The sequence below is a fragment of the Canis lupus genome, chromosome 34, assembly GCF_003254725.2.
Source record: "Canis lupus dingo isolate Sandy chromosome 34, ASM325472v2, whole genome shotgun sequence".
NCBI classification, from domain to species: Eukaryota; Metazoa; Chordata; class Mammalia; order Carnivora; family Canidae; genus Canis; species Canis lupus.
This window is the reverse complement of record NC_064276.1, coordinates 16,431,909-16,563,213: the sequence shown is the minus strand read 5'-3', so window position 1 is coordinate 16,563,213 and position 131,305 is coordinate 16,431,909. Positions and strand designations below refer to the sequence as shown.

The window sequence follows — 131,305 nt, the reverse complement described above, 5'->3', positions numbered from 1 at the left end:
TGCCTGCAAGATAGTAAGTGCTCCATAACAACCAAAGCAGTTACTGCTGTGATTACATTCCCCTCCTCCACCATTTCTAGCTATGTCCTCTATGCTTTGTCCTTTGCTCTAAGAATAGGAGGGGTAAAGAAGGAAACAAAGGAAGAGTAACAGAACTTATAACCTCTGTTACCTGTATTTGAAAAACAAGCCAAAGCAGCCTTTCTGAATACTTACCAGGGTCCGTCCTCTAACTTCTTTTGTCTTTTCTAGTGGGCATTTGTAAGATTAAAAAAGAGAGACTGGGGATGCCTGGGTGGCTCAATGGTTGAGTGTCTGTCTGCCTTTGGCTCAGGTTGTGATCCCGGGGTCCTGGGATCGAATCCCACATCAGGCTTTCCGCAGGGAGCCTGCTTCTCCCTCTGCCTATGTCTCTGCCTCTCTCTCTCTGTGTCTGTCATGAATAAATACATAAAATCTTTTTTAAAAAGTAATAAATAAATTAAAAAGAGAGACTACCAGATGTAGGAAAGCAGTTTCCTCTGCTCTTAAAATATCCATACTCAAAGACTACATAGCTGGGCATAAACTGTGGTTGCCTCTGAGTTGCAGATCAGGGGGCTAGTAGTCAGGGGTTGAGGGAGACCTATGACTTTTCCAGTAAGCTTATGACATTAAAACAAAACAAAAAACAAAAACACCATGTGCACACACACACTTTTTAAATTAAACAAAAATGTTTTTAAAAAACCCTTGTCTGACAAATGTGATCAAATAAGCATCCGGAGTTCACCATTGTACAATCTCCTTTGCTTCCAGCCCCAGATCTCTCTCTGTGACTGGCCTAGAAACAGCAGGCCTCCCAGGTCACCGGTGCACAGGGACAGATACTCTTGACCCTGCTTATGACAGCATCACAAACACATGCCTGACATACTTTGGATAGCCAGCCTGGTTCTATTACTGGTACATGAAAGTTTTGCTCCGGCAGCAAATCTCTAAATTTAGATGCTTTTCAGGATGAACTCTGAGTGATCTTTGTCCTGAAGACTGGTAAGGAATTGGAGGGCACCTTGCTTTTTATTTATTAATTCAAGTGCCAGAGTAGATGTTTCATAATATGAAACTTATGAAGATTGCCATAATGGAAAATAAAATAAAATATAGGAAGTATCTAAGATTTATAATTCTCATAAAAATTTTACCCTGAGTTTCTTTTTTTTAAGATTTATTTATTTATTTGAGAGAGAGAGAGAGAGTGAGCGAATGGCGAGGGGCAGAGGAAGAGAGAGAGAGAGAATCTCAAACAGACTCTATGTCCACCACACAGCCCTATCTCACAACCCTGAGATCATGACCTGAGCTGAGATCAAGAGTTGGACACTCAACTGACTGAGCCACCCAGGTGCCCTTCCTTTTTTTTTTCCACTTCAGTATGCAAAGCATTACCATATTATAGTAATACATCACAGTAATAACTTTGCACACTCAAATGAAATAAAAACTAGTCCAGGGTAAAAATTCTTCTCCTGATAAGTCTATGGAGATGTTCAGAATTAATATAATTCAGGAATTTAGTTCTCATATAACGTCAAAAAGCTTAAATGTTGTCATTTCCATTAAAGAAAAGACAATTTCACAAATGAGAGAACTTTAGGGAATGATAAACTTACTTTAATAAAGAACCAGCTCCTTGAAAGTCTAGCCACACCAGAGTTTTTTCTAGTATAGTCAAAATATTTTTATGTATTTATTTTAAAATTTCTACTGGGATATATCTGACAATTAAAAATTGTATGTATTTAAAGTATACAACAAAGATTTTATATATATATATACAAAATGTATAAATGTATATATATATATATACATATATATACACACATTGAGAAATGATTACCACAATCAAATTAACATAACTGTCACATCAGATAGATACCATTTTTTAAAAAGATTTTATTTTTAAGTAATCTCTATACCCAATGTGGGGCTTGAACTTACAACCCTGAGATCAAGAGTCACATACTCCAGCAACCAAGCCAGCCAGGCACACCACTATTTTCTTCTTTTTTATGTGGTGAGAACACTTAAGAGCTTCCCTCTTAGCAAATTTCAAGAATACAACAAAATATTGTTAACTGTAGTCACATTGTTGTACATTAGATCCCAGGACTTACTCCTCATCTTGCCTAACCAAAACTTTGTACTTTGGTCAACATCTTCCACTTTTCTCAGTCCCCCAGCCCCTGGCAATCACCATTCTGTTCTCTGCTTCTATAGATTCAACTTTTTTTAGATTCCATATATAAATGAAGTCATGTAATATTTGTCTTTCTGTGTCTGGCGTACTTCACCTAGGATAATATCCTCCAGATTCATATATATTGTTGTAAATGGCAGAAAAAATATATGTATAATATTCCATATTATATATTCCATAATATATAATATTCCATATTTTATATATATATACAAAATGTATATATACACATACACACTCACATATTTACCAGGGCTTTTAAAAAATATTTATTTACTTTAGAGAGAGAGAGTGGTGGGGAATGGCAGAGGGAGAGGGAGAGAGAGAGAGAGAATCTCAGGTAGACTTCCCACTGAACACAGAGACTAATGCAGGGCTCGATTTCATGAGATCATGACCTGGGCCAAAATCAAGAGTCAGGTGCTTAAGTGACTGAGCCACCCAGATGCCCCCTCAACCAGGGTGTTTTTATGGAGAGTCAGAAGGTAATTTTTGGATTTTAAATGGACTGGGTTCAGATCCTGACTCTGCTACCACTAATAGTGGATGGATGGTTTATTTAACTGCTTCTTTGATGCTTTGTCTGAAAATACATTCTAATAATGTATTTTGTTATGAGGAGTAAATGACAGCTTATAAAAGGAACACATAGGCCTCAATAAATATTAAGTATTATTCAGTCAGGACATAATGGTAAGTATTATTCGTCAAGATATAACGATAAGTACCAATATGACAGGAGCTAACGTGTTGATGTGTCCTAGTGAAGGAAGATTCTTCCTGTTTAACAAGGAACAACACAGGGTAATGAAAAAACACAGAAAAAAGAGAAATCCTGGGGGGACCCTGCCATACCTTACTCAGTCACCCTGGACAAATCACCTAAACCCCTTGGGATCCAATTTCCTCATTTCTAAAAAGAGCACAGTACCTTGTGCCTATGAGGGCATTTGGCTAGACTGTTTCCAAAGGCCTGTCCAGTTTTGGAAGTACAGGAAGTCTGCATATTTCCTTATTGCAAAGACATCATTGGAAAAGTTCTTTTAGTTCAAGAAGCACCCAAATCAGGACATACCTGGGGGTACAAAAAAATTCTTTGGGAAGGAATTGGATCCTATAAGAGGCTACACATGACCAGAAATCAAGTTGCAGGTCTGGGAGTGGAAAACCTGGTTGACAGGCTAAGGAAACTAGGGAAGATAAATTTGCCTCCTCCACTGAACCTTTAAAACAACTCAGTTGTGAAGCTCTGCCCTTCACAAAGCCTCTTTAAGATGCATCCCTGGCTGAGCATCTCCTCCCCATGCAAGTCCCTCCTCCTCTGGAGGGGGAGCCCTGAGCCAACCTGCCCTCTCTCTCAGTCACCCTGCTCCTGTATTGAACTCCAGTTTGCCCGGCTCACAGCCTTTCTTGTGGGACTTGTTGCCACTCCAAATGCAGCCCCCAGCTCTTATTATTTTTAGCTCTCAACTCAGGGACTTTTTAGAGTAAACAACCCCATGCACCAAGGAATTCACGACATTACTGGCTTGTGCTCTCCCTCTTACACTCTCATTAATCCCTTGCTGTAAAAAGGAGAAATGAATTTTATTTATTTATTTATTTATTTATTTATTTATTTATTTATTTATTTATATTTTACTTATTCATAAGAGACACACAGAGAGAGGCAGAGACATAGGCAGAGGGAGAAGCAGGCTCCCTGTGGGGAGCCCAATGAGGGACTCAATTCCAGGACCCTGGGATCACGCCCTGAGCCAAAGGCAGACACTCAACCACTAAGTCACCCAGGTGCCCCGAAATGAATAGTTTTTAAAGTTCCTTTTTCCCCAATTTAAAAGTATTACATGCCAAGTAGACAACTTTTGAAAGGACTAAAAAGAATTTGGGTGTTATCTGTGATCTTTCAACCCAAAGATATCTATTCTTAGCAGCATGTTTCCAATCTTTTACTTCTTTATGTTTATATTGATACATCTATAGCTATTTATACATGTTTTTTGCATATTTGCTACTATATATACAAAATAAACACATATTAACATTTTATATGTGGCTTTCTATTTCTTTCTCTCTGATCTGTTTCCATCTACCTCTTGGAAGTCCCAAGGATGCTGACCTGTAGGTTGGAATTAGCTTTCATTAGTATGTTATTACTAAATATTGAAATCAGTTGGAGTTTTATATGCTAAAAAAATGATGTCTCTCCACAAACTGAAGATCATATAGGCTCATCAACTCTGCAGACATGAATCCCAGGACAAATTTAGTTTTGATTTTTAAAAAAGATTTTATTTATTTATTTGAGAAAGTAAGCGCACAAGTGCATGTGGGCAACCAGGTGGGGGGAGTTTAGAGAGAGAGGGAAAGAGGATCTCAAGCAGACTCGATGTTGAGTGCTGAGCTCGCCCCAGGACTTGATCTCATAAGTCCGGAATTATGACCTGACTGGAAATCAAAGAGTCAGATGCTTAACCCACTGAGCCACTCAGACACCCTATCCTGACATTTAAAATTTTTATATTCCTCCGTTTCTTTTTCTAGTAAGAGAGAAATTTGCAGTAGGATTAAAATAAATCTTTCATTAAAATATAATTCATGGGGGATCCCTGGGTCGCTCAGTGGTTGAATGTCTGCCTTTGGCCCAGGGTGTGATCCTGGAGTCCCGGGATCAAGTCCCACATCAAGCTCCCTGCATGGAGCCTGCTTCTCTCTCTGCCTATGTCTCTGCCTCTCTCTGCTTCTCATGAATAAATAAATAAAATTTTTAAAAAATACATATATATATTTCAAAATGTCATTATGGTATCAATATGACTATTTCATATGTATTACTCGTGGGCTCAGAATTTGTTTACTTACTATTTTACATATTTTTTTTTCACTTAATACTTCACTGGGGACATTTTCTGTGGTTTAAGTGCACCCAGTTAACTTCACATTAACAATGAGAACAATAACGGCAACATTCTCTGAGCGCTACTCTAGGTGTTTGTTAAGCGCTTTACCTGAAGTACCTTATTTAATCTCCACAACAGCACTGGGATAGCAACTATTATTAGCTAACTCCACTTTTAAATTTTTTTTTTTTGAGAGAGAGAGAGAGAGAGAGAGAACATGAGCAAGGGGGAGGGGCAGAAGGAGAGGGAAAGAATCTCAAGTTGATTTCCCAAGGAGCATGGAACCCAACATGGGGCTTGATCCCACGACCCTGAGATCATAACCTGAGCAGAAATCAAGAGTCAGAGGCTCAATCGACTGAGCCACATAGGTGTCCCTGAGACTCAGGAACAATAAGTACTTTGCTCAAAGAATGAAGCTTAGAAATTCTGACTCTACTCCAGGGTCTGTGCTCCTTCTGAATCATTACAGCTCTTTTTGCTTTATAATACGCATTGGTAGATGGGCTATATTTTGCTCAACTACTCCATTGGTTTTGGGTACTTATATTGCATCCAGTTTTTTTCTCCAATTTTGATAACTCTGTAAAGGACATCTTTCTGCATATAGTGTTTTGCTTCTACTGCATGATTTCCTTATGGTCAGTTCTCAGAAATGGAAAGGGAAAATAATTTTCCTCAAATGCTTTATTCAAAAGGACCTTATTGGAAGAGCTGTTGAGAGAAGACAAGGAAAATTTATTCAGTTCTTTCGCCACAGGCTCTGAGCCTGAGCACACCCCGCCCCCCAACTTTAAGTGTGGGAGACAGGAGACGGTACTGAGGAATCTTGTCCCTTTCATGCTGTGTTTGGTGTCTCTCCCGTTACATAACAGTGGACTTCCTATTATCATAACATTTTTTTAAAGATTTTATTTATTTATCTATAAAGATTTTATTTATTTATTCATGAGAGACACAGAAAGAAAGGCAGAGACAGGCAGAGAGAGAAGCAGGCTTCCTGTGGGGAACCTGATGCAGGACTCAATCCCAGGACCCTGGGATCATGACCTGAGCTAAAGGCAAACACTCAACCACTAAGCCACCCAGGTGCCCCTATCATAACATTTATCTCAGGCATTTCAACATTTGTATTATGTTACCCTCACTTAAAGGAAAAGCCTGTTTTTCATCTTTGTACCCAGGATTAACATAATCTCCAGTACATAGTAAGTGCTTAATAGATGTTTGTTGGGTGAACAGATGAAGGATAGAGAAAGAATTCTTGTAAATGTGAGCTCTCAGTTCAATGGAATTAACTATGATAGTAAACATGAATACTTCCTAGGGTATGTATTAAGTATTGAGGTATGTATTAAGTCTTTTTATTTAAAAATTTTTTTAAAAAGATTTTGTTTATTTGAGAGAGAGAGAGAACAAGAGGAGGGAGGGGAAGAGGGAGGGGGAGAAGCAGAGAGCCCCCACTGCTCCCCACTGAGCAGGGAGCCCAACGTGTGGTTCTATCCCAGGACTCGGAGATCATGACCTGAGCAGGAGGCAGACACTTAACCAACTGAGCCAACCAGGCACCCCAAAGTCTTTTTATTTTGAAGCTTTATGGGGTCGTGCCTGCTAAAAGATGCTGTCCCTCCCGAGGTTAGCAAATTCCTACAGATAGCAAACAACTCCCTTAGGAGAGTATCTTTCATGCATAAGACCATTATCTCAACCTCCTGTCTTAGCAGGTTCTCAAAGGGGCTCTCACCTTTGGGCCACTGTTCCCATCTTCATCACCCCAGAGCTAGGTTCCTGGCAACTAGAGACAGCCCCAAAGCCCTAGAGTTTGCTGAAATTATTTAAACTAGCCAATTCTAATCCTGCTTATCCTGCCTCACCTATTCCTTCCTGTTCTTGGCCATTTTTCCCCCCTTGCTTCCTCTGCCTTCTGATTGGTTCTAGTGCTTCCTCATGTAGCACTGTGTGGTATATAGTGTGCCCCCTTTCCTTGGGAACTATGAGTAATTATGTTTTCAATCCAGTCATCTCCTCATGTGTTGGCCTCACTATACTTGAATAATAATGAAACCTACATTTTTAGACAAGGTACTAAACTTGACAATGGCTAAGATAATGGTAGCTGAAATATTGTGATAATGGAGGGGAATAGTAGGGCTACAAAATGTAACTGACAGTAATAGTGACATTAACTACAGGGTATAATGGGTAATGTCTAGGGAGAGGACATGATAATTGTGATAGTTGTAGCAATAATAATTTTATAAATTTATAGAGCACTTCAGTAATCTCAAATAATAATCTCACTGCTTTACACTTTCATGAATATTATCTAATTTGCTTTTTACAACACATACCTTTAGGAAATATTATTATCCCGTCTGATTACAGAATGGGCTAGGTCTTCTGGTAAGTTCATAGAACCAGAAATAAAATTGAAGAACATCATAATCAATCTCCTCATTGGAAAATTGAGGAAACAAAGGCCCAATGAAGGTCTGATGGTTAATTTTAAGTGTCAATTTGATTGGGCCATATGGTGCCCAGATAGATATCTGGTCAAACATTATTTCTAGGTGTGTCTGTGAGGGTGTTACTGGATGAGATTAACATGTGAATCTGTATACTGAGGAAAGCAGAATGTCCCCTCCAAAGGGGGGGTGGGCCTCATCCAATCAGCTGAAGCCTGAAATAGAACAAAAGATGAAGTAAGAGAAAATTCTCTTTCTGCTTGATTGTCTTTGAGCTGGGATATTGGTCTTCTCCGGCTATTGGGTCAGACTCAGACTGAAATTATACCATTTGCTCTCCTGGGTTTCCAGTTTGCCAAATGCAAATATTGGGGGCTTCTCAGCTTCCATAATTGTGTGAGCTGATTCCTTATGATCTATCATCTATCTATCTATCTATCTATCTATCATCATCATCATCATCATCATCATCTATCATCTATCTATCATTTCCCATTGGTTCTACTTCTTTGGGAAACCCAAAAGAAAACAGACGGGAAGGAAGTCTGGTTTGGTTGATCCTATCCCTCCCAATTGTCATCGTCTTAGATGTCCCTTGCTGACTAACCCCAACCTAATTTAGGAGCCATCTCAGAGCCTGGCAAGAAACAGGGCAAAGCGCCAGCAGCTGGTGGCTTGGGATCAGCTTCTGAGTCTCCCTTCCCGCTGATGTCTGGCTGACACCCCCTGGTTAGTACCCAAAGTCCATCCTTTTTGCTTTGGGCTAGAGCTGAGCTGAGCCAAGAGCCCGGGTTCTTTTCTTTTCTTTTCTTTTCTTTTCTTTTCTTTTCTTTTCTTTTCTTTTCTTTTCTTTTCTTTCTTTTCTTTTCTTTCTTTTCTTTCTTTTCTTTCTTTTCTTTCTTTCTTTCTTTCTTTCTTTCTTTCTTTCTTTCTTCTCTTTCTTAGATTTTATTTATTTATTCATGAGACACACAGAGAGAGAGAGGCAGAGACACAGGCAGAGGGAGAAGCAGGCAGAGGGAGAAGCAGGCTCCATGCAGGGAGCCCGAATTGGGACTCAATCCCAGGTCTCCAGGATCATGCCCTGGGCTGAAGGTGGCACAAAACCACGGAGCCACCAGGGCTGCCCAGTTTGGTCCTTTCACCTTTGCTCACAACATTTCACAACAGCATCCATCACTGCACCTGAGACAGTAGCTTAGGAGGACAAGGGTTTCCTACAAGATAACTGCCTTTGTGTTCCTGGGATGTCAGGCTGGCTTTGCCTTGGGGACCCAGAGAGGGAATCAAGGTCACCTGAAGTTTTAAGACAGGGGCTTAGTTACAAGCCATTCCCATTCTTTTAGCAGGTTCAGAATGGAACCGGCCACCAAGCTAGGATACAGAGATTTGCCCTGTAGGGTAAGGTTATGCTGAAGCTGTAGCCAAGAGAAAAGTAAAATTTAAAGCACCACAGAACAGGGAGCTGGGAAGTGCTGCTGGAGACATTGCCCTCCACTTATTTCATAAGCACCAAAATTTTATTAACTATTGGGATCTGAGGCATTTAAAGCCTGGTTGATGGATCTGACTCCATTCAGAATCAGAGAGCTTTTTTTTTTTTTTTTTCCAGAGAACTTCCATATGAAACAAATTTAATGGTAACAGCAAAGTTTGTGGGGGAAAAAAGAGGCAGCAGCAAGTACAGACAAAGAGAAATAGCAAAAATAGAGAGCACTCGAATTGTCTGAGCTAGTTTCTGTGTTGTTAACTATAGCCAGGAGCTACTCTAACTCCTGCTGATGTCACCACCAGAAATAAAATCTGACTTCTCCTCTGGATCGCTACTTTCACTAACAAATGTTGTGTCTATAAAAGTGTGCTGAAGACACGACCAAGAGCTGCTGCGAGGGTGCTGGATGGGTCAGTGGCCAGCAGGGAGCCCGGAGTCTGGGGCATGGTGGAAGCCAAGGGCTGGGTCGCTAACAGGCTCAGACAGGATCTGGGCAAGCTATGGGCCTAAAGAGGTATCAGATCAGTAAACAATCAGAGGGAAGCCAGGTTCTCAGCTTTACAAGGAGATTCTGAACCAGAGGAAAGAGTAAGGCTGAAATGGAGGCTGGGGGACAGAGATGGTACCAGGAAATTTTCAAATTTCCCTGAGAGAACGTCATAGCCCTTAGCCTTGGAACAGATTTTTTAAAAATGAAATTGAATTAATTTTAATTAATCAGGGATGACTCAGGTTTTTTTTTTAAAGATTTTATCTATTTATTCATGAGACACACACACACACACACACACACACAGAGGCAGAGACACAGGCAGAGAGAGAAGCAGGCTCCATGCAGGGGTCCCAACGCAGGACTCAATTCCGGTTCTCCAGGATCATGCTCCGGGGCGGAAGGCAGGCACCAAACCGCTGAGCCACCAGGGATCCCATAGGTTTTTACATTTTAAATTAAATTAAATTTTACAGACAGCTGTACCCACAAGAGGTCTTTCTAGAAGTTCAAGGGACTAGACCCCAATGCCCACCTTCATTCACTTCCCCAGAGGTTCATGACAGATGACAGGCTGTGTCACTGGGCAAAGGGAATTCATTTGAACCTCAGGGATCATCTTTCAATTTTTCCTTCAGATCCAGCCTCCTACCTCTTGGGATAGATACAAAGAGTGGAATTAGAGAAAACACAGAAAGAAGTGTAAAGAAGTGGAATAAGCCAACCACAAGTCCATCCTTCAAAGCAGTCACTCTGCTTCTGCATCTGTGGAGTGGATATGATTATTATAACAGGATTGTCATATCAGATGAGGGCAGAGCTATTTTAACATTTCGGTACATTTCTTTCTCATTTTTTAAAAACAAGATTTATTTATTTGAGAGAGAGAGAGAATGTGTGTGAGCAGAAGTGGGGGAGAGGCAGAGGGAGAAAGAATCTTAAGCAGACTCTGCTGAGTGCAGAGCCCAATGTGGTCAATCTCATGACCTTGAGATCACCTGAGCTGAAATTAAGAGTTGGATGCTTAACCAACTGAGCCACACAGGTGCCCCTCATTCTAGTCTTTTTATTAAGCATGTTAACATGATTGGAATCACACTGTATATATAATTTTTATCCATTTTCCCCCTGATAATATATCAGGATTATTTTTATGGTCACAAAAATACTTTATATGAGGAACACCTGGATGGCTCAGTTGAAGGAGTGTGCAACTCTCAATCTTGGAGTCAAAAATCATATGCTCCTTCGACTGAGCCAGCAAAGTGCCCCTTGGCCTCCTTGTTCTTGCCAATTGGTCATCTCTTCTCTGTGGAGTGGAGAGTGTGAGAGAAGGGAACATAGGAAGAGATTGTAATTTCCTTCCTCTACCCTAGCTGGTACTGTTTCGTCAAGAGCCCAACCCATGTTCTGATCTTGTCCTAATCTCTTAAATTCTTTTCCCTGGAAACAGTGCGCTATAGAAAAATCTTTGGATTCTGGAGTCAGAGAGAATGGGATTCAAGTCCCAGTTCTGGTACTTAACCTAGCTGAGTGATCTTGGACAAAAGTTCTTCGATGTGTCTGAACCTCAGGTTCTGTATCTGTGAAATGGGCACAATAATAGAGATATAGTGAGGATTAGATAAAAGAAACAATGTGAAGCATAGGATCTCATGTATATGATGTATTTAATGAATGTTAGTCCTTCTCTATTCTTTTTTTTCTTATGAAGGGCCTAGATTGGGCCTGGAGTTACTATCTCAGATGAGGCACTGGAATCACATTCTCATGACTGGAGTATGATTTAATGTGACAAGAAGGACATATTTTTTCCAGGCCCTTGTACATTTTGTTCCTTAGCCTAGGACACTGACTCTCAAACTTTACCAGGGACCAGAATTGCTTGGAGGACTTGTTAAAACAACTATTGGTGGGCCTGGTTACCTAGAATTTCTGATTCTGTTGGTCTGGGGAAGGGTCTGGGAACTTGTATTTCTAACAAGTTCTCAGTTGATGCTGTTGCTGCTGGTCTGGAAACACATTTTGAGAAGTGCTGGCCTAAGACATTATATTAATCTTCCTATCCTTCTGGCTAATTCCTATTTATCCTTTAGGTCCCAGCTTTGATTTTATCACCTTTAGAAAGTCTTTCTTTAATGCTTTATTTTTTAAGTTATTTCTATACCCAACATGGGGCTCAAGCTCACAACTCCAAAATCAAGACTCACATGCTCTACCAACTGAGCTAGCCAGGTGTCCCTAGAAAGTCAGTCTTTCTTTCTTTTCTTTTTTCTTTTCTTTTCTTTTCTTTTTTTTTAAGATTTTATTTATTTGGTAGAGAGAATGAACATGAGCAGGGGGAGGGGCAGAGGGAGAGGGACAAGCAGACTCTCCACTGAGCAGGGACCCAACGTGGGGCTCCATCTCAGGACCCCAAGATCATGACCTGAGCTGAAGTTAGTTAATTGACTGAGCTACCCGGGCACTGCCCTAGAAAGTCTTTCTTAAACCTAAAGTCCAAATGAAGCATTTATCCTCTGTCTTTTCAAAGATCCCTAGGCTTGCCAGCTCATAAGACTCACCACAATGTCATTGTCTTACTACTTGTCTATATCTCCCCCAATAGATTGTAATTACTTTTGGACAGTGACTATGTCTGTCTTATTCATGGTTGTATTTCCAGGACCTTGGTCAGTATCCAGTACATGAATGAATGAGCTGGACCCTGGGTAATTGGAACCAGTCTGGAGACTCATGAGGGTGAGTGAGATAGGTAAAGAGAATAAGTTCTAGTGGCCAGTGGTCAGGCAAGTCTAGGAATTCAGTGCCTGGGAGATAAACAGAGCAATGCAGGAGTTATAGGTACAGGAACTGGACCTTAGGGGCTTGGTCCACCCCCTGGGGTCTGGAGAACAGGGCAGCACCCAGTATCATAGAAACTGAGCAAGGACTTAAGACTCAATTTCTGATTAAGACGATTGATCTATATATGGATATAGAGGACATCATGTGAAATGAAATAAGTCAAATGGAGAAATACAAATTCTATATGATCTCTCTTATATGGGGAATCTAAAAACAACAACAAAAAACCCTCAAGTTTGTAGATACGAAGAACAGATTAGTGGTTACTGGGAGGTGGGGGTAGGGTGGGAGAAATGGGTAAAGGTGGTCAAAAGATAGAAAGAAAAAATGTATACATAATATGTGGCCATGAGTTTGGACATTGTTATCTGGAATTTGGAACTTCCTATTGTTCTGGATAAAAGATATTTGTGATGTCTTTTTGTGTTTAACATCATTTGAGAGAATATTCATTTAAATATTTTAAAATTTGTAGTATTTGGCATTTTCATTTTCTGCTGTATACACAGAGTGACACAAAATAGATACCCCATTAAACCATGGAGTTCCCAAAAAAGATGCTTGATCCAAGAAACAAGATTTAAAACATTAGCAGTCCCATTCATGTTTGATGGCCTAAATATATGGTCTATTTGGTGACTATTTCACTTACACTTGAAAGGAAGGTATCTTCCGTTGTTGAATGGTGTGTTCTATAAATGTCAATTAGGCTAAGTTAATTGACAGAGTTGTTCAGCTCTTTGATGTCCTTACTGATTTTGTTCACTTGTTCTGTCATTATTTGAGTGACAAGTATTTATAACTCCAGATATAATTATAGATTTATCTTTCTTCTTTCAGTTCAATTAGTTTTGCTTCATGTATTTTGAAGCTATGTTAGCTGCAGACATACCAAGGATTGTTATGTGTTTTTAACAAATTGATCACTTTATCACTATGAAATGTTCCTCTGTTCTGAGCTATACTCTATCTGATATTAATATAGTCTCTCTGGATTCTTTTCCTTTTCTAAGATTTTATTTATTTGTTTGAGAGAGACAGAGGGAGAGAGAGCGGATAAGTGGGTGAGGAGTAGAGGGAGAGGGAGAAGCAAACTCCCCAGCTGAACAGGCAGCCCAATATGGGGCTCAATCCCGGGACCTGAGTTGCAGGCAGATGCTTACTTGACTGAGCCACCCAGGAGCCCCTCTGTGTTTCTTTTTTAAAACAGCTGTATTGAATGGAACTTGGGTGGCTCAGTCAGTTAAGTGTCTGACTCTTGGGCTGAGGTCATGATCTCAAGATCGAGAGATGGAGCCTGCATAGGGCTCTGCGGTCAGCAGGGACTGTTCCCAAGATTTTTTCTCTCTGCCCCTCCGCCCAGTGCACTCTCTCTCAAATAAATCTTAAAAAAAAAAAAAAAACCCAGCTCTTTTGAGATATAGTTCATATACTACATAACTACCCACTTAAAATGTACGGTTGATGTTTTTTAGTGTATTTAGATTGTGCAATCATCAATAAAACCTAATTTTAGGACATTCCATTGTCCAACTTTCTTTGGTTAGTGTTTTATGGTATGTTTTTACCTTTAATTTTCTCTTTTTTTTTTTTTCAAAGATTTCACTTATTTATTCTTGAGAGCCACACAGAGAGAGGCACAGACATAGGCCGAGGGAGAAGCAGGCTCCCTGTGGGGAGCTCAATGTGGGACTTGATCCCAGGACCCTGGGATCACGACCTGAGCCAAAGACAGACACTCAACCCCTGAGTCACCCAGGTGCCCTACTTCTGACTTACTTTAAAAAGTTTTGAGATACATCCTTTTACTTATAATCATTGTGTCCTTTTATTTATTCATTTATTTTTTAAAAGATTTTGTTTTGAAGTAATCTCTGCACCTAATGTGAGGCTTGAACTCACAGCCCTGAGATCAGGAGTTGCAAGCTCCACCAAATAAGTCAGCTAGGTGGCCTGTATCCTTATATTTAAAGTGAGTTTCTTATAGGCAGCATACAGTGAGAATTGTGTCTTGCTTTTTCATTAAGTGTGATAATCTCTATCCTTTAAGTACATTGGTAATTTGCATTTAATGTAATGCTTGATATGTTGTATTTTAATCTACCAATAAGCCATTCATTTCTTATTTGTCCCATTTGCTTTGCTCATTTTCCCCTGTCTTTTCCTGTTTCCTTTTGGATTGAGTATTTTATTTCCACAATAAGCTTCTTATCTATATCTTTTTTCTTTGGCTTACTTTTCAGTGGTTGCTATAAGATTTACAATATCCATCTTTAATTTAGAAGTCTATTTTCAAATAGTTTTATATTGCTTCATGTATAATATTAGAAACTTGTAACAGCATACTTCCATCTTCCCCCTTTTGTCATTTGTGCTACCATTGTCATACATTTTACTTCTACATATATTATAAACTCTACAACTTGTGGAGTTTTTTTGCTTTAAATAGTTAATTATCTTTTATAAGAATTAAAACATGAGGGATCCCTGGGTGGCGCAGCGGTTTAGCGCCTGCCTTTGGCCCAGGGTGCAATCCTGGAGGTCCGGGATTGAATCCCACGTCAGGCTCCCGGTGCATGGAGCCTGCTTCTCCCTCTGCCTATGTCTCTGCCTCTCTCCCTCTCTGTGTGTGACTATCATAAATAAATAAAAATTAAAAAAAAAGAATTAAAACATGAAAGAAAAAAAGCCTTTTATATTTACCCACATATTTACCATTTTTGGCACTCTTCATTCTTTGTCAATCTAAGTTTCTATCTGGCATAATTTTCCTTTTGCTTGAAGAATATTTGTTAACTAATTAATTAATTAAGCTCTACACCTAATGTGGGGCTTGAACTCACGACTCTGAGATCAAGAGTCTCACACTCCCAACTGAGCCAACCAGGCACCCCTCCCTCTACTTTTAATATTTTCTTATCACCTTTTTTTCCAGCAATTTGATTATGATATGCCTTGCTTTTTTGTTTTTTTTAAATGTGTATGTGTGTATGTGTGGGGGATGTCTCTGTGTGGTGTATTTATCCTGCATGGGGGTTTGTTGGGATTCTTGGATCTATGGGTTTAGAGCCTTTATTAAATTTTGGAAAATTTCAGTAAGTTTTCCATTTAATTTTTTTCTGTGACTCCCCCACTTTTTCCTCTTGTAGTCCTATTATATATATGTTAGACTACTTGCTGTTATAGGTCATTGAGACTCTGTTCAGTTTTTTCTAGCCTTTTTCTCTCTGTGTGCTTAGTTTAGATACATTTCAATATTATGTCTCCAAGGTTGCTGATCTTTTCTTCTGCACTAATCTTTTTTTTTTTAAACATTTATGTATTGGGCAGCCTGGGTGGCTCAGCAGTTTAGCGCTGCCTTCAGCCCAGGGTGTGATCCTGGAGACCCGGGATGGAGTCCCATGTCACATGGAGCCTGCTTCTCCCTCTGCCTGTGTCTCTGCCTCTCTCTCTGCATGTCTCTCATGAATAAATAAATAAAATCTTAAAAAAACCCACATTTATTTATATATATTTAAGATTTTTTATTTTATTTACTTGAGAAAGAGAGAGGAGTAGGGAAGAGGGGCAGAGGGAGAGGGAGAAGCAGACTCCCTGCTGAGTAGGGAGACCCATTTGATTTGATCCCAGGACCCAGAGATCATCACCTGAACCAAAGGGAGATGCTCAACTGACTGAGCCACCCACTTGCCCCTATTTATTTATTTTAGAGAGAGCAAGTGGAGGTGGGGGGGTTTAGGACAGAGAAAGAGAAAATCACAACCAGACTCCCTGCTGAGTACAGAGGCCTATGTGGGGCTCAGTCTCATAACCCTGACATCATGACCTGAGCTGAAATCAAAAGTTGGACGCTTAACAGACTGAGCCACCCAGGTGCCCCTTTTGTTAATCCCTTTCAGTAAATTTTATTTCAGACATTATATTTTTCATCTCTAGAATTTCCATTTGGTTTTGTTTTTATCTTCCATTTCTCTGTGCATTAGGTTCATTCTTCTTTTAAATACTTTAACTTAGCTATAATGGTTGTTTCAGCATATATTTTTGGCAATTCCATTACCATTGTTATTTCTAAATTTTTAAAAAAGATTTTATTTATTTATTCATACGAGACACAGGTAGAGGGAGGAGAAGCAGGCTCCATGCAAGGAACCCGATGCAGGACTTGATTCCAGGAATCCAGGATCAGGCCTGAGCGAAAGGCAAATGCTCAACTGTTGAGCCACCCAGACATCCCTCTAAATTGTTTTTAACTGACTGATTTTTCTCCTTGTGATTTTATTTTTTTAAGGTTATTTCTGCACCCAACAGGGGCTTGAACCCACAACCATGAGATCAAGAGTCACCCACTCTACTTATCGAGCCAGCCACAAGGCCCATAGTTTAATCATTTTTATTAGTTTATTTATAATATATGATTGGATGTTGGACAATTTGACATTTGTTGAGTATAGGAGTTTTCTTTCTTCCTTTAAAGAATGTTGACCTTTGATTTGGTAGGAGTTGAATTATTAGAAGATCAGTTTGGGGCAGCGGTTTAGCGCCGCCTGCAGCCCAGGGTGTGATTCTGGAGACCCAGGATCAAGTCCCATGTCAGGACTCCCTGCATGGAGCCTGCTTCTCCCTCTGCCCATGTCTCTGCCTCTCTCTCTGTGTGTCTCTCATGAATAAATAAATCAAATCTCTTTTTTTAAAAAAGATCAGTTTGATCTTCTTGAAGCTTATTTTATTTATTTATTTATTTATTTATTTATTTATTTATTTATTTATTTAGAGAGAGCGAGAGCGTGCACAGTCATATGTGAGTGGCAGGGGGAAGGGATAGAGGGAGAGGAAAAGAGAGTCTTAAGCAGGCTCCATGCCCAGTGCAGAGTCCAGCAGGTCTTGATTTCACTACCCTGAGATTATGAGATGGAGCTGAAATCAAGTTCGATGCTTAACTGACTGAGCCACCCAGGTACCGCTTGAAGCTTAAAGTTTTTTTATTGTAGGTCTAGAGTAGCTTTTATTCTTAGACTAATGTCCTGTTAGTGAGATGTGACCTTTTTGGGATCTTCACTGAGTGTCTCAGGTGCTCAATGAAGTTTCTGTACTCTGATCAGAACTCGAATGTGTCTCAGATCTAGGTAAACTCTGGTAATTTTTCAGATGGCATCCATGATTATAATTTCCCAGGATGCTGTGAGGATTAACTTAAATAATGCATATAAAGAATATTGCAGGGCAGCCCCAGTGGTGCAGCAGTTTGACGCCGCCTGCAGCCCCAGGCATGATCCTGGAGACCCTGGATCAAGTCCCACGTCGGGCTCTCTGCATGGTGCCTGCTTCTTCCTCTGCCTGTGTCTCTGCCTCTTTGTGTGTGTGTGTCTCTATGAGTAAATAAATAAAAAATCTTAAAAAAAGAATATTGCAGGAGATTATGATTAGGAAGGGATGCATGAATGGACTTCTGGAGTGCCAGAGTACATAAATAAATGTATATATACATTTATATATATAAAATGTATATATATTTTAAAGTTTTTATTTATTTATTCATGAGAGGCACAGAGAGAGAGAGGCAGAGACATAAGCAGAGCGAGAAGCAGACTCCCCACAGGGAGCCTGATGTGGGACTCCATCCTGGGACCCTGGGATCATGCCCTGAGCCCAAGGCACATGCTCAACTGCTGACCCACCCAGGCATCCCACTGGCAATATATTTTTTGATCTGAGTGGTGGCCACATTTCACAACTATTTGTTAAACTGAACATATTCTGGGTAAATGTTACATATCACAATAAAAATTTAAAGGAAGAATGTAACAAAATGCTGACATACAAAAAAGATGCTGACATACAGTTGTCACTTAATAAATATTAGTCACCCTGATAAAATGAGATAAGATATGTAAAACACCTGGTACAGAATCCAATGCACAGTGGATTCAGGATTGTTTCCTGTACACAAACTTTTTATGCAAGTATGACTTACATAAGGACAAGTATAACCTACATAAAGACAAGTATAACCTACATAAAGACAAATACACAGCTCAATGAATTTTTCCCAACATGGATACACCCAAGAAGCCAGCAACTATGTCAAGAAATAGAACTGAATTGTTGTTAATGTAAAAGGATATGGAATGGAATTTTTCTACGGTCTCAAAATTTTGGCTAAATTCTCAAAGTTGTTAATAAGGGTAAGTACCCTTCCCTTTCTAAAGAACGTCATTATACATACCTTCAGGACTTCCTAAAAGATGAAAGAGCGGGTCCTGAAACTATCATTTGCTGTCCGCTTCCAGCCTCATAGGAAGCTAGAATTTCAAAGGTGGCTATTTCAGAATCTGCCCATTAGGACGTGATGTGAATATCTGATGGGCTGACAAGTAATCACAGCACCTGTGACTTCCATGGAGCCAGAGCTGCAGGCTAAGAGAGTTTTTGGAGAAGCCTGATATACAGACCCGGAAGTTTTAGCTGGAGGATGGTGGTGGTGTTAGGGGTGGCCCTAGTGAAACAGATGTTGGTTATTTTCTTCTTGCTTGGAGAATTCTGAAAGTAGAAGGCAAGCTAGAGCAGCTCTTGATGGAGGGGCAAGGAGAGTGGGCAACCGTTTGGCGAGGCCAGGATAGGTCAGCTCCTTGACCACGTGGACTCTGGTAAACGGTTGGCCTTGAGCTGCCTTGAAGGGATCCTGTCCCACAGAGCTATCTGCCAAGACTCTAGCAGCATGACAGAGTGGGGGTTATCTCCAGGGGTCGCATCACAATAAATTAGCCGGAGAGCACATCACCCACCTCTGGGAACCGTGCACTACAAAGGTACCACAGGACCCTCTGAAGAACCCACAAACGCTTCTCTTCTAAAGACCCAGCATTTGAAACACTCCCGCTGTCTCCCGCGGAGCCACATGCAGGAGGGGCGCGCATTCAGGCGAGCTGGGCCACTCTTCTCGCTCTGCCCACCGCACTGGCAGCCTGTGGAAGGAGGAGGTGGAGTTGTCCAGCGCTGTCTCCTCCCCGCCGCGCAGCTGGAGCCAGGGTCCTCGATCACAGCGCTCAGCCTGCCGGGCCGCTGTACCGCGTGCCGCCCTCCCGGCGGCGGCGAGGCGGTGGAGTGAGGGCCGCACAGGCGCAGGCGCAGGCGCAGAAGCAGGCGCAGACGCAGGCACGCGCGCAGCCTTGGCGCAGGCGCGCGACTCACTTGGCGCGCGCTGGGGACCCCTCGGGTGCGGGAGGCGGGGGAAGCGTGGTTTCCGGTTCCCAGCGACCCACAGAGGCGGCGGCGGCGGCGGCGGAGGGGGTGGTGTAGGTAAGCGAGGGACCCAAGTCCCATTCTGAGGGCAGCGGCATCGTCCCGCCGTGTGCCGGGCGCACCGCGTGTCACCTGGGCCGTGTTGCACGCGGCTGTGTGAGCGATGGTGGTGGGCAGAGCCAGTCACGCGCCGCTTGGGCCATCTTTGACGGCTGGCCCTGGGGCCAATATGTGTGTGCGCTTTGGTTCCCTTCCTGTGGGAAAAACGAACTTCCAGGCAGCATGGGATAAAACTTCGGGGAGCCGCGGGAGGCTGTAGGCTTGGCTTGCGGTGTCCCAGGCTTGCCCGAAGCGCCAACGCCCTGGCGTCGCAATGCCTTCCCGCCAACGGGGGACCACAGGTGGCGGTGACCTGCCCTCGCAAAGAAGCCTTCTCTACGGACCCGAGGGCGAGGGCGTGCCCTGGGGTGCCTGCCCTCCTCTGCGGAGACGGCCGCCTGTCACCGCCGACCCTCGGTGGGGGCCGACCCCCCTGCTTCCCGGGAGGGGTTCCCCGGCCAGGTGCGGCCCAGCGCTGTACTGGGCCTGAAAAAAGAAAGGAAAGAGAAAAAGACCGATCGCTTGAACGTCGTCCACTATTAGTCAAGAGATCACAAACTACCAGAGGAAGGTTGCGAGACCTCTCCCTTCCCCTAGCCCAGGAGAGGTGGGCGAGGTCGTGAGGTCGCGCGCGAGAGAAATGGCTGACCACACGTGCGCCTCCTTCCCCAGGGAGGGTCCTCCAGCGGTGGTCAGGTCGGAGTTGAGGGACCGGGAGAAGTCTTCAACTGGATGTGAGGCGTTTGTTGATTTACTATGGACTGGATTTTTTTTTTTTTTTTTAAAGGGCCCCGGGTCGGGATGCCTCTGTGGCTCAGCGGTCGAACATCTGCCTTCAGCTCAGGGCCTGATCCTGGGGTCCTGGAATCGAGTCCCACATCGGGCTCCCGGCATGGAGCCTGCTTCTCCCTCTGCCTCTGTCTCTGCCTCTCTCTGTGTGTCTCTCACGAATAAATAAATACAGTCTTTAAAAAAAAAATAAATAAAGGGCCCCAGGTGAAGCTATTCATGTAACCGTTGGAGACCCTGGAAAACTTCCAAGATCTTCCTGGGATGTTGGTTGTCCAGGGGCTTAAAAAGGCAAGTTAAAAGACATTGTTAGGAGGCAAAGCCATTTCCTGTTTCTACCTCTTGAATGCAGTCCAGTGTGTGTGTGTGTGTGTGTGTGTGTGTGTACCCTATGCTTCAGCTGGGGTGTGACAGAGTGTGAATGTCTCGTCCTCTATAAGGTGCATTTTTCCAGAGATTAGAACTCACTGGGTCCTGCCTCTCTTGTGAGAACAGCCCTAGGTAAATGCCAGATTCTCTCTCCTTTTGCATTATCAATCACTGGAGTATTCAGTTTGTGAAGCTTTTCCTGATGACACTGTTTAAAAACCTATAGTTCTTCCACTAGTTCCTTTATTCATTCATTCATTCATTCATTCATTCATGAGAGACACAGGCAGAGGGAGAAGCAGGCTACCTCTGGGAGCCTGATGCAGGACTCATTCCCAGGACCCCAGGATCACAACCTGAGCCACCCAGGTGCCCCACTAGTTGAGTTGTAAATTCATGCTTTCCATATAGCAAAGGCATCCTGGGCCCCTTTGTAATAGGTGATGCAATTATATTAATCAGCAGTACATGTACAAGTTAGTGATAGCATGATGGCAATATTGGTATTTTTATATTTATAAATATATATTTGTATTTATCTCAGAATTTGTAAAATAAAACCCATGGAAACTACATTTATTATATTTCAATAGAAAAAATTAAATTCATTGTGTATCATTCCTCTGGTCACTCCTGGTATGGGTTGTCCCTTGGAATTCAGTCCCCTCTGTCAGGAAATGGGGGCTAGTGGTCATGGTGGTCGCTTGGAGTCACCAGGTCCACCCTCTTCAGTATCTGTCTACTTTGTTTAGCACTCAAGAATGAGCTTCAGGGCTACTGATTTAATCAGTTTTGAATTTTCTTTCTCAACTCTGGAGGGATGTGCTTGGTCCCTTCCACGCAGAGAGATGGGCCTCTTCACAGGGAAGGCATGGGGGATAGGTGGAAGAGATAAGAGAGGACAGGAGCCTGTCCAGGAATTGATGGAACAAGAGGAAGGGTTTGTGACAAGAGTGTCAAGGAGACAGAAGGTATAGAGAAAGGATTTGGAAAGAGGATCAAGACAGGTATATGAAACTTTTTTTTTTAAAGATTTATTTATTCAGAGAGAGCGAGAGAGAGAGAGGCAGAGACACAGGCTGAGGGAGAAGCAGGCTCCATGCAGGAAGCCCGAGGTGGGACTCGATCTGGGGTCTCCAGGATCACACGCCGGGCTGCAGGCGGTGCTAAACCGCTGCGCCACCAGGGCTGCCCGGTACATGAAACTTTTGATTGAAAATGGTATTACATAGACTAAAACACTGAGAACTTAAAGAGTACAGTGTTGAAAATTTGTATTGTAAGCACAATTACAAATCTTCCTGAAAGATCTCTATAGGTGGCCAGTAAAAGAGCATATAATTTTGATCACTACATTCTGTGTTCTCAAAGGTTTGGTTCCTGATTTTTTTCTGTGAACTTTGGGATTTGCCCTATTTGGATCCTATAGCTGTATGATAAAGTAGAAGGAATTTTTGAAAGGTTTTGGAGTCAGACAGATCTGAGTTATCTGTCTACTATTATTAATTGCAAACTTGAGCCCATTACATAATCTCTCTAAACCTTAATTTCTCCATATATAGCTATCTACCTAAGGTAGGAATTATTAAGCAATTAAAAAAATAAAATAGACTGCTTAAGACACCCTGCATAGTACCTGGAACATAGCAAGTGCTCAATAATAAAATTGTTAATATTGTGTATAGTATTCCATTGTGTTAAAATATCATAATTAGTTCTGTAGCTGTAGTTTTTGACATTTCTAAGGTTTCTAAGTTTTATTTGTCTAAACTATTCAACAACTATTTCAACTATTCGAACTATTTGTCTGAACTATTTAAGTTGGTGCTTAAAGGCATTGGACCAATTTGAAGTGCAAATGCAATACCTGGGTGTGTTTATTCCCAGGGTCTGGTCAGTAGTGATACTTTAACAATATTTAAATTTGTGGGGATTCCTGGGTGGCTTAGTGGTTTAGTGCCTGCCTTCGACCCAGGGCATGCTCCTGGAGTCCCAGGATTGAGTCCCACATCTGGCTCCCTGCATGGAGCCTGCTTCTCCCTCTGCCTGTGTCTCTGCCTCTCTCTCTCTGTCATGAATAAGTAAAATCTTTAAAATAAATAAAATAAATAAAAATATTTAAATTTGTGATGAGTGATAAGACCTTCTCTTTTATATAAGATTCAAATCTTCATGCTTTTTATGACCTTTTTCAGTTATATTTGCCTTGCATAATTTTCAACAGTCTGTTATTTGTGGTAGAGTCCTATTCCATTTCATTGTGCTGAAGTTCTTGTATGGATCTTTCTTAAAATATATCTATCTTATAATAGAAAATGCATTTTATTTTTCTTTACTAATAAATTTATGTATAGTGCATTAAAATGAAAAGTTAGAAATATTTGGTTTTCTAACACATCTGCAGCTTTAAAGTGTTAACAGTGGGTATTAAAGACTTACTATTAGTCCATTTGCCAAGATCTATTACCTAGTGTTTTATATGTGTTATTTATTTGTACAGTAGGTGTTTATGGTCTGGTATTTTGAGTCTACTTTATTTGTCATTTTTTCCTTCTTTTTTTTTTAAAGATTATTTATTTGAGAGCGTCATTTTTTTCTGATTATAGCCTCATGTCAAACAGATTTCCTAATTATGATACAGCTATTTAAATGGTCATTCATATTCTTGCTAGGTTTTTAAAAAAAGATTTATTTATCTGAGAGAGAGAGCATGCATGCATAAGCAGGTGGGGGGGGGGCAGAGGGAAAAGGAGAAGCAGACTCCTCACTGAGCAGGAGCCCAATGCAAGATCATTCCAGAATTCTTGGATCATGACCTGAGCCAAAGGCAGATGCTTAACCGACTGAGCCACCCAGGTGCCCTCATATTCTTGCTAGTTTTATTTTATTAAAATTCACCATAGAGTTTTAGTTTTTTGGAATATGATATAAATTGATATCTCTTGTAATCTGTATGCAACCAACCATTGGGTGAATGTTCATCCTATTTTTGTTTATCTGTACTAATTTTTTCTATAGTGAGCGTCAGTAATAATATAAATTTTAAAATGAGAAAAATATGATATAAAGGGTCTTTAGTGGTAATGAAATGCAAGAGGAAGCATCATTGTAATTTCATAACTAAGCATTGATTGAAATGGGCAGAGAAATGTGGGTCATTGTCTCACTGGTTTCTTTACATAGATTTACCAAGCTGTCCTGTTTGTTGAGGGCAGGAACATTTTATGTTCACAAAGAACCAGCTCTCAAAGAACCACATTAAGACTTGCAAGACCAGGAATAGTCTTGGCACAATATAAGTAGTTTGTTTAAATTTGCTAAACACATAATAGTGTTACCTTGATATTTTTTCTTCTTTTGTGCTAGTAATTGGCATAAATTAAATAAAAGGAGTGATTCTTGTCTGATTTCTGTTTTTGATTGAAATGAGATGACTTTGGGGCACCTGGGTGGCTCTGTCAGTTAATCATCTGCCTTCCACTCAGGTTATGATCTCAGGGTCCTGGGATGGAGCTCCATGTCAGGGAGCCTGCTGGTCCCTCTCCTTCTTCCCTTCGCCACCCCCTCACTTGCGCTTTCTTGTGCATTCTCTCTCTCTCTTTTTTTTAAAAATTTTATTTATTCATGAGAGAGACACACACACACAGAGAGAGAGAGAGAGAGAGAGAGGCAGAGACAGAGGCAGAGCGAGAAACAGCCTCCATGCAGGAAGCCTGATATGGGACTTGATCCAGGGTCTCCAGGATCACGCCCTGGGCTGAAGGCGGCGCTAAACCACTGAGCCACCTGGGCTGCCTTCCCTCTTTCTTTCAAGTAAGTAAATACAATCTTTTTTTTAAAAAGGTTTTATTTATTTATTCATGAGAGACGCAGAGAGAGAGAGAAAGAGAGAGAGAGTGAGAGAGAGAGAAAGGCAGAGACACAGGCAGAGGGAGAAGCAGGCTCCATGCAGGGAGCCTGATGTGGAACTTGATCCCGGGTCTCCAGGATCACGCCCTGGGCTGAAGGCAGATGCTCAACCACAGCCACCCAGGTGTCCCTAAATAAATAAAATCTTTTTAAAAAATGAGCTGACTTTGCTTCCAGATATGATAGAGTTTAATAGGGAGTGGATTTACCCTCCAGCCTTAAACAGCTAGAACACTGGACAAAATATATAACAGTTATTGGAATGTGGAAGGCAGGTAGAACAAATCTGTGATCCCTGAGAGAAGGAAAACATATAAGGTGAGTTTTACAATTGACCCAGTATACTGCCTGGATGGACTCAGTGCAGGAAAAAGCAACTAATGCTCCAGGCTCTAAATATAAATTGGAGTTGGCAGAGGTTAATGCAGTTAGAATTTATGGGGCTAAGTAAAGAGAGGAGGGAACTGCACAAAGAGAGAGAGCTCTGGATATTTACAGAGAGATCCCCTTAAGTCTTTGGTTGGTTGAAGAGGAAACTACTGAGGCCATGAAAGGATTACCACAAACTGTACATTAAACAATTCCTGGAGCTCACATGGAACTGGGAATAGTTTGTGCTCCAGCAGCCAGAGTGGAAGGATCTCATAATTTCCAAGGCATTGGGTAGACATCTCAGAAAGGTATTTCTTTGTAAGTAGTAAGGCTAAATTAGCCCTAGACTAAATTAAAGGCTGCTCTGGTGTTGAAGGAGGCTTTGAAAAGATCAAACTGATTCTAAGTGACATGACTACACCAGAACACAATCCAAAATTAATTGAGAAAATTTAACACAATCTAGCACCAGAGGGATAAAATTTATAGTGTCAGGCATCCAATAAAAAGCATTATCAGGAGGTACCTGGGTGGCTCAGTAGTTGAGTGTCTGCCTTTGGCTCAGGTGGTGATCCTGGAGACCCGGGATCAAGTCCCATGTCAGGCTTCCTACAAGGAGCCTGCTTCTCCCTCTGCCTGTGTCTCTGCCTCTCTCTCTCTCTGTGTGTGTGTCTCTCATGAATAAATAGCCAGAGCTCCCTGCTCAGTGGGGAGTGTGCTTCTCCCTCTCTCTTCCCTAGCCCACCTCCTCACTTGTGCATGCACATGTACTCTCCCTCTCAAATAAAAAGAAGTAAAGTCTTTTTTAAAAAGAAGAACAAAGGTAAGATTGAGAGTAAAGTTCTTATTAGAAACTATTATTTCTGTAACTACTTATACATTTCCTATTTGTCTTTCCATTTAATAGGATATAAATAATAGTTCTTCTTAAATGTATGTATCTATGGTCATATCTATTTATTAATTTTGGAGAAGGAGAGGGAATTTAAGCAGCTCCACGCTCAGTATGGAGCCTCTTATGGAGTTGGATCTCACAACTCTGAGATTATTACCTGAGCTGAAATCAAGAGTTGACTGCTTAACTGACTGAACCACCTAGGCACACCAGTTTTTCCTAAATTAAAAAAAAAGTGTTTTCCTTTCATTTGTGATTTTTCTTATAAAATTCATCTAACTTTGAATTTTGCTAAATATTTCATAAAACCAAATATTGATGATTTCTATAGTTTTGGGGTTTTTTTTTTTGAATATTTTAATTATTTTTTTTTAACAGAGAGAGCACAGGTAGGTAGTGTGGCAGGCAGAGGGAGAGCAAGAAGCAGACTCTCCACTGAGCAGGAAGCCTGATCCCGAGATCCCAGGACCTGGATCCCAGGACCCCGAGATCATGACCTGAGCTGAAGGCAGATGCTTAACCGACTGAGCCACCCAGGTGCCCCTATAGTTTTTATTTCTATAGTTTCACATTCTATTTTTTATTTACCTTAAATTTTTTCTTTACTACTTTTATTTTGATTTTCTCCATTTCTTTTTTTTTTTTTTTTAAAGATTTTATGTATTCATTTGAGAGAGAGAGAGCACATAGAGGAGAGAACATGAGCAGGAGGAGGGTCAGGGAGAGGGAGAACAGGCTCCCTGCTGAGCAGGGAGCCCAGGGGTCTTGATCCAGGGACCCTGGCATTACTTCTTGAGCCAAAACAGACACTTAACCAACTGAGCCACCTAGGCACCCCTCTCCTTTTCTTTTTTCTTTTCTTTTCTTTTAAGATTTTATTTATTTATTTGACGCAGAGAGGGAGACAGAGAGAGAGAGAGTACATGCAGGGGGAGCAGCATAAGGAGAAGGAGAAGCAGGCTTCTCAGCAGAGAGTCTGACTCGGGACTTGATCCAGGACCTTGGATCATGACCTGAGCTAAAGGCAGATGCTTAACCAGCTGAGCCACCCAGGTGCCCCTCCATTTCTTTTTGAAAAAATTTTTAAGAAATCAGTTTAATAATTGCTTGTTTTCTAATTCTTTTTAAGATTATTTGTTTTTATTTTAAGTAAACTATGTACTCAGCATGGGGCTTGAACTTATAATGCTGAGATCAAGAGTCACATGCTCTGCTGACTGAGCCAGCCAGGTACCTGTCTGTTTCTTTTCTGAAGTCAATATAAGAATTCATGGTCATGTTTGTTTGTTTTTGGACCTGCATTCTTTTTTTTAGGTAACTATTTCAGCAGATCCTTATTGAACAACCACCTTAGGTCAGGGACTATGACAAGTACTCATTTCAATACCATATTTGTGTATACCTATATATGAAGAGAATCATGATACGCATTATATTTCTTACTGTGTTTTTGTGGTCAGAAACATGTTTTCCACCTATATTGAGATATAATTGGCAAATAATATTGTGTAAGGTGTATAATGGAATGATTTGATACACATAAGTATTTTGGAATGATTACCACAATAAGGTTAGTTAACACATCTATCATCTTACATAATTACCATTCAGGGACTCAGGAATCATGACCTGAGCCAAAGGGGGATGCTTAACTGACTAAGCCACCCAGGTGCCCCTCTCTCCTTCATTTCTAAAGGACAGCTTTGATAGGTAAAGTATTTTTGGTTGGCAGTTTTTTTCTTCTAGCACTTTGAATATATCATCCCACTTTCTCCTTGCCCTCAGTTTCTTCTGAGAAATCCACTGATAGCCTTATGGGAGTTCCCTTTTATGTGAAGTGTTTGTTTGTTTGTTTGTTTGTCTCCTGATGCTTCTAAAATTTTCACTTTGTCTTTGAATTTAGAATGTTTTATTATAATATGTCTTGAATAAAATATTTTTGAGTTGAAATATTTTGGGAACCTATGATCTTCATGAACTTGTATCTCCATCTCTCCTAATATCCAATAAATTCTCAGTCTTTACTTAGTTAAGTGAACTGTCTTCCCCTTTTGCCCCCTTTTCTTTTTTCTGGGACTCCAACAATGCACAGAATGTTTTCCTTAGTGCTGTTCCATAGTTCCCCTAGGCTTTCTTCATTATTTTTCATTCTTTTTTCCTTTGTTCTCCTCTGGATAATTTCTTTCTTTCTTTTTTTTAATTTTTATTTATTTTAAGTAATCTTCTACACCCAACATGGGGCTTAATTCACAACCCTGAGATCAAGAGTCACATGCTCTTCTCATTGACCCAGCCAGGTGCCCTTCCTCTATATAATTTCAAATGATCTATCTTCTACTTCACATATTCATTTTGTTTGATCCAGCATGCTGTTAATGCCTTCTATTGTGTTTTTCATTTCATTCATTGTATTCTTCACCTCTAGAATTTCTGTTTCTTTTCTGTGACTTCTATCTCTGTTAAACTTCTCATTTCTCATGTATTATTTTCCTGATTTTGTTGAATTGTCTTTCTGTGTTTTCTTATAATTCACTGAACTTCTTTAAAACAACTATTTTGAATTCTTTATTGGACAACTCATAGTTCTCCATTTCTTTGGGGTCAGTTACTAGAAAATTATTGTGTTTCTTCGCTAGTATTATGTTACCTTGATTTTTTAAAATGTTTCCTAAAGTCTTACATTACTGCCTCCACATTTGAAGAAACAGTCACCTAAAGCCTTTACTGACTGGCTTTGGGAGAGACATACCTTTGTCAACCCCCTTAAGGATTCTGAGGCTTTCTCAGATCTTTACTATGGGTATTCCTGCTTCACTTTTCTTGTTCCCTCTGGGGAGTGGGTGGGGTTCTTAACATTGTATGCAAAGCCAGGCTGGGTGCTGACTCTTTGCTTTCCCTAGGGTGGTGCTGAATGCTTAAATTTGTTTACTTTCACCTAATCCTGCAGGGCTTGGCCAGCTTTCTGGGTGTGCTCACTGGTTCTCTGCAAAGGCTCACTCTCATTGCCCTTCAGGACACACACAGGGAGCTGGCCATGGGATGTGGGTATATGGGTGAGGCATGTAGAGCTTGTGGGTCCCTATGGGCCAGTTGGGGGATCCTCAGGTCAGGCATCCCCAGGGGCTCATACATGGGCTTCTTAATTGAATACATGACACAGTTAATAAAATCTCTGTCCTTTGATGCTCTTTAAGAATGCTGTCTGCGGGATCCCTGGGTGGCGCAGCGGTTTGGCGCCTGCCTTTGGCCCAGGGCGTGATCCTGGAGACCCGGGATCGAATCCCACATCGGGCTCCCGGTGCATGGAGCCTGCTTCTCCCTCTGCCTATGTCTCTGCCTCTCTCTCTCTCTCTCTCTCTCTCTCTCTCTCTGATGTGACTATCATAAATACATAAAATAAAAAAAAAAAAGAATGCTGTCTGCTAGTCTACTAGCCACTCTCTGGCTCACCCCACCCCCGCCCCCATCATGCAGTACTCCTCAGTTTTCTGAATAGGTGAGAAAGAAGTCCCCTTGGCACCATCATGGACAACTAGGGATGCTTGGCACTTACCCACTCTCACTTTTCTCTGTGGGAAAAATCATGGTCTGAGTAAGTCACTCTTGGCACTGAGATGTGCTCTCTCGGGGAGGGGTGACATGGGTAAAGTTCTAGAAACTGTTTCCTTTTACTGTCTTCGATGTGTCCCACATCAGATAATGTTTTTGCTCCATCAGTGTGCTGGAACTTTTCCATTGGGTTCCTGGGCTTCCACAAAGACACTCTTGTCCATGAGTGATTGTTAGCCAGTGTTCTTTAGGAATAAGATGATGGAAAACTCTTACTTCACCATTTTGATGACTTCACTATGTATGTTGTGGTCAGAAACTTTTGAAAGCATTATATTCAGCCTACATAGGTGCTTAACACATCAAAGAAAGAACAGACCCAAGAATTCAGAAAGCATAAATTGTGGAAATTTAGTGTTATTGTTGTTGCCAGTTGTTCTTCATAATTTAGTAGGCCCTGGGGGGCCTCTTGGTTATTTTAGAGAAGACTTAATTCAGAGGTGCTGAACCTCACTCAAACTTACATAAGCTAAAAAGAGACACAAGACTACATGTTTCACAGAACTTAAGGTCTAGAGAGAGCCTCATGAGGTACCAGACTGGATTCCGGAAAGCCACCAGAAACCAAACTGTCTCTTCCTCTTTACCTTTCTCTTTGAAGCCCCATGGTCTTTTATTTATTTTCTCACCGAGAGGGTGCTTTATTCTTTTCTTTCCTTTGCTTTTTTTTTGTCTGATCAGCCTCTCATCCTTCCTCTTAAGTATCCATATAGCCTGACTAGAATGGCTATTATCCAATTCCAAATTTCCATAAAAGACAATCTGATCAGCCCAGCTTGGCCAAGTGTCTATCCTTGGACCAATCAAATGTGACCAGGAGAGTGAAATCAATAGGAACATACCTGTGAGAATTACCCCCATAGGAAAGGGCAGTTCGCAGAGGAGAATCCCAAAAGAAGTCTCTTATAACCATATATCATTGATGATCATTGCAAGGACTCATCAACAAGAGAAAGATCACTACAAAATAGTTAGTAACTGCCTTATTCTGAGAAAGGATATGAAGCAGCTAATTATTAAAGAATTCTTAAAGTCTGTACAGGTGCAGACTTTAATAAGCCTGGAAAATGCATAAATAAGTATCAAAATGCTTTAACATAGAATCATTAAGAATTTCAAATGTGACTTAGTTTAAGTGGAAACTTAAACTATTTACACTATTGTTGTGAGTGGAAAGTTTTATTTGTAATGATTACGGATAAGTATGGAGATTTTTAAAAGTTTGACTGGTTTGTTTCTTTTTGCTTAAATGCAGTCTGTGTTTTAGCCAAAATTACATTAGCAAGAAAATATGATAAAACAAGAACTAGTAAATCAATTTGAATGTAATCAGCAGAGGGACCTAGTTTTAGATATTTAAAATATCTTGGTCAATTATAATGTTTTGGTTAACGAATTGTTGAAATTTCATAAGGAAATGAAACCCAGTTGTCTGGTTTTACCAGGTGTTTCTATCTATATGACTATAGCTAATTGTACCTTGTAGCATGGGTATTAAATGTTTTAAGCTACGTATCTTGTTTCACTACTAACTGAGTAGGGGAAGTAAAATGAGGAACAAATCATTACTCTGGACAGGAAGCAATAGAAAGGCAAATCAACATTGTTCTTGACTTGGTCCTTTGCATTGTTTTTATATATTTTTACTGGAAATGCTTTATAGCAATGCTCTTTTGGATCACCATTTAGTTGATCAGTAAATAGATGTCTGATGTAGTGGAAGCCCCAGGTGGGACTGAATGTGTCTTTTCTGCTGGGGAAAGGCCCTATACCCTGAGTTAATTTGCATATGACTCAGGTGGCTAGGAAAGGGAGAGAATGCTGACTTGGGGACTAGACTTCCCTCATTTGAGGAGAGGGGCTATATTCTCCAACAGGCATGGGTGCATGTTCTTCTGTGCAATTATAATTAGAAAGTAGGAATGTTGAGGGTGGGGGATTAAGTAACAACAGGCTTCATTAAGTTGATCTGCCTGTAGTCCTGGGTGAAACGGGGCTTAGGGGTAGGCTCATCTTTGGGGATTGACAAATAACTGCAGTCTAGGCTCTTGGGTAGCCTGACGTCTTAAGTTTCTTTGTGACTGGATGTAAAAATTTGGAGAATTGGCTCTTCCTTGGGAAGAACCTCAAGAGGGTAAAAAGCTGGGCTCTTGCTAGCCTCACTTGAGTCCAGAGTTTGTCCTAAAGAGCGCAGCCCTGCAGGGATCAGCCATTTACTTTTCTCCAGAAAAAGAAACAGTTCAGGGATAGCTAGAGGGATGCTGCCAACAGACTCCAGGGAGGGAGAATGCAAGTAGTTGTAGTCAGACAGTGCAAACAATAATGTGAGAATTGGTGGCTCTTCCTTGTTGGGGTAACAGCAAGATCAGTGATGAAGACTCCAAGAATGGCTGTGCACATTAAGTGAGGTGGCAACAAGATGCTTGTACCTGCAGCTCTGCCCTCTCCCCTTTCCACAGGATCATCTTCATTCTATTTACAAACTGAACATAGTATCTCTCATCTTTAAAAAAGTCTTCACTAGATCCTTCAACCCCCTTCAGCTGTCAGACCATCTCTTTGCCTTCCTTCCCAGAAAAACATCTCAAAAGAGTTACCTACACTCTACTTTTAATTCTTCATCTCCCTTAAGACTATTATTTATCTTTTTTTTAAATTTTTATTTATTTATGATAGTCATACAGAGAGAGAGAAAGAGGCGGAGACATAGGCAGAGGGAGAAGCAGGCTCCATGCACCGGGAGCCCGACGTGGGATTCGATCCCGGGTCTCCAGGATCGCGCCCTGGGCCAAAGGCAGGTGCCAAACCGCTACGCCACCCAGGGATCCCAAGACTATTATTTATCTTTAGGATGCTTTTCGCATTAAATAACAGAAAACTCTGGGGGCACCTGGGTGGCTCAGTTGGTTGGCCATCCAGCTCTTGGTTTCGGCTCAGATGGTGATCTTGAGGATTGTGGGATTGGTCCCCACATGGGGCTCTGGTTGTCATTCTCCCTCTGCTCCTCCTGCTATGCATTCTCCCTCTTTCTCTCCTTCTCTCTCTCTCAAATAAATAAATAAATGAATAAATAAAGTCTTTTTAAAAATACAGAAAACTCTGAATCAGTTGGGGATTTATAAGTTGAAATAACAAGAACCCTACAGAGCAGGCTTCATGCATGAGTTCTAGCTCTGTTTTGTGGCAATTCTCTTGAGTCTGTTCTCTTTGGCATTGGCTTTATCCTCAGGCTGGTATCAAGATGGTTTCTACAGAACTAGGTGTCAAATGCAGAAATGACAGTAGCCAGTGGAAAAAGAGAAGCTGTCTTTTCTTTATGTTTCTTTTTAAGGAAAAAGAGACCTCTACAGAAATCCTCCAACAAATTTCCCCTCACGTTTTGTTAGAATTAGATCACATGGCCATTCCTAAACATATCACTAGAGGAAAGTAGATTATAATAGTTGGCTTTGACCAGTCAGGATTTACACTGGAGCTGGCCATAGGATGCTGTTTGAAGGAAGAAAGGGAAAACAAATTCTGGTGAAGTATTTAACATATGAGTTTAACTTTTGTCCCCAGCACTACACTGGGATGGAACTGCACAAGGCACCAAATTCCAGTGAGCATTTCTTTGTCGTCATCTTATTCCACCTTTTAGCAACGTTTCACTACTTGTGTACACTTTAGTTTCTCCTACATCACATTCTCTTGGTTTTTCTATTCTCTCTAGTTGTTTTTTCTTGGTCTTCTGTGTACACAGGATTGTAAAACAAGACTCATTCTATTTTGTCTTCAGCTTTATCTTCTCAACACAATCAGATGATTCCAGTATTTCAAAATAAGGAATGAGACAATTAGCCAGGACTTGCAAAGGAGGTGGCAAAGAGTGGGTTTCATGTCCATTAGCTGATTTTAAAAATCTATCTTATAAAAGAGATTGAAGAGACCAAAGTGCATAGGAAATTGGAGAGAAAGTTACTTTAGAGATCTGCAATATACGTTTTCCCCCACAGTGGGGAAGCAGTGGGGATGCTTGCTCTTCTCTGCCAGTTTAGTGAAAGCGGCTTTATTGAGGAGTATTTGGAGAGTGAGGACACAGAGGACTGGAGTCTGACTGTGGCTAGCTAGCTCTTCTGATGGCATGGTAAAGAGATGATGCTGTCTTAGGGATGGCTGCTCTCCCAGAGTCTTAGTCAAATGAGCTTCAGAGCTTCCCATAGAAATCATATAGTACACACATGGGAGTTTTCCCGCCCAAGATTGCCACATGGTGAAAAACAAGCAAACAAACCCTGGAGCTATACTATTAGATTCTGGGGTGGTGAGGGGATAATTTTAAGTGACTAGCCCTAGGAGATGTATTTAGTTACAACGAGGGAACTACCATTACCAGATTTCCCAAGATGATGGAGCTCTGAAAAAGCCATAAAATAGTCCCACGAGGGGATCCCTGGGTGGCCCAGTGGTTTAGCGCCTGCCTTCAGCCCAGGGTGTGATCCTGGAGTCCCAGGATTGAGTCCCACATCAGGTTCTCTGTTTGGAGCCTGTTTCTCCCTCTGCCTGTGTCTCTGACTCTCTCTCTCTCTCTCTCTCTCTCTCTGTCTTTCATGAATAAATAAATAAAATCTAAAAAAAAAAAAGTCCCATGAGATTAAGAATAAGCTCTAAATACCTGCCAAACCTAAGTAACTTTAGTTCATATGTCAGTTAAGATCTTTCCTGCCACATACCTTTTCTCCCTCACCGTTTTGTTTCAATCCTGAGAAAGCAGAAGCAGAGAAAGGAGACTGAAGGTTTTAGGCAAGAGAAACAAAGAGCCCCTTCTACCCTTTTCCCACCAGAGGCAGCCAGGTTGGAGCACCCTCAAACTGTGGGGTGGCGGAGAAGCTTTAACTCTTCATCAGTTTGGAAGTTATTACTTTGGACTTCTTGTAATACTTACTGAAATGAAACTGTGTTTGTATGTATATGTATGTGTGTGTCTGACCAAAGGTAACTTGATGGATTTTTATTATTGAAGAATGTCTAGAAAAGTCACAAAATTGCCTTTAATTTTATTTAGGGAGCAGGGAATAATGAGTTCCACTGAGGGGATGAGTTGAACAGGTAGTGGAGAAAGAATAAAACGGTTTTCTGATCATACCAAATGCATTGCCCTTGTTCAATGTGTCATTAAGATAGACTTTTTCTTCTTCTGTCCAACCTTTAAATGAGGTTGTGCCCAAGACCTGTCTCAGGTCCTCTCCTCATCTTTGTCTATATTTTCTTGATATGTTGTCCTTTTCCATTTTATGGCTTTGACCTACTTTATGCTGACTTGCAAATGTGTACCAAATGTGTACTTTTAGCCCAAAAACATTTTCTCTGAGTCCCAGAATCATGAATCCAATGTACTGGCAACTCCACTTATTGCTAGTCTAATAGGCATCTTAACATGCCCCAGATTTCCCTGTCTCATCTCCACCATTTGTTTTTCTCCAGTTCCCTCCCATAATAATAAAGAGCATCAGCTATCAACCCATTGCTTAACTCCTAAATCTTAAGGTCACTTGGGATTTTCCCCTTTATCCCCTATCAACCGACCCTTATCAGTTCTACCTGAAGAGTATATCCCTAGTCCATCCTCTTCTTTCCATCTCTACTGTCATCCCCTCCTCCCAGTTACCATCAGCTTCTCCTGGACTACTCCAAGCCCTCCTTCCTGGTCTCTCTTCTTCCACCCTATCCCTGTTTATTCTGTTTTCTACATCACCAGAGTGAATTTTAGACATTTAAATCCAAGCATATCACTGCTCTGCTTGAATGTTCTATTTTTTTCCTAGTTCATAAAAATAAAATTCAAACTCTGAATTTTGGCCTACAGAAGCCATTATGATCTAGTCTTTGTCTTCCTTTTTTAAGTTCATATTGACCCCCCAACCTCCAGGATTCCTGGGTGGCTCAGTGGTTTAGTGCCTGCCTTTGGCCCAGGGCATGATCCTGGAGTCCCGGGATTGAGTCCTGCATCAGGCTCCCTGCATGGAGCCTGCTTCTCCCTCTGCCTGTGTCTCTGCCTCTGTGTGTGTGTGTGTGTGTGTGTGTGTGTGTGTGTGTCATGAGTAAATAAATAACATCTTTAAAAAAAAAAACCATATTGACCAACTCCTCTTTGTTCACTGAGGTGCAGTCACTCTTCCTTGAATGGCCCAGTCTTTTGCTTACCTCAGAGACTTTGTACTTCCTTTCCTTCTGCCTAGAATGTTATTTTACTGATTCTAATAAGGCTGGATCCCTCTCAACTTTCATGTCTCTGCTCCAATATCACCTCTTGGGGAAGTCTTTTCCTGAGCACCCTCTCTAAAGTAGCTCCTTCTAAGTCTTCTATTAACCTCTGTCTAATCACCTTATTTCTTGTATCCATGGCATTTATCACAAATATAAATTATTTTGTCTTTTTACTTCTTATCTTTTTTTATAAAGATTTTATTTATGTATTCTGGAGAGACACACAGAGAGAGGCAGAGACACCGGCAGAGGGAGAAGCAGGCTCCATTCAGGGAGCCTGATGTGGGACTCAATCTCAGGACTCCAGGATTATGCCCTGAGTCAAAGGCAGATGCTCAACTGCTGAGCCACCCAGGCATCCCTACTTATTTTATTTCCTATTTCTTTTACCAAAGTGGAAATTTCATGAAAACCAATACCTTTCCATTTTGTTCACACCAGTATTTTTGGCACCTAGAACAGTGCATGGCAGGTAGTAGGTGCTCAATAAATATTCAGTGAATAAATGAATGAAAAGGGAAACATCCATCAATGAGTAGGTGTCCTCTGAAGGAATCAGGTGGACCTGAGTTAGAAGAGCCCAGAGTGAAATTACAGGGGCCCTAAAGTTTGTTCAGAAGAGAAGATGTTGCTTCCAGGTGGGGTTTTGTCCAGCTGACTGGGCTGTTCCTCCACTCCACTGTTTTACCTGGGAAGAGGGATATAGTATCCTCATGGTCTGGAGAAGATAGATGTTACCAGTAATTAGTTTTCTCTTTTCTGGAGCCAGAAGATGATAGAGAAGGAAACTTACTTAAGGCTTGGGCAGCTTCTCCTCAACAAAATCCTATTAGAATGGCAAAAAAGGGCAACACTTTAAGCATTCCAGTCTGTAATGGCCAGACTGAGTAACAAATCCTTCAGTACAGAGAGCCCAGGTAAAGACTTGCCTCCTCAGGAACAGAGTACTTACCTCAACTGGAGCCTTCAAGAGCTTCTACAGCAGAAAACTTATTTAGTGTACACCCAACTAATAGAGGGTCCAAGGTGACTTGGATAAGGTGCTATGAGTCATAGAAGTGATGAGAAATTCTGGGATACCATCCTATGTTCATAACTTTCTTTTTTCTTTAAGATTTTATTTATTTATTCATGAGACACACACAGAGGCAGAGACACAGGCAGAGGGAGAAGCAGGCTCCATGCAGGGAGCCCGACGCAGGACTCGATCCCAGGTCTCCAGGATCACACCCCAGGCTGAAGGTGGCACTAAACCGTTGGGCCACCGGGGCTGCCCCTGTGTTCATAACTTTCATCTCCTCCTCCATATCCAAATTCAAATCGCAAATAACAGATGGCTAAATATTTATCAATATGGTATGATGGAAAACACATGAGCATGTGGTCAGACATCTGATTTGAATTCTCTCTGTCACTTACTGGCTTGATGATTTTGGGCAAATCATTTAAACTTTCTGAATCTTAATTTCTCCATTTAAGGAATAATTTTTGCTAAGTAGTTCAAGATTAAAGGTCTGATACATGGAAAGGGCCTGACAAATGATGATATCATTATGGTGGGAGATCTTTTGCTTATATCTCAATGTGCTAAAATACTTCATAGGCATAATAAAATGCAAAGCCTGTCTTATCTTTCTCCTCCCGTCTCTATACCTTGGAGGATCTGAGCCTTTTAGAGAAGCTGAATGTTGTAAAGCAAGAAGTTGATTTCAAGTGAATTTGAGTCAAGATTGACATCCAACATATCATAAGTGCATATTAAGACATGGAGGCACCTGTAATCCATGCTGGAAACAAAAGGCAATCTAATTCCAAGGGATAGGAGGATCAGGAAGTAGCAGGGTTATAAAGTGGCAGGTTGAATCATAATTTAAGAGATGAAATCTAAATAGAGGTATGACAATCTAGGCTCGTTCAATTTCTCAGTAGACAAATGGGAAACCACTTGTTTTCTAATCAAAAGGCCATGAGACTCTGTTAATTACTCCACATGTCATTTAGTTTCTTCAAGGCCTGTGTTTTCTAGCCCTTTACCAATGACATCTTACATATCCCCTCGAGCACTGGGTAATCGTTTGCCAGTTGAGACAATTGTACATAAATGTATGTGGGGGTAGCAGTCATGTTTTGTCATAAGGATGAAAAAGCCAAAAGAGCCAGTCTGAGAAAAATAGTAAATCAGATGTTAAGAGAATGTTTCCTGGTTCATTCCCTGCCCTGGGACAGCCTAAGTAAGAATGTTCTGGTGATGGGGTCAAAGTGATCTCTGTGTATCTATAACAGTTTCCTTTTTCATACCTGTGTCAGTTTGAGTTGGGTTTTGTTACTTGTGACAGGAAGAGTATTTTTTTTCCATTTAAATAGCATTGTTTTATTTGTCCCATGTGAGTACCACTTTTGTAACCATTGTTATTACTACTAGTAGGTATTTTTTTTTAGATTTTATTTATTCATGAGAGACACAGAAAGAGAGAGGCAGAGCTACAGTCAGAGGGGAAGCTCCCTGCATGGAGCCTGATGTGGAACTCAATCCTGGGACTCCGGGATCATGCCCTGAGCCAAAGGCAGATGCTCAACTGCTGGACCACCCAGGTGTCCCTATTATAAGTGTTTTTAAACACTTCTTGAAATGTGTTACAGAAGAGCTATCACATCCATTCTCTGAAAGAACACTCTTCTCAAAGTATCTTGTACAGAACAGGCAAGAGTCCTGAGTAATACATGACACAATGCTTGGTACATAGCAGCAGCTCTCTGACAAAAATGATCATTATTATTATTACTGTTGCTGTTGATACCACTCCTTGAGGATCATACTCAGCCTTATTGGGGGGCATTTCTGAAACTCAAATGTCAGTGCAGTCCTCAGAGATATTTGGGGAGGGTAGTAAATCCAGGCCTTAAATGAAATCTTTGTAACTGGTTCTATCTACAGAATACATCTGTTCCTAAGTCTCTCTTTCCATTCATCCATCTGTCCATCCATCCATCCATCCATCCATCCATCCATCCATCCATCCAGGGTGGCACAAAGTAAGGAAATAGTTTCCTGTCAGTCAAATCATCTAATAAGAAACAGGGATTCTTCAATCTTCCTAAGGAGCCCCCATTAAAAGAAGCCACTTGGGAGTGAGAGAATGGATCTCATGGTGTTTGCATGAAGGAAGACTTCTCAGCTCCTTTCAGTTAGAGTTCTCTTGTCTTCGGACAGTGCTTAAACGAACCATTCCTGTCTGTCGGCTTCTAACAGCAGCTACAGGCCTGAGCTGATCCATGTCCTGCCTGACCTCACATCAGCTTTCTGGCCACCTCTGCATTTTGCCTGACTTTAATTACCCTGTAACAGCTGCTGCCTCCTTCCCTGGTGCTGCCCCATACCCGGCCTTGCTTCCAGCTGGCTTCATGAGAACAGGCATCCAAGAAGCTGGAAGAAAATTTCCCCATGTCTCTGTAGAGGGGCGTTTAGCCTGACCTCTTTGAGTTGCGGAGTCTCTCTTCTGTTATCCTTGCTATTAGCAGTGGCATTTTCTGCTATTGAGTCCACCATTGCCAGAGATAGTTGGAAAAGCAGTGCAGATCACATAAAGAATGTGTCCTTGGATATGGATCACTTTCATCAGGCAAGGAACCAAAATACTACTCATTCTGTCTCTTGAGAGTCACAGTCATGAAAGCACAAACTACATGGAGAAGCTAAGCAGCTATATTAATATGCCAGAAAATGCCCCAGCAAAAACATTAGGGTAGGAAGTGGTCCTGGGACAGTGCTCAGTCTACAGGGGTGAGGCCTTTTCTCGGGACTCTGTCAGCAGTCTTGGGGTGCGGTACTGCTAGGAGTTTTAAGGGAGTAGGACAAGGGTACCAGGGAGGAGCAGCTGCTCCTGGGCCTGAGACTGTGGATTTCTGATGGTCTGATGCCATTCTCAAGACTGGAGATAGTTCTACTATAGGAGAGGGGCCAGGACACAAGTGTCATAGGCAGATCAGATGGGGGAGAGCTGTTTGCTTGAAGCAGCTTGAGCCCATGTGGCCAGGTTGGACAATCAGAATCATCTTCCAAACAAGTAGCATAATCAGAATGGAAGAAAGCATGAGAACTGGTTCAAGTTTGTGAAGGAGTATCCTTTCCCTGCAGGGTCTGTATGATTCTGGGGATGGGTATGAGGGCTTAAAGTAGCTGTTCACGATGCAAATGGAATGCAGAGCCTGGAACCTGGTAGAAGGGAAATCCTGCAAGTTCCTAGGGCTATAGAAGTGTGGTATTGATGAGATTCCTCATATGGTTGGCCATTCTGATGGTAAAACTTTGTCTTATATGGATTTGTAAAATTTTGTCAACTTCCTTTGTCCATAATGTGGACTGTTCTCACAGGAAAGGCACCTATGAAATTCACAAGCCTAAAACCTCCCCTCTTTTAGGTGTTCTTTCTCAGATGTAAGATGAAGGCTTTGGTGTCCCCCTAATGCTGAGTTCTGGTTTGTCACAGGATATAGCCTTGCTAGCTTATAGGCAATGTCTGTTCTCCTATTAACATCAGTTGGCTTCTGCAACCTGATAATTCACAGCTTAGGTGCAAGTATTTGGTTAAATGTCTTCCATTTTTTCTCTGCAACTGCTCCACCATGTCTTTCTGAAATATTTTTTGTTATGTCATCTCATCATTTTGTCCTCCACTAGTAGAAAAGGAAGCCTCTAAAGGCTTAATTTTTTTTAAACTTGATACTTAAAAAAATAGAGGCAAGTCAGAGAGAGCTGTGATAAACTTGAGAAAGACTGTATTACACATATTTTGAGGAATACTTAACTATTAGTTAAATCTGAAAAATACTAATATAATGAAAATAAAGGGTCTAGTAGTAGAGGTCTCATTTGAGTCTCCACTTTACAGACCGACCCCTGAAGTCATTTAGTGTCTTGGGGCCTCATGCATCAAAGAGAGAGAACAACCAGAGCAGTGCTTCTCAAATGGTGGCATGCAGGTAGAGTTTTGGGATCTTATTGAAATACAGATGCTGACTCAGTAGGTCTGAGTGATGCTGCTCTGCCATTCAGAGTTGAATAGCTAGGGCTTAGAAGACCTCTACGGAGTTCTCAATCCTGGCTCTACCTCAGAATCTTCTTGGTAGTTTAAAAAGGACTCACAGAAACTACAGGTCCAGGCCCTACTTCCAATGATATAATTAGTCTGGGATGGGCCAAAGCACAAGTCTTTTTAAAAAAGCTTTTGAGGTAATTCTAATATGCTGTTAGGGTTTGGTATTAAGATGATGAGCTGTAGGAGTCTATGAAAATGTATATATACAAACATGTACATAGATGGATATATATGTACATATATACAGATATATACATGTGTATGACTATACACTTACACAGGGTAAGAGTGTTCCTTTTCATTTTTTCAAAGAATGTAGAAAATTACAATCTGTTCCCTTTTTGCTTTTGATATGTGAGTAGGAATGACAGAGAAGGATCAAAGGAAAAAGTAAAATGACTGTTAGACAAAGTAGCCACAAAAGTAAACAAGGCCTGTCCTTTGCCTTGAGTAACCCGTCGAACATCCAGGCGGGGTGTGAGCCACTGTATGGCAGTGTTGCTTAGAAAGGCTGCCTAACACAGAGCTTGTCAACCAAACAGGCCTGTCAGATTTTGGACCATGGCCTGACCAAGATTTTTCATGAAAACTCTGTCTTTTAAGTCTTAAGTAGCTAGCTTAATAAACCAGTAGGACTAAACCACCTGCCCTATTCTGATTTGGGAACCTTATTCTAAGCTTGGAAAATTTGAATGCATTGACCATAGACCAAACACCTGCAATAAAAGGGAGGAACAAAAGGTTTCCATTGTTTATTCAAGCTGAAGAAAGAGGTTCAAGTACCTGATTTCCATTGCATCATTCATTAGAAAAGCAAAAGCAAAGAGAAATGGCTCTTTGAAATCACAGCAGTCTTCAAGGATGGTGAATATTGTTGAAAAAAAAAAAAAACAAAACCTGTAAGTTAAGGCCTCTGTTGAGAGAGTAAATGGCCTGTTTGTTCAGTTGAACAACTTGAAGGGTTGACTGGAAGTGGGTCTAGGATAACTTGGGAAGCAGGGGCTAAATGGCTCACCTCAAATTGTGTGGAAAATCCGGACCTACGATGTGGTGGTGACAGAAAAGGGGGAGAGTTGCAGGGGGGAGAGGCATGAGCAAGGCCAGGTTGTCCTAGGCTAGGTATGGGGTATTAAGATGTGCCCAGTGCTGAGTGTCCAAGAGACCTTTGAGAACAGGTTGTCTATATGAGTGTCAGCTGATATACTGGCAACTCTGTAGTGTCTCCCTCCAGCAGCCTTGTGTTTACATCTTGGGGTCCCAGGTGAAAGTACTGGTCCTAAGTGAACAAGCCCAGGGGAGGGGGGCGCAGCATGGATGGCCAGGGACGCTGGGAATCAGAGCTGAAGGAGCTGTGAGCCCTGTCCTCCTCCATTCGCAGAAATCTCAGGAGAGTGTGGACATTCCATAAGACCCAGGATTGGGATTTGAACCTGTCCTATCTAGATCTCAAAGGGGCATGGCTACCCCAGCTACCATTAGGGCCACGTTTCAAGTGAGGTTTATTGAATGATGTGATAGAAAAAATGACTAAGTTTGTGTGTTTTCCTTATGTCTGTGCTTTGAACTGTTATTTTAAAGTTTATTTGGAAGCAGCTGAACTTAAAGGGTACAGGGAGTGGGTTATTGTAATATAATATATGGCTAGGATGACAGGATTTCTTGACTTGCTGCTTGAGAAAAATGACTTATTGAGAGTATAAACTCTGAAAGACTCAAAAACTATACTGCACTTCTTCAGTGATATGACTTTGGCAAGTTGTGGGAACACTGACCTTGATATTTGTCCAGGGAGGTGCAAGGCTTTAGTCCCAAACCACATGGCTGGAGACTGTGCTCATTTTCCATTTCTGAATTGCTCAGAGCTCAGTGAAGTCACAGGTTTTGAAGCGTTGCAGTTATTTGGCAGAAATAAGTTGCATTCTTGGAAAAAGTTTAATGACTATTAAACTTGAATCCTATTTCAAGTTCCTGTGGCTGCTGCTGGGTTTTACAAAAGGATTTCCATATAGTTCAGAAATTTCACAGAAAAACTATTCCTTAGTTATAAGGATAATTTAAAACACATGGAATATAAATGCACTAATGCATTTTGCACCCAGTGCATAGACCAGGGAGTTGGTAGCAGGGCTTTAGTCTGGAAATTTCACTTTGGGATTGAAATCCTGGCTGGAAAAAAAAAAAAAGAAAGAAAAAAATCCTGGCTGAGTTCCTCTTACCCAACTGTGCATCCCTGAGTGAGGCTACATCTGCTGGGGAGGAAGGGATGCCTTTTTCTAATGCACCTGCCTAGAGGGGGCGCCTTTCCCTAATTCACACAAGGTTGCCTTATAAGCAGGCAATTGAGAGACCTTAGCAAATGATGCTGCAGGACACCATTGTTTCCCTTTGGCTATTCTGAGATGGCAGTCAGCGTGGGATATGCCTCCAGGTGCCCATGTTGAATGCAGATGTGCCTCAGAATGGATCCTTTTGGACTGATCAGTTCTCACTTGCCTTGGGAAAATTAAAATATTTTAACAGACTTGTTAAACTCTAGACAGCAAGCCTCCAGATGCTTCTGAATTAACTTGGGCTAGCCTTATCAATGTATTATATTTTCAAGAGCTTAAAGATAAAAATGTATTATGCCCATGTGGCATTCTCAGACTCTTTCGAGTTTTCGAGGTGAGTAGTGGACAACAGACTATAAGCTCTATGAGGACATGGGCCTGGTTCTGTCATGTTTAATGCTGCATATCCTGCTTTTAGCACAGTGCTTGCTGTTGAGTATGCACTGGATAAATATATTTGAATTAAAGGATGTATGAATGGTGCCCGTGGATGTGGACCAGAGCAAAGGAGAAAAGACAGATTTCATGTAGTGGCTGATCGAAGGCAAAACCATATTTATTTGGGGACACATCTAAAACAAGTCCTTCTTTAAAATATGTTTTCAGGGAGCTGGGTTTTGTGTTAGTAGAAGAACTAAGAGTCAATAAGATTTTATAAAATTACATGCTTATTTGTATTTAACTCTAAACATTCAGGTGTTTTTATTGATGATATAGCTGCCTGAGAAATGTATGTAGGGCATTCACTATTTTATTTATCAGATTTTACTGAATATCTACTGTGCCTAGGGAGATAGAGATATATGAGACATAGTTTCTGTCCTCCACCAGCATGTGTAGTACAGAAATGGTCCCTGGAACAAATATTTCTAATAACGGTAACAAGTGCCACGGCAGAAATGGCCAAGGTTCTATGTGAGCACATTTGGGACACATCTAAACCAGCTTGAGTAGGATAAAGGAAGGCTTCCTGGAGGAAGTGGCCTTTTTGAATCCCTCTCAATATATATGATTCCTTTGGATTAGGTGGGCTGTGGCTTTTCTGTTTTCTCAGTCTTCAACGGTGTTGTCCTGCTTGAGGTTTTGTCCTAGACTTGGCTACCCCTCCTTCCATGGAAAGCAGCTCCCACCTGGGAGAAGCTTATACCTGAAGAAACTTCACCATTTCCTCCCCTGCAGCTGTGACATAACCCTTGTGGAGGAGATCAGAATTACACTTAGTATCTTCCAACACAGGCCAAAATTTGTTGAAAAGAACCTTGTATATATGGATTTCTGAATGAAAAATAACCGCTGTTTAAATGTTTTAGCTATATAACGTTTTCTGATTCTAAACTGGCTACATTCTCAGATTAAGAAATCTTATTTGATGTTGCAAAGTTTAGGATTTTCTTTTCAGGAATAAAAATGCAAATAACTTGTGTTCCATTCCTTAGAGCTGAGTTTTGTGAAGAACAGTAGGACAGGATGACATTACAAAAAATGGACCCTCTATCCTTGTAGGTGATAAATAAAGAGCAAAAATTTGACTTGGGTTTGAAAGTTTCTATCAATTGAATAAGAATGGTCTCATTTTAAACAGATTTCATAGTATGTATATAATTATCTGTTGGTTGCATCCACATCCTGTTCTCACTTAGGATGCATTTTGGTGGGGGAAAAATTTTAATTCATTGGTTATTAAAACGAGACTAATAATAATCTAGACAGCAGGTGGTACTCAAGACACTTATCGGTTGGTTCAGACAGCTTTACTGCTTGGGGAGGCAGTACTGTGGTCAACAGTTGAAATGGAAAAAGAAGTTGTGATGGTTTGCCGTTACACACAGATCATCTCCAACTGGATGACCCTTGTATACTTTAAACTCAATCCTAAACCTAAACCTAAGCCCATCAGCTTCTGCCTTAAACCTGCTCTGCCTTTGCACTCTCTGTCTTGGTAAAGGATATCACCAGGCATCCAGTTGCCCAAAGTAGAAATCTGGGCATTTTCCTTTCTCTCTTTTTTCTCTTGCTCTTCACTCCTTACTTCTAGTCACCTACTAAGAGCCTGTTGGCTCTATCTTTTATTTTTTTAATTTTTATTTATTTTTTGTTGTCCAAGGTTTATTGAAGATTTTATAGCACAACAGAAAGATTCAAAGGCTCCATGTGGTGTTTGAAATTCATCTCAACTTTAGGCTGAGTGACATGCAGGTTCGACAGACTGCCAGAGGCCAAGAATTTCAGCATTTCCTTAGTGTCAGGATCTACTTTGGTGATCTCCTGATCCAGGGAAGAGACCTTAGGAGCACAATTATCTCTGCTTTCTCTCTCCTCCTCCTGCAGCTTGATGGAGCTACCTCTCACTGAGCCTGACTGAATTTGCTTCATCAGATGTGAGACATAGCCTGTTATCTTGTTGCAGAGCTTCTTGGTGGGAATAATGACAATCTTCTCATGCACACACATTTTGGTGTGGAAGTCATTGCCCAGGCATGAGTAGTACTTCTCAATGATGACCCAGGCTGCCTTCTTCATGATTTTGCCTTCTTCATGGGCGAATGTGGCCCATGTTGGTAGTTCTAATAAAAGATGGCTCTACCTTTTAAATGCTACTTGAATCCATTTTCCTGCATCCTTAGGAACACTGCTCTCAGATGTCCATCATTTCTCACCTGGCTTGCTGGCAGATAGCAGCTTTCTGATTTCTCCCCCTCCCTCCTTACCTCACTCCAAGCCATTTTCCACATGGCGTCCAAGCTGATCTTCATAAAGTTTACATGTAATACTCCCTCACTTGTTAAAACCCTACCGTGGTCCTACACTGCCTCCAGTTAATGTCCAGGGTCCTCTGGCTCACATAGCCCTCCAGGAATAAGGTCCTGGGGGTCTTTCCAGCTTTGTCTTTTGCCCACCCTGATTTCCATGCCAGAGTTAGTGTCCTTCTGAATATTCCTTACACCCTTTTGCCTCTATGGGTTTTTCTTGTGTTTTCGCTTATGTTTGAAATGCTTAACCAATCTTCAGATTTCAACTTAAATGTGACTTTCTCCATGAAAGCTTTTTCTGACTTCCTCAAGTCTACATCAGGTTTCACTGTTATAGGTTTCTATGCTGGATGTCATTGATCATAGGCCTGATTGTGTGCTGTCATTGTAGTTGATGAGACACTTCAAGGTGGGGCTGTGTCTCAGTGTTGTATCTCTAGGAATTACCCTGTGGCTGGTGCTCAATAAACATTTGTCTGTAGTTTGTGGGAGTCCAAAAATGGTTGAATGCCCTCAGAACAATTTGATAGCAAATATAATAAAAACATTTTTAAAGGAATTTTATTCCCAACCCTATCTCTATTCTTTACAGTTCTGTCCTCCAAATACTGTGAAGTTTTGACAAGTACATGGAATAGGATAGCCTGGTATGGTAGTAAAAGCCCCAGGCTTGGCCAATTTTAAATTTTTTTATTTTAAAATTTTTATTTATTTATTTATTTATTATTATCCTTTTTAGGATTATATTTATGTATTTGTATTATTATTTATGTATTTATTGTATTTATCTATTAGAAAAAGAGAGAGAGGCAGCACAGATGAGAGAGGCAGAGGGATAGAGTGAGAGAATCCCAAGTGGGCTCCGCCCTGAGTATAGAGCCTGACATGAACCCTGAGCTCATGACCTGAGCCAAAACCAAGAGATGGATGCTTAACCGAGGGCCCCACCTTCCAGGTACCACTTGGCCAAATTTTTTTTTTTTTAATTTTTATTTGTGATAGTCACACAGAGAGAGAGAGAGGCAGAGACATAGGCAGAGGGAGAAGCAGGCTCCATGCACCGGGAGCCCGACGTGGGATTCAATCCCGGGTCTCCAGGATTGCGCCCTGGGCCAAAGGCAGGCGCTAAACCACTGCGCCACCCAGGGATCCCCTTGGCCAACTTTTTTTTGAAGCTCTTAGTAAGTGCCAGGCCATATATGTGTTATGCACATTACAGTATTATCTCATCTAATGCTCATAACAGCTCTATTGGATAGATATTTGGCAAATAAGGAAATTGAGGCTCAGAGAATCAGACCTCAGTTCATTTTTTTTTAATTTTTATTTTTTTAGTTTTTTTTAATAAATTAATTTTTTATCGGTGTTCAATTTACCAACATACAGAATAACACCCAGTGCTCATCCCGTCAAGTGTCCCCCTCAGTGCCCGTCACCCACTCACCCCCACCCCACGCCCTCCTCCCCTTCCACCACCCCTAGCTCGTTTCCCAGAGTTAGGAGTCTTTATGTTCTGTCTCCCTTTCTGATATTTCCCACACATTTCTTCTCCCTTCCCTTATATTCCCTTTCACTATTATTTATATTCCCCAAATGAATGAGAACATACACTGTTTGTCCTTCTCCGATTGACTTACTTCACTCAGCATAATATCCCTCCAGTTCCATCCATGTTGAAGCAAATGGTGGGTATTGTCTCAGCAAATGGCTGAGTATTATTCCATTGTATACATACACCACATCTTCTTTATCCATTCATCTTTCGATGGACACCGAGGCTCCTTCCACAGTTTGGTTATTTTGGACATTGCTGCTATAAACATCGGGTGCAGGTGTCCCGGCGTTTCATTGCATCTGAATCTTTGGGGTAAATCCCCAACAGTGCAATTGCTGGGTCGTAGGGCAGGTCTATTTTTAACTCTTTGAGGAACCTCCACACAGTTTTCCAGAGTGGCTGCACCAGTTCACATTCCCACCAACAGTGTAAGAGGGTTCCCTTTCTCAGCATCCTCTCCAACATTTGTTGTTTCCTGCCTTGTTAATTTTCCCCATTCTCACTGGTGTGAGGTGGTATCTCATTGTGGTTTTGATTTGTATTTCCCTGATGGCAAGTGATGCAGAGCATTTTCTCATGTGCATGTTGGCCATGTCTATGTCATCCTCTGTGAGATTTCTCTTCATGTCTTTTGCCCATTTCATGATTGGATTGTTTGTTTCTTTGGTGTTGAGTTTAAGAAGTTCTTTATAGATCTTGGAAACTAGCCCTTTATCTGATACGTCATTTGCAAATATCTTCTCGCATTCTGTAGGTTGTCTTTTAGTTTTGTTGACTGTATCCTTTGCTGTGCAAAAGCTTCTTATCTTGATGAAGTCCCAATAGTTCATTTTTGCTTTTGTTTCTTTTGCCTTTGTGGATGTATCTTGCAAGAAGTTACTGTGGCCAAATTCAAAAAGGGTGTTGCCTGTGTTCTCCTCTAGGATTTTGATGGAATCTTGTCTCACATTTAGATCTTTCATCCATTTTGAGTTTATCTTTGTGTATGGTGAAAGAGAGTGGTCTAGTTTCATTCTTCTGCATGTGGATCAGACCTCAGTTCAAATCGATGCTTTGTCACTTATTAGCTGTGTGACCTGGGTCAAGCAACTTCTTCTGAATGTTCATCTTCTCAGCCATAAATTGAAAAAACACTTGCTGATAACTTGGATTCCAAACTTTTAGTTTACTTACACACCATACACAATACACCTTGGCCTCCCATTGGAAGGTCACTGTGCAGTGCTGTATGTCAATGAACAAATGAATGTGCACTACAATATGGTGATGTTCCAGCCCACCAGTGGTCAGGACACCTTTAGCAGTGTAGCCAGTATGTTTGTTCAGTTAAATATTTTATTGCAACTTTTCTTATTATATTATAAAAATATATGGAAAATGAAAAATCAAAGTTCTGATGCTGTTGAGTAATAAGAATAACTGACAATTATTCAGCACTGTGCCGGTTACTAAACTGTTGGCTCTCAGCTTCAAACCCACTCCTCTTTTCTATTCTTTTTTAAAAACTATTTTATGTATTTATTTGACAGAGAGAGAGAGAGAGAGAGAGAGAGAGAGTGCAAGCTCATGTGAGCACCGAAGCAGGGGGAATGGTAGGCAGAGGGAGAGGGAGGGAGAAGTAGGTTCCCCACCACGCAGAGAATCTGACCTGGGGCTTGATCCCAGGACTCTGGGATCATGACCTGAGCAGAAGGCAGATCCTTAACCAGCTGAGCCACCCAGACATCCCCAAATCCATTCTTCTATATTCTATTTTGTGATGCCGGGACTGGGACTCTATCAACCACATTTTTCCTTTACCAACTGCTTCCTTTTAGGTTCTGTCAATAAGGGACATTGGAGGGAGGCTGACTGGCCAGATGAGGAAGAAGGGACTTAGTCTTTCCTGTTTGCTTCTGGTATTTTTCTGGTTTACTTCCTATTCCTGTCATCATTGTCCAGCAATGCCGCTGCTTCACTCCACCAGAGGCAGACCATTCCAGAAGCACTTTGTTAGGATTCAACTGTGTCCCGAAACAGATTTATGTGCTGTAGTTTGAACCCTCAGTACCCCAGAATGGGACCTTATTTGGAGATAGAATCTTTAAAGAGGTAATCAAGGCGCACCTGGATGGCTCTGTCGTTTGGGCCTGTGACTCTTGGTTTCGGCTTCGATCATTATTGCAGGGTCATAGGGTTGAGCCTCACATTGGATTCTGCACTTAGTGTAGAATCTGCTTATCCCTCTGCCTCTGGTTCTCCCCCCACTCTCCCTTGCTCTCTCAAATACATACATACATACAATCTTTTAAAAAAATAAAGAGGTAATCAAATTAGCATAAAGTCATTAGAGTGGTCCCTAATTCACTATGACTGATCTCTTTATAAGAAGATATGCATAGGGTCCCCTGGGTGGCTCAGTTGGTTAAGCATCTGCCTTCAGCTCAGGTTATGATCCCAAGGTCCTGGGATCAAGCCTGGGGTCAGGCTCCCTGCTCAGTGGGGAGCCTGCTTCTCGCTCTCCTCCCCAGCTTGTGCTCTCTCTCACTATCTCTATCTCTCTCTCTCTCAGATGAATAAATAAAATCTTTTTTTAAATTTTTATTTATTTATGATAGTCACACACACACATAGAGAGAGAGAGGCAGAGACATAGGCAGAGGGAGAAGCAGGCTCCATGCACTGGGAGCCCGATGTGGGATTCGATCCCGGGTCTCCAGGATGGTGCCCTGGGCCAAGGGCAGGCGCCAAACCACTGCACCACCCAGGGATCCCGAATAAATAAAACCTTAAAAAAAAAAAGATCTTCATTAAGGGAAGACGATGTGAAGAGACATGGGGGAAGATGGCTGTCTACAAGCCAAGGATAGAGGGCTGGAACAGATCCGTTCTTCATAGCTTTCAGAAGGAACCCTCCTTGCTGGCATCTTGATTTTGGACTTTTAGCTTCCAGAGCTATGAGACAATACATTTTTTAAAAAAGATATTGATTGATTGATTGATTGATTGATTGATTTTATTTGTGAGAGAGAGTCCACATCAGCAGGGAGGAGGGGCAGAGGCAGAGAGGGAATTAGACTCCTCACTGAGCAGGGAAGCCCGACGTGGGGGCCAGTCCCAGGACCGTGAGGTCATGACCTGAGCCAGACAGACACTTAGCTTAATCGACTGAGCCATCCAGTGACCCCGAGATGATAGATTTTTGTTAAGTCACCCAGTCTGTTATGGCAGCCTAGCAAATAACATGCATACAGTTTGATCTAATTTGAGTTTTACCACCTTGCAAAGGCACACTTAACATACCCCTGCAGAGACACCAGTTCAGCTGGCAGGCACCCCTTTCGGAAACCTGTGTCCCAAACCATTGAGACTTTCCTCCAAGCTTCTAAGTTTTAATCATTATCTTTTCCCTTTGTTCCTCCCGCCCTATGAACTGTTTCCTGCTGTTGCTATAGCTTAGTGTTCTCTTTGCCTTTTCAATTAACAATTCTTTATTACCTAAACATTCTTTAAGTTCTCTTTGTTAAAATAACTGGAGCCTAGGGGGCAGGTTTGCTGCTGGCAGAGCCTTGAGGGGACACTCGGGCCTGACAGAGGTGTAGGGTGGGGGGCTGCTGCCCTAGTGGGTCTGGAAGGCCAGGCATTGAATCAGAGAGAGTTATTCTCAAGGCTGAAGATTTAATAGAATTTAGCTTGCTGGGTTTTGTACTTCCTTGAAACCTATCATTCCTTCTGTTTTTCCTATTCCTCTCTTTGGAATAGGAATGTCTATCCTATACCTGACTGACTGCTGTATTGGGGAAGTGCATATAACTTGTTTGGTTTCACAGGGTCACAGCTGGAGAGGAATTATGCCTCATAACGAATCACAATTCTAGTCTCACCTATAATTGATTTAGATATTTAGATGAGAGTTTGGACTTTAGAGTTGATGCTGGGATAAGCTAATACTTTGGGGGTTGTTCGGATGGAATGAATGTATTTGGGATGCAATAAGGACATGGATTTGGGGGGACCAGAGTCACAATACTATGGACTGAATTGTGTTCCCACAAAATTCATATGTTGAAAGCCCTAATCTTACCCAGTATGACTCTCACAGATGGTGTGACAGAGAGATATTTTCTGGTGTAGACTTGTCCATACTGTATTTGATACCTTTGCTCTGATGTTAGTGACAAGAATCATGGTTCACGAATTTGCATAATCCAGGCAAGGATGGCAGCTCTTTTTTTTTTTTTTTTAAAGATTTTATTTATTTGAGAGAGAGCAAGAGCAGCGGGAGAGACAAATGGATGGGGAGAGGGAGAAGCAGACTCCCTGATGAGCACAGAGCCTAAGGACAGACTCGATCCCATGACCTGGATCCCAGGACCCAGATATAATGACCTGAACTAAAGTCACATGCTTAATCAAATAAGCCACCCAGGTACTCTACAGATGGTAACTCTTAAGCAAATTGAAAGTGGTGAATTTTTTCTCATTTGAATGTAGATTGGTCTTAGGCCTATTTTCTGAGTAATTGTTAAGGAAAATAAAGTACAGAACAGAATAAAATATTGAAGATACATAAATATTGGGTTAAAAAGGCTACATAAAACTTAAGGTGTCTTATTTTCTCACAGTAGCCTGTATGTTCCATATGCTATTCAGTTTTCCTGTTCACATGTTAGCCTCATTAGTCTGGGAGCTCTGTGAGGATATGCTGGGGGATATTTAGTTACTTCATGTCTCCTAGTTTCCAGCACTGTAGCTGGACAAATACTTGACATTTCATGCAAATTGATCAAACTTAAACTTAAGTGCTAAAAAAGGCCTGTTTCAAGTCCTTATTGTCAGTGTCTCTCAGACCTGTTGATGATCCAGCCCATAGAGAAAGGGGCCGCTCAGTGAAAGGGGTGTACTTTGTCCAATTTAGACATAGAAATGACTTTCCGTTATGGTGGGTTATTTTGAGAGGGTGAGACATAATTTACATGTCAAGTCAGTCAGTGGCCAGAATGGTTCCTATGTCTGGAGGGAATTTATGTCTCTGCTCTTCTTTGCCTAGGTTTTGAAACTTTCGTTATTTAATAATAGTTGCTATTTGTTTAGCACTACTGCATGTCAGGTGCAGTGCTGAGGGCTTTACATAATGGGATCTCCTTCAATAACTACAATACTCTGAGATGGGTAATCCATCTTATAGATAAAGAATCTGTAGATCTGCAGTTAAGCAAATTGTCCAAGGCCACACTATGGGAAATGCAATAACTGGAATTAAAATCCAGGTCTCTGACTCTAGAGTTTGACCCTTTCTAGAGTGGTCTTTCCTGGTCAAGCAGAGTTCCTGGACCTTTAGAATGAAATGATGGATCTCCTGACTCTTCACACCAGGATTCTTTCTCCAGGCATTAAAAACTCAAAATCCCAATTATTCCTCTGAGAAAGTGATGGCTAAATTTTCTAGTCCCCGGTTTGAACTTGTTAATACACCTTTACTTTCTTATACACCATGCTGAAGGAGGCAGTTTGCAAAGTGGCAATGTGAGATACAGAAATGAGCAGGGAGCTTTACTTTGTGTGCCCCCCTTCAACATCTCTTGTCATATCTGTACTTGGAAGGGTTGATATGATGATTAACTGTGTTATAGATAGAGTATTGGTTATGTAGGGCACATATAATATTTTCCTTTTTTCATTTATATGTGATATATCCATTGCTACTGAGCAGCTGTGTTGTTAACCCAAATTGGGGATCTTGTAGAAGTCCTTCCTGAATGGCTTAGGAATGTGTTAAAATATATCTACATATTTTTAAAAGATAAGAGCTGGGGCACCTGGGTGGCTCAGTCAATTAAGTGTCTGACTGTTGGTTTTGGCCCAGGTCATGATCTCAATCTCATATGGAAATTGAGCTCCACACTGGTCTCTGGGCTCAGCGAGGAGTCTGCTTGAGATTTCCTTTTCCCTCTGTCCCTCCCCCTGTCCCCACCGCCTGCACTCTCTCACACACACTCTCTCTCAAATAAATCTTAAAAACAATATGAAAACTTTCCTTGAACTGGAGATATAGAAAAAATAGATTTTATTAATCCAGTATTTTTCTTATTTTTCATCTGTTGTGTAAAGGTATATTGAGGGATGCCTGGGTGGCTCAGCAGTTGGGTGGCTGCCTTCAGCTTGTGATCCCAGGATCTGGGATCGAATCCTGCATTGGGCTTCTGTGAAGAGCCTACTTCTCCCTCTGCCTGTGTCTCTGCCTCTCTCTCTCTCTCTCTCTCTGTCTCTCATGAGTAAATAATCTTTAAAAAAAAAAGTATATTGAAATTCAATAGCTTGAAACTTCAAACAGACTTGATCACATTTCTTTACCCTGGACAAAGTATCTTAAGGGTGAGAAGGCCACCTGGCTGTTTCAGAATGAGGTTGATTGGAAGTTCCCGTCCCCCAACTCCTCTGCCCCAAGCTATGTCTTGCCTTTCTTACATTGTTAGCTTATCATGCTCACACTTCAGTTCTAATGGTACATCCAGAGGTGACCATCTCTGCTGGACTTACTTACTCATTTGGAGGTCGTTTTAAGACCGAGTCCTTGGGGGAAGCCATGGCATGGGTGTCATGATGGTATCCCCATGCCCTGTACCAGCAATATTAGTACTGAAAGCTGTAGTATCTTTTGCTTGGGGATGAGGAAAGTGGTGTCCTTGCCAGGCTGATTCTTCAGAGTGATTTTAAGCCAATTCTTTTTTTTTTTTTAATTTTTGTTTATTTATGATAGTAACAGAGAGAGAGAGAGAGAGGCAGAGACACAGGCAGAGGGAGAAGCAGGCTCCATGCACCGGGAGCCCGACGTGGGATTCGATCCCGGGTCTCCAGGATCGTGCCCTGGGCCAAAGGCAGGCGCCAAACTGCTGCGCCACCCAGGGATCCCTAAGCCAATTCTTAACTGCATCTTTCAAGCCTCGTTCTCTTTCTAAGCAGGAGATTTTGTGTTCCTCATACTTTTTCCAAACATTTTAAATTTATTATTATTATTATTATTATTATTATTATTATTATTTTCACATCAGATGAGTAATGTGCCAAGATCATAACAAGGTTTGAGGGAGAGGTACATGTCACACAATGGTGTGAGCACCCAATCATCATTCTTATATGAACTACAAAAGGATCCAAACATTTTAAATTTAAAATATAAAAGAATATGGGGCACCTGGCTGGCTCAGTGGGTGGAGCATGCAACTCCTGATCCCGGGATTATGAGTCTGAGCTCCATGTTGAGTGTGGAGATTGCTTAAAAATAAAAGAATAAAAGACCAAAAAAAAAAAAAGAATTAAAAAAAGGAAAAGAATAGTATGGTGAACTCCCACATACTCTTTGCTTTATCTCTCTCTTTTTGTCCAATATTTTCTTTTGCTGAACCATTTGAAAGTAAGTGGCAGGTATGATGCTTCACTCTGAAAACCACATGTATCTCCTGAGTACAAAGATGCTGTCCTACATAGCCACAATGCCATTATCACATGCAAGGAACTTAACTTTGATATAAAATCACTGAGTATAGTTCTGTTAGAATTTTCCTTAGTCCTTAAAATGTCATTTGTAGCTACATTTTTGGGCAATGTAATCAAACCACTAATACCACTTTTGTGCTAGATGAATTCACACATAATTGAAAAATCTTAGATTATCTCAAATATCCCAGGACTCAAGTTTGATTAATTTTCTATTTCAAACCCAAGTCCGTATTCAGTAGAGTTTCACCTAAGGATATTTTATTTTATTTATTTTGTGCACCTAAGGATATTTTAAAACGTGACATTTGGTGTTAATACTTTTGGGACTCTGGAATAACCCATGCCCCCAATTCCCAGTGTGTTAAAACTAGAAAGAAAACTCTTTTCTTTTAGCTGTTTTTGTTTCTTGTTGCTGGGTTGTTGTTTTTTTTTTAACCATGTTAACCATTTTTAAGTGTAGAGTTTAGTAGTGTTAAATATATTTACATTGTTGTACACCAGTCTAGTTAACTCTTTTCATCTGGCAAAACTGAAACTCTGTACCCATTAAACACTAACTCATAGGTCCCCATCTTCCCCCAGCCCCTATCAGCCACTCTTCTATCTTCTGTCTCTATGAATTTGATGACTCTAGGTACCTCATATAAATGGGATCATGCAGCATTTATCTTTTTGTGACTGGCTTATTTCATTTAGCATAGTTTCCTCAAAGTTCTTCCATGTTGTATCATATGACAATATTTCCTTCTTTTTTCAGGCAGAATAATGTTCCATTCTGTGTAAATACCACATCTTGTTTATCTGTTCATCTGTCAGTGAACTCTTGGGTTGCTTCCACCTTTTGACTATTGTGAATAATGCTGCCGTGAATATGGGTGTTGTTTTTCTTTTTGAATCCAGGATCCAGACGAGAATTATACACTCAATATTGTGCTAATAAGTTCAGTTTCTGCTAAAAATCAGCTGGTGTTGACTTATTGCTAGTCATCAGAGATGCAAACTCTATCCAAATGCATATGGATAGGATAGTATCTTGTACATGATTGAACTCGATTTATAAACCTGATGCTAACTACAGTAAGTCATAGTGGGTGTTGGTATGACTGTACCTCGTTTCTGGGATTACCCTTAAGGTCCTGGCTTTTCTCCATCCTTACATCCCTCCCTCATTCTGCCTCAGGAAAAATGCTGAGTGAGGAGATAGAAACTATGTATATACATGGCCCAGAGTCTTCCTTTCCTCTTCCTTTTGTTGCTGTCTACTCTCATGTGCCTTCTGTTTTGCAGTTCTAGGGGAAGGGTAGGAGTGGGAGCTAGCTCTGTTTCATTGTTGCTACAACTGGGTAGATAATATTGATTATACAGTTTGACTCCCTAGCTCAGCTAGTACACAAATATTGGCCCTCATCTCCTGACTCTTTGTTTTATTTATCAGTTGGTTCATCCAGGATAAGAGGGAAAACATTGCTTTTTATTGGACTTCTTAAAACATCTCAGTTATCAGGGAGACACCTGAATACCAAACTCGACATCTACCTGCACAGTGAACCCTCTCCTGTTGCATAAACCTGCTCAAGATAACAAGTTACAATTTGGAAGGTGGCAGGTTCTTTGTAAACCTATGTGAAAGGAATATGATATTGCCAAAGAGATATTAGTGTCAAACAAATTTGGCTTTCCCCACTCTAGGGACCTTCCTGTTGAGGTTACTAATGCCAGTGATGAGAAGTAGAGTAATCCTGTTTGCTACAAGCACGGGAAAAATTTTACTCTTTTTAAACACTCTCTTTAGAAAAAAAAATTTTTTTTCACTGCTGAAAAAGGGAGAAAAGCAGAAAAGCACAAAGAATAAAACAAAAGATATAAAAACATTACCCAGAAATAACCACTTTTCATGTTTTAGTACATCAGTTTTATCTCCAAGCCACACTTCTCCTTTGAGCCCCAGACTGTGTATCAAACATCTCACTTGATAGCGTATCTTGAATGTCTAAGACTCTGCACCCAGCATGACCAAGAATAAACTCCTGCTCCTCTCCCCCGACATCTGTTTCCCTAGTGGTGTTCTCCATGTGAGAGTGTTGGTATCTCCATTCTTCCAGCTGTTCACATCAGAAACCTATGCTGTTCTCGAAAATTCTTTTTCCTTTACATTCCATGTCCAATCCTTCAGCAAATTATCTTGCTTTTAACTTTTCTGTATGCCTCAAATTCATTACTTACTTCTTTCCCTAGCACTACTCCCCTGTCCATGCTGCAGTCACAGGCCATCTGGATTATGAGAGATTCCACACTGGTCCCTTTCTCTTCTAGCTTATGCATACTGGCCTCTAGTAATTTGCTCTCCATACAGAGACAAATATTTTTACAGTGCAAATCCAATGGTATCTTTAGTACCCCAGCCTCCCTTGCTTCCCCACCACCTCCTACCCCCAGAGGTAATGACTTCTTAAGGTGGCTTATGAGGCCCTGCCTGACCTGGTCTACTTACCCCTCTAGCCCCTCCCATACCATTCCCTGCCCTGCTGACTTTACTCCAACCACATGGCCTTTTTCTCAGCTCCTTATCTTTGCCACAGTCCCTTGTACCACTGGGCTCTGCCCACTTCATAGTCTCTGCTTAGACAACTCTTTATGTAGTTATTGTACAGTTGTCCGTCACAGCTCAGTCAGGCATAGAAGCCTTCCCTGACCTCCCTGACCAGGTCAAACTGCCCCTGATAAAGGTTTTCTACCAAATGCATCTCCATCACAGCACTTAGAATGGTTACAGTGCATTCATGGTTTTTGTTTGTTTTTTAAAGATTTATTTGAATTCCAGTTAGTTAACACACAGTATAATATTAGTGTCAGGTGTACAATATAGTGATTACACACTCCATACATGTGGTTTTTTTTTTTCACCTCCACAACATTCCATTTATACACAGAACTAAGCAGACAAGCACAGAGTCACTATTGAGGTTAGAAGTTGACATCATGGGAAAGGGTAACAGGTGAGGAATTAGGGTGTCATTAAAAATACAGGCTTCTCCAATCTGGGGTGCCTGGGGGGAACTTGGTCTGCTTCAACCCAAGAGGAATCAGAAGATCAAAAGTGGTTTGGGAAGGCCAGAACCATCAGGGATAGAGGGAGGAGGAAGGTCCAGGGGCTGAAGGGGGCTATTTGGAAACTAGGGTGAAGGGATTACCCTCCCCCTGCTGGGATCCCCCCAGTCCCTCTGGTCTGGCAGGAAGGGAAGCCTACAACCCCCATGGGAAGGTCTGGGACTACCAGATACTCCAGACATGGCTGGAGGAGGCTCACAAAGGCTTGCCCTCCAGGGAAATGACGGCACTACCCCCCCAGTTTCTCTGCCAAGGTGTAGCCATCCTTGACCTCCTCATAGCAGTTTGTTTGTAATTCATGCTTGATCCTGGTCAGCTTTTTCTTGATGGCATCCTTGGAGCTGGCAAAAATCATTTTGCTCTTAAGGGGTGCAGACTCAGGTGCCCCAAAGATAAACATCAGGTTCTCTTTCTTGCTCTCCTTGGTCTCATAGGTTGCATCATAGAGGACATAGTGGCAGTCCTTGTCTGGCAGAATCTTGACAAAGGTGGTGTAGGTATCTTCTACAGCCTCACCCACATCACCTACCAGGAGCTCCTTGCCCTCCTCCAGGATGATGTTCTTCTTGTCCTCGCCCAGGCAGAAAAGTACTGCCTTCTTGCACTTCTACAACCCCTCTGATGTTGAGGATTTACATACTCTCATGTCACTGAACACTTTGATAACTCCATCAGAGACTACCATGCCAGAGGTCATGTTTCCAGAGTGAAAGGGAGATAACAAAGAGGGTCAGTAGAGATGAGAGCTGCTGCAACTGCTGCCAGGATCCAACTCTGTTTGTTTCTTTTTAAAGATTTTATTTATTAATTCATGAGAGACACAGAGAGAGAGGAAGAGACACAGGCAGAGGGAGAAGCAGGCTCCATGCAGGGAGCCCGATGTGGGACTCGATCCCAGGTCTCCAGGATCACACTCTGGGCTGAAGGCGGTGCTAAACTGCTGAGCCTCCCAGGCTGCCCCTGTTTGTTTCTTAATGTTGGTCATCCCTCACTAGACTGTGAGCTCCTTGACAGGTGGGAACCGTGTCAATAGTTGCTCATTATTGTATCCTGAGACCTGGAATATACTCATTAAACATTAGATGAATAAGCAAATGCATTTCCTTCTGGTATTTTACTACACTCATATTTGCAAAAATGGGAGCATGGTCTACCTACTATTTTATAGTTTTTCTCCCCACTTAGCAATAAGTGAATATTTTGGGGCTGTTCTTTTTTTTTTTTTTAAGATTTATTTATTTATTCATTAGAGAGGGACTCAGAGACACAGGCAGAGAGAGAAGCAGGCTCCTCACAGGGAGCCTGATGTGGGACTTGATCCCCGGACCCAGGGTCATGCCCTGAGCCAAAGGCAGACGCTCAACCGCTAAGCCACCCAGGCGTCCCTGGGGCTGTTCGTCTTTGCAAAACCCACTCCCTGGAATTTTTGCTGTTTCCAGTTTACTCCTTGAGTCTTCATTTGGAAAGTCCACTTTAGAGCTGGATATGGATAGCAGACCTGAATTAGCACTGGCTGCAGCTGTGACATCTGATCTTTTTTCAGGGCCCATCTCTGCACCTAGCAACATCCCTGGTCTGTGGAGAAAGGGTAGCATAGTGGTTAGTATGTGGGATCAGACAGATGAGCTTTAATGGCACTGTTCTGCTTCTGATCCACTAAGGTCCATTGTAATGTAAACAGTCTCAATCAAGCTACTTCAAGAAATGTGGGATCTAGGTAGAAATCTCTCTGAAATCCAAGAGCAGAGCCCTAACTAGAGCTAGAAGGTGGTTCAGATCAGAGTAGTTTCATGACTTAAGCAACAGGAACCTATGGTTTTCTACCCAGTGTCTAGGTGGTAACCTTTCTCAGCTACTCTCTTCCTGTTAGCTTCGGTCTTCTTACTTCCAGGTCTCCCTGCGTACTTACCTTCCAGGTTTCTTCTCTTCAGAAGCTGACTTGCAAATAGCTTTAGTTTGTTTCTGATTCTATCATTTGGCATCTCTTGATGCTTCCTTTTGCCTCCTGTTTTTGCTCTTGAATGACTGTGTTTATTTGAAATTAGAGTCTTTAATTGTCCCATAGGATCTTTGCTATATGTGTCCCTGAACTTAATCTCTGTATACACTTGACTGTCTGGATGGGTGCACCCACTGTAGTCCAATTAACAAAGGGGAGTAGCCGAGTCATGTTGTATCACAAATAGCTTTCTGGGCAGCAGAAGATGTGGACTGGGAATTTTCCATTAGACTAGAGCCTGGACAAATCAGATACTATAACTGACTTACCTACTACAGCCTGTGAAACTTGGGACAAAGTACTCAACTTTATTTTGGAGCTGTGGTTTCCTCAGTTGTAAAAAGAGAAAAATAATCCATTTTATCAAGGTGTCGATAAAAGGAAATAGGGTGACATAAAGCACACAGAGCACTTAACCTAAAGCATCTCAACAAATGATGCTCTTTTAGTTAGTGTCATCTATAGTGTATTAATATATATACAGTTGACCCAAACAACATGGGTTTGAACTGCATATCTGTGATATGCAGATTTTTTGTAGTACAGTACTATAAATGTATTTCCTCTTTTTTTATGGTTTTCTTAATAACACTTTCTCTAGCTGCTTTATGGTAAGAATATAATACATATGTATATATAATATATATAGTGTGCAAAAATATGTGTTAATCAACTCTGTCATTGGTAAGATTTTTGGTCAACAGTATGCTACTAGTTAAGTTTTAGGGGTGAGTCAAAAGTTATACACAGATTTTCAACTGCATGGGGTTTGGTGTTCCTGACCCCTGTGTTGTTTGAGGGTCAACTGTATTTATAATTAACATATCTATTACATATATATGTAATTGAAACATATTTTTTAATTACCTCTGATTAGACTGGGTTACTTCTAGGAAGAATTTCCCAATGGATAAGTTCTATGAATTGTTGTGACTCTGGGGAGAATAATATTTCTGATGTACAGAGTGAGGGATAGGAATGTTTATCTCCCTGGGGAGATGATGGTCTATGGGCCCCTCTACACTGACTATATGGAAATTATCCAAGATGGGGACAATAGACTGCCTGTAGGTACTAACAAAGGCCATTGTGCTGAAGCAGTCTTTGGTCTGAAGCCAGAAGCCAGATTTAGACTAAAATACACATACTTTCTTTTTTATAGAAAGGTTTGAATAATAATAGCTAATGCTTACATAGGATTTCATATATGCCAGACATCAGTTTTTTAAAATTTTTATTTATTTAATTTTTTTTGAGAGAGAGAGAGCAAGAGAGGAGGGTGGGGAAGGGGCAGAGAGAGAGAGAGAATCTCATGTGGGGCTTGATCTCAAGACCCTGAGATCATGACCTGAGCCAAAATTGAGAGTTGGTTGCTTAACAACTCAGCCATACAGGCATCCCTGCCAGACATCATTTTAAAGGCTTCACATATATTCATTCACTACCCTTTCTTCACAATCACATTGAGGTGGAGACTATTACTCTCTTCAATTTACAGATAAAGATACTGAGACATTGACCTGTTTTTAAAATCCTTTCAATAAATTGTAATCAACTGACCTTGCTTTAATCTTATGCCTATCTCTAGTCCTTAGTCCTCTGTGTACCACGTTTCATATTGCTATTCTTTCAAGACTAGGGTTTTGCCTCTCTTCTCCAGCTTATTCGCAGGACTAACATTCTTCCATAAACTTCAAACCTGAGGGCTGCCACCAGAGCCACTAATACCCTTTTTTTTTTTTTAACAGTCCAGAGATCTTTTATTTATGTTTTTTATGCCCATTATGGCATGAATTCATAAAGAATGGGTTCTGGAAATTCAGATTCCTTTCCATTGGTTTTCACAAAGTGTGCTTCTGTGGTTGAAGCAGCCTGGCATTTCAGTTTGTTGGGGCTCAGAGCAGGCTGTGTACCAAGATGTGCCACTGTGACATATTGATTATTCTGAACTGAAGTTACTTAAGAAACAGCCAGTGCTAGAGAAACACTCTGATCTTCCTTTGTCTCCAGAAAGCAGGAAATAAGTCTTTCATGTGAAAGGTACTGTCTCTGTACCAGGAAGTATAGAGACACGCTTGTCGTTAGAGATTGGAAATTGAAGGCCAAAAAGACTATGTGAACAAACTGCATAGATTCTCCACTAGTTAATACCCAAACCTAAGTTTATCTTACCAATTTGTCAGAAATTTATTGTTTCTTTGTCTAGAAAGTATAAAAGCTGCCTGCCATGTATACTCCTTAGATCCCATGTCTATGAGTCTCCATACACATGAATTAAATTTATTTTTTCTCCTGTTAATCTATCTTATGTCAGTTTAATTATTACACAAGTCAAAAGAACCAAGCAGGCTAGGGATAAAATTTTCCTCATCCTCAACAAGTTGAACTCATGTACTTTTCATTCATTCATTCATTCATTCATTCATTTATTTATTTATTTATTTATTTATTTATTTATTTATTTATTTATGATAGTCACACACAGAGAGAGAGAGAGGCAGAGACACAGGCAGAGGGAGAAGCAGGCTCCATGCACCGGGAGCCCGACGTGGGATTCGATCCCTGGTCTCCAGGATCGAGCCCTGGGCCAAAGGCAGGTGCCAAACCGCTGCGTCACCCAGAGATCCCCCTCATGTACTTTTCTCTTTGGTTTCCTTCTTTTTCTGATTATTTCCCTTCACATATTTCAGGATGCTATCTTGGCTCTTAGAGTGCTTAATATGCTCAATATATACATTAATTCTCTTGGCAAGGATATTATCCTTAACTTGTTTGTTTACAGAAATATCAATGGCATGCTGGATAATATTGTAGACTCTTCTAGTTTTGCCATGGGCACATGCCCCTTTTGGAGCAGTGTCATGCCTTTAGCCACATACATCCAAATCTAGAAGATCCAAATCTACAATATTATAGACATAAGGGAAAGCATTGTTCTAAAAGGAACAAGTCCATGTTTTCTAAAAGGCCTAGAGAACATATAATGGGTGCCTCTCTTCTTTCCTTTTGTGATAGTAATTTTGGTGAATTATTGGAATATGGTGGCTCTGGTTTAAAAAAAAAAAAAGAGAAGAAGAAAAGAAAGAAACTTTTAATATCTTGAGCAACCCTGGCTGAGAGGCAAATTGGGACAGGAATCATAATGGGACAGTGAGTGAGGCTATATGAAGATAAGTGGTTCAAAAGTAAGTGTGTATTGGGAAATTCCCTTTATGAGAACGCTGGAATTGTCATCAGGGCAGGTGTAGAAGCTCAAAGGGCTGCAGATATGATTCCATGAGGTGGGGCCAACATTAGCATCTGTGGAGGAAGAGTGATATGCTGGTAAGTGTGAGGGTCAGAGAGAGGAACATCCTGGTACTGCTGTTTCTCTTCCAGGGAAGCCCATTTGGATGTAAGGAGCAGAGGATCAATCAGGCTACCTTGAGAAAAGGGGGCTTTAGGCAGAATTTCTTTGAAATCCAGTAGTAGAGCCTTAACTGGAGCTGGGGGTGGGGGGTCCAGATTCAAGGTAACTTCAGGACCTCCACAGGTGAAAGGGGAAGGTGGTACATTGGTTGTGTGTTGGTAAATGTTTCATAACTGGATTTCAGACAAAAAAGTGATGATTTATAGCATTTACCAACTTCTGTAGTGTAAATACTCTTATTATGGCCAGTTTCAACCAACATAATATCACTGAACTTGAAGATGGGAAGAAATACAACTCTATCTCTCTAGTCAGTTTAAGTCTATTCCAACACACCAGATATTAACTTTTATTTTTTTCCTGAACTTTCCAAGTTTTCAAGAAGTTGGTTTATGATTGTTTTATAATCAGAAAAAAAGTATCAAAAGTTATTTTTTAAAAAAGAAATAGAAATCTGCAGGATATAGACAGATGTATTATGAGTAAGCTTCTCTGATTTTGCCATTTGTTGAAGGTCATTCTTAACTTTTGCCATTGGCCTCTGGATCCACCCAGGGGCTTGCAGCAGGTTTGGTTGAGCTCACTTCTAAATGTTGACTCCCTATTTTGTGGACATTGTTTCAGAGAGAGGTTGCTCAGAACCACCTGGTGCGGGTCTTAGGAACACCTGACCTTCCTTTATGTTCAGAATTCTGCAGAGGACATTTCAGAGTGATGTTCGGAAACCTGTTTAGGTGGCTCTGAAGAGAGTATAGGAAAACATAACCAGTATGTAACAAGTCTTTCAATATGGTGACTAAAAAATGAAGTTATGCTATGGGAAGTTCTGTATGTGGCATTTGTAAGAGAAAATAAAACCTTGACACATCTTTTAAAAAATAATCACCTCCAGATTAAATGAAGCAGTTGGGTCTGGACTTGGCCTTATACTCAGATTTTGGTGTCTGAGCTCCTCACTTAGATCAGCCTTATGCTCCTTCTCATGCAACTTCCCAACTTCCTGTTTCTGATGCAGGCAGGCCCCCAGCTCATTGTTCTTTATGAAAGCATTTATCTTTTGTTATTATTAAGCTGGGACAAGGTTGTCTAGGGAGTTGGTTTCAGGGGCCCAGGGCTAGTGTTTGATGGGCAGGAGTCTAGGAGTCTTGGGTAGCTTTGAATCAGGCAGGGAAGAGAGACCAGGCCACAGTATCTGCAGGATGGGATTGGGGTAGGCTGGGGTGCTCCACTCATGAGGGGGGATACACAGGTGAACCTGATCTGAAGTAGAAGCTGGAGGTTCTTTGTCCTCTGGATCCTCATGTATTAACTGGAACTGGAAGAAGATCACAGAACAGAAAGTAAGGTACTCTTGTTTGAGGGATGAGTGGATATTTCCGGTTATCTCCCACTTACAAGCAAGATACATACAAAGTCTTGATCATGCTACTTGGGCCTGGGGTGGATAAAGCACTGGCTCAGGAACTGCAAGTCTTGAATTCTTGCCCCATTTCGGCTACTAACTACTTGTGTGACTTTAGGGAAGTCACTTAATTACCCGGGTTTATTTCATGATCTACAAATTATTTGTTTGAAGTAGTTGGAGGCTAGCCTGAGATGACACTAAGGATTTGAGAATTCTTCATATTGGGTTCCAAGTGGCCTGCCTGTAACTCTTTTTTGTTGATTTGATTCACTGGAGTCATCCTCTAGTTTCTTCCACCTGATGGCCTTTCAAATCCCTTATCAGAGTCCTTTTTTCCTTTGTTAAATACCTGCAGAGCCTCCAACAGATTCACATATGACAGTGGTTCTCAAAGAATGAACCTGGTACCAGGACCAGCACCATCTGTATCACCTGGAGCTTGTCAGAAATGCAAATTCTCAGTCACCACTCTAGACGCACCAAATTAGAAGGTCTAGGGTTGGGGCCCAGATTATACTGATGCATGCTCCAGTTTCAGCATCATTGCCAGAGGGCAAGCGTCCAGATCCCCTCACTGGCCTGGTCTCTCTCTCTCTCTCTCTCTCTCTCTCTAAGGAAGAAGTTGAATGTTTTATTATTAAACTATCTTCTTGCAAGGCTGTTGCCTCATTGTATAAAAATAGCACCAGCAAGCACAGTATATTGCAAAATTAAGATAGTTCTTTATCTGAGACTATACAACTAACAAATTTTTCAACCCTGCCAGTTATTTCCAATGGAAAGATCATTTAAGTATTTTGACCCCAATACAGGGATAGTTGTAAGCAAGTTACAGTATTCCCTAAGGCTTAGATTACAATGTTATTCTTAAATTACATAATTTTTATAACTAGTTTTTAACCACATATAATTTCAGGATTCTGAATATTATAACTGGAGCCTAGCCTAAAAATCATAGAGTGTTGCAAAAAAGATGCATATTATATTTATCTGCAATCATTAGAAAGTCAAGGGGTATTTTCTTCCATGAACATTGTTACAAGTAGTTTCTTACCCATTGGCACTGCTAGAAGTTGCAATTTTAAATCCTCTATCCATCACTAACTTTTTAAAGATTTATTTTTATTTATTTATGATAGACAGAGAGAGGCAGAGACACAGGCAGAGGGAGAAGCAGGCTCCATGCCGGGAGCCTGACGCGGGACTCAATCCCGGGACTCCAGGATCGCGCCCTGGGCCAAAGGCAGGCGCGAAACCGCTGAGCCACCCAGGGATCCCCCTATCCATCACTAATTTAAGACAACAATGCTAGATTAAGTTGTTTCATACTAGTTTATTTAGGGGTTCCATTTTTACTCAATAGATTATGTATTTCTCATATGCTTCTTTGCTCATTAATTCATCCAGTTCTGAAGGATTACTGCATGTATCTTGATCAGCCAACATTCTTCATAACAATATCTACTGATAAACTTTGGATTTTCTTCAAGAACTTCATTAATTTCAGTTACTTTTCCTTATAGAGGAAAATAGCATTCACTAGCAGCTTTCACACTTTCCAAAACACTGAACTTAACCTTGTTTGTCCAGTTTTGCCCCGACTTTAGGCAGACTACAGTAAATAACATCCCCCGAAGCTTCCTGTACAAAATTGCTGATTCCCACTGTTCCAATACCATTTTCCATTGCTATCCATTCATGTTTGTCTGGGAGCTAATGCAGAGTGGAGCCCAAGCAGCCTCCAGCTGGCACCTACCTTGAGCCCCCAGGATTGGTGGGTGCGGAGGTGGTACCCAGGCTTCAGGCTCATACCACCATGTTCACAGGGGTGTGGGGGTTGCATTGCAGTGGCTCAGGAACCCCGACTGGCAGGGGATTAGGGGGCAGGGGCAGCCCCCTCTGACCTGGTGTCTTACCTGTTGTACACCATTTTCCAACCTTATCCCATTCACACACCTTGTCTTCCAGTTGTACCTAATGGTTTATAGTTCTCCAAATACTCCTTGTTCCTTACCCCTTTGGTGTGTTCACTCCTTTTCCCTGGAAAGCCTTTACCCTCTCCCTTTACTCTCATAAATTCTTCTTGTTCTCCCAGGTCAACTCACACATTAGCTCAGCCATGCCGGCACTCCTGCTAAGAGAGCCACTAGCTACCAAGGCAGAGCTCTTCTTCCAGCTTTTGATTATTCTTTAATCCAACCATGACATCTATCTACCCCATATTTCTTTTTTTTTTAATTTTTTAAAATTTTTACTTATTTATGATAGTCACACAGAGAGAGAGAGAGAGAGAGAGAGGCATAGACATAGGCAGAGGAAGAAGCAGGCTTCATGCACCGGGAGCCCGACATGGGATTCGATCCCGGTCTCCAGGATCGCGCCCTGGGCCAAAGGCAGGCGCTGAACCTGCTGCACCACCCAGGGATCCCTATCTACCCCATATTTCTTGACTGAATCATACGTAATTGGGCTTCTGGGGTATATGACTTGACTTGTGAACTCAGAGCTTACTGGGGAAGACAGACGAGCAGCCAGATAATGAGAGTATAGTGCTTTAATGCATCCACAGAAGTGTGAGCAGTGCAGTATGTACACATGCAAGGTTTGCAATAGGTGTAGGCATGTTGGGGAAGCTTTATGAAGGTGGGAAGGACACTTATCTTGAGGGATAAGTTTTGCAGGCAGCAGGAAAGTATGAAGTGCAGATCTCCTTCAGTTGCATTTAGACAGTAAAGCAAGTCTTTGTTCATTCTGCTGGTTCTACCCTCCCACACTTTTTTTTTTGCTGCTCGTTCTGGATAAATCAAGTTAAAATGAACTGCACATTGGGGCACCTGGCTCAGTTGGTTAAGCTTCCAACTTCTGGTTTTTTAAATATTTATTTATTTGACAGAGAGAGAGAGAGAAATTTGAAGCAGACTCTACACTGAATGCAAAGCCCCACGTGGGACTTGAGAGATCATGACCTGATCTGAAACCAATAGTCAGAGGTTCAACTAATTGAGACATCCAGGCTCCCCTAAGTTTCCAACCTTTTCGACTCAGGTTATGATCTTATGGTTGTGGGATGGAGCTCTGTGTCAGGCTCCAGGCTGAGTGTGAAACCTGTTTAAATTTCCTTCTCTCCCTCTCCCTCTGCCCCTCCCCTCCTCCGCTCTTAAATAAATAAATAAATAGAATGAATTGTATGTTAAATGTGTATGTATGTATACATTTCAAAATTTTTTTCTGACAGGAAATATAAAATCTCTGAACCTGAGAAAAGATCATTTATTACACACAGACCATCTTCTTACCAATTACCTATGTTCCTATATCTATAGATAATGTGATGAAAGCCTGATGTTACCCTGAATGTGCAATGGGGTTGCACCATAAAAGTTGAATGCTGAAATTATGAGACTTAGAGCTTATATAGGGCAGGTGGCACATGGCCTCCTCCTAAGAGAGAAATCTTTATTCTGGAATGTAAACAAATCTTCTGGGGAGGGGGGGAATCCTTACTTTTCCTTTTCTACCCTGAGATATAAACAAATGGTATCAGAGGCTTCCCTCCCTTAGAGGATGAATGATGAATGTGTCCACTACTGTGGACAACTAGAGCTAAGTCCTCTGAGAGTCTTCGATGGGGACAACACACTTCAGCATTGTCCCACAAAGAGACAGAAAGCCAGCATTTTTATCTGTCAACTCCTGGCTCTCAGTTGCAGGTCCCTTCTAATGAGCCCACATGCTCTTGTAGCTGGAGAATGCTCTCAGGCACAGTGATGCTTTTAGTGTGCTTATAGGAACTATCTGTGGGTGACCTCTAGGACGGACGAGGGGACATGGACATGATATCTACTATGTGATCTTCTCTGTCTTCATGTCTCTAAAATGGAGATCATAATACCTAACTGCCCTGGGTTGGTGGGAAGATGAAGTGCATCAGGCTTCACAAGGAGCCTCTCACGGTTCTTGAAATGTAGTTGATACTCAGTAAATGGTAGCTTTAGTAGTAATAAGTTAACATGACAGAACAGTGGCTCTTCTTTTGTAGGGGACTTAAGACTTACTTCTGATACTATAAGTTGTGTCAGAGAAGACAGTTGACAGGGTTAGAAGGGGCAACCTGTTGGTTTTAGGAAGAGAGATTTCCCTTGAGTAAAGCCACTCATTTGCCTAATAATAGAATCTATTCCTTTCAAGCACTATAAAGCTAACTGGCCTAGTAAAATATAATTAAGATAGTTTTCTCAGTATTAAAGCTTTTGCCAGTGGCTTGTACATTTTGTTGCTTGGTAGGGAAAATAAAACTTCCACAGAACAGGGTTATTTGGTTTGTAGCTATAAAGAATATTTATCAGTTCATACTAAAATCTCAGAGCATATCCAGGTTGACTTGGATGCCAAACTGGTTGTGTTTTTTACCTTTGCACTAAATCCAATTGTAGGCATTATCACACCTATGCCACAAGTCTGTGTGTGCATCCCTACTAGGAAAATGTAAGGGTGGGGGCAAGGTAACAGTTAACCTGCTTACGTCAAGGTAATGGGGTGGGTGGCCTTGGAAGGTATATGAAAAATAATAAGGGAACTTGGTAAACAGGATCCATCATAAATGGAAAATTGAGTTTTATTTTTATTTTGTTTTATTGGAGGGTGAATTGGAATGATCAGTGTTGTTTAAACTTTGAGAGGTTCTGGGTGACAAGATGCCATGAGAAAGATTGGGTTATGTGTTTCCTTAGTTGCAACAGAGGTGGTAGTTGGAGTCATGGAGGTGGAAGTGCTGATGAGCTCCTCCTAGTTGAGGCCTGCAGGAAGAGTCAGGGTTGTGCATGTCCTGGTGGTGGGCACAGGAGGCTAACTGCACACCAGCCCTTGCCCCTCCTCTGTGCTAAGAGGCCCTGATTTTGTTTGGCTATTAGACCCTTGATCTTGGGGAAAGTGGAATCGAGGCAGTAGATGAATCATGTTTGGTGCAAGGCAATCACATTATTTTATTTGTATTTTCTGGAGCTTGGGCCGAGTGGTCAAGTGACTTAGGAGAAGTCTGATAGAGATGAAGGAAGAGACCTGTCCTGCTTTTGGATTGTTTGGTATTGTGGCAGCTATTATGTCATCATGAGGTGGCATCTCCATCACATTGAGAATATGACAGAATGGGAAAATGGAAAAATTCTGTGTCCTTGATGACATTACTGAGTTTCTGGATTAACCTGGGACTCCATATCTCTGGTTTCTTATAATGTGAGACTTCTATTGTTTAAACCACTTTTGATGGGCTTTTCTGTTATTGAGACCAAACTGTCTTGATTGACAGAGCTCTGGATATAGCACAAGTCTGGTAGAGGGGAGTTAACAAAGACGCTGACATTAGGAATAAGTATCCATGGAAGAGAAGAAGAGCTGAGGCAGAACCAGGAGCCCTGAAGAGGGCTCAGTTACTGACCAGGGCAGAGAAAGGATTGGGACTCCTTTTTGATCAGAGCAGCCAGTGTTTCCCACTGCTAGATGGTTCATGAGAGCAGGAACCAGACCTCGAAGGCCCCTTTGGGGAGATGCTGCGGACTGGAGCAGCCACGGCAGAAAAGGCCTGTGGTTCTCTGTGGGAGATCTAGGAGTCAGGACCAACATGATATTACAGCTCTCTTAGCCTGATGATGGTGGAAGAAACGGGCTTTGGGTTCTCTCACTCACTTGAGCAGAGCTTCAGTTTCCTTCTCTGTAAAATGAGGAAAATCATATTTGCCCCCTTGGGTTCTTACAAGGATTAAAATACATTAAAATAAATTAACTTCTTTAATCTGTAATATAGTGGGAGTTTATGAAAAGGTAGTTATTATTCTTTAACAGAGACCTGCAGAGGTACTGAAGACACTTTGTGGTGTACCATCAGATGCATGACCAATAGATGCTGAGTGAGATCAGACCAGTTGGAGACTCGCTAGGGTAATCTGTTGTTGACCTACCCTGATTAGTCTACTAAGAGAGAAGACCCTGGGGATGGAGTTTCTGGAGACCATTTTTTCTCTGTCCCCAGAGACATATCTGAAACAATAGACTTTCTTGGGGCGGGGGGAGAACATTAATATTTGCTATGACATTGTTTTCCCCTGAGCAGGGAGGAAGACAAGGGCAGAATATGTGCGGTGCTGATATAAATGAGAATGCCAGCAATAAGTGGGTTTTCCAGAGTTCCCAAGGGACTGGGTGGGGGCTTATCGTGGGGTCTCAGACTCCTGACAAGAGGGAGGGGGAAGATTGCATAATGTTCCCTGCCCATCCTATCATTGAGGACTTGGGTTATAAAAATGCCAGAGGTACAAATGTAATAACCAGAATCAGAGGCTTCCTGCTCACGGATATGAGGGGGAGATGGACCAAAATAACCCCACAGCACTAATAGCAGACTCTGAGAAGCTACCCCTTCTCTCGTGGAGCCCCTTTCTACACAACCCTTCTAAGTAATTTCTAACCTTTTGTTGACTCACAGAAAGAAGAAGAATAGAAGTTACTGGCGTTTGTAGTAACAGGATGAGAAAGTACAAGACTTCCTGTTGTGTGTGTGTGACAGCTGGTGATAAGTGGAGGGCTCTGCACAGGAAATCCGCCCAGCTTCTGCAATGTGACCTGCCTGAAGCTTGGGCGCTCCTTCAGTCTGGATGTAGATGGCAGGACAAAGGGGCTCCTGGACCATGGGCGACGTGGTAGAGAAGAGTTTGGAAGAGCCCTTGGCACCTTCTACAAATGAGCCCTCCCAGAAAAGGGGAGACCTGGTAGAAATCTTAAATGGGGATAAGGTAAAATTCGATGACACGGGACTCTCCTTAATTCTGCAGAATGGCCTGGACACCCTCCGTGTGGAAAATGCTCTGACAGATGTCATCTTGTGTGTGGACATTCAGGAATTCTCCTGCCACCGCGTGGTGCTTGCTGCAGCCAGCAACTATTTCAGGTCAGCGCGCCTAGGATTACAGTCAAATTGGGTGCAGGTTTAAAGAAAATGGGTATTGATGTGAGAGCCTGATCTAACTAGGTAGCTGTTGTTGTATGTACATTTTGGATATCTATTTACATTTGTGTGTCTATTCAAGATAAAAGGAAGGAAGCTATTAAACCATAGATTTTAGGGTTTAAGGCATATTAAAAGAGAGATTGGTATAATTTAAAAGCAATATTTATATGTTATGGGGAATCTTCTGGATATGTGTCTTTGTTCCAAAGGATGGAAAATTATTGAAGTCATGGGGATTTCTTCCCCCTTGGTCTGACTAGTGTGTTGGAAACATGATGTTGTCTTTGTTCACCAGTAGATGTAGAGAAAAGGTTGTGGCCCCTCTCTGGGAGTTATCGAGTGACTTGCTGAAACTTAGAGGGTGGATTGGAAAAGAAAGCAGTAACAAAGGTGCTTTAGCAGTGAGGGGCTCCCAGTTATAACACACTCTGAAACCTGGGTTCCATCCTGTCCTGCCCTTCCTGACATTGGGATTTGAGGCAAGTCACTGCATGCTCTGAGTTTTGTCATCTGTAAGCTGGGGACAATGATGATTACTTTTCTGGGTTGTGATCATTAAATATGAGAAGGAAAAGGCTCTTACACAGTGCCTACAGTATAGTAGATGCTCACTATGTCTGCTGAAAGTCTTCACCTCATTCTGTTTGGTTCAGCTTAGAACCATTTATTGAGTGTTTACCACAAGCAAATGCCTGGGATAGGAATGTGGAAGAATCAGGAATGAAGTGAACAGGGCTGGATTCAGAGTTCTCCAGATCAGTGTAGACATAGTGGGAACCAGTCCCCAAGGGAAATGAGGATGAAGAAGGTATTTGGAAAACTTGAAAAAGAAACACCTTTATAATTCTTTTTGTTTTTTTATCATTCTTTTTAATAAGATTTTTCTTAACTCTTGGTTCTGACTGAGGAAATTAAAAAGTATTTACAGATGTAAATATCATGGAAAGTGTTTTATTTTTTCATTTTTCTAAGATGCTTAGAGGGAAATTTTTCCTTGGAATTCAGAGAGCAGGGTCAATGAATTGTTGTGGAATGATTAGATCCCATATGTATACAAGACAAGGGGACACCTGGGTTTGCAGAAGTAGTGCCTGCTATGTGCCAGACAGACATAGTTATCTGATTTTATTTTTGCAGTAGTGCGGTAAAGGTGGCTGATGTTCCCTTTTACGAATGAGGAAATGGAAACCCAACTTCACATATGTAATCATTGCTAGAGCAGGGATTGGGCATGTTCTAGAAATCCTTGTTTTTACTAAAATACAAATTGCCACTATATTTGAGGCTTCATTCCATAGGAACTATATAAACGGTAATGTGTAGGCACAGTCATAAAGACAAGTTGACACAGATAAACACATTACTTGCCCACCAGTTTTGAGCATATCTTTATATCGATCACAATCACTTTCAGAAGTACATGAAAATCAGCTTCTTGGATCAATGTCCTGAGTACCCATTTTTAGGTTTATTCATTCTGTTTTTAATCACTGGAAAATGGTTGTCACACAAAGTTATACCCTATTAGCAATTTTGTTAGTGGTTTGTCCTGCTTATGGAACAGGACTACTGACTGTGTGCTCTCAAGTAGATCACCGGTTCCTCTGGTCCTTGGGTTTCTCATCCTAACTGGAAGGTGTTTGGGCCCAGGTCCTTCCAACCATGCTGATGTGGGATACTTAGGGTAAGTGTCTACTGGTCCTCAGAGGAGTTGGTAACAATGAGATGCTGGAGGCTGCATACATGGTATGTACGCCTGTGTAAGAAGCGTCTCTTCCAAAACTGCCTGGTTATGGAGGGAAATTCCTTTTATTCTTTTCTTCAGAGCAGTGACTTTTGATTCTTATCTTGGTATTTCTAAGATGACTTTCCTCCTATAATAAACACAGTCCTGGAGACAGGATTCTTTTTTCTAGTACTGCTCTGAAGAATAATTTCTGTCATTGAACACTTACTGTGAGCAAAGTTTTGTGCCATCTGTGTCACATGCACTATCCCACAGCAACCCTGTGAATGGGGTAGTTTTATCCCCACTTACAGATGAGGAACCAAAGCCCAGAGTATCTCATAAAGTGACCAAGTGGGATTTTGACCTAGGACTCACATGAAATCAGACATTGCCTCACAGCCTGTCTTGCTTTTGTTTCTAAGGTTTTGAAAGGGGTTGGGAGCCAAGTTCCTTTTATGCTTGCACTTCGGAAGGGCAGAGAGTCTGCTGTGTCTGAGAGGCTTCCGACACAGCCCTCTGTGCTTGGGAGGGCCTGTTAAATTATGTAAGGTTTTTTTTCTTTATTCATTGAAAACATAAATATTTTCCATGGAATGATTGAACCATAGTGTATTTAACCAGTCCTCTGTTGACCGACATTTGGATTGTTTCTTATCTTTTACTATACACCGATGTCATAATGAATAACCTTCTACATGTCATTTTATATGCATGCAGGAGTACCTGGGGGTGCATTTCTTGAAGAAGGTTTGCTGAGTCAAGGAGAAATGTACCTGCAGTTTAAGTGGATATGCCAGAATCTCCTTGATAGGGGTTTGATCATTTTACACTCCTTATAGGCTTGCCAAAAGAAGATGGCTTCCAAGTTTTGGATTTTTCCCAGACAGATGAGAAACAGTATCTCAGTTTGTTTTAATTTGCATTTCCCTTAATTTTTTTTTAAAGGATTTATTTATTTGAGTGGGGAAGGGCCGAGGGAGAGGAAGAGAGAATCTCAAGCTGAGTGCAGGGAGTCTGCTTAAGCCTGGGACTCGATCCCATGACCCTGAGATCAAGACCTGAGCCTAAACCAAGAGTCAGACACTTAACCAACTGGGCCACGCAGGCACTCTGTATTTCTCTTATTTTTAATAAGCTTAAACATCTTTCTTGGGATGCCTGGGTGGCTCCGCGGTTGAACATCTGCCTTCAGCTCAGGGCGTGATCCTGGGGTGCCAGGATCAAGTCCCACATCAGGCTCCTTGCACATAGCCTGCTTCTCTCTCTGGCTATGTCTCTGCCTCTCTCTCTCTGTGTCTCTCGAGTAAATAACAAATCTTTTTTAAAAAACTTTCTATATGCTTAAGGATCATCTATAGTTCTTTTTCTGTGAACCTTCTCTTCATAGCCTTTCAAATTTTCAGTGTATATTTTTTAAAATTAAAATTTGTTTTGATAAAAGTACTATGTGCAGATAGTTAACAGTGAGCCAAATATTACAGGCTTATAATGAACAAAAAAAGTTCCTCTTCACCTCCTCTACCCTTCAGTTTTCCTTGTCAGAGCCACCATTTTTGACATTTAGCTGTTTCTTCTGGTATTAATATTTATATTTCTTCAAAATATGGTTATACTATTATTTCCTGATTTCTCAATTTTACATCATTTATTGATTTCCTGTATGTCTGATAAGGACTTAGTTAGCCCTTACACCTAACTCCCTTACCGCACACTTCCCTTCCTTACACTCTCTCAATATAATGTTATCACTTTTTTTTGGTGAAATTTGTACTAAGAATTTACATTATGTCCATGAAAACATTGTTTCCTGCTGAGCCAAGTTGTGTGATAATGTTACACTTTGTTTCTTATAAAGCTTTTTATCTTTCCTGAAGTTAATAGTTCATTCCTTTTTCCATTTGCTTAATTTTTTTAAAGATTTTATTTATTTATTCATGAGAGACAGAGAGAGAGAGAGAGAGAGAGAGGCAGAGACACAGGTGGAGGGAGAAGCAGCAGGCTCCATGCAAGGAGCCTGATGTGGGACTCAATCCCAGGACTCCAGGATCACATGCCCTGGGCCAAAGGCAGACACTCAACCACTGAGCCGCCCAGGCATCCCCCATTTGTTTAATTTGGGGGCTGTCTTTCACTCACAGCCTCTTATAATGATCTTTCATGTGGTCAAGTGAATCAAAGAATCTCCCAGTTCCATTCCCCCGCCCCCCCCCCCCAGAATCTTGCTCACTGACATCATTTTATACATGTTCTTTGGACCCACTGCCTAGCTATTGTCTAGCTGCATATGTAGCCATAGTGGCTATAAACAGGGACTGTATTAGTAACTCAGACAATAGTTCCCTTTGGGGACCTATTTAAAAGTCTTGAGTGGAGTGAGGAATTTGGGAAGATACACAGTGTTGAGGCTGAGTTAAGGGCAAAGGAGAAGAAAGCTTTATTAAAAGTAGCTCATGGCATACATTAAATGTCAAACAACCAAATGGCAAGGTGTCTGAATATTCTCATGGCAGGAATATCAAGGGAAGCGTAACTTAACATTCATAGTAATGTTTTTTAAAATGCTATAAGACTGCTAGTGTCTTTTATAAGACTGCTAAGAAAGCTGCCATTTGTGTTATGCCTCTGGACGTGTCCCCAGATCAAAGTCTTTGGAACCAGTTGTGTATCCTGCATGCTGAACCCCATCTCCCAAAGATCTCCATCTAAACCAGTGGTTCTTACCATTTTAGGGGGCAGGGTACAGTGGATACGCACACTCCATAAGTGATGTTGACCCCTGAGGGCAATCATGTTGTGAGTCCCAGGGATGGCTGAGAGGAGGAATGGTGATGTAGGGAGGGATCATCTGGTTTCTCACAGTCCTACCTGATGACCGGCCTTCCTACATGTATAAAAAAACTTACAGGCTGTGGCTAAGTCAACAGCAAACTCCTTTGTTGCTGCTGATAGCCCAAATCTGCCTGAACCTTGGCTCCTGTCTCGTACCTCTGTACCTCGTTCTATGAGGCCATGGTGAAGGGACTTTGACCACTGGCTACAAAAAGCAAGCACAGGTCAGGCATGGGAATGGCATTGTGGGCCCAATCTATTAATATTATTATTATATATTGTTATATATCAACCAATTACTGTAAGGCAGAAAGTGAGGTGAGAGGCTAGTCTTAAACCATGTGTAAACATTATAAGCCTTTGCTTTCTCTACATAATAGTGTAAGGTGTCTACAAAGGAGTCAGTAAGCACAGGTAATAGATAAGTGCAAAAGAAAACAACGAGTTAAGGCCATCTGGATCTGGATTAGAAATCTGGTTAATGGTGAAAGCATTGAAGATTATTGTTGCCGTAGTGGTGAACTCAAGCAAACTGGTGATTATACTTCTAGCATCCAGTCAAGCATTTTATGCTTTTAATATTGTTCGTTTGGCAGAACCAATGTGGTGACTGATATTTACGTACTTTAGGTCTGTAATTTCTTATCTGCAATTCTAAAATCCTCAAAGTGCTGATAATTGGAAAGATTTTTATAACTTATTGTGGATGAGTCTGTGTCTTGAACTGCTCTTGCCTGATGGAGACATCTGTCCTGAACTGAGGGAAGGCTACTTAGAGTCTGTTTATTCCACTTAGGGCCACTATCCATATATTCCTGCTGAAGTAGGAGTGCATTGGATTAAGGAGTGCTGAGGGTGCTATTTAATATTCAGGATATGGTAATATCCAAACAATTCTGAATGCCAGAGCACCTCTGCCTGCAAGATTTGGGGGTAATGGATTATGGAACTTTCTGGTACAGTTTGTTTTCATTTTGGTGTTATTCTTCTACCTTGTTTCACAGGAATATTTCACATACTTGTAAACATAGTTTACATGCAGTTTTGCATCTTGCTCTGTATCTTTTTTCATTATAATCTTTCCTCCATAGTTTTCATGACTCTATTTTGTTACCATTTTTAATAGATGCATAGTATGGAAATCATTCTCTCATTGTGAATGCAGGTTTCTTCTAATATTCTGGGTTTTTTAAAAAATAATACGGTAGTAACCGTATTTGTGTTAAGTATTTATTGCAATTTGCAGTCTGGAAAGGCCAACATTTTTTGAGTATTTACTGCATGCCAGGAACTTTGCTGGATTTTTTTTTCATTTGGTTTAATCTTCATAATGTCAACAATTAGGTAACAACAAGTAGATAACATTGTCTCCTAAAATTTTACCCTCCAAGGAACTCACTTCATAGGAAGAATGGCTTCCCCATTGTGACCCAAACTGAAAACAGATCTTTCCACGGTGCAGAAATGTGGCTGTTGGGACATTTCCTGTGTAAGACCATTAATTCCTTTTCCCTACCACATACTAGTATGGTCTACCTAAGCTGAAAATGAGGAGAAAATGTAAAAATTGCCTTTTTGTGCCTGTAAGCCCCACCCTACACACACACACACAGGTAAGCAGAGTACTGTGGGAACATTCAAGCCAATTTGTGTCTGGGGCCTGATCTGACAGACGCCCTCATAGCAGCAAAGACTCAGCATGGCTTAGGACACCAGTCTGGGTCAGGGTTTTTTTTTTTTTTTTTAATTCATGAGAGGCAGAGAGAGAGAGAGAGAGAGAGAGAGAGAGAGAGGCAGAGACACAGGCAGAGGGAGAAGCAGGCTCCATGCCGGGAGCCTGATGTGGAACTCGATCCCAGGTCTCCAGGATCAGGCCCTGGGCCGAAGACGGCACTAAACCGTTGAGCTACCCGGGTTGCCTTGGTCAGGGGATTTAATACAAAATAAGGAAGCAGGTTAGGAGGTGAAGTGAAGAGACAGTACACTTTGAAAGTATAGGGCCTCAAGAACCTATAGGACATCATTGAGGCAGGCACCAGTAACTGCTTGGTGTAATGAAAACACCATCTTAAAATCTTGTCATTGGCATTTGAGTCTATACCCTTCCATTTATTGGCTGTGTGCATCTTAGAGGAATTGTTTGGCCTTTTTATTGCTCAGGGCTGTTAGACAACACAATGAAGCTAATGATTTATGTATAGCTATCCCAGTAAGTTTATGAAATACACATAATAAAGTTGATTTATTTATGAATTTATTTGCCTTAACATTTTATGCATGACAATAACTCAGATTTCTTCATTTTAAGAGAAATCAACTGGATTTATGTAGGTAACTTGCAGAGTCCCTCGGAAGGCCAAACTTAGAAAAAAGCAGGCAGTGGCCAGGACCACAGCCCAAAGCCAATCAGAACCCATGTGGGGAGGACTTTCCTGCTACTCAGGATCCTGGAAGCTAACACAGTTCTGGCCACTGGCACTGTTGCCCTTGCAGTTCCTGAAAACTGGAGACTGCTGATGCTTCTGCTGCCTCCACCATAATGGGCTTTCCCCTGTCCCTCCTTCTTTGCATTACCAGCTCCCAGTTCCTAGCCTGGAGTTAGTTTATCTGATTGGTCAAGGCTGAGTTACACATGCCAATTCATTAACTGTGACAAAGGCTGGGAAAGCATGCCTTGGGCCTCTGCGGCCTCTGCCACACTCTGTGTCTCATTCAGAGGTAGAGTTTGCCATACCTATGAAGGGCTTCAGATGCTGGGCAACCAAAAGCTGGCAAGAGTCCATTACATGCAGCTACTATGTGCCAGGCCTACATAAGGTGCAGAATAAGGGTTAAGGTATCATGAAAAATATACCAAGTATTAGAGAATTCCATGACTCTTGTCTCAAATGCATCAGAGGAAGGATCCTGAGGTCTTACAGGCAAGAGGACAATTATTTTGCACTTTTTGGGACACCTGGGTGGCTCAGCAGTTGAGCATCTGCCTTTGGCTCAGGGCGTCATCCTGGAGTCCCAGGATCAAGTCCCGTGTCGAGCTCCTTGTGTGGAGCCTGCTTTTTCTTCTGCCTATGTTTCTGCCTCTCTGTCTCTCTCTGTCATGAATAAATAAATAAAATCTTTTTTAAAAATTATTTTGCACTTTTTACTTCTCTTCTCCCTTCAAATATTTAGCCCCCAGTATACCTGTGAGAGTGTGTGGCATGCAGACACACCATCCATCATGCATGGTCAAGAAACTGGCTGAAAGTATGAGCTATGAGAGAATCCTTGATACCATTGCAATGGCTGGCATTCAGCAAACAATTTGTAAAATTTGATGTCAATAAAAACTTGATATTCCTCCTGCAGTTTCTGTCACTAATTAGGTAGCATCCTGGTCAAAGCAGAATGTTGTGGATTTAACAGTTTACTCACACGACTATTTGGACACAAATGTGCTAAGCCTACATAGTGATTCCTGCAGACCTTTTTTTTTTTTTTAGCATTGGAAGGTACTGGACAGGAGTTGGTGCCCCAGGGTAGAAGTGTAGTCGGGTCCTTTGAATTTTTATTTATTTATTTTTAATTTTTTTAAAATTATATTTATTTATGATAGGCACACAGTGAGAGAGAGAGAGAGGCAGAGACACAGGCAGAGGGAGAAGCAGGCTCCATGCACCATGAGCCCGACGTGGGACTCGATCCCAGGTCTCCAGGATCGCGCCCTGGGCCAAAGGCAGGCGCTAAACCGCTGTGCCACCCAGGGATCCCCTGAATTTTTAATAAAATATCATGTCGGGGTGCCTGGGTGGCTCAATTGGTTGAAAGTCAGTGGAATGTCTGACTCTTGACCTTGGTTCAGGTCTTGGTCTCACGATAGTGAGTTCGAGTCCTGTGTTGGGCTCTGCACTTGGTGTGGAGCCTACCTGACAACAACAACAACAAAAATTCATTTCTGTCATCTCCACCCCTAGTGTCTAGGGTGTGTGGCTTGTCCTTCAGTCAAGTTCAGAAAATCCATTCTTCTCCTGTTTTGAATAATGCTCCATGGAGCTCTCAACTACAACACAACAGAGAAATACTTTCATCATTCACATCTCAAGTTCTGAGCTTTACCCCTATGTCAAGTATACAGATTTGTAATAGATTCTAATATTGTAAACACCAAGCAGTCCACGAGAAGAGTTGTTCATATGTAGAACATTGGTAAAACTGCCTCGGAGCTCACCATCCATCACGTTGCTCAATGTTCCCATATTAGTCAGCAATCTTTTGGTTGCTACGGATAGAAACTGAGGTCAAATCAGCTTGGGCAAAAGAGGAAGGTATTTGGCCACATAGCCAATTCATACGAAGGGCCAGGATGCAGCAGAGACTGTATAGAAAAGGAACTAGGGCCTTGAATGTAGTCAGTGTTTCTTCAACCCTCGCTTGGCTTATTTCTCAGGTGGGATTTCTCAGATGGACTTCTGCCACATGGTTGGGGGCTTGCTTCTTGGCAGCTCTGAAACTCACTTCTCTTTGGTTGGTTCCAGAGAGAAACTGAGGGGCTAGCTTCAGTTTGAAAAGGAAAGACTGGAAAGACTGATTGGCTCAGCTCCATCCAATTACCCAATCCTAGACCAATCACTATGTCAGGGAAGTGGGGTGCAATGATCAGCCCAGTTTAGTTTAGGAATCCAAGGTTGGCCAAAAAGGGTATGGGGAGGGAGCAGTAAGAGGAGAGATATTGGTAAAAAAGGTGAGAGTTTCTATTTGAGCCACATGATTTGAGTGGGACTCAAGAGAGCATTTCCCCGAAGGGGAAAGCATTAGACAAAAGGAAAAATAAATGTACATTAAAGAGGGATAGTAAATCCCAGTTTACTTTGTTTTATTAGCTAACTTATTGTACTTCTGTCTTTGCTTTGGCTATCAGGAGGCTCAGTGCATGAGCTTATTACTTCAGCTTAGGTTTCAGTGATACATTCTCCTACTTTAATTACTTAGATCTTATCTTCTTACTTTTTGTTGTTACTGGTTTGTATTTTATAATAACCTCTGAAGCTTTATTATAAGCCACTTTAAGTTCTTTTGCTCTTTTGCAGAGGCTTTTTTTTTTAGCAAGCTCTAGACTCAATGTGGGATTTGTACCTACAACCCTGAGATCAAGAGTCACGTGCTCTACTGACAGCCAGCCAAGTGCCCCTAGAGAGGCCACTTTTGCATAAAGATAAGTCTTCCTTGCTATGGAAAAAATATCATTTAGGCAACCTACCTATCCTCTGCAAGCTGTAAGAGTAGGCATTCTTTTATGACATCTAACTTCTGTGGAAAGCTTTAAGGCCACAGTAGTTACAGGAGTGCTGATACTGCTCTGACTTTAAAACACGATCAAACCAAAAGTTGCATCATAGTTCTTTCTGAGGTGACACTCAAGGATCTACAAAAATTACCCACCAGCAGGTTTGCGTATAATGTATCAGGTCCGGGGTCTAGTAAGAATTCACTGACATTCAAGAGATCATGTGTCACGCAGAGCAAGCTCAGGCTTGTCAGAGGTAGATGTCAAGGGCATTTTGTTATGTGGGGGCGTAAGAGGAGGGGCAGATGCCCAGTGAATAATTCTTGAAAGGTGGGGTTAGGGATCACAGCACTCTGGGTTGATTGAATGAATACATGAATGGATAGATAAATGGAATTTCACTAAACCACTCTACTAGATATTGAGTTTAGAAAGATTAATGAATTCTGATTTCCTGTTGACTTCAAAATCAGTCAATTAGAGGAGAGAGGCAAATCAGTGTTTCAGTACAGAGTGATAAGTACTATGATGGAGTTCTGCTTACAGAAGGGGCATTAAATCAGACTGGGGGAAGAAGCAATCAGAGGGCTTCCTGGGAAAGGTGATATCTGAGCAGTTTTAAAAGATGACGCCATTGACCAGAAGGCACTAAGTGAGGGAGAGAAAGGAGGGAAGCATTCTAGGCAAAAGGAAATGCATCTGGTAAGGTATCATGCAGTGTAAGCATGGGAACCAGAGGTGGATGAATAGGGTTGGAGTAAGGATATGCTTGGACCAATAAGCCTGAGAGATGGGCAGGGTCAGACCATGAAGGTTTTGTTGGGTTAGGGTGAGAGTTTGATATGTATCTTTCAGGCAGCAAGAAGCCATGGTAGAGTTTTTAAACAGGAAAGGATTCAAGATCTCTGTTAAGAATAACCCTTTGGGCTGTGTTGTGGAGGCCCCCTCAATCCAGGAAGACCTTCAGGTGGTTGCAGGCAGTGGCCCAGCCAGTGGGTTTGGGGAGATAGTCTCAAGTGACATTCCAAGTCCTCTCTGAGTCTCAAGTGACGTGCGGAGTCCTCAGGGCAGCTAGACCACAGAGGAGCTGCGAGGAGGGGAGCCCCTGACTGGTGAGAAGAGGAAGAAGGAGGCAAGGCTATGGAGGCTAGGAGACAAACTCAACTGGAAGCCAAACTACACTTTTGCTGAGGGCCAGCTCTGAGCTTCAGGACTAATAAAAGAAAGCAAAGGTGGAGTAACATTATGTATGAATCCTTCACCCATCCATGTCATTCAATTTTAGAGCAAAGTCCAGAAACACAAGTCATTTCATAGTAACTCAAGCTCTGAACTTCCATTTTTTGAACACCTTGAAGGACATACACACCACAGCTGGTAATTAAAATCTGTTCTCTCTTATCTACATCTCTGACCTGGACAACTGCTAGCTTTTAGGGCACCTTCATATGAACTTTTAAAAGTTCTATTTGGGAAGACCAATTAGAAATAGATGTTCTGTTCTTTGGGGACTGTTGCAATCCACTGTAGGATAAGAGGCTTAGAGAGTGTAACAAGGGCTGGATTTCAACCCCAACTCTGGCACCTGAGTAACACTGAGTGTAGCCCAATCTATGGTAGCTCCTTCTTTACCTTTGGCTTTAAAACTTCTCTCCACTCCCAGCTGAAGGATCTATTTTCTCTCTCCTCTCCCTTTGGGTCTGTATCACAAATACAGAGTGATCCTCACTCCTTGGAGTGAGGATTGGGGCCAGTGCTAGTTCACATTTCCAAGTGGTCAGAACAAGAGAATGCTCAGGAAAATCTCAAAACAGAGGCTGATCCTTGACTTCTGGATAATGACATGGAGGTCTTAAGGAAGTCAGCATGGGAGCCTGGGGGGTTGGGATGGAACATGTTTGGAAAAAGGGGTGATAAGGAGCCTCCAGGACAACAGCTTGGTCAGGATGTGTCAGTGGACGACAGTAAAGCACAAATGCTGACCATGCTCATGGTCTAGTGGGAAGTGAGAATCAGAGAAGACCTTATTGAAGAGGGAAGTGGTGTTTTGTTAGGGGAAGCCAGGTTTCATCTCTGGCAAGGAGATGGAAGATGTGCCAAAGCAAATCAAGGTAAAGAACAACTACCATGTTTTATACTGTAAGATCTAAGGTAGGAGGGCTTAGGTTAGACATCATAGGTCTGGGGTTCCAATTTAGAGAATCACTAGATAATATAGTTCTCTATACACACACTTTGTTCTAGGAGCTCATTGTTATTTATTCTAATGGCCCATAGAGGAGAAATGTGGATTTGGAGAGTGTGGTGTAAAATAGGCAAATTCCCTTGGCCTGCAGGACCAAGTACAGGATGGCACTGCATGCATAGCTTCCTTCTATTTTTTATTTTATTTATTTATTTATTTATTTATTTATTTATTTATTTATTTATTTATTTATTCATTCATTCATTCATTCATTCATTCGAGACAGGGAGAGAGAGAGAGGCAGAGACACAGGCAGAGGGAGAAGCAGGCTCCATGTAGGGAGCTCGATGTGGGACTCAAGCCCGGGACTCCAGGATCACGCCCTGAGCCGAAGGCAGACACTCAGCCACGGAGCCACCCAGGCATCCCATAGCTTCCTTCTATTTACTTACACATCCATCCATCCACTCATCCACCCATCCATCCAACCACCTATCTACCCAACCACCCAACAAATATTAAATGTCTACCATGGCTCAAAAAAATAAGAATTGAGAGAGAAGTAAAATCTAGCCCTTGCCTTTCAGAGCCTTATAAATCTAATAGAGGAGAAGACTTATTAAAAATAGGCTATATAGGGGTGCCTGGGTGGCTCAGTTGGTTGAGCTTATGACTCTTGATCTTGGGGCTCTAAGTTCAAACCCCATGTTGGGCCTAGAACTTACTTAAAAAAATATGCTAAAAAAAAAGAAAAAGCTATGTAAAGTGTACATTGAGAAGCCTGTCTAGCCTAAGGGTGTTGAGGTAAACAGAGGCACATGCTGGAAACTGCTAGTTGTTGGGCATAGCTACCTCAGGGGATAGGGCCTTGAAAGGCAATATTGAGAGTACATAAACATTTCATTTCTTGGGGCATTTTAAATACAATCTGTAGCATTTGGGCCCATTTGTTATTCATTATCCATTTGTCTAATTGTGTCAGTCAGGACTCCTCATTGCAAATGGCAGATACTCCGTTCAAACTGGTTCAAGCATATTTAAAAAAGAACTTATTTGCTCACATAATTTAAAAGTTCAAGTGTATTGATTTTAGGTCTCATTTGATCCTTGTGTTCACAGAATGTCATCAGGACTCAGTTTTTCTCTGTCTCTTGTCTCTATTTTCCTGTGTTGGTTTCTCTCTTAGGGAGGGTCTTCACACATAGAGGCAAGAAAATATCCTGCAACTCCAAACTTTTATTTCTCCCAGCTCAGCCATGATAGCAGAGAATTCTCTTTCCCAGTAGTTTCAGAGAAAGTTCTAGAATTGGCTTCAATTGGACTGGCTTCTTCCTTTGCCCATCAGTGAACTGATCCCTGCAGTATGGGAGACTAGTATGTGACTTGGACTTTGCTCACCCCTGGTTTAAGAGGTGGGGCTAGCTCCATCCAAACCTCCTAGACTGATACCGGAAGAGGGATAGTTTCCCAAAGGAAAATTTGGGTATGCCTACTAAGAAGATTAGGAATGATGTTGGACAGGGAAAATAAGAACTGCTTGTTATAACCTTGTAGTTGAATCATTGCTGAATCCTGGCCGTAAGCATTTGCTGTTGATGATGTTTGTGATTGATGTTCTAGCCTGCTTGATCTTGCAGGACAGAACAAGCCCTTCTTCCTGTTATACATTTGGATGGGCTGCGTTACATGGCATGCTGAGGCCTCAGCAAAGGTCCAGTGGGGCTGGGAGGAACTCTGGTTCTATAGAAACATAGCTAGAGCTCTGGTCCCCAAAGAGTCCATGTGCAATGTCCTTGAGGAGTGCTAAACTTGAGCAAAGTGTTTGGCAGAATGCAGTTCTTTCAGGACTTGATTTTTAGATTCAAGTGGGGGCATCTCTGGGGTTCTAGCTCCTCTGTCAGTTTGGAGCACCCTCAGCCAGCAGCTGGGGGCTCAGGCAGCTGACTTTAGGCCCCAGGTAGAGATGGCAGCACGTGGTGAGTCATGTCTCTAGAAATGGCCATGAACCCCCAAATCACATGTGAACAGCAGATAAGAACAGAGAATTGTCCACTGTTTATTATTAATGGGGCTTTGGCACCACATTCTGTTTCAGAACTCCTAGCTCTAATGAACTATTACTTGAATATAAGCTCTAGTGGCCATATCTATACAGGTAATCTAGAGAAAGACCTAAAAGGCCAGCATGAGGCTAGCTTCCATATGAGGCTGTGTGCCGCACCCCACCCCCAGTTTGGGAGCAGCCTTAGGCCTCACAGAATTCTAGGAGGGTTAGATCTCAAAAGGTGAAAGGGAGAATCTATAGGGAGGGAGGATTTTCCTTTTCTTTCTTTTTTTTCTTTTCTTTTCTTTTCTTTTCTTCTTTCTTTTAAGATTTTTTATTTATTCATGAGAGACAGAGAGAGAGACAGAGAGAGAGAGAGAGAGAGGCAGAGACACAGGCAGAGGGAGAAGCAGGCCCCATGCAGGGAGCCCGACATGGGGCTCAATCCCGGGTCTCTCCAGGATCAGGCCCTGGGCTGAAGGCGGTACTAAACCGATGAGCCACCCGGGCTGCCCAGCAAGGGAGGATTTTCAAGGGCACGTGTGTCCCAGCACCACAGTTAGTTATTTCTTTGACATGGAATGTTGTGCAATCTCCTCCTCCTCAGGGTGAGCCAAAGGAGCTTATGTTAGAAAGTGAGGAGACCTCTCCTAGGGCATTGGTTCTTAAACATTGGTTTGCCAAAGAATTATGAGTGGAGGTTGGAGGAGTCTAATAAAATTCATATTCCCAGCCCCATAGCCAGGGATTTTGATTCAGTAGGGTCTGTAGTGGGTAGAGTTCAGGATTCTGCATACTTAACCCCAGGAATTCCAATGCAGGTCTCCAGTGAACATTCTTTGAGACCCACTGGTTTTGAGGCTAAGTGTCTGCAGGCCAGGGATGTGGGCATAACTCCAGTGTTGGGGGACACTTGGATGGCAGTTGGCAGCTCAGAGCTGGCAGAGCTCGGAAAAGAGACTCTTGATTTCGGCTCAGGTCATGATCTCAGGGTTGTGAGATTGAGCGCTGCATTGGACTACGCACTGAGCATGGAGCCTGTCTGAAATTCTCTCTCTCCTTCTCCCTCTGCTCCTCCCTCAAACCTGCTCACAGGCTCTTTCTCTCTCAAAGAAAAAAAATACCATAAGGCTTAGTGAGTACCTTGAGGTCAGATATGAGGCTGAACCAAATGTTTATGTCTTTTTCTTGGTTAGGAGTGGCAGGTGAAAATGTTTGTGCTCTCAGCTTAGAGGTCCTGGGGACCATCAGAAGATGACAACACTTCTGTTGTCATCCCATGCTAGGTCACCCCTGCATCTGCTCTCTACTTTTTTAGAGTAGAGACCCCTTTGGCCATCCAAATTGGGTTTATATCCAAATAATCTTTTCTTAACAATAGTGTTCATTGACCAGCACATAATTACTAATTTATTTTTTTTGTTTTTTTTTGTTTTTTTTCATAATTACTAATTTAAAAAAATTTTTTAACCAGCTGTATACACATCAACATTTATATTCTTTTTTTTTTTTTTTTTTTTTTGAGGGTGGTGAGCAGAGGGAGAGGGAAAGTGAGAATCCTAAGCAGACTCCATGCTCAGCACGGAGCCCAACAATGGGGTTCTGTCTCACAACCCTGAGATCATGACCTGAGCCAAAATCAGAGTTGGACATTTAACTGACTAAGCCACCTGGGTGCCCCCACATCTATATTCTTAAATAGAATTTAATTCAGTCAACCAACGTTAAAGCAATTCCAATGCCGAATGTCTCATTGATGCAGAGTTAGTTTCAGATATAAATGGGTTGGTGAGAGGATTAGAGGAAGTATAGAGGAGAGGGCAGCATGCGGGGAGCTAGCCTAGGAATGAGATAATGGGGATGGTTGAGGGGGTATTGGTCTACGGGCCTGTGATTGGAGTTAGAGGTATAGGAGGCAGGGGGTTCAGAGGCAGGTGTGGAGGCCCAGGGAAAGGGTGAACTATAGTAATGTTGGGCTGGGTGAAAGATTCTAAGTTGGTAACATTTAGGAACTGCAGGGGCATGTTAGCACTCATCAGAGGTCGAAGTAAAACATTCCAGTGTGGCTGTGTCCTTTTCAAGCTCCAGGCCCTGGACTTGGGGGTGTGATGGGAGTTCTCTATGGGGATGGAGGGCACAATAAGACTGGTCTCCTTGGCCTGATTCTCCCAAGAGTGTTTGATAATTTTGGAGGGGCAGATTCTTGTTTAAGGCAAACACACAGGGATTAGGAAGGACAAGTTCATTTGCTCATTCATTTAGTCATTCATTTTCTCCCCAAATATTTACTGAGTCCTTTTAGGCTCCAGGCACTGTTTTAGCCCCAGGGATACAGAGGTGAGCACAGCACAATCCGTACCCTCACTCAGCTCATGTTATAGTGGGGAGACAGTTGCTAAACTAGTTAATTTCAGATTGTGGCAGGTTATAAAGAAAAATAAAGGAGGTGAAGATATTAGAGAGTGACTAGATTTGGGGCAGCATCTGGGAGGGCCTCTCTGAGGAGGTGACTTCTGAGCAGAGACTTGAATGAAGTGTGAGGAATAAGGCTGGCAGAGCTCGGAAAAGAGTATGGCTCAAGTTATGTTTGGGACCACACCCTGACTTCATTCCAAAACCTATGGAGGTTTTTATGGCTATTGTGGGAGACAGCTCACTCGCCCAACCTCTATTTTGGGATTGGTAGTGACTCACTGCTGAGTATTGGGCAACTGGCTCCCTGCTTGAGACTATTTCTATTATAAAATGAGGATCTTAATAGCTACCTCTGTTTTACAAGAATCTCATGAGAATTGGTCAGTGTCTGTCTAGAAAGTATTTTTTATTACACAGAAATTTTATTTATCTCGAGTATAAGCCAAGGAGTAAATAGAAACAAACTCCGCTTTGTTTCCAGAGAGGGAAACTTGGTCCGGTTCCCCCTCAAAGAGAGCCTTGAACTCATGCTGATTTTTTTGGTTTCAAGTACACTGTTGAGCTCCAGAATAAGAGCCCAAAGTCCTAGATTGTCATCTCCATTCTATTGCTGACAACCTGTATGGCCTTGGGCAGTTCACTTAACTTCTACCTCTATAGTCTATCAGTTATAAAATGGGTATAATAGTCAAAGAAAATATATTGTTTGTCCTACAAAGTTCTACAAACATAAACAGTAAGAGATTACTATTATTAAAGTGGAAATCTAGGGGTAACCCACCTTACAGAGGTTATATACTGTTCATGGGGTCCCAACTTGGCCTAAGTGTTTCCATGGACTGCCCATAAGAGCAGCAGGAGGCCTGAGAGTTTGGTCTATGAGAAGTATGTAGATCTCTTCTAGCTTCACCTGTCTGTATTCAGCATGATTGTGGCCCAGGAGAGTATATTTAAGTGGTGGAAAATCAGTGACAAAGTCTTAGAGGAGAGCAGAGAAATGTTGGGACTTCGGGAGCTAAAGCAAGCAAAAAGAGCCCTAGAGAGAGGACTCTGTCTCTAGGGTACTTCCTTTCTCTCTCCCATGAACATTTACTGAGCTCCTAATATGTGACAGGCACCATGCTAATGTCTCTGGACAAGTCTGTGTGTAGCTGTAGCCCTAACTCTATTCTGGAGGAGCAGAGGACAGCAGTGCAGGTGACTGACACCCACTTACCCAATAGGCACCAGGCCAAATGCTGACAAGTCAAGAGTTGCAAGGCAAAGTGTGATGGGCCTGCCTATTCCAAGTATCTCTCACTAGTCTGCCAAGATTCCTCTGATCTGGTCCAGAACGCCTTCCCTTAGTAAGTGCTGGGTATTGTGCTAACCACTTTGTTTATATTGTCCTACTTATTCTTCTCAACAACTCAGTGAGGTAGGGACTATTATAATATCATTTTACATGGGAGGACACAGGTTTGCTCACATGTACAAAGTCAGAGCGTAGACTAGACCACAGCCCCCTTTGCCTTCCAATAGCCAGCCCTGCACGCTCTTCCTTCTACCCTCTTCTAGGCCCCTGGAACCTCTTTGCTTATGTGCACATCCACTCACACACACAGAAAGCCAGAAGTGTCTGAGAATTTACCTACTTGTGGGGAAACCCATAACTAAGACTGTCAGCAGGTGCTGGAGAATCACAGACCAGCCTCTTTGTCTCTTATGGGGACAACTCTGGAGTGTGTTCCCCAGCGGTCCTGTGCAGTATCAGACAGAAATTGCTTTCTGGATGACTTTCATCTTGCTTGGTCTCCTCCCTCCCCCTGTCTGTTCTTCTCATACCCCTAACACATCACTAGCTCAAAAGGGTCAGCTTCTGGGTAATCAGAATTCCCACTTGGGCATGGGCTGAGCTGGAGCAAGATGTTATTCAGTGACTGATTCCAAGAGAGAATTCAGAAGCTGTGTCTAGGAGTGACAGCTTGATCAAGAGTCCAGATGATCCCAGAGACCCCAATAATTATGTCAGATGAGAAATACATAGGCTTCACAAGAGCCCCTCAAAATGCAAGACACTGAATTAGACAATGTATATACTTATCTTACTTAATATGAAAACATCTCTCTTGTGGACTTTTACAATTTTCATTGGAATGTTTGAGATCATGTAGATTCAACAAAATTCACCTTTTCCTAATCTTAAAATCACATTGTAGGTGAAATAGCATTTCTAAATTTTACCTTGGCAGGACTCTGTTAATATGTTGTCTTAGTTTGTGAAGCTTCATTTGACCCTATCATCACTGCCCATCGTCTCCTGCCAAATGTCCTGTTTTCCATATTTATGTGGGTGATATTCACTTTACCTCCTGAGACGATTACAGATCTGGGTAATGCTCTAGAGCTGTGCTACCTTAATCAAGGTGCCACTAACTGCATGCAGCTATTGAACATTTGAATTATGACTGGTCTGAATTGAGATGTGTTTAGGTTTTTTTTTTTTTAAGATTTTATTTATTTATTTGACAGAGAGAGCGAGCAAGCACAAGCAGGGGGAGTAATAGGGAGAGGGAGCTTAGCAGGGAGCCTAACACGGGGCTTGATCCCAGGACCCTGGGATCATGACCTGAGCCAAAGGCAGATGCTTAATCAACTGATCACCCAGGCCAAGGGATGTGTTTAATGTACATGAGGGATTTTGAAATCTCAGTGTGGAAAAAAGAATGTAGATTATCTCAATAATTTAAAAATATTTCTTACATGTTGAAATAACATTTGAGGTATATTGGGTTAAATAAAATTAATTTTATCTCCTTTCACTTTTTAAAAACATGGTTATTAGAAAATCTGAAATTATACATATGGCTTGCATTATATTTCTATTGGGTAGTGCTTCTCTAGGGACTCAAAGAAAGGGAGGTTTAGCAAGTGAAGTTGTCCAAATCTTGGACAGGCTGAGCTGGGAAGAAACTGCACTTGCTATGATGGCAGAGTTCTTTATGGGATCAAAAGGCAGCAAGGTGAGTCGTATGTGACACTGTTTTAAAAGGCACGAGGTTCTACAGTTGGCTCTGTGTGTCTCTGGCCAAGAAGATTTATGGCTGACATAAGTGGCTTGTAAATCAGTCATCTGCCCAAATGACATCATTGCCTTTCTGCTTCCAAGTTGGGATTTAGTAATTTTGCAGAATTCATATTTATTCTTTCTTGCTGTCATATTCTTAAGGAGAAAGAGGCCAGTTGAGGGAAGAGAAGAGAAGGGAGAGAAGGGTGGGAGGATTACTGGAGGATTAAAAGGAGCTGGGAAAAAGGACACAAGGATACTCGAGGAAGAAGATCTCGTTGGTTAAAACAGAAAGTTCCAAAAAGTCATCTAGTGAAGTGATTTCTCTCTCTTTTTCTCAGTCTCTTTCTTTCTGGGGATTTGTGACTTTTGATGTTTATAATTGTTCCTGGGAAACCAGAAGCAGTTACCTTTGTTTTGCAGATTAGGAAATGAGGGAAAAAATTGATGAGGGATTTCCAGAGATAAATAGGAGGTGTGGAGAAGGGAGGAGGAGCATTTACCCCTAAAGGTAAATCCCTCAGTGTTGGCAGGGAAGTCCCAGCTTGGGTAAATGCATGCTATCATCAGGGCTCAACCCTGGGACCTTCCCATTTCAAAGACTCGGTTGGGAGATAATGGCTCTGTTCATGTGTCTGACTTTCAGGAAGTCCAGTTGCTTAGCAGTATGGCGACTGCCTCAATTAGTATTTCTGGGGTAAGGCTTTGGCATTGTCACAAGCCTCCCAGCTCTGTTTGGGTGCAATAAATGCTTTACTCCAAAGGCACCTGTTACCAGCAAACTAAAGTGAGAACACATCTATTAAAAATGTTCTTTTTGAGTCCTGCTTTTGCTTATAAACCTTCAATGGCTCCCCATTGCCCACTGAATAAAAACCCAACTCCTGAGCCTGCCTCTAGTACCTCCCACAATCAGAACCCAGATTATCTGTCTGGACTGATTTCTCCCCACCCTCGCTGATAGTCCCTGGGCTCCAGCCAAACCATGTGCCTGCTAAATTCTCTGCATTCCCCACACTCTTGCATTGACTTACTGTGGTTTAGTATCTGTAAGTCCTATCCATAGCTGGTACATAGTAACATTTTCCTTCTCCATGAGCAGCCATCCCTGGCCACCATAGCACTTTGTGAGTCTTTTTTGGCCCTTGTAGACTATTATTTGTGTGTATGTGCACCTGCTAGATTCTGAAGTAATAGGGACTGAGGAGAGACTGTCCGTATTAGTCAGCCCGGACTGTCATATAAAAGTACCTCAACAACAGAAATTTATTTTCTCACAATTTTAGAGGCTGAAAGTCCAAGATCGGGGTGCCAATATGGTGGGCTTCTGGTGAGGGCTCTCTCAGTTTACAGACAGCCACTGTGTACTCATATAGCAGAAAGAGAGAGAGAGAGAGAGAGAGAGTTTTGGTGTCTCTTCCTCTTTTTTTAAGGACACCAATCCTGTTGGATTAGGACCCCACCATTATGACCTCATTTAGCCTTAATTACTTCCTAAAAGCCTCTATATTGGTGGGTTAGAGCTTCGATATATGAATTTAGAGGGACACAATTAAGTCCAGAGACTGCCTGATATTTAAATCCCTTCCAGCTTTAGCCCAGTATCCTATGGAGAGAGGGTACTTAGTAAATACATGTACATTGAAAGAAATTGAATTCTAGAGCTTCTCAGTAGTCATTTTTGTAAGCTATGCTGTGCCAGCCTGTGGGACTACTGAAGTCTCACAGCTATTGGGAGGGCGAGAGAGAGTTAACAGGCTTTTGTGGGAATGGGACTGAGGGGATTGTCTCAACTACAACTATTAAGGATAAACTCATGAACATAGTATGGTAAGAATGTTGTGAGGCTGCTGTTCATTCATAAGAGAAACTCCATCTAGTTTTTGTGCTAAGAAAACAGTAATTCTTCTGAGCATTTGGATTTGTTTTAAAATATATAACTATAAATATATATATAAATATGCATTTATATATATATATTTATAAAATTGTGTAACTGACTAGCTGATCTATTCTTTTTGCATTGGCCAAATGAGAGGCCCACCCATAATGACATTGCAGTTGGCACTTTTAGCCTCATTCAGGCAATCTTCATGTCTCCACTCATATATATATATATATTTATTTTTTCTAAGTAGGCTTCACACCCAGTTTGGAGCCCAACGTGGGACTTGAACTCACAACCCTGAGATCAAGACCTGAGCTGAAATCAAGAGTCCGATGCTTAACCAACTGAGCCACCCAGGCACTCCTCTACTCATATTTTTTTTATCTTTTCCCCCCTGCTTATAATTTATGCAATCATTATATTTTAGATACCTTTTAAATTTTCAAAACTCCAAAAATCTTTTCAGAAACATTGTAGGGCTTAAATGCATTTTAAAAACAAAGAAATAAAAATTAAATTAAATTAAATTAAATTAAATTGCTCATACATTTCCTGAGAAGAATCAACCGTTCAAATATTGAAGTCCAGGAAGCATGATAAATTCACATATGAGCTTGGCAGGGGGTGAAAAAAAAATCTCTGTATTTCTTTTTTTTATTGGTTAGATGCTTTATTTTTATTTTTTAATTTAAATTCAATTTGATTGGCAGCCCTGGTGGCGCAGCGGTTTAGTGCCGCCTGCAGCCTGGGGTGTGATCCTGGAGACCCGGGATCGAGTCTCACATCGGGCTTCCTGCATGGAGCCTGCTCCCTCTGCCTGTGTCTCTGCCTCTCTCTCGCTCTCTCTCTCTCTGAATGAATAAATAAATAAATCTTTTTAAAAATTCAATTTGATTAACATATAGTACATTATTAGTTTCAGAAGTAGAATTTAGTGATTTATCAGTTGCATATAACACCCAGTGTTTATTCCATCAAGTGCCCTCCTTCATGAGCATCCCCCAGTTACCCCATCCCCCTACCAACCTCCCCTCCAGCCACCCTCAGTTTGTTGCCTATAAGAATCTCATATAGTATGTTTCCCTCTTTTTTCATCTTATTTTTCCTTCCCTTCCCCTGTGTTCATCTTTGTTTCTTAAATTCCATAGATGAGTGATATATGATATTTGTCTTTCTCTGACTGACTTGTTTCTCTTAGCATAATACCCTGTAGTTCCACCCACGTCATTGCAACTAGCAAGATTTCATTTTTGATGGCTCAGTAATATTCCATTGTGTTTAGATACCACATCTTTATTTCTACTTATCTATTAGTTATTGAGATAATCCTTACAACAAACTTTTAAACTCCTGTTAAAATTCCTATTACAGATGAGAAAACTGAAGCTCATGGAGATTAACATTCTAAGTTCTGAGTTGGTAGAGTTGGTGTTCAAATCTTAGTCTATCTCATGTCAAAACAACATCTTTTCCATCTTGTTCCCCTACTTCCTGGATAGAGGCTAAATATCTTAAAGCCTAGTCCTGGAGAGGAAAAGGCATAGACCAGAGTCATGGCCTTAGGGAGTTCTGTCCTGAGATAAGGCAATATGAGGCTCCCAGCTACAACCAGGAGCCGATAGACAGAGGTCCAGCCTCTGGAGTGAGAGACACTGGCAGGATCTCTTTGTGTTATTGGAGGGCATTTGAGTGGCCAGGCCAGAGGAAAGCTGGAATGAGGACTGAGAATGAAGTCAGAAATCCTGTTTTTGGGTACTAGTAGTTGAGAAAGTACAAGGAAGGCCTGGGCAGGGGAGAGGCCCCATAATGCTCCCAGATGAATCTCCAGCACTTGAAGCCATTAAAGTAGTTCTTTTGGCCAGTAAAGTAATTCTAGATCCCACTAGCTTTGCCAGAAGGACTCCTGCTGTCCCTTCAGACCTGGGACTGCTTTAGGGACCACAGTTGGGCACAGCAACGCAGGACAGTTCAGTTCAGTAAGTATCGATTAAATGTTTAGTGTGTGGTGGGTGCTGTAGGAACAGAGAGCAATCATCCCAGGATCCTGATCTTAGGAACCTCGCTGTTCCATGGAGGCAGATGGATGTGAAGGGGGTCTGTTTAGACCCAAAACTAAGAGTCATGGTAGGACTCATATTCACACCTTTCTCTTCCAGGGCCATGTTCTGCAATGATTTGAAGGAAAAGTACGAGAAGAGGATCATCATCAAAGGGGTTGATGCTGAGACCATGCACACTCTTCTGGACTACACATACACCAGCAAGGCGCTGATCACCAAGCAGAATGTGCAACGGGTCCTGGAAGCTGCTAACCTCTTCCAGGTGTGTGAACAAACAATCTTGATGCTCTCCTCTGGAGCAGGGGAAAGCAGCAACTCCTCAGAAATCTGCCTGGACTGGCTTCCAAGCTTGTATCTGGTGCGCGTGCACACACACACACACACACACACACTCTCTCTCTCTTAATTGGGCCTCTACTTACTTGAAAGTCAGAAAAGGCTCCTTTGGAAATTTCTTGAGAGATGATGAAATGTGGCATTGACTCTTTAATACCATCAAGCCAGGGCAGCTTGGTGCCTAGAATCTGTACTTAGTTCTGGACTGCAATGACTACAATTTGCAGAAGCCTAATTAGAGCCAGGGTTCCAATCATCATTTTTGTATGTGTAACTTTTTTTAAAAAAAGATCTTACTTATTTATTTGAGAGAAAGAGAAAGAGAGCTTGAGCAGGGGGAAGAGCAGAGGGAGAGGGAGAGAATCTCCAGCAGACTCTACACTGAGCCCAGAGCCTCAGGGGGGGCTCCATCTCATGACCCTGAGAGCACAACCCCAGCTGAAACCAAGAGCCCGATGCTCAACCAACTGAGCCACCCAGGCACCTCTCTTATATGTAACTTCTAATCTTTAGTACAACCTGGGGACATAGTTACTTCTCCCCACTTTATAGGTGGGAAGAGTCAGGCACAGAGAAGGGTGTATTTGAACCCTGGGCTTTCTGAGTCCAGGAGCTACATTCTTGCAGTACCATTGCAGCCTCTCTGGGAGCAGTGTCTAGATTTGGAGGCCCACAAGACCTTGCCTGATTAGGACTTTGTGGTGAGTATGAAAGAAGAGCATTTTCATGAGGAGTAATAGGGAAGATGAAAGAGAGAACCCTGGGGACTAAGTTTTATTGTTTCCATTTGACTATGTTTGTTTCAATCTGATTACAGTTAGCTTCATAGAATAATTAGACTCATCGATTCTGTCAGATGCATCCATAGTTATTGTAGGGTCCCAGCCCTGGTTACCATCTTTGCCTAGGCCTAAAAGTATGCCTTGAGTTTGTTTTGCCAGGTTAGGCAAAGATTGTCTCCCTGAGGATACTGAGATTTATGACAGAGTCCAGGGACAAGCCCGGTCATTCCCACAAACTGGCAAACATCAGATCCTGTGTATGGTTTGGGACTTTGAGAGGTGGTGTCCTTTTGGATCCTCAGTAGGCCAGCAGTTGATGGGAAACAAAACAAAGTTTGGGAAGGTGAGGAATGAGGGGCTATGAGTCAAGACCAGGGGCAATGGGATGTTGAAGCCTAGGCAAGACCTGTGGAGTCCAGCAAGGAAGGGAGAATACAAAGAGGGAGGAAACTATGAAACAACACTGAGTTCCGAATAATTGTTTGCCAGTTTTATTGTCCCGGGTTCCTCAGGGCATTTTAAAGATACAGAGCAAGGTACTTCTGTTAGGGCAGGTCATGCCTTCTGGTAAACACCCCCCCTGCCCCCCCCACCTCCCACAGTCCTCCCCCCTTCTCTGTCCTGACCTGCTTACCCTTTCAGCCTTACTAACTGGCAGGGAAATAAATACTCCTCTTTCTGTGGAGGGAAGGACTCAGCAACCACACACTCGGCAGCCCTGTCTCATCCAACCTGCCACCCCCACACTCTGCTCCAACAGTCTGACCTCAGGGAAATCTTTCCCACATTAGATAGGGCCTCTATCTAGTTCAGCTTTTGCCTGGGAGCTATAAGACAGCTGCAAGGATTCTACACTGGGGGTGTGGGTGTATGTGCAAATCTTTACTTAGCCTCCTTATTTTCAGTGTGATGTCCTCACATGTCTTCCTCAATTTCTGGTGTCCCTGAGTCTACAACCTCTCTGGTCTGGTTTCTCCAGAGGATAAATCTTTTCCGAGAGTGGAGTTGTTAGATCACAAGAAGTGGGGAGGAGTCCCAGGAGGCTTAAGCTCTTAAACCCATCCCTGTTATTAAACCCATCTGCCCTGGCCTAGCTCTTTCCCTGGGACTTTAATATTCCTGCTTTCTGGGGTTCTGAGGGACAAACTCCTGTGTAGGTACTTGGTCTGATCTCTTTGCTCTCAACAAAGCCACTTGCCAGTTTTCATATTCTGTGGTTTGGGGTTACTGATAACTCCTGGTTTCATGGAGGAGGGAGTTTGTGTTTCTGTTTCTTGTTCTCCTTTCAGTTTTGGGTGATTTTTATAAAAACTCTTTAGATAGTAAAGAGTTTTATAATAATGCAGCAAATATTTTCCTTTGGCTATTTGACTGTTATTTTTGGTTATGGCTATTTTTATGTACAAAATCTAAAATTTGTGTTTAGTCAGACCTACTGATCATTTCCTTATGTTTTTTGCCTTTGTTATATGTTTTCTTTTTAAAGATTTTATTTATTTATTCATGATAGACAGAGAGAGAGAGGCAGAGACACAGGCAGAGGGAGAAGCAAGCTCCATGCTGGGAGCCGGACGCGGGAATTGATCCTGGGACTCTAGGCTCTAGGATCACGCCCTGGGCCAAAGGCAGGCACTGAACCGCTGAGCCACCCAGGGATCCCCAACTTTGTTACATGTTTTTAGAAAGACCTTCCCCACTACTTATATACTTACCAACTTATAATTTCTTTTAGTCTTACTATCTCCATAGCTTTATACTTAAATCTTTCATGAATCTGGAAATTATTTTGGCATAAAGTCTCTCCTTGTCCTTGTCCTCCTCCTCCTCCACTTCCTCCTTCTCATTTTCTCTCAAGTGGTGAACCTCAAAAGAGATTTGGATTTTAATCAGAGGTGGAATGAAGAGGAAGACAGAGACAGAAGAGGCATAGAGCATGCTTTGTTTATTATTGATTCCCCTATTCTGGTAATCCCTCACCTCAAAATTTTTCCAAATCTCGTTCACTTTGTAGGCAAAAAATACGAAGTTTTCTCTCTGAGGCTATTTTACTCATTTTCCAATGAGTGTTAATTCTTACGAAAACAAGAGTAGAGTGCTCTGGGTGCCTGGGTATCTGTTTAACCACTTTCTGGGGGACGCGTGGGTGGCTCAGCAGTAGAGCGTCTGCCTTTGGCCTGGGGCGTGATCCCAGGATCTGGCATCCAGTCCCACATTGGGCTCCTTGCAGGGAGCCTGCTTCTCCTTCAGTCTATGTCTCTGCCTGTGTGTGTGTGTGATGAATAAATAAATAAAATCTTTAAAAAAAAAACACTTTCTGATTTCTGTTGCTTCTGAATGACTTGCTTTAAAGTCTCAGATGTAGAAAACTGGGAATATCTTCATGCTTGAAAGCACCACAAGGGACAGAAGTTTATAGGTTGTTGAAATCACTTTGTGGTTTTAAAAAAGTATGTATTCATTTGAATGGATAGAACATACTTTTGTTCCAAATTCAGAAAAACAAAAAATGAGACAGTGGAACATTTTGCCATGTTCACTTTAAACCTTGTGTTACTGTCCTTCATATCTTATGCACACCTGTGTCCATGTGCATATATCACTCCCACTCATTGTTTCTGGTTTTTAAACACGAATGTTGGCACACTCTGTACCCTATTGTACATGTTGCTTTTTTGCTTCACAATATATTTTGGAGATTGTTAACAGATCAGAATGTGTAGAACCTTTTCTTTAAAAAAAAAATATTTATTTGAGAGAGAGAGCACGCACGTGCTTGAGCACAAGTCAAGCACAGAGAGAGGGAGAGGAAAAGATTCCCAAGCAGACTCTCTGCAGAGCACAGAACCCAACCTGGGGCTTGATCTCATGACCCTGAGAGCCCACCCCAAGCCAAAACCAAATAGGACGCTTAACCAACAGAGCCACCCAGGTGCCCCTGCATAGAGCCTTCTTGATGGCTGCATAATGTTGTTGGACTCTCCTGAGGAGTGAAACATGTCAAGATCTTCATAGTCTTTTATAAGGCAGAGTGATAGAGTTGAAGGAGTATGGGTGCTGGAGTCAGGCATAACCTGGGTTTAAATTCTAGTTCAGTCATTTCTTTTCTCTGTGGATGTGGACAAGTTACTGAGGTTGTCTGAGCCTCATCTTTCTTATTTGTAAAATTAGGATGATAACAATACCTGCCTTTTAGGGAGACTTATTATGAGGATTTAATGAGATGCTATTTGTAAAATACCTGGCACATAATAGATGCTGGATGGAATTTCCTTCCCATCATATGTCCATTAATTTTAACTTTACTTTGGACAATTTGTGCCTTGAATAAACTGGGCTGGCATTGAGCTGTGAGAACATTCTCCTGTGCCATCCCCCATTCTTTGCTTTTTCCTGGATTAGTATTATAAGAGACCATGATTTAAAGTTTTGTTTTATGATGTTCATATGATACTTGGTTAGTAGAATGGACTGGACTAGTGCTGTATTTGATTAACTCAGAATTATAGATGGAGAAAAGTGTGCCAGATTTGGCATTTGTTGTTTAGAACATCCACAGAAGCCAATACCACCTCTGTGGGACTGAAATCAATGGGAATCAGAGTATCTTGATGTTCTCTATCCCATCCAATAGTAAAAGTTTTTAGTTGTCACACCATCATTATGCCTAAGCTGCTTCCTCACTTTTTACTTCTCTTTTCAGGTCTATTATCCACTGATTGCTTCTATACCAGAATTTCCCAGAAAGAGATCTTTCAGTTAACCCAGCTAGTCACCACTATTGCTGTTTGAAAGAGCTTTTCATGAGAGGCAACTTGATGAGTTCCTGGCCTCATGAAAATGATAACCCTGGGGTCAGTTGTCATTGGTGCAATCACCTATAGCACAGAGTGGGACAGTTTCTTTTAGGAGAAAAGTTAGGGTGGGGCAAGTACTGAATGAACTGCACACTAGAGGAACTTTGCAATAACCTAGCCATAATTTATTGGTCAATTATGGGAAGAAATATATTTTCTCCAAGTAATTTCTAGAAAGGTAAGAGTAAGAGAAGGAAAGGCCCGAATTACCCTTCACATGGGGAGCAGGGTTTTTGAGGTGAATGTCAACCAGTGAGGGCCCCAGAGAACTTAACTTAGCTGGAACTTCAGGCTCCTGGGTTCTAGATGAACAAGGCAGTCAGAAACTGTAGAAACTATAGATGATGGGACAATGGCTATAAGAACTTGGTAAGATTTTTCAGTTTTGTAGAACTGCCCCATTCATTTGGAGAACTTTGTCATACTCATTACTTTCATTTTTATTATTAAAAACTCATGAAAGAATAAGGGCTTGTGAGCTTTTCTGCAGGGAAGCAAAAGATGTGAGATTAAGGAGACCAGGCTCACCCCTCATTTAGTTTTGGGATAGAGGATACCTAAAATAAGAGAGCAGCTGGTTAGAAGAAGGAGCTTAAAAGAGGAAAGAACATCAGGTGAGTCATGTAGGCTGACATGAGGGAAAATAGGGGGATGCCAGAGTGGGAGCCTGTTCATCTGGCCTGGGCCTGAGAAGACACAGACCACAACACACTCTGGGCTGAGATCTGTATGGACGAGGTAGCCATGTGGTCAGTGGCTGACCCTGATGGCTGGGTTGGCTTCTGAGCTTACTAATATCTGGATCATAGTATATAAATATTTCTTGAATCAATGAAGGTATATATGTTCCCCTTTCATTACTAGCTGAGTATGAAGACTACCTCAGAAACTGCTCAAGACCCCATTGAGAAATTGCCTGACCTACTTTAAGAGGACACCAGAAGCCCACTCCTGGCTTTAAGAAATGTTGTAGGAAGGAAGTATTCCACAGGTTAATACTAATAATTGTTTCATTTTTAAGCACCAACTAAATTCCAGGCACCTAGCAAAAGCAGGTCTCATTACTATATGTTATAGATGAACTTCTGTTGTCATTGACAGGGACCCACAGATTATATCTACTGAATATCAGAATAGTCCGTTGATTTAAGCAAGGAAACTAGCCCAACTATTTCTTTGCTATTATCTTTTTAAATTTTTTATTTTTTTAAAGATTTTATTTATTTATTCATGGGAGAGACAGAGAGAGGCAGAGACACAGGCAGAGGGAGAAGCGGTCTCCTTGCAGGGAGCCCAACGTGGGACTTGATCCCCGGGTCTCCAGGGTTACACCCTGGGCTGAAGGCAGCGCTAAATGGCTGAGCCACCCAGACTGCCCCTCTTTGCTATTATCTAGATAAAATCAATCTGTGACTGATGCATGGTCTCCCGCATACCAGTGTTGCCTTTTGGACATTGTAAGTGATAAGAAATTAGGGTTAATCTCCTAGTCCATGACAGTGATTGTTGTGCCTTTCAGAACATTCACTATGTGGCCACTCTTTTGCCTGTACTGTTTCATTTAAAATGAGGTAGGTATTTTTACTCCCCATTTAGAGATAAGAGAAATACAATTCAGGGACACCTGGGTGGCTCAGTGGTTGAGCTTCTGCCTTTGGCTCAGGGCGTGATCCCGGAGTCCACGGATTGAGTCCCACATCGGGCTCCCTGTATGGAGCCTGCTTCTTCTTCTGCCTATGTCTCTGCCTCTCTCTGTGTCTCTCTCATGAATAAATAAATAAAATATTTTAAAAAGAGAGAAAAAAAATACAATTCAGTGATGTAAAGTAAATGTTCAAGGTTTCATGGCTAATGAGAGAGGGGCCTGAATTTCACTCCTGTCTGCTAATGCTAGCTGGTGTATTCTCCACTACATATATTGCATCCATTCCTTGGAGCTAGGCCTAAAATAAGCCATGAGGGCAGCCCCAGTGGCACAGCGGTTTAGTGCTGCCTGCAGCCCGGGGTGTGATCCTGGAGACCTGGGATCGAGTCCCACGTCGGGCTCCCTGCATGGAGCCTGCTTCTCCCTCTGCTTGTGTCTCTGCCTCTCTCTCTCTCTCTCTCTCTCTCTCTCTGTCTCTCATGAACAAATAAATAAAATCTTTAAAAATAAATAAATAAAACAAGTTGTGATCCTGAAGGCAGCAGGGGCTGGCAGCAGCCTCAAAGAGGGCTGCCCAGTGGAAATCTGGAAACCAGTTGGGCCCTGTAACTGCGTTAGGGGGTGAGACTGGCACAGCTGCCATCCCTCATGCCTAACTCCCTCTGGGGAAACTAGGACTGTTGAGGCCACCAGCTGTCCCCATCTCAACAGTGAGCCTGCTGCTGTCCACGTGAGACCTCTTTAGTCTTCCCAGTTCTGTGTTTAAGCTTAATGGTTACTCTCTTTTATTTTTAGGTATAACTTACATTTAGTAAAATGCACGCATCTTAAGTGTATAGTTTTTTTTTATTTTTTACACGTGTTTGGAGCCATGTAACCACCACCCAGATCAAGTCCAAGAACATCCTTGGCATCCCAGAAAGTTCTCTGTGCCCTCCTGAGGTAGTACCTCCCCGTGGATAACTATCACTCTAGCATCTGTCACCACACGTTTGTTTTGCCTGTCTGAATTTCATATTGTTCTTGAGTTCTAATTAGTAGAGGGTCTAACTCATAGGTTAGAAACCCAGGTGTGCAAAGATAAAGCCATGACTTAACCTATTCTTTTTCCATTTTTAAAGATTTTATTTATTTATTCATGAGAGACACATAGAGGGAGTCAGAGACATAGGCAGAGGGAGAAGCAGACTCCCTGTAGGGAGGCCGAGGTAGGACTCGATACCTGGACCCTGGGACCACAACCTGAGCTAAAGGCAGTCACTCAACCACTGAGCCACCAAGGTGCCCCTAACCTACTATTTTTCTAACTTTGAACTTAATCTGTATCCTGAGCTTCCCATTCTACCAGTGATAGAAATTGTAGTCAACTTATAGGCATCTCACTTCAGGAAAGCTTCATTAACTTAGAATATGGCTTGCTTACATAGTTACAAGGGGTTTTTACAGAATGCCAGGACATAGTAGAAAGAGGCATCTGGTCCAGGCTTACCATGGTTATTTGCATCACTGGTGCATGCTGGCACCTGGTAGAGCATCTGTGTTTCCATCAGTCTCCCTCTGATCGTTGACACCCACCCCTGCACCCTTGCATCAGCTGAAAATCCTCAGGCCCACCTGATTCTGGCCCTCAGTCTCTGTGGGGTCACTTTGCATTCTCTTTGTCCCATTTGCAAGGCTTCCTCAGGACTTCCAGTCCTCTCAGCGACTTTTGTGTCCTTATCAAGGACACACAAGAAACTTCCATTTACTCTCCTGGGCCAATGTGGAACTATAGGGAGCTTGGGCTTTATTATTCTCAGTACTTTCCATAAGAGGAAACTGTGGCTCACAGAGAGTTCAGATCATCAAAGAGTGAAGCTATGATCTGAGGCCTAAGCCAGAACATACCTGCCACCCACCATTACCCCCAAAGCCTCAAAAGCAAGGATTTGCACTGAGCTTTCAAACCACAGAGCAATCCAGCCAGACCCCAGAGCAGAGTGTAGGAGTGGAAAAAAGTTCTGGTTCTGAAGGAGGTGGCATTGAACTGGACTTCATAAAATGGGTAGGATTTTAACAAATGGCAGCTGGGTTGGAGGAAACGTATTCTAGGCAGAGAGGACTTGTAAGCAGAGACTAAAGTTTCCACCTGCTCTACCTGCTACTTTATATATTACAGCTGTCTGCTCATGGACCTGCTTCTCAGGACGTGGCTTTACTTAGATGACCTACTGCTTCTGTAACCACCCCCTAACCCATATCCTGAGCATCAAACATGTCCCAGACACAGTTATTCCATTTAATCCCTCCCTAGCCTTCATCCTGTCCCTGGGATGAATCACACAGCTCCAGCTCTGGCACTTGCCCCTTGAATCTTAGTATGGCCTATGTGGTCTCCCCCTTCATTATGTGCTGCTGGCCTGTTGGGGGCCCCACTAGCTCCTCTGCAAATTCAGAGGCTGTCTGCTGCCTGAATCTTGACCAAACTTCCCATACCCTTTCCTTTCCCACTGATTCCACTTCTGAGGTCAATCTACCTCTACAGTTGTACCTGTCCCCCAGCACCTGCCCCACCTTAGTGAGTAGGCCTTTTACAGGTCTTCCTACCCACCCCACCGAGCTTCTAGGGACCAGCAGACCCCTTGGCCAAGTCTAGAGCAAAGACTGAAAGTTTGGAGGGAGCAGAAGGCATCCTGGGAGTTGGGGGCACATATTCCCCTTGCTCTAAAGTAGATATATCACCTGAGAAAGAGGGAAAGGGGCAGGGATGGAAGATTCAGATCAGCAGTAATTTACAGTTTTTAAGTATGAAGACTTCTCTTTTTCTGGTGGGGGTGTGTGACAGAGAAAGAATCTTAAGCAGGCTCCACACCCAGTGCAGAGCCATACATGGGGCTTGATCTCACAACCCTAAGATTATGACTCGAGCTGAAATCAAGTCAGACACTTAACCAGCTGAGCCACTTGGATGCCTCTGAAGACCTCTCTTTAACAATCAGTACATACCCCATAGGAGAACAACTTTACTTTTCATAACTATTATCTGAGAAGAAAAATGATGACAATGGGTCATGAATTCACAAACACTTTCAAATGATTTTGATTTATTAATCTCATCAACAAATCATATACCTTTCACATACACTGATTTGTTGAACTTGGAGGTAAGAATACCCATGTCTTTATACACCCTTTGCAATAATTGTATGGTCACTTAGGGACTCTGGTCAATGGAATTGCTGATTTGGGCCAAAATAGGGCTTCAGTTTCCCTGAATGGATTTGAAGGCATCTCTAGGGAGATGTGGAATTACATTGGTCAAATCTGTTAAGACTTCATATTCTGGAGAGCATGACGGGAAGCTGAGGAGGGGCAGTGAAGATGGGGAGCAGGGGTATATTCTCATTGAGGTAGACACTTCTCATGGGAACTGCAGCCATGTCTCAAGTGGTTTCTTTGATTGTATTTTTAGTCTCCCTATTCAAGAGTCAGGTGCCTGACTGTAACCTTTTGCTCACATGTCCCCTCAAACAGGAAGCTAGCTGTCTGTTGCCATTATCTGTCATCGCTCTGCTTTAATAAACAAGTTCATGTGTCATTAGGACAGGCTGAGAAAGAAAATTTACGCTAAAGTCCTAAGTAATCTTGAATATGAAGAAACAAAAAGCTTATATATTTTAAAGAAAACAAATTCTTGTTCCCATGATTGTCTTACACATCAGTTTCCAAGCCATTGGTTAGGATGCTGCTCTATACTCCTCACACTCAAAAGTGTTTCTTGAAGCATATTTTGGGGGAAATGTAGGCAGCTTGGAGATCCCCACTACCTTTGTCCTCATAAGGCCTCTTCAGACTCTCCTGAAAGTTTGTTAGCTCAACATTGTGACATTATAAAGACAGTGTGATGGCCAGTGAGAAGAGTGAGTTAGCCATGACCCTGAGTGTCATCTGTACCAACTACTGGCTGTATGATCTTAAGCAATGCACTTCACTCTTTGAATTCTGTTTCTTCCTCTGCGCAAATAGTCTGTACTAATACCTACCTTATTATAACTTGTTAAATAAAATATATTCATTAAAAAATAAATTAGTTTAATTGAAAAATGGATGGGAAAGTGTCTAGCACAGATCATGGTACATACTAGGTACCTGAAAACTATTTTCCTCCTCTCTCTTTTCTTTCCTTCTTTTGGCAGAGTTTATGCTAGGTGCTGTTAGCATCTGCCCTTGAGATGCTTGACAGGGGAAAAATGTGATCAGTGCTCCACAGAGGGGCAAATAAGTTGCTCAGTGGAGTACAGAGGAAGGAGGAATTGATTCCATGTTGGGCAACTGGAGAAGCCAAAAAAAAAAGGAAGTAGCTCTTAAGAAAGAACTTCATGAATAGGTAGGATTTCTCCATTTCTTTTCCCTTCCCTTCTTTGATTCTCTTCTTTTGTTCTTAAGCAAGTATTGATATTGATCCAGAATTAAAAATGTCCAAAAGCAGGGAAGGCTTAAAGCACAGCCTAGTTAGAACTCTCTGGTCTTGTCAGCTTGGCTTTTGCTCTTATGTTGGCTTTTTCCTTGGGTTCATGGATAATAGAGAGCAGATCACAGTGTCTCCTGCAAACTCAATTTCAAAGAAACTGCCACATGTGTAAACATCTGTTTGCAAACCATTATAGGGCTTCACAGACTCTGGAGCCCATCTGTCAGTCCCAGATTTAACACTTTGAATGAAGAAAGCAACCCTGTGTAGATAAGGTGATGGTCATGGTACTCTTTCCGCGCCCCCCTTTCTTTTTTTTCTTTTCTTTTTTTTTTTTTTTTTTTTTTGAGTTTACCTTGAAAGGAGCCTTTTCGGTTGAAATTAGGATGATCTATCCTGAGTCCTTTCTTAAAAAGTGGAGCTCTGGGGGGCACCTGGATGGCTTAGTCGGTTAAGTGTCTGCCTTTAGCTCAGGTCATAATCCTAGGGTCCTGGGATCAAGCCCCACATTGAGCCTGCTTCTCCTGCTCCCTCTGCAGCTCTCCCTGCTTGTGTGCTTACTTTCTCTCTCTCTCTCTCTCTCTCTTTCTCTCTCTCTCAAATAAATAAATAAGTAAGTAAGTAAGTAAATAAATAAATAAATAAAATCTTAAAAAAAAAAAAAAAAGTGGAGCTCTGGAGTCAAACTTCCCTGGGCAAGGAGAACAGGATTTTAGGCAGATAGTGATGAAGGAGAAAGCTGGTCCAGGCTGATGAAACAGCATGAGTACAAAAAGGGACAGGCAAGCTTAGGAATATTGGGGGAAAGGTGAGTACACAGGTTGACTGTATATATCAGAGAGAGTCCTGGTGACAGTGCACAGGGGTAGGAATAAGGCTATATCTTCACTTTTAAGCAGAGAAATCACTGAACTTTGCTACATAGCATTTATCACAGTTATAATTTGGCACTGTGTGATTATTTGATTAACGTCTGCCTTCCCCACTTGTCTGTAAGGTCCAATGAGCACAGGCACTGCATTTCTTTCTGCTCACCTCTATACTCCCAGCACTGGTTGATGGCCTGCTACATAACAGATGTTCAGTACACATTCTGGAAATTTTTTAAAAAATATTTATTCATGAGAGACACACAGAGAGAGGCAGAAATATAGGCAGAGGGAGAAGCAGGCTCCCTATGGGGAGCCTGATGTGGGTCTCAATCCCAGGACCTCAGAATCATGCCCTGAGCCAAAGGCAGACTCCCAACCATTGAGCCACCCAGGCATCCCCACATTCTGGAAATTAACAGGTGGATGAAAGAGGGTATTAACAGTTTCTGGATGGGGAGGGACACTTTAGAACAATGTTTATAACAAATGTGAGCTCCATTACTTGCTTTGATTCTTTTCCATGGTTTCCTTTTTTGCTTATCAGTAGTCATCAAGCAAGGGTAGGAATTAACACCTTGTCGGCCAAGCCTTCCTTTGGCAGATCAGATTATTGGAGCTCTCCATGGTGAAGTGTGCAAATCATCATTGGCGTCTGTTAAGCCCTTGTCCTGTGCACACACTATTTAACCTGAAGTAGCTTGAAATGGTCTAAAACATGCATTTTGGGAATTGGATAAGACTGGCTCAGATTTTAGTTCTACCTCTGGTTAGCTATAAGTTTCTGAGGAAATTACCTCCCTTCTCTGGACAACTCCTTATCTATAAAACAGGAATGATAATAAATACCTACTTTATAGTATTGTGAGGATTCAATTATCTGGGTAATATACAGGGGCTGGCATATAAGAAGTGTTCTTTGCTTTTTACATTTTTAAAATTTTCTCATTGTGTACTTGAAAAATCACAAGGAGGTTTTTTTTTTTCTTCTGATTTTAAAAGCAACCCCATTTTGGGGCGCTTGAGTGACTCGGTTGGGCGTCCATCTCTTGATTTTGGCTTGGGTCATGGTCTCAGGGTCATGGGTTCATGCTCTGTGTTGGAATCTGCACTGGGCCTAGAGCCTGCCTGGGATGCTCTCTCTCCCTTTCCCCCACCCTCCCCACTCCTGCGCTTTCTCTCTACCAAAAAAATAAATAGATAAATAAAATAAAAATAAAAAAGAAACTTCATATGCAGTGTAGAGCATTTATTCTAAACAGCAAAGTTTATAAAAGACAAATTAATAACTTTATCTCTAAAACTGCATTTGAGATAAACATGGATAGTATTTTGATATGTTACCTTCTAGTGTTTTCTCTGTTCACAAAAAAATTTATTTTATTCATTTATATTTATGAGAAAACTGTATTTTAAATAGGTGATTCTGTCACATGGCACACAATGCAAGGGAGTACAAATAGGTGAAAAGTAAGTCTTCCTCTCTACACTGTCCCCAGCTACCAGCTGCCCTCCCCAGAGACAGCCACTGTTACCAGGTTCTTAGGTGGTCTCCCAGAGACAGTTTACATATTTAGAAAATCTATTTAATTTTCATATCATCTTCTTCTCACCCAAACATTGGTATAGCATACCTGCTCTTTGCCCTGGAGGCTGCCTTAAAAATGAGTTCCCTTTTAGAGCTCATAGGTGTCTCTGTGGGCAGGGCCACATAGGGCTCTGGTGACAGGTTCTGAGGCTTCAGCAAGGCTTCGTCTCAGTTGTATATTTTTACTCTTTGAACTGAAAATCTGCAAACAACTAAACAGATGTTAGAATTCTCAGTCTCAACCGTTTCTACAGTTGTTCATGCGAGGAATATATCTGCAGGCAATGGCTGAGGCCAGGAGACACAGCAGTCTGAGGCAGAATTCAAGCTTTTCTAACATTTCATTGACCCTCAGTCAATGTTTTTTAAACCGACTATTGGAACCAGTGTTCTGACATGGAAATATAATATGTTGCAATTGGGATTCACCTAACGTTCAGAGATGTGGGTCCCCTAGAATGCTCTGCAGTGAAGGTGAGAGCCTAAATCGATATGGTTCACTCTAAGAGCAGCCCTGCCCCACCCTTCAGGCCCCACAACCATACCACCCTCAGGTCATCATAGAAGTGCTTCCTCTGCAGGCTGTGCCCCTTCCGTTGTGGGTCTTTCCCATCCAAATTCTCACTGGGCCCTGCCTTCAGACCAGCCCTCCCCACCATGTCCTCTCCACTCAGCCTTCCTCTTTCCCTTCTGTTAATTCATCAACCCACAAACACTGAGAACTTGACCCTTTACTGGCCCAGGGGACAAGGGGGGAGGATAGGAAGTTGGACTTGTTCAAAGCTAAGCTCTAGAGAGCAATGAGTAAGAATGAACTGATGCATTTGAATATTGTACAACTGAAACTAGTAAAACACTGTATGTTAACTATATTGGAATTAAAATTTAAAAACAATAAGAAAAGAATGAACTGATGGATTTTAGACATCTCAACTGTAAAATGAATATTAAATAATATAATGGACATGACAGTGCTTTGTAAACGGTTAAATGCTATATAAGCATATGGGACTTATATTTTCATGAGGATGATGATAATTTAAAACAAAGACATAGGGACACCTGGGTGGCTCAGTGGTTGGGCGTCTGCCTTCGGCTCAGAGCATGATCCTAGGATCCAGGATCGAGTCCCAATTGGGCTCTTTGCAGGGAGCCTGCTTCTCCCTCTGCCTGTGTCTCTGCCTCTCTCTGTGTGTGATTAAATAAATAAAATCTTTATTTTATTTTTTTTAAAGATTTATTTATGATAGAGAGAGAGAGAGAGGCAGAGACACAGGCAGAGGGAGAAGCAGGCTCCATGCCGGGAGCCCGACGCGGGACTCGATCCCGGGACTCCAGGATCGCGCCCCGGGCCAAAGGCAGGCGCCAAACCACTGAGCCACCCAGGGATCCCCCTAAATAAAATCTTTAAAAAATAAAAATAAGTAAAGACATAGGAGCCAACAATTTTTACAAATGAATGTTTAAGTTACGAAAGTGCTACTTACTCATTTTAGGGGATTTTTAAAGTATGTAAAAAAAAAAAAGTAAGGGAAATTCTCAGTCTTATTAGAAAATATGGTACCTTATGTTACTTATGCAATGTCTTCCCTTTCTACCCCTGCAGGACTGTTTCTATGGGAGGATTATTTTTCCCTTGACTATAAATTTTGCCATGTAACTTACTCTGGCCAATTAAGTGTGTGTAGAGATGGCATGTGCAACTTCTGAGCTAAAGTGTTAAAATTAAACTGCCTTATGTGGCTCTGCCATCTCTTTTCTCCCTATGTCACCAGACTGGCATATCTCAGCTAAGAAATTTTCTGTTATTCGGGGTCTTAGAATGAAGATCCCTGTAGGACATGGAATGTGAGTGAGACATAATCATTTATTCTCGTCAGCACCTGAGATGTGGGGGTTGTTATTGCAGCATAAATTGTCCTAAGATCCCTGATATACCGAGACATAATACCTGTCAGTATTTTGGTGTGTACCCTTCAGTCTTGTTTCTATGCCTATGTTCCATATTTTTTATAAAAATAAGATCATAGTGTACCTATGATTTTATGAAGTGCTTTTCTCATTTCATCTTCAAATATTTTAGTATGTATCTCTAAAAGACAAGGATTCTTCTTGAAACATAATCACAATACCAGTATCACACTTAAAATGAATAATAATCCAAATAAGGATCCAAATAAGGTCCATACATTGCACGAGTTTGTTGTATCTCTTCCATGTCTTTTCACTTTTAGGTTCCTCCTCCCTGTCTCTCTCTCTTTTCCCCTTATGATGTGCTTATTGAAGAAACTGAACTAGTTATTCTGTAAAGTTTCTCACAGTCCAGATTTTGCTGATTGTATATTCCCATGGTGTCATTTAACATACTCCTCTTTCTGCTATATTTCTTGTAAATTGCTGATTAAATCTAGAGGCTTGGTCAGATTCAGTAAGATTCTTAAACTCAATACATTCTCAATACATTAGGAACATTTTCTATATCCTTTAACAATCTTTTTTACTTGTATTAGTGATTACAAAGTTGTGGAAAATAAGAATGTAGCATCATTTCTTTAGCAAGCTGCTATCGTCAGCCATTTGGGTTGTTCCAATTTTTTGCCACTCACACAACTCACTGACAAGGCTCCCTGTGGACTAATGGTTTTCTGGCCTGATTTGCCTCCCTTCTGTTCCTTTAGTTCCTGCGGATGGTGGATGCCTGTGCCAGCTTCCTAACAGAAGCCTTGAATCCAGAAAACTGTGTGGGAATACTAAGGCTGGCGGACACACACTCCTTGGACAGTCTGAAAAAGCAGGTTCAAAATTACATCATTCAAAACTTTGTGCAAATTCTGAACTCTGAAGAGTTCCTCGAACTTCCCGTGGACACTCTGTACCACATCTTGAAGAGTGATGACCTTTATGTGACAGAAGAGGCTCAGGTGTTTGAGACTGTGATGAGTTGGGTCCGGCACAAACAGTCAGAACGGCTCTGCTTGCTCCCCTATGTACTTGAGAATGTGCGCTTGCCACTTCTGGACCCATGGTACTTCGTGGAGACAGTGGAGGCAGATCCTCTTATCAGGCAGTGCCCAGAGGTCTTCCCACTGCTTCAGGAAGCCAGGATGTATCACCTTTCAGGCAATGAGGTGAGTTGACAAAGTGTGACACTGTAGTTAAGCAGTGAAGTAAGGGAGACAGTGGCCTCACCAAAGCATAGGTGTGTACCAATCCTTATGGTATGGAGAAGAAGACACTGTACTGTTTATGGTTTGAGGCAGGCAGTTCCAGAAGCCCTGTATTTCTGATCTGTAAAATTACTACATCATAAACAGCTACTGAGAGGACGGAGTGAGATAGGAAATTCTGTATCTCTCATGAAGACATGAGTGATTCCCTATCTCACTCAGCACCATGCCTGGCACATCATCCTCTTCCGAGTGCATAAGGGTGGTGATTGGTGGGGGTGACACACAGGACAGAATGTGCCCTGTCCAGTTGCCATTCCAGAGTAGCTTTCCTACTTTGCCCACTCTGGAGAACCTCAAGTCTCATGGATATCCTGTGACGTTACCTTGGTTCTGTCATTTCCTTCCTGAATTTCTGAAAAGTCCTCAAAACTCACCTTCCTGCCCTCAGTCTGGCCTCCTTTCAATTCATTCACCAACTGGATGATCTAAAACTCAGACCAATTATTGTTTCTTGGGCTTACCCTCTGACTCCTGACTTTCAGGGTAAAGCCCACACGCTTCCTGCCTGAGCTCCCAGAGCCTTGTCTTAATACTTCACCTCCCACCCACTTCTCTAGCTCCATCTCCAACCTTTCCCTCCTGCTAAGCTCCTACTAATGAACTCCTTGCAGTTCCCCAAAGTGAATGTGCCTTTTTATCCACTAATGCAGGTGCTGTTCAGGTGCCTTTTTCCCCTCTTCATCTAGTTGATTTCTACTCCAGCTATATCTCTCTCTTTCTCATTGTACCTAGTGCATTGCTCTATCATAGCACCAACAGCTACATGGTAACCATTGACTTCCTTCCTTATAAACATCTTTATACTGGGAGCTTGTTATGGTCAGAAATATGTCTTACTGTACTTTTCATCTCCAGACCTTAGGAGACTCCCTGGTATAGAGTAAGCAGTTGGTAAATGTTTGTTGAATGAATAAATGAGTACCAAGATGATGAATATACATATCATTTGGATGTACCAGATTCTACTTAACAATTTCTGAAGAAATGTTTTATTCAAAACTTCATAAAGACAAAAATAGTCTTAGTGGAGAGAAACAAACCCATCAGGAAATAATAATATAGGGACAGTGTGTTAAGTTTATACACATGAACATACACACCTATATAGCACTGTACAATAGTTCTGAGATTGGCTACCAAACCTTCATTAATATATTTTTTTAAGATTTTATTTATTTATTCATGATAGTCACAGAGAGAGAGAGAGAGGCAGAGACACAGACAGAGGGAGAAGCAGGCTCCATGCAGGGAACCTGACATGGGATTCAATCCCGGGTCTCCAGGATCACGCCTTGGGCCAAAGGCAGGCGCTAAACCGCTGCGCCACCCAGGGATCCCTTCATTAAGATATTGATAGAAATCCTAGCCACAAGTGGTTTAGGAATTGTCTGTCTGAGGCCCCTGGAGCCTCATCCTTTTCTTGTGTGTCCTTTTCTAGTTCTGTGTTGTCCTCAATTCAGTTCTGTGTTTGTCATCAATTCACTCTGCAAATATATCCTTAAATGTTTGGTAGAATTTACCAGTGATACTATCAGAGTCAGGAGAGTTTTGTTTTGTTTTGTTTTTTTAGATTTTATTTACTTACTTTAGAGAGAGATTGAGAATGCAAGTAGGGGAGGGAGAGCAACAAGCCGACTTCACACGGAATGGGGAGCCCAAAATGGGGCTTGATCTTAAAACCCTGAGATCGTGACTGCAGCCGATGTCAAGAGTCCAACACTCAACTGACTGAGCTACCAAGGCATCCCAGGAGTTTCCTTTATGAGGTTTTTAACTACAAATTATATTTCTTTAATAGATACAGGGCTATCTATTTCTTCTAGAATGTACTTTGGTAGTTTGTGTCTTTCAAAGAATTTCCCTGCTTCGTAGAAGTTGTGGAATTTATTAGCATAAAGTTGCTCACAATATTCCTTTATTATCCTTTTGATATCTGTAGGATCTATAGTGATGTCACATCTCTCACTCCAGATATTCATAGTTTGTGTCTCCTCTCTCTTTTTTCTGATCAGTCTAGTTAGAGGTTTATCAATTTTATCAGTTTTTTCAAAGAAACAGCTTTTGGTTTCATTTGTTTTTATGATTTATTTCATTTATTTGTATTCTGATGTTTTAAAGTATTTTATTCATGAGAGACACACAGAGAGAGGCAGAGACATAGGCAGAGGGAAAAGGAGGCTCCCTGCAGGATCCCATAACTCTGGGATCATGACCTGAGCCAAAGACAGACAGACGCTCAACCACTGAACCACCCAGATGTCCCTATATTCTGATCTTGAATTATTTTTTCTCTGCTTACTTTCGTTTACCTTTATTTTTTTTAAGTGGAAGCTGAAGTCATAGATTTGAGAACTTTTCTTTTTTTTCTAGTATTGTCAGTAGTACTATAAATTTCCCCCTTATACTACTTCAACAGTATCCCATATATTTTAATAAGCTATACTTATACTATGTATGTATTTTTTGCAAATAAATTCTGAATACCAACTATATGCACCAGGCACTACAAAAACAGTCTCTGCCTTGTGAAATTTATTGTCTGTCAGAGAAGTCCAGATACTAAGCAAATGAACGGTGATGAGTAGACTGATGGAGGGAATCCAGGCAACCATATGAGTCCTACCCTATGCTGGGTATATGGGTTGCTGGCAGATGGCTCAGAACTGTGTAGCAAAGCCCTCATAAAACTGCAGATAGTGTCTGCCTCTGCAACTGATCTCAGTTCAGCATTTAAAGTACAGAGTCTTGATCAACTACACTTCCAGTATTCTAGCTATTTTTATTTCTGCTTCCTGTTTCCTAAGTCCCCGAAATGCAGGTGATAAAGATTTTCTGCTGATGTAAAATATCTCTGCTATGCCTTCTGCAAAATTGCTGCTATGAAGTATGTGCTCTGACTCTGGTATTTGCAGTGTGGGGGAGAGTGGGATTATGAGTTTTGGATTTAGGAGAAGAGAGAATTCTGATATCTGGGAGAGTTTCCAGTGGTAAGAACCTGGGCTTGCATTTAGGCAGATCTAGGTTTTAATCTTGACTGCACAATTTACTGACAGTGTGACCTTGGGTAAGACACTTAACTGCTTGAAAGCTCCCTCCTGACTTGTAACATGGTGATAATAATGCCCACCAACTGATACAATTGTTTTGAGAATTCACTAAGATAATGAATAAGATGTGGTTAGCACCCTGTCTGGTACATGGTAAGGCCTCACAAATAAAGACTGTTCTCATTCTTTCACAGTTCCTTTATGGTGCTTATCTCACACAACCAAGCATTTTCTTTCTCTGAAGCTAAGATTTCTCTTTTCTTTGTGTCCTAGGGTTGCTGCCACTTTCTCGTTCCATTTTTACAATCTTGGTAAATGAACCAACCAACCACTGTAATCTTTGAATGGGGTCTAATTGCCAGTTCATTCCCTGAAACTCCCTGTGTGCTCACTGCTTGAATGATCTTGGGTTTACTTCTGTTAATAGTAGTGTAAGTCTGAAGGCTATTTTCTGACTATACTTCTCCCCTTAACCTTCCTTTTCCAAATTAAACCTTTTTTATCCTATCATCATCTCCCCCCTTTAACCTTATTCCTCCTCTAAGTTTATGGAGGTGGCAATAGTGGGATATTTAAGAGAAATAAAAGCAAATGTCAATCTACATTTGATTTAGGAGTGGTAGCGAGGACCTTCATTAAGAGAAGTCTTCTGGGGATCCCTGGGTGGCTCGGTGGTTTAGCGCCTGCCTTTGGCCCAGGGTGTAATCCTGGAGACCCGGGATTGAGTCCCACATCAGGCTCCCTGCATGGAGCCTGCTTCTCCCTCTGCCTGTGTCTCCATCTCTCTCTCTGTGTTTCTCATGAATAAATAAATTAATTTTTTTAAAGTTTTTATTTATTTATGATAGTCACACAGAGAGAGAGAGAGAGAGAGGCAGAGACATAGGCAGAGGGAGAAGCAGGCTCCATGCACCGGGAGCCCGACGTGGGATTCGACCCCGGGTCTCCAGGATCCTGCCCTGGGCCAAAGGCAGGCGCCAAACCGCTGCGCCACCCAGGGATCCCTAAATTAATGTTTTAAAAAAAGGAGAAGTCTTCTGGAGAAGAGATAGTTTCTCCTTTATTTTATTGCCTCTTAAATTTCCAGCAACCACCTTGATTTATACCAAAGGCTGCTCTGACATGTGTGGTAGCTCTTACTCCTGAGTGGAGCAGAAGCTCACCCCTAAAGACAGCTTTGTTGAAGCAACACAGTCACTTTTGTTGGTCCCCTAGTGTAAGTCCTGTTAATGAGTAGTCAGCAAGGTGCAATTGTCTGTTCTATTTTTAACAATCTGAACAGAAACTGGTTAGGCCTGATTGTTGCATATGATTCATTAGCAAACACTTCCATGTGTCTGCAACAAACTTGCACATCTCACTTCAGACTGGCACTTGTGCCTTTGGGGTTAATATTTTGTCAGATGTAGCTGAATTTACAGTTTGATAATGGTGACCACCTGGGAGTTCTTTGGTGCCAAGTGATAAGGTAGATCTTAATACCCAGCAATTCCATCAGTTAGATGGTTATATTAGTTATCTATTGCTGTATAACAAATTATCCCCAAACTTCATTAGTTTAAGACAACAAATACTTATTATATCACAGCTCACAGGAATCTAGGCATGATTTAGTTGGGTGGTTCTGGCTCAGGATCTCTCATGAAGCTGTAGTCAAACTGTTGGCAGGGGCTACAGTCATCTCAAAGCTCAAATAAGGTTGGAGGATCAACTTCCAAGCTCACTCACAGGATTGTTGACAGGATCGTTGACAGGTTTGTTGCAGGTTGTTGGCTGGAAGCCTCAGTTTCTTGCCATGTGGGCCTCTCCATAGCAGCTGGTTTTCCAGAGCAAATAGCCCCAGAAAGACTGAGAGAGCAATCAAGATGAAAGCCATTGTGCTTTTTATAGCCTAGTTTCAGCAGTGATAAACCATCACCTCTGCCTTATTCCACTCGCATAGAGGCCAACCCTGAACACTGTGGGGGGAACAGAAGACATAAGTACCCTGAGGTGAGAATTCCTGGGCCCCACTGTGGAAGCTGGTTACAACAGTGATTTGGACTGGAAAAAAAGTCTATATCAAGTCTTGGGTTACCTAGCTCTCCCAGTCATTCATTCATTTACTCATTCAACAAATGTTTGTGGAAACCCACAACCTCCAAGCACTTGCTCATTGGAGAATAAAGGCTGTCCCTGCCACCAGGGACCTTATAATAAATTACAAGGAAGTATGAAAAGTACTGTGATGGGGAAATCCGGGGCTGTGGAAATGTGTCGAAAGTCAAGAATGGCTTCTTAGAGGAAAGGACAAAAAGACATTACAAATAATGCCAGTGACTTAAAGGGTAAGTGGATGGGGAGGTGGTGTGGGAAATCAAGGACAGATATTGTGGGAATACCTAGATAGCAGGCAGGAATGCAGAGATTTCAGTCAATGGGAGCAGAGTCTTCCACAAAACCCAGGACTCAGGAATGGGGTACCAGCCTGGGAATCAGGAGTAAGATCACAACTCGTCCAGTCCCCTATTGGCCAGCAGGTTATTGAGGCAGGAGAGTAGCCACTGTGAAGAAGAGACCTGGCTTTCAGAGCTTGAATAAGGGTCACACAGGGACCAATTTGGAAGGCTAATGCTGTCCTCTAAGTATTGCTTCATAATCCCTAATCCTTTTGAAAGGACCAGATTACTGTTGGGGGTTGCATTTCAACTGTGGGGAAGAGAGACTTAGAGCCTTGAAGCAGGGCAGATAGTAGGAAAGAAAATCACAGAGTGGCAAAATTTGTCTTTGGTGCCAACTCATTGCTCAGATCCTGTCCTTGGCAGTCTTGCCACTGTCCTCACAGTACCCCCGGTTCCTAGGATTGCCCCTCCCACTCTTACCCCAACTGTCTTCTCCACTGTCCACACCCTCAGATTCTGCCCATTGCCCCATACAGTCCCACCCCACTTCTTTCTGCTAACCTCCAAAAGGGGGCCCTGTGACAAGCTTTATGGCCATGAATTGAGGATGCAAAATTTACTGTATCGGACTCTTTGGTACAGAAAACCAAAGTCTCTTATGGAAAAGTAGAGTTTGGGTGTTGACTGATCTGCTTTCTTGTGACCATTGATTAGATTCACCACTTGAGGGCAGCCCCGGTGGTGCAGCGGTTTAGCACCGCCTGCAGCCCAGGATGTGATCCTGGAGACCCTGGAATCGAGTCCCACATCAGGCTCTTTACATGGAGCCTGCTTCTCCCTCTGCCTGTGTCTCTACCTGTGTGTGTGTGTTTCTCATGAATAAATAAATAAATAAATCTTAAAAATATAGATTCACCACTTGAGGGGGGTAGTTTTTGCTACTGTAACTTGTTTGTCACATCTGTGGTCAAGATTGAAGTTTCATTGCCTGTGTTAGGTCAGCCTCAGCTTGCAGGCTGTTTTGGTCATCTGGAAAATGGGTGCTGGCTCTCTCCCCACAAGCCCACCTGCAGAACCTTCCCCACTGAGTCCAGAGGGTGGATGGAACCAGGAGGAGGGCAGCTCTCCCTTTTCCCTAATAATGCCAATGTGACATCTCTAGCTGCTCCTACTGCTGTGACTATCTATTAAGGGCTGTGCTTATGCCAGGTGCTCTGCTCATCCCTCTACATCAAACCTCAGTGAATGCTCACAATGACTTGTTGGCATAGAAGTGATTGCAAAAAAAAAAAAAAAAAAAGGAAGTGATTGCAGCCATATATTGTGTTGCTCCTCCAAGGTCACATAGTCATAGGTAGTGAAACAAGGACCAAACTCTGGTGTACTTGACTTTCAAACCTCTGTTCTTTCAGCTGGGTTCAGATATCTGTGGTGTGGATTTCTTTGCTTGTTCAAGGCTCTGAAGGGTCATATCTTTGATGTAGGGGTCTAGTCCTTCAACATCCCCAGCCATACTGTGCTTCTCTTTGGCTCTTTTCCCCTAAGTCTCTAAGTGCTCTTATGTGCCTACCATCAGGATTTCTCTTTCGGAAGAGGTCTAGTAGTGGGCAAAGTCTGGGATATCATCAAGAAATTGAAACCAGGAGGAGGGGGGGAAACCAGGAGGGAGTGGAAGGTGGCCAGAAATGAAATTCCAGAGTTCAGGCCTTCAGACCAGGCAGGAAGGGTAAAGTGGGAAGTGCGTTTGATGGTAAATGAACCTGGACTTCCTAAGATAGTGGCAAAAGCAACAATAGGTAATCTTTGTTCAGTATCTATTATCTATGTATACCTGCCTGCAGACCAGGCACACTACGTATATGATATCATTTCATCCTCACACAAACCTATGAGACAGTTACCACTAAAGTCCCCATTACACAGATAATGGAACTTCAAGGTGAAGTCACATGGTGGCAGAGTTGGGAACTGGGCTCTGCTCTGTCTGGCTCTGTAGCCTGGGCTCTGAACCTCTGTATCTTCCTGCCTTTACATACTCCCATTGGTTTTCCAGATCATTTCGGAGCGCACCAAGCCCAGGATGCATGAGTTTCAGTCTGAGGTATTCATGATCATTGGTGGCTGCACGAAGGATGAACGGTTTGTGGCGGAGGTAACCTGCCTGGACCCCCTGAGGCGCAGCCGCCTGGAGGTGGCCAAGCTCCCCTTGACGGAGCATGAGCTGGAGAGTGAGAATAAGAAGTGGGTGGAGTTTGCATGCGTGACATTAAAAAATGAGGTCTACATCTCAGGTAAGCAGGAGCCACATGATGCCAAAGTAAGCCCCCAGTGGCACTATGTATTTTCCTGAGTGAGAGCCAGGCAACCAACTTAGAAGAATTACTGGGAATGGCAGTGGTCTAGCTCTGACTGGGTCAGCATGTGGAAACCAGGAGCTCAGGTGGTCTTATCTTGGAAGCACATTCTTACTTAACGGACACTAACCTGTGAGCAGTATTATACGAGATCTGGGGAGCAGGAAGACAGTTCCGGTACTTCATGGAAAAGGAAGAAGGAAAGTGATAGTAGAATTTATCTGATATTTGCTAGAGATGTAGGACACTGAACTGGGCCCTGGGGATGCAGTAATGAATAAAAATGTCTGTTCCTCTGCCCAAACCTGAAGCCTCACTTCAAGTTTACTGTCATACTTTTCAGTGCTCCAGTAGCCACAGTACTTTGTCATTTCTCACTTCTAAGTTATTTGCATATTTGCAATTATACTTTTATGTGACTCCCATTAGTCCTTAAATTCCAGGGGAGTCAATACCATCCTGCCATTACCCTGCACTGCACCTGGCTACATGGTAAATGCTTAATAAATATTTATTAAGCAACAAAGTCTCTACCACCTTTACAGCACAGTAGATGCATTTATACTTTAGTGGCACTTAATCATTTGCTTCTCACATCAACTCTATAAGGTAGAGTTACAAATGGAGAAAACGCAGGCTCTGAAAGATTATGGGACTGGTAAATGTCAAGGAGGGCTCCAGTCCAGGTTCTCTGAGTCCCATGCTCTCCCCATGATATTAGAAGCCACCCAGCTCTTTTTGGGGCCCCAAGGGAGGAGACAAGCCCTCTCTCAGAGGCTTTGTCTAATCTGAGGTTGTTTGGGGAAGAGCTTCTTCCCAGAACTGGCTTCATCCAAAATCGTGGGCAGATCAGCTCTTCCCTAGGTATGTTAATACCATAGCTTTTTGTTTATCATGTAGAAATATTTTTTGATTGTTGTAGAAGATTCAAATAATATAGGGAGCATAAAGTAAAATATGGCAGTTTCAACTGTGCCATTACAATACTATACCTTTAACTTTTTTACAAAATAGTTTTATATTGTCTTAGACTAAGTAATGCTAGTTTGTATAACAAACACTAAATCATAGTGACTTATTGCAATAGAATGTGGGCCCTGGGGAGAGTGGATCTGCTTCACTCAGTCATTCAGGGACCTAGGCTCCTTCCAACTGATGATGCTGCCGTTTTCCACACATAACCTTCAAAGGTGGATGCATTTCAGAAAGAGAGATGCTGAAGGAGTTGAGAGGTAAAGCACACCTGCTCATAATAGCCTCAGCCTGGACAGGAGGCATCGCTCTGCTCACTTTCTATTGGCAAGAACTAGCCACATGCTCCCCCTGCACTGCCAGCCCCTACACAGGGGGACTAGGAAATTTAGTTTGCCTGTGTGCCCAGGAGGAAAAGACGGGTTTGGTAACCATAGTCAGTCTTTGTCACATACACTACCTGTGTTATTTTACAGCTTGTCCTTCCCCTCACTTAGATTTGTTGTTGTCTGTTGAAAAATGATACAACCGGGCAGCCCCGGTGGCGTAGCGGTTTAGCGCCGCCTGCAGCCCAGGGCGTGATCCTGGAGACCCTGAATGGAGTCCCACGTCAGGCTCTCTGCATGGAGCCTGCTTCTCCCTCTGCCTGTGTCTCTGCCTCTCTCCCTCTATGTGTGTCTCTATGAATAAATAAATAAAATCTTTAAAAAAAAAAGAAAAATGATACAACCAATGCATGAAGGTGTGCTTGTTATACACAGTTAAATCATGGAAGATTGTACTTTAACTAGCAATCTATTTTGGACATCATTACATGTTGATATAATGGATCTATCATATAGATTAAGAGATGTAATACATGTAAAGTGCAGTCCCCAAGCACACAGGACAGCTCAGCAGTGTTATCCATCATCATCAATACTGGCACTCTTTTCACCAGCTATATGGCAGTCTATGGAATGAATAAAACACAGGTTTTTTTTCAGCTTTTATATTCCCCCTGAAAAAAATGCTGCAATGGGCATTTTATTTTATTTTTTAAAACTTTTTTTTTAAAGATTTTATTTATTTTAGAGCATGAGCACAAGTCAGGAGAGGAGCAAAGGAAGAGGAAGACAAGCAGGCTCTGCACTCAGCACAGAGCCTAACATGGGGCTCATTCCCACATCCCTGAGATCATGACCTGAACTAAAATCAAAAGTCAGATTCAACTAATTGAGTCACTGAGGCATTCCGCAGCAGGCATTTTAATACACATATATTTATGAACCTGTGCTGCTGCTGTTTGGCAAGATTCCTGGAGGTAGTCATAAGATATGTCCGTTTAGAATTATAGGTATTGCTTAATTGTTCTCCAGAAAGTTTGAATCAATTTACAGTTCAACCAGTGTTGAATGACAGTGCCCATTTTCTACATCTTTGCTAACATTTTTTATTGTGAATTAAATTTTTTAATAGCTTAGAATATTTACATTTGCATTATTGGATCATTAATGATGTTAGCATATTTTCATATATTATTAGCCAACACTTTATTTTTTTAAAAATCATCTATTCCTACTCTATGTTTCCCTATTGTTTGACTTCTTATTAATTTTTTGGAGCTCTTATTACATATCTTTTGCTTGGGACTCCTGGGTGGCTCAACGGTAGAGCGTCTGCCTTTGGCTTAGTGTGTAATCCCAGGGTCTGGGGTTGAGTCCCACATTGGGCTCCTTGTGGGGAGCGTGTTTCTCCCTCTGCCTATGTCTTTGCCTCTCTTTGTGTCTCTCATGAATAAATAAATAAAAATCTTTAAATATATATATATAAATATATATAAATATATAAAATTATTATCTATATAAATATATATATCTTTTGCTATTTGTATTGCAAAATAGTTTCTCTCAGACTATGGTTATCTTTTAACTTTGATTTACATTTCACATAGTAACTTTCTTTCCTGTGTGATTCTATATTTCCTGTCACGCTTAGAAAGCCCCTACCCACCCTAAGATCATCAACATCTTCTCCTATATATTCTCCAGTTACTTTTATGCCATTTACTTTTGAAATTTTAACTGTAATGTGAAAGAAGGATCTAACAATTTTTCTCCAAATAGTCAGCTGTTCTATACCATTTATTTAATGATCCTTATATCTTTCAGTCTCTTCTGTACTCTTGTTTTTCATCATTTTGTCTCATCTTATGTCAGTACCACAGTGCTTTTATTACCATAGCTTTCTATTTCAATATTTGCTAGGAAAAGCCTCATTCATTCTTTTTGAAAAGTTTCTTAGAAATTTTTCCAAATTTACTCTTCCAAATGAAAGTTAGAATAACCTCTTCAAGCTCCTTGAAAAGTCCTGAAGGCACTGAATGTATTGATTAACTTGGGGAAGGTTGACATCTTTGCAATAACATGTTGTCTCATCTATGCACATGATACGTGTCCCACTTAATCAGGTCTTCCTTTACATCTTGAAGTAAAAATCATAGATTTTTTTCTTTTTAATAGAGTGTGCATATATTTCTTTGAAAGCACATAGTTGGGATGCCTGGGTGGCTCAGCAGTTAAGTGTCTGCCTTCGGCTCAGGGTGTGATCCTGGGGTCCCGGGATCAAGTCCCACATCGGGCTCCCTGCATGGAGCCTGCTTCTCCCTCTGCCTGTGTCTCTGCCTCTCTCTCTCTCTCTTGCTCTGTGTCTCTCATGAGTAAATAAATAAAATCTTTAAAAAAGAAAGCACATAGTTATTTTATAACTTTTAAAAATTTTTTTATTTATTTATATTAGAGAGAGAGCAAGCACACATGAGTGGGGGAAGGGGCAGAGGGAGATTCTCAAGCAGATTCCCCCTTGTGTGTGAAACCCAAACACAGGACTCTATCTCATAAGCCTGAGACCATGACCTGAGCCAAAACCAAGAGTCAAACACTTAACCGATTGAGTCACCCAGGCGCCCCTATTTTATAATTTTTGACACTACCTAAATGGGATCAATATCACACATGGTATTTTGAATAGAGGCCTCTAAAAGTTATACACCCAAGGAAAAATGTTGAAACTATATGAACAAACATTTCATGGAAGAGGAAGAAGCTTAGTCTCCCTAGCAACCAGGAAAAACCAAACTATGACATTATTTTTCTCCATCAGCTTATAAAACAAAACGAAAAATGCTCTTAATATATGCTGTGGGTGGGGTAGAGAAAGATCAACCAGGACAGCTATGGAAGGCTCTTTGGCAACACCTATAAAAATTCAACGTGAGCAGGCTCTTGACAGAAATCTCAATTCTGGGCTTTATCCTAGAGAAACACTTACCCAGGACACAGAGCATCGTCAGTGATACACATTGCCCCACTCGTGCACATTTGTAAGTCTGAAAAGTGCATCTTTTACTCTAAGTAGTTGGTGGTACTCTGTGCTGATGGGAAATGGAAATACAAAGCTGTAAAAATATTTTATTAAAGTCACCAAAAAAGGTCAGTTCTCCTTTGTGTTGGTCTCTTTCCCTAACTGGATTATGTATTTTCTGTTTATTAAGAGAGTGATTTTGAAAAAAATATTTACCAGCTCATTCTCAAATTATCTATTGTGAGCATCTCATTCTTTTATAATAAAAATTATTTAACAATAGGACAAATCCCACTTACGTTTTTGTATAGATTGGAGATTTGAACTGAGACAATTCTGTAAGATTTCTTGGTGATTTTTCCAGGTTTGTATTTATCTAAATAAATAAGCAAACAGAACTTAAGATGCCTTCTTATTTGGCTGCTGGTCAAGGCCCTACTATCCCCACCACAGTAGTCCAACCTCACCTGTCCTGCCCTTATTCCTGTCCCTAGGCTACACAGATACCAAGTCCAGGCTCCTGTTGTCCCCTACCCACCCATGTGGACTTGGGTGCCACTTCCCTGAAGACATCTCTGGACCCAACTCATTCAGCCACCTCTTCTCTGAACTCAGAGCACAGAGGTGACACATGACACGGTCTGGTACATGATTCGCCCCAGCCTTACACTGGCTCTCTCTGTTCCCCTGTATTGGCTCTGTCTCCCCAACCAGACCACACATGCCTTCATGATTTCTTTTGTTTAGAGGGAGCTGGCCTGGGGATATAGCACTTAAGGACTATGGGAAATTATGGGAGAAGCTCTATTTCTGACATACCTGGTGGTTTCTTAAATGTTCTGTATCTCTTCTAGGTGGCAAAGAAACACAGCACGATGTTTGGAAATATAATTCTTCAATCAACAAATGGATTCAAATTGAGTATTTGAACATTGGCCGCTGGAGGCATAAGATGGTGGTGTTAGGTGGCAAGGTCTACGTGATTGGAGGTTTTGATGGCTTGCAGAGGATCAACAATGTGGAGACCTATGATCCCTTCCACAACTGTTGGTCAGAGGTATAGAAGGTTTATTTCTATGAGTAACTTTCTATTAATACTTCAAAGCTTTAAAAAAAAGTATATGACAATATAGGTATATGGCTTTCTCATCTCTGTGCTCCCACTGAGAACATTGTTGGTGGCTCTGAGCTTCCTCCTAAAAGGAGCCATTGCTACGGCATTGCTGATCAGGTCATAGAAACAGCTTCCTTCGAGGTGGGGAAGCTCTTGTAGACACCTGTCTATCCAGCCAAAAGCCCCAGATTTAGAGGGGAGGCTTGGTCCTAACCACAGTCTGCATGTCTTAGTTCAGAGTCTTTGTCTTCTCAGATGCCATCTGCCCTGTTGTCGCCACAGTGGGCATACAGGGATCCCTTTACTACACTGTTTACTGAGTCAGAGTTATATGGTAGTGTTTAGAGGTCAGCCCTTATTTATTTGCCTATTGATGATAAACCATCTATACGCTGCTTGCATATATATGTTGTTTAGCAATTCAACCTCAGCTGTATATCATTGCCAATCAGTGGGCATAAAGTTTCAATTATCCAAGGTGAATAAGCTCTGGAGATCTGCCTACAAATAACAATACTACATTTTATGCTTAAAATTTTATTTAGAGAAATCCTTCTGTAGTGTATAAGTGTGATAGTAGAATGTTCACACCATTGTGTGATATATGCCTCCCTCAAACTTTGTTATGATCTTGGCACATTACCTGACTGACATGGAAAAAAAATTTGCTAAGAGAGTAGATCTCATATTGAGTATCCTTGTAATAGTAGTAGTAGTAGTAGTAGTAGTAGTAGTAGTAGTAGTAGCAGTAGTAATAAAAGTAAAGTGATCTCACTTCCTATATTTCCAGGTTATTCCCAATTTCAGATTTTCTTTCTTCTTCTTCTTTTTTTTTTTTTTTTTGATTTTCTTTCTTCCTATCAGATCATATGTCAGAATATGTTCCACTTTGGGGAGTGTAAAACATGGTCATCAGAGACACAAGCAAAGGTAGCCAGGTCATCATGGCATCTAGCCAAGATCTGTCAACCTAAGAGAACAGAAGTATTATGTAATGGAACTTCTAGAGGATTGAGAGGACTAATGCCTGTGGGTTCTGTATAGCCCTTAATATTTATGGCAGTGTATCTCAGATCTTGTCAACTTGTCAAGTCCCATTACAGAGTTGCTCTATGACTCAAGCGGGCCATATCAATGGAAAAGAGGCTCTTGGAAGTCCGCTTGAGTGCCAGAGAGTTCACAGGGTGGAAGCACAAGTCTGGCTTAATACCTAAATCTTCATGCTGCCCCAGTCTGGGAGTCCACATACCTATGGCCATCTGAAACCCTTATACCAGCTTTTCTTCATAGACATAAGCAATAAGGACAATGCCTAGCACATAGTAGGCACTAAGTAAATATTTTTTGAATGAAAGAACACATGAATGAATATAAAGATGCATGTCTGTGAAAGCATTTTCCTCCAACATTGGCTGGTTTCATCTGTAGAAACAATTATTCCTATAAACACTTTTCCTCTCCTGATTAGCTGGACTGTAGAAGACAGAGGCTGGAAACATCCATCCCTCAGCCTGTTCTAGTCTGTGTCCTGAGCCCACAGGGAGGGTGGGAAATGTGTGTTTTGACCTCTCCACAGGCTTGTGACTTCAGTCAGAGGATGCCCAGGTTTATGTCCTCTAGCTCCTGGCCTGTGTCCTGTGAGCTACTGTAGCAATCATCAATTTGTGACTGACAACTTCTCCTGGTGCCCTGTGCCTCTGCAGGCAGCGCCCCTTCTTGTCCACGTCAGTTCCTTCGCAGCCACAAGCCATAAGAAGAAGCTCTATGTGATTGGGGGCGGGCCCAATGGGAAACTGGCCACAGACAAGACTCAGTGTTATGACCCTTCAACCAATAAATGGAATTTAAAGTCATCCATGCCGGTGGAGGCTAAATGCATCAATGCAGTCAGTTTCCGGGATCGCATCTATGTTGTTGGTAAGTGAATGAATGGCATCTTATTTAGCTGAGGTTCCCCACCCATGCAGCCATGCAGGTAGATCAGATAAGGTCCTCCTGGGAACTCAGATTCCGGGTGATTTGGGTGAAGTTGAAAAGGAAGAGGAGATGGGATTGGTCCAGGCCTTGGTGGAATTTACCGTGGCAGTCCCGGATGCAGAAGCAGCCCACTTTCAGGGGACATGACACTGGGGCCCAGTGGAGAAGCCAGAAGTTGCTACAGGAAAAAAAGTGTATTGTAAACTTTAGAAATGTACAGAAATTGAAATGTGCACAGTTTATCAAGTGACCGATAAATGATAACTATCATTATTTCTTATTTTGTGTCCATGAGAATTTTACTCCTTCCACTTGATATGAGGGCTCTAAAAAGTTGCATTTAGCCAAAAAGAAAGGGTCGCTGGCCAGACCACAGTTGACATGTAAATGTTAAGGATGATGGATCTCAATCCTGACTATTCATGAGAATCACTTAGGGAGCTTTTTACAGAAATGCACATAACTGGGGTTTACCCCAGACCAATGACATCACAAGGAGACGGGATGCTGACCAACAGTGCAAGTTGTTTCTATGAGACTGACGCGCTGCCTACTGTGCTAACGAGGCACCTAGTTGTTTCTAATGTGCAGGTGGTTTTCCTGTGCAGCCACAATTGAGAGTCACTGATTTTAGGAGATGCCAAAAATATGTAACTTCAGCAAATAAGAGCTAATTGGAGAAGGCTTCCCAGAGGCAAAATACAGGGATGGATTAAGGAAGCCCTTGCTTCAGGTTCCCTGATTCTTTATGGTCAGCCTCATGACTTCAAAGCTCATCTTCAGGTAGTAATTTGGACTGGTGCTCCAGGGCATGCTCAGTCTACAAAAGATGCCACCACCTCTAGTCACTGCCATGTGTTGATAGTTTCTATGCACCAGACCTTCTGCAGGGGCTGTATGCACATGGTCCCTTTTGATGTCTTAAAACCACCACAGTATCCGTGCTTATGGTTACAATAAAAACAGTGGTAGAGCTGAGATTACAAACTAAATGCACCTGATGCACCAGATGGTATTTCTTCTAGGGAGCAATCTTAGGGTACATTTTGGCACGATGTGAAGCTAATTGTCCATTTAGAATCTAATGCCTGGCCACAAAGTTTAAAGGGCTCTGAATTGTTTCCAGCATTAGACTGGTGGAATCCATTCGAGCTTTCTGGAGAGCCATGAATCTACTCTTTCTATTGGCAAGATGGTAGATTTGACCTAACAGAAGTAGGATTTTTGTGGTTAAAGGGGAAGAAAACCAGAAAAACAGTGAATGCCCACTGTGTTTCCCTTCCTCTTCAGGAGGGGCCATGAGAGCACTATACGCCTACAGCCCTCTGGAGGACATCTGGTGCCTGGTGACCCAGCTCAGCCATGAGAGGGCCAGCTGTGGCATCGCGCCCTGCAACAACCGGCTCTACATCACTGGGGGGCGGGACGAGAAGAACGAGGTCATCGCCACCGTGCTATGTTGGGACCCAGAGGCCCAGAAACTGACGGAGGAGTGTGTTCTGCCCCGGGGGGTGTCACACCATGGCAGTGTCACCATCAGGAAATCTTACACCCATATCCGGAGGATCGTGCCTGGAGCAGTGTCGGTGTGACTGTGGGAGGGCGCAGGACGGGAGCCCCTGGTGCTCTGGACTGGGTGCCAGGAGACCTCCCTCCTCACCTCTTGCTCAGGTTCATCCCACTAAAGACAGCAGGCTGGGCTTGAGCTACAGGCCATTCACGTGGGCTCCCTGCAGCTCCCCGTGGGGGTTCCTTGGAAGTCACAGCTTTGGGATACTTGAGACCAGCCAGGAATGTTTGCATGACCTACCTCAGGAGGAAAGAAGAATATTTAACATTCAGGACACACCTGTTCTGTGCCAGGTTCTGTGCCAGGCACTTCTGTATATCAGTTCATTTAACCATTGTAACAACCTGGTGACCAGATATTATTATGTCTGTGTTATAGGTGAGGAAACTGAGCTTCAGAAAGACTTAGTGCTTTGCCCCTAGTCACTCAGTTTGTAAGTAGCTAAGCCAGGAGTGTAAACTGAGGTCTTTGCATTGCAAGTCAGTCCTGTTCTGTCATGCTGTCTATCTCCAAGTAGGAAACAAACAAAAACTGGCTCATTTTTTTGTTCTGACAAGTTTGCTAAAGGATTCAGTCAGCAAGGGGGGGAAATAAAGTTCTTTTTTTTTCTTTTCTTTTTTCCTTACATTTAAACCATATGGAATCCCTAGTGTTAGAGCCTTTGGCTCCTTGTCAAGAGTGTCTCATATATTGTTCCATCTGACAGGACTGGGAAATGGGTCTGGGAGGACCTATGTGCTTTGAAAGAGATAAAAGGCGTTCCCCCATCAAAACCTCTATTTCTTATGATCACGAAGGTACATTTCAGACTAGAACTGTCATTGTCAGATGAAATTGTACCTTCAGCACAAACCAGTGCCCTGGCCTTTTCATGGCCAACACCTCTATTGCAATATAGAAAGGGTTTTCCAGAGACTCAGGATGATTGAGATATATATCAATAAATAAATGTAAACATCCCTCTATTGCTGGCCACTGCAGGAATGACTGACTCTTCTTGACTGTATACTTACTACTTTTTTAGACTGTGATTTGAGTCTGTGTCCCTGAGGCCCCACCTCCCTGGAACCTTAGTTTTCAGGATCTTTTTAAGCCCTTCTTTTTGGTTTTTGGATCAGTCTGGCACTATTTTGACTCAAAAAGGGTCTGTCCTTCACTCTAAGAGGTAGAGCTCTCAAATGAGCTCATTGGAAATTCATTCTAATCCCCAAATTGGGGAAACAGATTAAGAGATCCTGTTTCATATGCTGTACTTAAAAAGCAACAACAATGGTAACAACATAGTAACTGCATTACTCAGAGTGTTTTATTTTCATCATATGATTTCAAATCTCTTTACCGAGTTTTATTTCAGGTTAGATGTGGCAGATTGTGCTTGTATTCTGAGTAGTTTGGGAAGTTAGAGGTATTAGAGTTGATAGTGAGTTGAATTTTCATAGAAACATTATGATTAGAAGAAACTAAAGTTCAAAGTTGATTTTTAAAAAAAGACTTGGAACATTACAAATGAGATTTATATGTACACGTAGGTCATTGAGGATAAATATAAACACGTCAGTCTGTGAAAAGCTCTGTGCCTGAGGGTCAGGTTAGGTTGAGCTCCCTACTCTGAAGAGTAGATTGGGAAAATATGAACATATTTGTGGAAATTTAGAACACATTACAGTAAGTAGTGTACTCATGAGCACTAATAACCTTAATGAAGCTTTCAACTGAAACAATTTAATCTAGTTCCATTTAGCAAACATTCAAGGAGTTCTGTTTGTCAAGCTTTGGGAACACCCATGAGAAACACAAACCCCCCCCCCCCCAGCACTCAATAAACTGGTAAACAAGCCTCTAGTCAACATTTTAATTTTTCTTTTCATCAAGTTAGTGAAAAATGAAATATATGTGAAGTTATGAGATAACATCCATGTCTTTATTGCCCTTCCAATGGTCATCTTGGAAAGCTGTGCTCTTGGGTCAATGATGTGGCCATTGCTTACATACTTGACTTTCTTTGAGATCACCTTCAGAAACCACGTATGAGCTATAGGAGGAAACATTTACAAAGACAATTTCAGGGAAGAACTTCCAAAAAGATAACAAATGACAAAATCAATGACATGTGTAGAGAGCTTCCCTTGGAAAAAGAATGTTCCTTGTCATGGCAGTCCTTTGATAAGAGCAATCAGCAAATTTTGTACCCTCAGTGGACCAGCCCTACTCTGGGAAAATGAGGATTTAAGATCTCTGTGTTAT

The 131,305-nt window shown here is 41.8% G+C and overlaps 1 protein-coding gene, 2 non-coding genes and 1 pseudogene across 6 annotated transcripts; 2 read left to right on the top strand and 2 right to left on the bottom strand.

The window, feature by feature from the left end:
- Positions 1-19,705: 19,705 nt before the first annotated feature.
- Positions 19,706-130,903, top strand: KLHL6 (kelch like family member 6). Of its 4 annotated transcripts, none has more exons than XM_035710178.2 (8): positions 19,706-19,729; positions 71,916-72,031; positions 95,647-95,812; positions 111,753-112,202; positions 119,786-120,023; positions 125,255-125,457; positions 127,218-127,431; positions 128,782-130,903. In XM_035710178.2, the coding sequence occupies exons 3-8, from the start codon at positions 95,651-95,653 to the stop codon at positions 129,081-129,083; spliced, it is 1,569 nt and encodes a 522-aa protein (XP_035566071.1). In that variant the 5' UTR covers positions 19,706-19,729; positions 71,916-72,031; positions 95,647-95,650; the 3' UTR covers positions 129,084-130,903. The 4 variants fall into 4 exon arrangements, with proteins under 4 accessions (XP_035566071.1, XP_048961712.1, XP_025307094.1 ...); XM_049105755.1 differs by lacking the exon at positions 19,706-19,729 and adding an exon at positions 26,488-26,642; XM_025451309.3 differs by lacking the exon at positions 19,706-19,729 and having other exon boundaries at positions 71,509-72,031.
- On the bottom strand, positions 54,717-54,824 carry LOC112662929 (small nucleolar RNA U13). Its single transcript, XR_003138957.1, has one exon. It is a non-coding gene; the product is annotated as a small nucleolar RNA U13 (small nucleolar RNA).
- On the bottom strand, positions 58,474-58,975 carry LOC112662640 (cofilin-1-like; annotated as a pseudogene).
- On the top strand, positions 126,064-126,167 carry LOC112662931 (small nucleolar RNA U13). The gene has a single exon (XR_003138958.1). It is a non-coding gene; the product is annotated as a small nucleolar RNA U13 (small nucleolar RNA).
- Positions 130,904-131,305: the final 402 nt, after the last annotated feature.

Bases quoted from the DNA above. Each gene is read 5' to 3' on its own strand.
- KLHL6 (XM_025451309.3), top strand. From the start codon at position 71,745: ATGGCAGGACAAAGGGGCTCCTGGACCATGGGCGACGTGGTAGAGAAG. The intron at 112,203-119,785 runs GTGAGTTGACAA...TTGGTTTTCCAG, and splicing joins ATCACCTTTCAGGCAATGAG to ATCATTTCGGAGCGCACCAA. The intron at 127,432-128,781 runs GTAAGTGAATGA...CTTCCTCTTCAG, and splicing joins GGATCGCATCTATGTTGTTG to GAGGGGCCATGAGAGCACTA.